General features: G+C 37.6%; 2 protein-coding genes across 2 annotated transcripts; one reads left to right on the top strand and one right to left on the bottom strand.

The window, feature by feature from the left end:
• Window positions 1-29,196: 29,196 nt before the first annotated feature.
• ZNF518B (zinc finger protein 518B) lies at window positions 29,197-42,285 on the top strand. Its single transcript, XM_066317263.1, has 2 exons — window positions 29,197-29,348; window positions 36,308-42,285. The coding sequence occupies exon 2, from the start codon at window positions 36,510-36,512 to the stop codon at window positions 39,741-39,743; it is 3,234 nt and encodes a 1,077-aa protein (XP_066173360.1). The 5' UTR covers window positions 29,197-29,348; window positions 36,308-36,509; the 3' UTR covers window positions 39,744-42,285.
• Window positions 42,286-42,973: 688 nt separating this feature from the next.
• Window positions 42,974-69,384, bottom strand: CLNK (cytokine dependent hematopoietic cell linker). Its single transcript, XM_066317264.1, has 15 exons — window positions 69,198-69,384; window positions 66,547-66,709; window positions 64,758-64,834; window positions 64,412-64,457; window positions 62,250-62,278; window positions 61,874-61,893; window positions 60,225-60,353; window positions 57,202-57,229; window positions 54,270-54,288; window positions 53,190-53,253; window positions 52,018-52,058; window positions 49,451-49,584; window positions 49,078-49,155; window positions 48,792-48,947; window positions 42,974-43,520 (listed from the first exon to the last, which is right to left on the bottom strand). Exons 1-15 carry the CDS (start codon window positions 69,267-69,269, stop codon window positions 43,392-43,394), a joined length of 1,185 nt encoding a protein of 394 aa, XP_066173361.1. The 5' UTR covers window positions 69,270-69,384; the 3' UTR covers window positions 42,974-43,391.
• Window positions 69,385-144,179: the final 74,795 nt, after the last annotated feature.

Below are 144,179 nucleotides of genomic sequence, written 5' to 3' on the forward strand. Positions count from 1 at the left end.
TAAAATGTAGCTGGTAATTTTTGTTTGACTGCTCTGCTGTGCTTGTGTTGAGGAGATTTTTCTTGAAGCTTTCTAAAAAGTCTGCTAATTCATAAAACCACCCTTAGTTTGAAGCCTGACAAAACAAATTAGGACAATTACAGGAGCAGGAGTAAGTGCATAAATTTTGAAGCACATGGAGTACATAAATAATTTGTACATATTTTAAGAATGGTTATGAAGACATGAAGCTACCTGGAAATCAGGGTAAAATGCAATATAGATATACCAGAATAAATGGCACCAGGCTGTCCTGATAGCTCTTCCCAATTTTCTAGAGAAAGGCAAAGATATGAATCTCATATGGCTTTCTGTAAACATGCATTATCAACTAATTTCCTCTGTGAAATGTGCTTGACATTTCTGTACAAGTCCTTAAATTTTAGATGAATGGATGCTTTTATTAATCAGGTTTTATTAATCAAGAATTCCCCTAGCAGCCTTCCTGTAGCCCAAATGCACTATATGGAGAAGTACTAACAAAGGCATAGAAGATGGTGTAGAGAACCAGAAATGATGGCTTTAAGTCACAGGGTGGATCAGGAGCTTCCTTCCCCTTGTGAGTGGTCCCCAGAGGTGGGAACTGGTGTGAGAAAGGATGGGGAACTGGTGAGAAAGGAGGGAACTGTGGCTGTGTTGCATAGGAATGTATCAGGACATGGAGCAGTGGCCAAGAGAGCTCCTTGAGCATCATTCCTTCGACTGCTTGTATTTGAAATCTTCTCTGACGACACTGACTCAGTGAGTGCTTAAAAATGAAAATTCCTGATTGCATTGAACTTAGATGCTTTGTCAAAACAGAAGAGGGCCAGAATTACATAAAGGAAGAATTAAATGACCTTGACCACTGTATAGCTAGGGCTAGTGTGAAATTCAGAGCACAGAATGAAGGAGTAAGGTTTTGTACTCAGGGTCTGGCAGATACAAGTTTTCCTAGAAAGTTGGCATTCCACTAAAGTACAAACACAAAGAAGGACCTGAGAAGAAGAAGAAGCTGGATACCATTTTAAGTAAGGAAAAGGTGAATGTAATTCCAGAACATCCCAGGACAAGCATTTCCAGCCGTGCTGGTATGAATGTCAATGAGAGGGCCTGGTGAGGGTCCCCAAAGACTGTCTTGGCAGGACCACTGATGTTTCAAATGGACTGGAAAAAGAGAGAGGCCACTGAGAGAGCTGGGGAAGGGGAAGTTAAAAGGAGACCTGTTTCCTGCCTGTGAACTCTTATAGAAACTTCCCAGCTGAAGAGAGGAGCTATTTAAAATAAGAAGGAATGCGGCACAAAAGCAGAGGCATATGTCCTTGTCATGAAGATACTTCAGAAAGACTCTCTTTAGTTTCTGTGCAGGGTCCCTCTATGCCTTGCCTGAAAGGAGACCCTAAGGAAGCAGGCTCTTTGCTGTTTGTCAGGATGCTCCAGCCAGGAGAATCTACCCAAGGAAAAGAATTGCTTTTGAAGCAATGCTTGTATCATGCTAGTCCTTTTAGCTGACAATAATCTGTTAGGGTGCATAAGAAGATTCAACCCTTAGGCTTTTGAAGTATCTTTAAAAAATCCTGATTTTTTTTAAATGCTGTCAATAATAGAAAGTAAGCTGGATAGAAAAGAAAAATACCTCTTTGTATTAAATACAGATTTCTGATCAGAATAGTGTATTTTCTTTTAGAGATATGACTGCTATTTTTTAACATTGGACATACAGTTGTAATTATTTTAAATGGCTTTAAAGCAATAGGTTTTTGGCTAGTTATACAAGAATGAATGGATTGAAATACCCAAATTGTGTGCTAATACACCTTCACACATACCCTCATTCTTGCAGCAGATTATTTTCTTTTTCTGCCATGATAATTACAAATTCTCTGAACCATGTAAAACAGCCATTGACTATTTGGAAAAAGCAAAAATTACGTGTTTTGAGAAAAGAACAGACAAAAGGTCTCCCAGTGCCAAAACTTTCCAGAACAATGCAAAGAAGAAAGACATGGTCTTCCCTTGCTTACCTTTTCTGACCATTTTTATTTTTAGATGTGGAAGATTTGCCAGATTATATAAAATGGTACAATGTGTACCATTTTACATAAAGTTAAAGATTGTCTGTTTTTGTGGCTTTGAAACTATCATTTGTATCTTGCTTATTGGTGGAAATAAATTGTGAAGAGGTAGAACAAACTGTCCACAAAATTGTCAGGTAACAGAGCTTTCCTCAAATGTAATTGCAATTGCTCTAGTTCATTAGTCACACTATTTGCTTGAAAAAATAGCGGTCTGCAATTATTGGATAGAAACAGTTGTGGCAGGGATTCTTTTCTCTGTAGACAAATCAAACTTGCCTTTTGTTATACAGCGGTTAGTTTTTGAAGCACTACATTATTTGGGAAAAAAATCCAGTCACTGGAATTTCTTACATTCTTGTCTGTTTGATGTCCAAAATTAATTATAAGTGCATTCTCATCCTATCTGGATCAAGAAAAACCTAAAATTTAAAAACAAAATAAGTAACAGTAGGTCCAGTAAAGCTCACAAGCTTCATTAGATTCTTCCTGCCTTATACTTTTTTATTTCCTTAAAAATAACACAGAAAAAGGGTTTTGGAGGGAAATTAGCCATACAGAGACCACTGCTGTAGCAGACTAATAACAGACAGCAGAAAGACCTGAAATCCTGCAATCCAATGAATTACAGAGGAATTTCCAAATATCTCTTGAAGTCAGTCACAGCCCTAAGGGCTCTTTTACCTTCTGCAAAGCAGCAACATTGCAGTAATAAGAGCAAACCTCATTTTTCTATCCCTCCTTACCTCCTGGGAGATGAGATCTTGATGCTCAGACCAGTCTGCTAGAGCAGGAAGGGAGTGGATGAGAATAATTCCTCCCTGTCCTGAAAATAATTAACTAGGTGGACCTAAAGCTTATCAAAGCAGCAGCTGGCCAGTCAGAAGAACAGTTATCAATTTGTGCCCTTTTTAGTGCCTGTCCAGAAACCCATTGCTAGGGTGGATGTTATGACTTATTTGCTATGAAATCAGTGATCAACACTGGGAAGAGAATGCTTTTGTTTTACATGGGAAAAAATGGTTATGTGTGGCAAGAATCTGCATACTGACCCACTGGGAGAGGGATTTTGCATTGCTGTACAAAATAGGTATGACAGATTAATTAGTGCTTTGGGCATTAATTATATTAGGGTTGATAATTCTAAGATAAAAGCTGCACAAGAATGCTGTGTTTATTTTCACTGGAGAATATCCCATAACTGAAATCCATAAGCCATTGCCACTTCTTTCTTTCATGAAACCAGCATCTGAGTTTCATGTTTTGAGCACAAGGCTGGAAGGGCAAAGGACTATTTCAGTAGAGACAGGTGATCTTTGAAAGGCTCAGAGTTTCTGACTGTGTCTTTTTCACTTTGTAATTTTTCATCTCTGGAGATGCCAGGTATCTCCCATGCAAAAATGGAAGGGAACTCATCCAGCCAGCACAGTCACTTGGGTTGCCCACAATACTTTTCTTTCCTGATACCAGCTAACAAAGCCTCAGCTGGTGGTGGCACAACGATGACAAGTGGGGGAGACAAAGTGAAGAACTGAAGGCCAGTCTATGTACTTCCTGCTCCTGCACATTTGCTTGGAACAAGGCATTTTGCAAATGCTACAATGTGGCTGCAGCTTACACTCTTTAGGTGTGTAAAAACCCAAAGTTTGAGAGACAGAATAAGGCACTGGCTTGTAAATCATGAGCAGTACCTATCCTGGGATAATAAATAGTCACTGAGACAGCTGCTGATGAGCAGAAAGACATATTTCTACAAGAGCTGCTCTTGTCTTCCTAAATAGCCCTAACTGCATACATGGAAAAATCCAAATATTTCTAAGAAAAGAGCAGAAAGTAGTACAAGTTCTTTCTTTAGTACTTGAAATGTAGCTCATCTGTGCCCTAATGAATTGTCCAGACTCCCAATTCATACTATTATCCAGGAGCAATGTGGAGCAGGATGCAATTTAGCTAGTAGCCTCAAGTCCAAAAATGACTGAATTCAAAGCACGTGTGTTTTGACTCCTCAGACATCCCTCACATTAAGCATTATAACATGTAAAAATGCATCTTTCCTGTCACAGAATAGCATTAAATGGAAAAGGAATATGGCCATAGCTGTCACAGTCATTTATCCCACAGTTACAATTGTCACCTGCTTACTGCAGTCAATAGTTTAACTCAGGACAATCCAGACAGATGATATCCATGAAGAATCTATGTTTTGGAGATGTGGTACCCTGTAGTGTAGCCCATGACAACTTTAACCTCAAAGTAGTGTAATGTCTCTAAGGGTGTACAGAACACTGCAATCCCTCTTTCCAGTTTTAATTCTGTCTTTCAGAGATAAGCCTTACGGTGAAATCTCCTTCTAATATTGGCACTTTTTTCAATTAAAAACCCTGTAAATATTTTCTTCCAGCACTTGGGAGTTATTTGAAGGGGGTTTAAGCCTGGAAATGTATTTATTTTCTATTTAGTGTCTTTTGCAGATGCCTATTAGATAATCCAGGAACAAACCGGCTGATTTATGGAGCAATACTGCACGTCACTGGTTTGATTTATTGTGTAGCCTCTGTTTTGTTACTTCAGCTAAACAAGAATGGTATTTTAGGGACCAGAAGTGCCAAAAAATATTGTTCATCATTAAAAATCTAACTTTAGGAGCAAGTTGAATTACTGAGGTGCCAAAGTAGCAGGGTTATGTCACATCCCATTTTTAATGGTCAGCTGTTAGATTACAGAAGCACAGAACACCAAGGTTATCGCTGGCTCACACGTGTGTCTCTATGCCTGTCTCAAGCAGGCTTGATGTGGTCTAAATGTGGGTTTGCCATTATTGTGACAGGTTCTGGCATTATGCCACACTCCATTTTATGCATCCCCTGTTCAAACTATGAATAAGTAGCAAAATGTGTAACTCTTCATAAGCAAATTCCTTTTCTATTGGTTAAATCTGAGAGTGTAGATCTGATTATGCATGAATTCTCTATTTGCTAAAATGTTTGGTTTGATTAAATTTTTTTCAGACTATTTTATTTTTCTCAGCCTTTAAATAAAAATCCTCTTTCATATCTTTATTGGGCATAATATTTAACATTCTTTAAATGTACAAACGAGAAACCTAATTTTTTAAAATTATTAGCATTATAGCTGTCAATCTTGCACTGAATTTGGTGCAAGTATACCAGTAGTATAATTTCTCAAAGAGATATAAAAACCCCACCCACAGTTATTATGTTAAACTTTTTAATTCATTCTATAAGGTTTCTTCATAAAGCCTTAGAAATATTTTCTTACTTATCTTAATTTTCCCTGTCTCATGCTCTAAACTAAGAGTATCAGTTTTTGTATCAATTTTTTAAGAACACTGATTTTTTTACAATTTTATGCATTTATTTTAAGCAGTAACCAATTGGGGAGGGTGGCTTATTTAAGTACATGTATATCTCTCCATATAGTGATATATCTGGTCATCAATATCTCTCTAAATAATGATATAACTGTGCATCTATATCTCTCTATATAAAATCTGTTGAGGGTTTTCATCTCTATTCAAATCATTCAGTATTTTCTCCCGTTTGCTTATTTACTAATGCTTCTAACATCACAGTCTTTAAGCCAGTTTGTCTACAATCTTACTTTTTTCTGCTTGAGTAAGAGCAGTAGGTGACTGCAAGACTGATTTCATTGTCAGTCAAAACAACTTTAGCTATAATTATTTTCTGAGCATATATTTACTGTTTGTTTCCATGAGTCTCATTCTTGGTCATGTAAACATGTTATTGAATTTCATGGGTAGATTAATTCATGCTCGTACTTCCCTGTGTATCGGGCTGTGATCACAAATTACAAAATTCCATGCATGTTTAATTTTTGAAAGATACCCTAAAGAAATTTGGAAGAGCTCAGTCATTTTATCCCCATTTGACACTTGGTGGTACAATATGTTTCTGTCATGAAGAGAATAGAAATGATACAAAAGTTTTTCTACATAGCATTTTCTGTATTTTGATGGGATTTTTTTTCACTGTATTGATTTAGTTGGTCAAATCTCTACCATATGCAGAATATTTATTACTTGCGTGAGTTATTTTTGAGACTTCCAACTTGAGATTTGGAGATAGGTTTTGGTGCACAGAATTAGCTGTCTCTGAGGCACTCTAATCAGTAATTCCTTGAAGGATATGTGGTTTCTTGATGCAGTGTGTTCTGCATTAAGGTACCTGTCACCTTCTCACACATTGCTCTTTATTCTGGTGGTATCTAACAACATTTCAGACATTCTTGGGGGCAACATAGGACCAGCAATGAAGTGGTTTGCTCAAGTACATTAAGTACATGCCCATATGAGAGGCAAACAGTTGCCAGGATGCCTGTGCATAGAGTCCCAATGACTAGATTGCACAGCCTGATTTAAATTTGCACGTGTTGCTATCAATATTTTAAACCCTGAAATAAACCAATTCTTTTTTCAAGAATAATTGGTATGGATGTGAGTGTACGTTTTCAGGTAGGTGCAATAGATCCAGCATTATGTGTTTATATTTGAGTTTCTGCCCATTTAAGGGATTGTTCTGTAAAATTAACAGCTCTTACATTCAAGATGCCAAGGCAGTTTTCCCTGCATAACTGAAGTGGTTGCCAGAGAAATGGCAAAAGAAACTTATAATTTTGTATAGCACACTAAAATGCAGGCTCACAGCTGTCTACACTAAATGTCTGATGCTGTCTCAGCCCCAAGTGTCCTAGGAGAGAAAGTGAATAATCACCTCATGCACACATGAGCCCTGTTTCAGGGTTTCACTCTTGTACCAAGCATCAGTAACCACTGCACCCAACCCCCAATGAGCTGGACTGATGCCCTGCTGCAGAGAGGGGAGCTCATTTTTCAGATTCTGCTTGCCCAGTGTTGCCATCTATGTGTGTGAACTACCTGCACTGCTCTCAGCTGCTCGTGGCCAGTGTTGAGCATACTTGGGGGAAGTTTTCCTCTGTGTTCTCTGGACACAGAACCAGAAGTTGGATGTTGCTCAGTAGTACTTCTTAAATGGCAAGTCCTGATGCTCTGAGGCTCATGGAAGGACTGACAGATACTTGTGAAGTTTAGAAAGTCGTCAAAAAGACAGATACATAATTTTAAGGAATTGTGGTCAGTGTTCAGGGGTCTCACAAGGACAGAGGACCAATAAAATTTTTAATTATTCTCTGCAAAAGCTTGACAGAGCATTGCTCCTTTTGTGCTTTTTCAACCCACATTTTGGGGAGCTTTGAACTCTGCTCTAAGCCAAATACTTCATGCAATACTGACATAAAACAACTCACATTTTGAACATAGGCACAAGATGCATTGAGATGGTGCTTCAGCAGTTGTTTACATGCCTCTAGCAGACACCAATACCCCCTGATCAGGCTTTACCACTCAAGCCATAGTCATACATGTCAAGGGACATGCAGGGCAGCTCAGTCTTGATTCAGAGGCAGTGGTAGCTGAGGGGTTCAAATGCTGACTGGGAGGTAAGGACTGCAGGCCTTGGCAAGTGGTGTTGCCCTGTATGAAATTGGTTTCACCTCAGGATATGCAGTGGAAAGAGGAAACCACCTCACAGGGCAGTCTGCATTCAAGTGTTCAAGTATTTCTGACGTTCTTCCAGTTGACCGCAACATCTGCACAGTCAAGGTCTGTGAAAGCCATCTTGCCAATTTGTCTTCCAGAGCCTGGGTCACTTACTCAGGTGGGTCAGCTACCAGCCTCTGGCATGGCAAAATAATACTGAAGGATGTAGGAGAGGCCTTCAGCTGCTTGTGATTCTTTTCCCTTCTTGTTCCGCTCTGTTTCTGTCCTGTAGGAGAAGAAAATGACATTTAGCAAGAAACCAGCTTTCTGTGCCTTGCAGCAGCATGTGTGAATTCTTCACAAAGAATATGCTTGTGGTTTTTGAAACATTCTCTGTCTGTGTCATATTGAGGCCACAGCACATGATCATTCCCTTTCTGCTGAAGGGAAGGTAAGTAAACAACCTCAAAAATACGAGAACTGCAATGCTGGGAAATCAACCCATGGCACACAAGGATAATATAAGCAGAAATATTGTCCCAAGAGTGATTATTATTCAGGCCATTTACAAGAAATCTGCTATAAGTTCAGTGTGTAAATTATTTTCATTTACAGGAGTGGCAGGCTGAGCTTTTAGAAAATAGCTCTGAACTAGGCTGCACTGCTGTCTGTGGAAAAACCAGCTGGTGGATCTCAAATTCAGTATTTTAGTTTCCCACAGCTTCAAAATTTATGATTCTTCCTGATGATTTCATTCCCAATATATGGAATTCAGCTTTCATTTCTGTGCTGAAAAATAGAGAGTAAAATGACATCTAGGAGGCATCAGTTCATTGCCTTGAGACTTGCAAGAAAATTGTTTAAAAAGCAGTCTAACAAGGGATCTAGCTTTCACATCCCTCACATTATCTGAACAAAATTCCCCTTAATTGATGAAATATTTGAATAAAACACAATATTGGCTCATAATAATTTATAAGTCCTGGCTGTCAAACAGGGATCCACAAGAGGAGGAATACTAGGCAGAACATTTTGGTGTGTTTTCAGAATAAAATTGCACTACAACAATATCTATCATGAAGTTTTCTAGCCAAATCCACCCACAGTCCTCTGAAAAGACAGGGATTAGATTTCAAAGGCTATAGAGACACTCTGACTAGTCTGGACTTAAAAACAGGATGTAAGTCATGTAAAAGGAAAGACTCACATTGAACAAATAACTTCTACTATTCTGAAGTGATTTAGGTCAGACATGGATTATCTTTAACAGTTCACAAGCACGTTAATCTCACCATTTGTGTTTTGTGAAAGTCTGATTGATAGGTGTAACTGTGAACTAAAATACTGTCCTTGAATAAATTGAAATCCTAGACAATTTAACAGCATTTTTGATGACTGTTGCAGTGTAACAAGCCCTCTGAGTGTTGTTGATTCCAGAAGAATTTCGGCATTATAGGAAAAAAAAAAAATAAAGCTAACAGCCATACCCAAGAAAATAAGGACAAATGTATTCTGGATAATTCTGAAAAATCAGTTCATGCAAATGTTTAGACTTATAGAAAATGACACTCATTACTGTCTTGCAAATGGTGCAGTTTTAAGAAATGGATAATTAATAGATGTATTAACTTTCCAGAAGACAGAATCAGAATGGATTCCAGATGGCCTGGGGGTAGGTGGTGTAGGAAAATAAAAGGCATCTTGAATTCCAGTTTGGAGGAACTAGTCGTGTTTGTTAGCTGCATTAAATGCTGAAAACGTTTATTTATGGGTAAAGAATGATGTAGAAAGATTTCATTTGATGGCACTTCTCTAAGCAAGTTTTTAAAGAAAGGAAGCACATTTATTTTAATTCTTGTCAAAGCTCAGAACAAAAGGGACCCATTTAACTTTCTGTTTTTCACTAAGGTTAAAATGGCACCTCTGCTAAGTTAATTAATTATTTCTACACAAAATCTCCATTTCATCAAAGTTCAAATGTGCCAACAAGAGAAGGAAATCAGTATTCATCAAATGAAAAATTAAACTATAATGCAGACATGTACATGAAGGATTTAATCTATAAAACATGAAGGCCATGTTACTCTAACTTCTACCTTGACTTTGTCCTCTTTTGATAGAAGAAATTGATATTTAGGTATAGACATTAGCCAGAAATGCCCATTCAAGTTTTTAACTTGCCGTCTTTATTAAAGCTGGTAATTGTTTGGCAGCAAAGGACATGGTTGATGTTTTCAGCCAGGATTTTAATAAAGCATTATAAGAGTAACTGAAGGACAGCTATTGCATTTAAAAATCTTTGCTGTTATTTTAGCACACAGCAGTACAGCTCTTAATGCATCCCATCCTGCAGCTGCCAGGACAAGGCCATTTCCTGCCAGAAGTAACAAAGAAGGAGATCAGGCATGATATTAATCTTATAAATGTTAGAATAATCTAATATCAGCCTCTATAAATTACATTTTATAATCACTATAAACATCATTCGGTATGTCTTGAAAGTTTTATTACTTTGTCAGGAACTCTTACCAATATGGAGTCTCTATCTAAGTCTCTGGGCAAAGGAACAACCCCCCTGCAGCATTACATTTGTGGCCTCCACAGATCAACTGGTCATTGCTAGAGCTGCCACTTGAGTTGTGATGCTTAACTGGATCTTCCTGACCACCTCCACAAATACTGTGTTCTGTTTCTGCTTTGTTTGGTATTACTTTTAGATTTGTTTTTCACTGTTTCAATCATCTGTAATTAACTGCAAATTTTGCCTCAAGCTTAAATCATGTTTGGTGGAGTTGGGGAGTAAACAAATGACTTCTTATACAGACTTCTCATTCATGTTTCCTCTTGGAGGAAGTAGCTGAAATCACTGTTTTACTTCCCACACTTCAATCAGTGACTTAAATTGAGATAAGTTTCCACAGTTTTGTCCTGACTGCAAATGTACATTAGACATTTTCTCCTCATCAAGAAGGTTTTCAATATTGAATCTTTTTTTATTAGCAATCCTAAATTCTTTTTCAAGTGGACTGCAGCTTCAGTTTAATCATTTGGACAAAACTATGGCTAAGGATTGGTTCTATTCCAAACAAAATAGATTCCTCAGGCTCTGTTCTCGCACTGGTCTGACAGGCTGAATGCAACTGGTTGTTATTTACAGCTGGCTGACAGCTGTAATACATTTGTAGCCTTCTCTAGTGCAGTGTGTCACTGGCAGGAAGCTTTTAGCAAGGAGCATAGCTGGAGCCATGACAAAACGGTTCAGTGACTCTGTTAACACTCAGTGCACTGCAGCTCACCCCATGAGTTTGTTCAGCCTTGCACTGGGGACTCCTTTGTGTGCTGATGGAGTAGGGCTGGGCAGCATCATCAGAGCCACAGCACAGCAGGAAAACCAGGAAAACAGGCGAAGACAGAGAACAAAAAGTATGGGTTCAGACTGCCACTGTCCTCCAAACAGCCCAGAGTGGGAGTAGGACACTGGTGGAGGTGCAGGCACAGAGCATCCTCCTGGCACACTACCACTCTGCACCATTTCTTCTGCTGTTTTTCAACAGGGTGTAAGCTGGGACTCATTTGTATAACTGTATTTACACTATTCAAAGTACAAGGTAAAACCCAGGAGGAGTTGCCTGTGTATTGACTGGATATGACCTTCATCCTTTCAAATATTTTTCCTATGATTAGCATGCAGTTTATAATGTATTACTGTATTCTTGTGAACTACTGGAACTTTGGTCCTTTTCCTTCTTCAATATAAAGTATATGAAGGATTTTGTCCTATTTAACTGTCTCCTTTCAAGAAGTCTTTTCTCTCATCTTATGGGAAAAAAGGTTTAACATGATGAAAGCACACCAACAGTAATGTTTCTTAGATTTTGTTTCTGTTCAGAGGTAGTTCATTCAATGTTAAGAAATGTGAGGCAACTGTTATTTCAATTTAACAGCTTTTTTTCTTTTCTTTTGTCCATTATCTTTCTTTTGCCCTGTTTGAGGCACATGGTCTGTTCATTTGGTTATATGCTTAGTTCAGTTTGTAGTTCCAGCTAAAATAAGATAAGGAAGTTTTACCTTGGTTTATATTTCTGTATGCTTTTAGTCTAATTTGAGCTGTAAGAACTGTTACTTAATTAAAACAGAACAAGTTTTTTGCCTTCATTCTGTTGCCTATTTTGCTTTTTGCTGCATTTTAGCATTGTGAGCTTAGAGAGTAGTATAATTCCACTAGATCTATGAACTCCATTTCCAGTGCTGTTACTAAGTAGCTGTATTATTTAACGCTTATATGCACTTCTTTTAAACAGGTGACAGGAAAAGTATTAAAATCATGACTGCTTGCTGCAATTAACTCAGTAATGAGTGTAATAATGATTGCTGGATAGAAGACATGAGAGGAATTCTTAATGCTTTCTAACAATTAATGAAAAAATGTGTTAAACTGTATGAAGAAGTGACAACTGCTAGATATACCCTGGAGACTGCTGAGTGTCAGGCACAGTCCTCAGTGTGTTACATCTTTCTTGACTCATATGATTCTAGATCTCAAACAGACTTGAGCAGCTTTTCTGAAAAAAAAAAAAAAAAAAAAAAATTACCAGCTGGATAGCCCAAAACAGCCTGCTGGGACAAAATGTCCTCATAGAAAATTTCAGTTTCCTACTTTTAAGGGCAAAAGTTGTGTAATATTACCCAAAGGCTGATATCTTGTTTCACTTGATTTAGGTTAAGATAACTGGTGTGGAAAGTATTTGTTTACAACTTTTCAACCAGCCAGGACAGCTACACAGTTACAAGTAGTCTTATAAATTACATCAGTGAAAAAAAAAAAAAATAAAAGGAAGAAAACTGTGCTTTTATCTTTTCATAGCAAAAAATAAAGGAAAAAAACAAAACAAAACAAAAAAACAAAACAAAACAAAAAAAAAACCAAAAAAACAAAAACTCAAAAAAACCCACACCAAAAACCCCCCATTAAGTCTGCCTGCAATCAGACAACCTGTTGTAGTCTCTTTGCTGGCCCACACAATCAGAAACTTCTCTCTTCATCCAGGTTTTATGTCAGAGGTTACATTATTAAAAAAAAAAATCACATTTGCTAGTCCCTTTCTGGGAGATCTCCATCTCTGACATCCTTGGAGATTGCTGTGACACTTCTTCCCTAAACTAAGGACTTTTCACTGCTTTCAACAGAGCTCATTTTCTCAGATACATCCTGCACTTTATTATTCTGTTGTGTTAGTTATTAACAAAAAAGTAAACACTCCCCAGCCTGTACCTGGTGAGCTGTGAAGTTTGTGTATTTGACAGGCATCCAAATACAAATATGCAAATGAGATTCACCCATGCAGTGCATCACTGGCACCTGGCCTAGAACAAACAGTGTGGGAGGCACCTACTCTGGGGTGATAATTACATTGTGATGATTGAACTCCAGATCCTATCTTTCAAAGGTGTAGCAATAACAATCTAACTTCAAATGCAGCAAGCTCCAAGGTGTACATCAGGTCAAGTGTGTCCTGGAAATGTGTCATGGTTCAGAAAAGTGAATATTTTGCTCTACTGTCATACAGGAGCAAATACAGAGGATGTAAGATTAACTTTACTTCATCTGGAAGACTTTTCCTGAAACATATGAAGCCTTTTAGGGAGACAAACAAAATCCAGTCAGCAATGGGATGTCCTCTCTAGAGCACATTCCGTCTATGAAGGAATAAAGAGACAGTTCCACAGGCAAGGAGTCATTGCAAAGCATTTTATGTTAAATAGGTAGAATCCAGTCATCTACTCTGGAAATAACTTTCTGTGTGTGTTCAGGTGTCATTTTTTAAACACTGTGAAAAAACTAGTGACATTCATTGAGCCATTGGCTCTTCATCTCTCTCATATAATATGCATGTTCACAGTTCACTTTGCCACCTCACAGTTTTAATTTCATTTCTAAACTGTAAAACATTTCCAATGCATGCACATTATCACAACTTTTGCACCCTATTTCACATTGGTTTGATAATAAATCACACTGTCCTGTGTGAAAGCAGAAGCAGAAAGCAGAGACATGCAAACTGCTCTTTACTGTACCTATTTACTTAACCTGAGGATTTGATAAAGGAAAACTCTGCATAAAACTGTTGGATCATGGGAGCAAAAGGAAGGGGATGGCAAATCAGAAAGTGTTCCTTCATTACAAAAGGTGAGGGAAGTGGCAGCAGTGATGGAGCAGTGACATTCCTCAGACATTACTCCTCTGTAGCTGGAAGAGAGGGTGCTGGAGCAATTTCTGCTTTTCCTTTGTCCCCTAGTAGGGACTGTGTCTGTTATCTACACTGCCTTGTTTATCTAGTGTTTTCACTATGTACAGGATGGTTTGCATACATAAGATACATCTCTGCTCTCTTTGCAGTTCCCCACTCTCCCACCCGGCTCTGCCCAGCTCCCCAAACCAGCTCTTCCCGGCTCCCAGGGCTGCATTCCTGCACCCATGAGTCATTGACCTTCTGTGGTTTGTGTTTCCACCGAACTGGAGCTTCTGCTCTCGGCCTCCCTGGCACTCTTGGGGACTTTGTGATGTTACTGCAAAATCCAACAGGCTTCTGGCGTACAGTGACAGATCTTCAAAGGGCAATCTCATCCCAAAGCTCAATATTAGCATAGCAAGCCCCAGTGCCTCAGCACCCTGCACAGTCAGTGTAGAGAGATAAGCAATCCAGAGAGAAATTCAAAGTGGTGAAACTGGAGTTTCACTCCTGAACCTCTTTCTGAAGGACTCCAGCTCTGACTGTGAATTCTAGAAGAAGCCCAAGATGTTAAGCCTCAATAGGTTGTATCAGCCTTTGAATACACAGCCCATATCCATCATCCCCCACCTACTGCCTCCACAGCCTTGCTAAGGGAGTGTAATTGTCCTGAGGAGCAATCACTGAAGGATGGCTGAGCAGCACTGACAGACTCCGTGAGCAGTAAATCCTTCCCTAAACTAGTTCAGCCAAGAAACTGAATTATATTATTGAAGATACAGAGAAACACTAATACTTGAAGGACACACTTTAATCCCAGCAAAATCAAAGAAGTGAGTTTTCCAGTAGCACTACTGTTTTGTAGGGGTTCTTGAAGCACCTTTAAAGGACAGAGAGGTTTGGATTAACTGTTTTCAGTCACTGGTGATTCTGCTGAATGCTACTTCTGAAAGATTGTTTTGGACAGACCTTCTCACTGAGCTTTTCTCACTTTATTAATAGCTTACTTTCCTGGAGCACTTACACTGCTGTTCATTTCTCTGCTTAGCTAATGAACTTGTCTCTGACTCTAAGCTTCCACCTTATCTAACATCAAAAGTGTCCCAAACTTTTGATCAGTTCTCATGGACTATCAATTTGTTTTTAGGGAATAATATGAAAAAAAAGATATGCTAAATATTAATATTATGTAACATTTACAAAGTAGTTACGCTGCTTTCTGAAATCTGAGCCAAGTACCAATGGGTAATTTAAATTCTCCTATGCTAAATCATCCAAATGCCTTTGGATTTCCAAGTTGCAATCTTATTATATGACTTTTTAATAGTCTTTCTGCTTGTGTGGCAACAAACTGGCCTTTATGTAAGAAATGTCCATTGCTGTTTTTGATGGTAAAATCACTGTCAATAACTTACTATTTAATTCTAGTTTACAGATCCCTAGCAACAGCTCTTTGATACTCCTGTCCTTTTTGACAGGTGGAACAAAATTTGCCTTGTGCATCAACCTAATGCACAATACAAATTAAATTTGTTAAGACAGAAGCATAAAACTACAGCAGCCTAAGAGCATAAAAATGACACATTAAGTCAAAGGTCCTTCTAACTCACCAATCTGTAGCAACCAACAGCAGATGTCTTGTGCAGAATACAAAATCCAGTGATCAAGTAGTGGCATTTACAGAGTGATGCCCCTTAACTTAGTCCCCTGTGGATATTTCTTCTTGCATCTGCCCAACCACTTATTGAATCCATATGCACTTTTGCATTGAACAACACTATCTCTAGAGTTTTTATAGCTTATTTATTCATTGTGTGGAAGATCATCTCCTGTTGTTTTTTCTGCATCTGCTGCCTGCTTGCTTATTTGAGAGTAATGCTGCTGTCTCTTGAACTGTAAAACACAATTTTTCTCCATTTATTCTCTGTGTTTCTAATGGCTGCAGAGGGCCCCACTGTATTCCCTTCTCAGCAGGTTCTTTCTCATGCTGGTACTTGCTCCTCACAGAGCTGGCCCAGACTTTGATCATCTCTGCCGCCTTTCTCTGAACCCATTCTAGTCCCTGGGACAGACGAGTCATAAAATCCCAGAATATCCAAGGTGCAGGCACGTGGGGTTCATACTGGGAAAAATAAAAGTCTTGCCTTGTTTGTCCTCTATTCCTTTCTTTTGCCATTTCTAGCATTTGATTTGTTTTTCTGACCTGAGCACTTGACCACCTAGTAATAAAATTCTCAATTCCAGGAGCAGTCAGAGAGGCTATTATTTTATATATAAGATTTTCCTATGTGAATCATTGTCACTTTAATACTTTTCTCCCTCTTGGTTTTGTTCCAAATACTCATAGCCTTTGTTCTAAATAATTCAGTGATGATTTCGAAAATCTTATTTTAGTTCAGATCATTTTCAGCTGCTGCCTGCTTTACATGTTGGAAATACATATCCAATTATTTGATGTAAATCAAAGCTTCCAGGCTACTACTCAATTTAAATTTTCCTTCAAAGGCATGCCTAATTTGAATAGAAAAGGTTAATATCCGTTATTTTTTATGCAGAGACTTATTTTTATTCAACCAAGTTCTCATCACACAAGACAATCCTAAGATTCCTACCTTAGACAACATGCCGTTCTTTTTTGAAAGTAAAATGTCCTTATTCTTTATTCCTTGAAAAAGTTAGATCTATCATCTTCTATTCTGTTTCCACTTTGCTTTCATCATTGAAAATCCCTCACAACTATCTACTTTTCCTTCGGTAGCATGTATATTCGATACAGAATCAACTAGGTATGAATTTTCCCTATTTTCTGGATTCTTGCTTTATACAAAACTTATGTTGTCATCTGACAACCTGCACTTGGTCATGCTGCAATATTTTTTTTTTTTTTAGATTCAGGAATCTGAGGCAATGCATGGTTCACAGACCTGTGTAACATACTATATTGACACCAATTCTCCTGTCATTGCCTAGATTGTGCATTAATGCCTTAAGCATATGAATGTGCAAGAGATCCTCTTCTGTCAGTGCCACAGAGCTGGAAATTGCAACAAATGCTTTTCCCCTTTTTGTCCTGTCTTCCACGATGAACACCTTCTGTTCTGACCAAAAATTCACCATTAACTGCTTGGTGATATTACTAAACATTCATTAAAGAAACCTCTCTGGGGAAAAAGGATATCAACAATTTTGAAGGCACAACATGTGGTATTTCAATAGGGAGTAGAGAAGAAAAAGGCAGATATTTTCTGTCCTGAGGTTGTGGATGAGAGTCAACACATTGAAAGTATATTATACCTGATTCAGATTGCATGTGCAATTATATGCTAAAGAGGTAGCAAAAAGGCTTTTGAATTGATTTAATTTTTTATGACCATATATAATTTCTCTACTTGCAGTACTCCAGTGGAGCAGCACTATTAAATAAGTACATTTTTCCATTTAACTGTTTTCAGGCTTTCAGGCCACTTAGAATTCTGATTCAGACAATCCCAAAAGAATTAATTTTGTTTTCTATTTGAGTTTGTTTTTCCTGTTTGTGTTCTTGCAGTAGCATGGAGAAAAATATTGTAATGTTGTGTAGTGGCTTATTTATCTGCTTCAGTGAGTCTGCTCGCTTTGCATACAAGCACTCAGTTGCTAAAATCAGCAGACCCTATCTTGTATATGTCTAGACCCTATCTGGTATAACAGCTGATATGAGAACAAATAGAAATTTAAACAGTTTGTATACATTCTTTAGGAAACCATTAGAATAAATTATCATGAGTTCCAAACACAGAAACACATTTGGTAACTGACACTGATGTGAATAGTTTCTCCTTTTGTGCTGACAGATGACATTTGCAATAGATGAATTTGTGTGTGTGTGCTGCTAGGAGGGACAAGAGGCCTTGGGAACTTCTGGTCTTTTCCTCATGAAACATAGTGTTAATTGAAGATCATGCTGGGATTATGAATATACCACCAAACATACTTTCCACTTGAAAATGTTATGATAACATTCCTCGAGATGACCATCAACCAGAACCACGTGACGCTTCTATACTGACCCTTTGTACAGAAGTAAATTCCTCAGAGGAATTTACTGTCCCAAGTTTTGGGTTCTCTTCCTGGACTGACAGCTGATGCAAATGGTCACTGATTTGGAGACAACAAAGCTGTGCTAGTTTCTCACCTAGTTTTACACAACCTATGCAATAATCCAACTGACTACGCACTTTCAAAAAAGGTGTGTGCATGTTGGGATAGTAGGAAAAAGTGGAGACAATTCAATTGCTGCTGACCTCAAACCTAGAAAGATGCCTGTGAGAGGAAAGGGTAACATAAAGACATTGGGCTGTTGGGCAGAGGGAAACAGCTGGAATCAAAAATTTCCCTGGGTGGTCTGACAGGGCCACATAATCTCACCCATGGGGTAAAACTCCCTTCAAGTCTACAGGTCTTCCCACTGCACTCTACAACATTATGTACATTCATACATTATACCAACACCAAAGGTAATTGAAAACAAAGACAGGGAGAAGAAATAGCCTTATGTTTATTTTGAAATGTTCAATTTGTAGCAGGTTGTATCAAGAGAAATTAAGATCAGAGAACTGAGGTAATTAAATGGCACTTGCACAGCCGGTTGTTTCAGGTCTGTCTCCACAAAATCTCCCTTTTTGCTAGCATGCTCTTTCATCAGGGGCCTATCCCCCACAGTGAGATTAAAGGAGGATTTTGACCTGCTTCATCACTTCTGTAAACAAGGAGATTCAATGAGCTTGTTCATTGCCATCTGGGGCTTGACCAAAGTCTAGCGAAAATCGATGGAAAGACTTGCATCAACTGCAGTGGATTTTGAATCCTGCTTTTGAAATGTTGAATAAAGATGACAGTGAGAAAGGAATATGCTTCTGAGTATAAGAAGAGCAGATCATACATCTAGATTTTGTTTTGGTCCGTTTACGACTGACTTTTAAACACAGAATTGAACACAAACCTCATGAGGTTTCTAATTGTATTATGAGCTGTCTTGATAAGCATTTGTTACAAAAAAAAATAAGAATATTAATTAAGTCAATTTAATATTGGTAAAATTGCATTACAGTGGAAAAGTGGAGCCATTTAGACTTCTTAATTTTAGTTCTGTAGAAATACAGTTAAAGGCACTAGCAATCCATGCAGTATTCTGTGTTATTAAATAGGTCAGTGATGTGAGTTGGGCAATAGCTTTAAAGTTCTTTTGAAGAGGTAGATGGGATCTTGGGGCCATTCAGATTTTTTTTCAAGCAGGACTCTCAGAAACTCTCAGTAATAACATGAAAACAGACTGTTAATTTGCTTCTAGAATAAAATGGTTGTTTAAAGCTACAAGTCTAAAATCAAGATCTTATGCAGAAAAATATTTCCTTTTAAGGACTTAATAAATTTAATCAATTTTAACTCCAGGCCATGTTTTAGCAACAATAATGCAAATCAAAATGCACTACAGTAAAGTAACACCACAAAGAGTGTCTCCATTGGAATTTAACTGTGCTGGTTCCTTTGATGTTGAATAATTTCCAGAAATGGTGATGAAGACTGTATTCTCTTGAAAAAAATGCCAATCTCCAGTTGCTAGGAAATGTATTCTAGTCTTGGAATTCTAACTCAACTAAATTCCCTGTTGAAAACCTCATTATTTTATGAAATTACTTATTGCAACTAAAAATATCACTAAGGATGCCTGTTGAGACACAAAATTGACTTCAAAAAGCCAAATAAGCTCATTAGGTGTGTTCAAAAGATTACCTGCATCCATTATCTGTTCAAAGTAAATTAATTGACTTTTATTTCAAAATAGAAATCCTTTCTACAACAGTGCACATCTTTACAGTGGTGATTACAAGACTGAACGTGCGTAAACAAAACTTCAGAATACACATATGTGTAAGTCTCTCCCCACCATAAGCTGTTTGTATCTATTTCCTTCCAATGTAGCTTGTAAAAGCTGCAAAAGAAATGAGGTGTATCAGTCCTTCAACAGAAGCTCCCAGATGTCTAATATTCTTGCCAGCAAAGTTCTTCTCCAGAGCTATTCTCTGAACTGTCTAAACTGATGCTATCAAACCAGTTACAGGCAGCTAAATGGTGAAGCCTGAGACTTCCCCAATTATTTGTGTAAGTTCCTACAGATCACCAGGTATCTCTGGTGTTTTGAGATTGTATATAGAACTGAAGAGATTTAAAGCTTCCAAGCCAAGAGACTAACTTTAGGTATGTGGGATTGAAAGTGGTTATAGTAGAGGCTTATTTTTGATCTCATATCAAGTAATTTTTTATCATCCTTCTCTGTCTGGGTACAGGTAAAATAAAAATACCTACAGATGTAGTGAATTGGGAGCAAGTGTGATTATTTATTATATCTTATTTCTGATAAACAGTAGAGACAACCCCCCAGAATTTACAGTATTCAGTATGTTGTATCTGATGCTTAGAAAGTTGTTCAGATATGTGAGCACCCAAGGTTTTTAAGGCTGTACTTTGGAGCTGCTTGGTAATGGGATGCAATGTTTCCTGTCACTAAGCTTATGACTATGTCAGAAGATAAGGAATTTGGTAATATTTCTTTTGTGATTGTACAAACATCAAAAATTACCTTTTTGTTCCTTAATATTAGATCAGAGGGAGTGAATGATTAATGTAAAAGAGGAATGAGACTCTTTGAATGGAAATGAAACGGTAGTTCACCACAAAGAGAGTTCAATGGACACTTGTGACTCATCAAAGCGATATTTAAAATGCATTTACTGTGAAAGCTGATGTAGCAGCAGGAAACTTTAAAAGCAGATGTCTTAAGTATGGAAAATTCGTGACTATGCAGCTTTTTCTAAAATTCAGGTTCTTTTGTTTCAAATAATAAACCAGGAAAGAACTTCAATAGTAAGAGGCTTGCAAACTCTAAAAACTACATTGTTCCCTTAAATTGCATGGGTACAGCATTGTCACCTTTAACTATCAGATGTCAGAGACACTTTACAGCATCTACAGGCTCAGGAAAAAATGTAAGTCAGAAGCTGTAAAAATTTTAGTCTTCCCATCTCTTTCTAAGATGTATTGAAGAAAATTGATTAGGAAAATAAAAGATGCCCCTTAAATGTGATTTTCATCCAAAATGAGTCAGTTTTGATACCACGTCATGTTTCAGGGTTGTATTGAAGGCTCACATTTCATAAATCACATCTCATGCCATTCATGCTGCTCTGTACTGACAGAGCAGCTCCAGCGTTTTGGGATGTTGAGCAATCCAAGGAAAATGCTGTTCTCAGGCTTGACTGAAACAAACTAATTCTAGAACCTTGACAATGATTAAAAGCATTTCCTTCTACTAATTCTTCACCTTTACTTCTTCAGGGATTAAAATCTATAGTTATAAAAGTAAAACACAAGTGGTAATGACATCCTGTATTTCTGAGTTATTGGAGAAAAGCAAAACCAAAACTGTTCCCCAACTCCTATTTGGCCCTTCCTCATTATTCTGAGGAAGAAGCACTCATTGAGCAGTCTGGATTTGCATCATTACTGATTTTTTTTTTTAATATGAAACTAAGATCCTTTTAGAAAAAAGTCACACAGTAAAATTCTTTATAATAAAGGAATGCCATTTAATATCTCTATAGCTTTAACAGGGTTTAACTATGTATAGATTTAAGAGAGATAATCTTCTGTCTCTAATTTCCTCATAGATGGCATAAAAACAATTTCACAGAATGGGTAGTTATCTGAAAAAAACTCTTGCAACAGTTGCAATACCTAGAGAAATCTAAGGCAATGCAATTTGAACTCTGAAAGACTGAAAAGAGTATTATGACTTAATAATGGTGTTTGGCTAAGACTGTTTTTCTAATTTCTGTGCAAGATGCAACATTCTATTTCAGATTTCTCCTGCTGTATTGGTTTACAGCACACATCTTTAGCATGAACACATTTTATTGCCTGATGAAGACTGTTTTTCTATCCCTAGATAGCTTCAAATATTTTTTTAATTTTTAAAAATTATGTGACGAGGGAGAACTGTTGGCCTGCAACGGGGTGTGTTTTTAATCTAACAGATTGATATTAGTGAATTGAATTGAATATCGAATATTATTTACTTTTGCTCACTTCATATTTCCTCCCCATTCTCTTTTAGGCAGCTGTAAGGTACCCTGGAATGCTCACCACTGCCCATTGTCTTCCTTCCTGGGGGCTGCCACTGGGGACGTGCTGATGGCTGCAGTCCCCAGGCCTCAGCCCAGGGCTTTTCTTAGCCCAGCCACCGGCAGGGAACATGGTGCCAGGAGGGCCTCCAGCTCACCTATGGTCTCTTTCTTGCTGCTGCCCTTCAAAAAAGTGCCCAAGCTACCCCAAATTAATGACTGCTCGCAGCCTGTCTGTTGAAAAGCCATTGCAGGAGTTCCAGTCTTCATTAGTTCAGAACTGTGTTCCAGTTTCGGCTCTGACCACACTCTCAGCTGGCTCTTTTCTTCTTCAGCTTGCTGACCTGAGTTCCCGAAGGATCAAGGCTTATGTGACAGCATAGCCCACAACCTTCACCCTCATGCTTCAATCTATTTCCCAAAACAAACAATTTGATAAATGAGCTGAGGTCTACACGACAGTGTTTCCTGTAAGACTGTAAAACCAGGCTGTTTGCTGCGGGACCCACTAAGTTAATCGGAGTAGCCGCACTGCAGGGCCTTGCCAGCGCCCACCCAAACGCGATTTGCTCGGCAGAGGCGCTGCCACGTAGCTCAGGAACACGGGGCGAGGCTCTGTCCGTGTCTGCGGTCGCGGGAGAGAAGAGATCCCATCTGTGGGGTGCTGAGGTCACCGACGGACGGGGCCATAGGTGGAAATACTGGAAGTGTCGCGGCAAGAGAGGCCAGAAAGCCGCGAGAGGCGTGTGTTTTGTCGTCCGCGGGCCTCCTCCGAGCGCGTCCGGGCCCGCGTCGCAGCCGGGTGCAGGGCGGGGCGGCGGCCGCTGGAGGGCAGCAGAGCCCCGCCAGCCCAGCCCGCGGCGGCGATCCGCGTCAAAGCCGCTCCTGACAAAAACCCGCGCCAGACCGCCTCCTGAAAACCCCGGAAAACTCTTCCCCACAAACGGCCCCAGTGCCCTCCATCCTCCACAGCAGCGGGAGGACGAGATCTGCTCCCCAGCACCAACCTGCATCTAAAGAAATCTCTAGAATGCGCCGTATGTTGTACGCATTTTGCTCTGCCATTGAAGAGGGAACGGATCAAACAGCATCAAGAGCAGCCACAGAAACGCAAAGCAGCAACTCAGCTGGTTCCTTCACTTTCAAAGTCCAAGCCTGCAGTCTGCGGGGCTGGGAAACTCAGAACTGAAACTTCTGCTCTTGCTGTTTTAGATCCCGACAACTGTCACCGTGTGCACGCTTTGAATAACGAAGACTTGTATTTCTCTTTTTAAGTGCTCTGAATGCTTACAAAGTAGTATATTTTTATCTTGGAAGCCAAAAGTGTTCCACCCAGCAAAGTTGTATAAAGTGCATTCACTGAGTTTAGTAGAGTTTACTATTGCATTATTGCAGCCTATTGACTGAAAAAAACATTCACTGGGCTATAGTTTTATCAGTGTCCTGAAGCGGGACAGGAGAAGCTGTTATGTGAAGGTACTGCAATGGCTCAGAGAAACTCTATTTGTCTCAAAAAAGTGCCTTTCTTAATTTTCAACTTGAGTTATCACTGCTGGTTTTCCTGCACATTGGTTTATTTCTTTTCTGGGGGGCTGTTGGAAATGATGTAACTTTCTTAATAACTTTTCCAACTAACTGTTTTAATTAATTTTTATAATAATTGTTTTAATTAATAATTCCATAATTCCATTTTCCACTCTATCATATGCCACTGTAGCCAGCATTTAGCAAGTGCTGGGAGGAAGGGGTTGAAACCGTAAGATTTGGTGAGGAGGGAATAGTTCTGCTCAGGATGTCAGTGTGGGAAAACTCCATTTACTATGCCTAGTGTTGTTTATCCTCTACCTGTTTTGAGGAGGCAGGGGTCCTGTGTAGGGATAACACATTCTCACACACATACTTGAGCCTCCTGCTGGGAGAGATCATGGAAGCACAGCCTTGGGATAAACTGTGTACGTGTGAAGCCCTTTGATATACTGGGGCAGGTAGTGAGCCCCTGCCCATCCTCATGGTCTGCTTGACTGAACTGAATCTCACAGAGCCTGTCCCCTCGTGTGCCTCTATTTCCTAAGATGAACTAAGCCTGCATGTGCCTCATTTTCTAGGATGAACTAAGCCTAACAGAGCCTGTGTCTCAGTCAGCCTGGTGCTGTTAGTAAGGTAATGAAACAAGTCCACTCTTTGCACTTCAGCTGGGGCTTGGTGATCACCCTGGTTACCTCTATGCATTGATTCACAACAAGGTTTGCCACAAGGGAACACGGTTTGGGAAAATTACTGAAACTTTAGGTTTCACTAAAGCAACAGTAATGAACCTTGACATGCTTCAGTGATGTCAGAGCTGGGCAAGAGATACATTGCAGAAACTGGACACTAGGAATGCAGAACTGATGAACCACAAGGACATTTTGCAGAACTCTAAGATAAAGACGAAACTAACAAAACCAATTCAGCAATTGTACTCAAACCCTCTCTACCTGGAAAAAAAGATAATAAAAACACTGAAAATATGGGCTAATTAGCATGGAAGAAACAAATTAATCCACAACCTGATAGAAGATAGAATAATAATTCATGAAGAGAATTATATGAATTATAGCCAATGAACATTAAGTTCTTTGTTTGCTAAAATGTACAAATAGTGAAAACATTTGAAAGTGCTTTTGCATGTTCAGGGAAAGATCTGGCACACCTCCAGTGCTGTAATAAAGTAATGCCTGTCATCTAATATTAAAAATAGTTTTTAGAGAGTATGATTTATGCCAACATTTTCAGTGACAGAAGGGCTTGTGAATTTCGTCACACACAAAGTAAAATTGTTCCAAGAGAAGTACCTAGAGCATGTGATTTATCTTGTAGCTCATTTACTCATCCTCTTTATTTTCTTTTTTTGGTGAACCTTCTCTAAACACAGCTGTTTTATAATTTTGTAGTTAAGCTTCAAAGCTGAAGGAGCTGGGCTCATTCAGCCTCAAGAAGAGACAGCTCACAAGAGACCTCACCAATCTGAAGGGAGGCTTCATGAAGAGGATGCAGCCAGGCTCTTCCCAGTGGTGCCAAACAACAGGACAAGAGGCAGTGCAGAGAAATTAATCCACAGGAAATTGCATCTGAATATGCAATTTACTATGCAGATGACTGAGCACTGGACCAGATTGCTCAGAGTGGTTGTGGAGTCTCTGGAGATCTTCAAGAACCGTCTGGACACGATCCTGTGCCCTGTGCTCTGGGATGGCCCTGCTTGGGCACGGAGGGTGGACCAGATGACCACTGTGGTCCCCCCCAGCCTCACCCATTCTGTGATTATGTGATTCTGTCTACCCGTGGTTCTCATGGATCCACAAGCAACAACCAGCATTTCATATCAGATAATTTTGTTAGAGGATGGAAAGGAATGCAGGATGACAACAGGACAAGTAGTGGTAACTGAGGAGCTGTGGTGAATTCCTGGTGACAGGACCAATTTCATGGACAGCAATGCTGCAAAGGTCTGCAGGAAATTAAAGAGGCTTCTTGCTTGGATGCTGCTTCTGTTTGTTAATGAGCAGCACTGCTATCAGCATTTCCTACTTAGGTAACAAGCCTTGGAATTACCAAATGCCAACCCTCCCTTTAGGGGCCTCAGCAGGAAAGTTCACCAACGCCCAACCAGCACTGTGGGTGGCTGAATCACAGGACAAACTGAGAAGGAATGAAAGACCAGGCAAGAGCTGGGAACTCAGAGGTCACCAAAGACAGCTTGCAAATGGCAAACCAAAGGGGACAGATAAGGTGGAAACTGCAGGAAATTACTCCCTGTTTGGTGTTCTAAGACGGTTCAGGGCTGGAAGAGGCATGAGAAAGAGGTACTATGATCTGATCTGATCTGATCGGGTCCTCATGTCTGCAAAGAAGAGAGTGTTTATGTGACACGGAAGGGAAATCAAGTCACTTTGACCACAAGGTTAGAAAGTGCAGGGGAGGGCCTGAATTTATGTAGCTGTAAAACACTGAGGAAGATGCAAATTGTCTCTCAAGTGTTCCACTACAAAGTTTTTCTGGATGACATTGTTTCATTTGGCCTGATTTAAATACCGAATAATCTATTTGCATTCGTTAGAGGAAATTGCCATTCTACCTCAGAGCTGGCTAGCTATACATATCTAAGAAAGAAAGGTGAAAGTTTAATCAGTGTTGAGTATCAGATAAATCATTCCATTTTACTGATATGAAGTATATTTCAGTCTGTACTTTCTCAGATACAGATAGATAAGGCGAGAAAATCTGTTGGCTAGAAACCTATTTATTGAATTATTGTGTAAAATATTATAATCTTGTATTTTAGAAATGTTCCTAATTTTTCTGGCTTTGAAAAAAATGATCTGCTAAGTGTAGTTCACTTTTATGAAAATTTGCAACAATTGGTGCTGACCAAGACAGGCCAGGAAACAAAGTATAGAATTACACGATTAAATTAAATATTTATTCATGTGCATGAGATGTCCTAGCCAAGCTGGGTTACCCTGAATGTAGTTTTACACAGGGTTGTTATGTCCTTCAACCACTCTAGTACAAGATGATTTGACTAATAACTAAGAACCACACTACTGATTTTTAATCATTGTAAAATTCTGCGAGGCAACTGTATTTCTGCAGCATTCTTGCTGCTTGTTTTTTTTTGTCTCTGGGGTCAGTTTTGCCAGATAACACTGGAATGGTTTCATAGACATATTAGAGTGACTAGAATTCTGGCTTTATCTGGGTTACCTATGGGTGTCTTTTATCTTTCATGGATATTTCTATGCTTCTAAGAAGCAAAGTCCTAGTTTCCAGGGCTGGGCTGGCTTGTTTTACTTGAGCATGAACAAACCTCAAAGGCTCCAGTAAAATTCCACTGTCGCAGTCCATTTCACTCTATTATGTGAACTAATAGATAGCAATGAAGTGAATACATGTTCATATTACAAAAAAATGACTGATTTAACAGTTAGGGAAGTAAACTTTCATAACACTACCTTTGCAGAATAGCTGACACCAGTTGGCAATTACAAACTGTCCCTGATGGCTTTCATAGGATCCACACACACAACTTCCAGCTGTAACCGCTAACAGTTGATCATGCATGATTTTTAGCCCTTTGTTATATCAATAGTAGTATTTTTTTCTTTTTTTAGATGAAGTTTCCTTAGCTGTTCCTTTCGTGAAAGTTGAGAGCAAAGTATCTTTGATCATCCTTTTCACCTTTCACTGAACTTTTTCCACTACTCTTCTGTCTTTACTGAGCTGAGGGAACTTAGAAACTCAAAGAGCTTTTAAAATGTGTTAAATCATGAATTTACACAGCAGCATTAAACTGCTTTGTTCTCTGTTCTTTTTCAAATGTCAGCATAAGGCTTATTTTTATCAACTCGAATAAGTTTACCCTGAAGTAAGATTTTCACAGAAACTTTTATTAAGGCCAAGATTTTGCTCCTGTACAGTACTAGCCAGCTTAGACTTGATGATTTTTTATTTGAAGTCAGGATATTTTTCCTCACTGTGGATCATCTTTGTCTATCCAAAATATAATCTGCCCCTTCACTGTCTAGTTACTCAGTTGCATAATGTCCTTCCGCAAATCTTTAGTGGGTTTTTGTCCTCAGTCCCTCAGCAGCTTGCTATGATCAGAAGGCTGTCACTTGACTGCCCAGCTCTCTTTTCGAGTCACTTGGACATTGAGCAGGTCCAAGCAGAGATTGATAGAGTAGTGCACCCACCATCTCTATCTAGAAGGACCACACACTCCACCTTTGACCAGCTACTCATGCTAAGATATTTGGTCTTACATCATTACAGTTTAGTTTCTTTGACAGTCTTTGTCAAAAGCCCTCTAGAAATCCCAACAGGCTTTATCAGCCAGAAAACTTTCTTCACAAGTTAGATAATCAGTAAACTACAATGTTCCAAGCTGCAATTGAGAGTGCTTTCTTACACTGCTAATCAAAAGAGGTAATAGACTTGAAGACAAGATCTCATTTTGTAACTAAAAAAAAAATTATGATTGAGAGGATTCTTTTCCCCAAGACTTCCCTGTCTACAGTTTTCCCTTTTCTTTTTTGGGGACCTGAAGAGTCTGTCCCAAAATCCAAGATCCCTGAGGATATACGTCCATACTTAGACAAGATCAAGCACTCTCAAATCATTCCAGTAGAGAACAGATTGGAAAAGGTGTCACAGGAACGCAGAGTTCACCTTTGAAGACATGTATGAAAAAGCTTCATTTCAAAGACCTCATCTGGCAAGACTTCGGGCCCTGTGGCTTGCTTTTCAAGTGGAGTGAGTTGCTATTGCAGTGACATCAAGGGTACTTTACTTGGCAACATGCAGTCAGTTAAATCCTCTTTTCCTCCCTTCAAATTGTGCTAAGACCACTTTATTTCAAAAGGCGGGAAGGACATGAAAATACACAACAACGTCATTGTAGTAGTGTACTGCGTGATGCCGGTGAAACGTGCGCCCACGCCGTACCCTAGTAACACACAGCGGCATCGGAAGGGATGCAGAGGTTATTGGGAGCAGCAGCGCACCCTCCGGCCTGCTGTGTCAGCGCGGAGGCTCGGCTGCCGGGCGCCACCGCGGCTTCGCGGCTGCTGCTGGTGCGCGGCCGCCGTCGCAGCGTGCGGAGGCCGGGCCGTGCGGCGGGCAGGTGCCGGGCGCGGTAGAGCTCTACGCGCGGCGGGCGGGGCGCTGAGGTCAGTTCCGCCGCCGCGCGGGCGGGGGCCGGGCCGGGCCGGCGGCGAGGGGCTCGCTCGCCCGCCCTGCCGGGGTGAGCGCCGCAGGGCGGGGCGGCAGCGGCCGCGCAGGACGCGGGGCGGCGCTGCGTTCCTCCTGCGCCCGGAGACTGCGGGAGCGGCGGCGGCCGGCGGGGTCGGCGCCGAGGGAGGCTGCCCTCGCTTCATGCCCCCGGTCCCGCTCCGAGCCAGGTAAGGCCCCGGGCCCGCGGCTCCCGCAGCCCTCCGTGCCCGCCCGCCTGCGCGGGCCCGTGGCGGGCGGTGCTGCCCCCTGCGGGCCGGCGGCGGCACTGCGCGGCGGCGGGCGGAGGTTGCGCGGCCCGCGCAGCGCCTTCCCGCAGCGCATCCCCCGCGGCGCCGCGCTCCGGAACCGCGCACCGCGGCGGGACACCGAGCCGGGCCCGCCGTCCGCGGAGAGGCGGCAGCGCTGGTGCCCGGGTGGCCTGGATGCCCAAGTAAAGGAGGTTTTTTGGTGCTTGCCGTCTCGTGGACGCCATCAGGCCGCTTTGGACTCGTCTGGAGTGAAGCTGTTGTCCAGGTTTGTCGTCTTGGTCATCCTCCTGAAGAAAAGGAGCTCTCGGGTTAGTAAATGTATTCATGAGCAGAATAGAACATCCTGTGTTTTGTGTTCAAATGAGGTTTGTTTGATTATTTGGGCATAAGATTGGCTTAATTGAATCCCATATTGAATTTTGTTGCAAGACGATCTATCATTGAAAAGTGCTACTTTGGACATTTAAAGTAATTTAGACGTATAAACTGATTTTCTTCTAAATAAGTAATTCAGTGTTATCGTAGATGTAGCCAAAATGTCCTGCAATGTACATTTAATTTAAAAACTGTCTTCTGTTTAAGAAGACTAATGGTGTTTTACAGGATTTTTCTAGCAGTCTGTTGTGCATTGTTACTGCAGTAGGTGGTTGCAGTCAAGGCTCTTTTCTTGCACATACAAACAGTATGTGGCTAATTTTAGCATGAAAGAAATTTGTGGAAATCTATTTTAACATCTACATGAGTGCTTTGAGATCTGGGCATGGAGGATATATGCTTTTAATGGGACTCTTCCCCCTCTTCTCCCATTTTCTTCAGTGCCATACTTCCTTGCTGTATTTCCTACAGGCCTTAGAACTCAAGAGTAGGGTAATGCTTTGTACTAGTCATATGCTCTGGCTATACAGAAAGACTTAGAAAATCATTGTAAATCGTGTGAAAAGAAGAAATGAGCAGCACAGATTTAAAATAATTGATCATACATGTAATGATAAACAACTCTATAAACGTCTCTGAGCACTCTTTAGAATACCACTTTTGGTCCAGTAGTTATTTGGTAATGCCTTGTTTAGCTTATTGCAGGAAGACCACCAAGCAGTTGAATGATACTACAGAAATGTGTATCTTTCGGATACAAATAAAGCTAGGCCTCCTTCCTAGAGCTGCAGGGAAGCAGACCTCCATTTCAGTAGAATGCTGCATGGTTCATACATGTACCTGCATCCATTAAATGCCGAAAAACGTTAGTAGATTGGACAGTTTTTCACTTACGCATTTAAAAAATAGTGATTTCCTTTCAGTCGGTGTTTTGCATGACTTTATAAGTAATAAACATTTTAAAGTGTAATTAATTTTTTTTCTGTAGAGTGAAAGAACTGTATATTTTTTAATAAAAATGAGCTCTAAAAACTTGGTGCATGGTCCTTGCTCTTCTTAATTGTCTGCATTGTCATTCCTCATTCATTTTGCTTTGAAAAACCTCAGATGAATTTCAACTAAAAACCAAGAACTGTTACAACTGTGTGATTAGCTGTTGTTGTAAGACAAAATGGCTTTTAAGAAGAAATACTTGTAGACGAAATTTCTTTGATGTATTTGAATTGTTTGTTTTTAAATGCAAAATTAATTATTTTAATTAATATAATATGTAATACTTGAGTGAAGCGCTTTGGCTCTCTCCCAGTCATTAGGCCTAAAATTAGTGACTGGTAATTGGCAGCCGTGTAGTTGGGTCAGTAGAACAGTTAACTCTGCTGCACTGTCAGAGATAGTTGATGTTAAATGGTTAGTGTGTGTATATCTATACCTATATCATCTATATCTATATATTGTAAAATACAGGCAAGGTAATTTTTAACTTGCACAGAGATTAAAATTTTTCACAGTGGCTCAAATTTTATGCACTGCATCCTCCTGATGGGGTGATGCACAGTGTCTTCCAATTCTATTTAAACTTCTTCTTCTTAGGGATGACTTATATGGGCTTTTCAGTACCAAAGCACACTCCGATTGTTGGCTGCAGTCTGTGACCTTTGTGCGTGAGAGGAGTGTGCTTTGCTGTAGTAAGGGCTCATTAATTTGATCACATAGGCTGAATTCATCCTGCTCATCACACCCTTTTCATTGATAAGCAGCATGTAGTGTGAACTAAAGGAAACTAAAGCCGTAGAATATACATATTCTTCTTTGAAATGACGAACACATTTTCAATGTATTTGAAGTAAACAGAAATTTCCAGTCTGACAGTGGCCACATCAGTGGTTTGTAACCTACTGCAGTGCAAAAAACCCTTGTACTGGTTGAATTTGGCAGAGTCAGGCTGCAGAGGATGTTTTGTCCTATTTTCCTTTGTTTTAATGGATCTTTGTTTTTTAACCTTTATGTGCATGGGGTATCCACAGTTTGGAATGCCTTTTAATTCCTGTGGATCTGTTAAACTCTTGTGTCTTGAGTAACAAAGTTCCAAGATATGGTAGTGTTATGTGAAAGGCAGAAATGTTTGTTTCATTGAATGCCTGACCTTTTAATGTCACCGAATTGCAGGCGTTTGGTAGGAGCGAATGGGAAAATTTGGTTTGTCTTTCTTGTGATGTCTTTTTTCCATGTGCGCTTTTTTTGTCTTATTTTCCAAAGGAGGGTCTCTGATTCTTTTTGAATGTTTCCTAATTCGAGTACTTTTTTTGTATTTCTGAATATTTTAATTTTTTTTCTGAATTCATTCAGGCAGTGACTGGAATTGATTTTGACACTCTTAGTGTCTTTTATTTCATTTTTTATCCATCCTATTCCTGTGTTTGCCATTGAGACTCTTTGTAGACTTCGGGGTCTTCCTTTAATGATATCTTTGGGTTGGCACTGCGTATGATTATAACTTGAAAAATCAACTAGCTGTCTTCTAATTAAATCTTCTGAAGCATGTTTCTGCCAATCCTTCAAATACCAAAACAAATCTTTCAGGGAATTTCTCCCCCTCATAACTTCCTCCAGTGGCATGGAGTGAATATATATAATGTTCACTTACCTGCGTACATTGATGATCTCAGCTTTCTGAAATGACCAGAAAAAAATAGCTTTTTTTAATACAGGCATGAAATTACAACATAATTTTGGGCTTGTTTTATTCCAAATAAGTATAAATTGGAGCTGTTCGTATCAAAAAGTTTGTTATTAACTGGTCGATATTCAGGGTACATGAGGAAAAACTAGCTTGGATGACAGCAGACATGTTACTTCAACATCAACTTCTTCAGTTATTCAGTTCTTTGTTTACCTTTTACTGAGTCTGGCTGGGATGGAGTTAAATTTTGTGAAAGCAGGCTGTACAGTGCTGTATTTTGTATCTGTGGCTAAAGCAATCATGATAACACACTGGTGTTTTGGTTGTTGCTCCCCTCCTGCCTCACTCTAGTGAGTAGGCATGGGGTGGGCAAGAGATTGGGAGGGCACAGAGCTGGGACAGGTGCCCAGAATTGGTCTGGGGGATAGTCCACATCATACAGTGTTATTCTCAGCCATGCAAACTGGAAGTAGAGGAGGAAGGGCAGAGGGGGGGTTGCCTTCCAGGCTGCCTGCTGCTCTGAGACTTGGCTGGGCATTGGTTTTACTTGTGGAAGGTGGTGAGTGATTCCCCTTCTATCACCTGCCTGCTTCTTTCCTTCTGTTAAACTGCCTTTGTCCTGACCCATTGTTCTTGTGCTTCTCCTCTACTTCACTCTCCTTGCTACCAAGGGAGGGGAGGGTGGGACAGCAGCAAGCAGCTCTGTGGCTGCTGCCTGGGATCAACCTCGGCAGATGTGGGATGCAGGCACACACCAGTGCTTGAAACCTGCGTTCTACCAACACGGTATTTGTCAACAGGTCTGCATGAAAGTGTGGTTTTGGGCTTAAACCATGGTAGATTTTCCTGTATATAGCTGTTTGAATTAGGAAAGTTTGAAAGGATTACTAACCTGTTCTTTGAATTACATCTGTTATATTTTTCTGGTGTAGTCTTGGGCTGAGAAGCCCAGAGCTGTTTGGTTGAAGTGTTGTGAAAATGTTGAACTGTGTTTCTTGTACTTTCTTGCCTTTTAAAGGTTGCAGATTCTTTTTCAGGTTCTCCCATAAAGTGAAATCTACAGAGTTTAAAAACACAAGAAGATTCTTAGCTGTCAGTTCACATGGAGGGCAGTTTCATTATTAATGGTTAGATGTTAACAGCAGAAAAAGGCAAATACTGATATAGCTTCCCCCTTTCCTTTCAAATGCCATATTACTTCTTTCTTAAAGCTATATAGAAATGCATAAAGCATCTTTGGTCTGTATCTTGAGTTTACCAATATCTGTCATCTTTCTCCTAAAACAAAACAGTGGATGTCCTGAACATAGGCCTACCACTACACTTTTGTGTCAACAGGTTAATCTTAAGTCTACAATGTGGTAGTAGCCAGGGATTGATGTTCCATCTGAACTACTGTAAATGTTTTGCTTTTCTTTCCTCTTTAGAATCAGGGTAATAGAGCACATAATGTCATCCACATTAGAATTGCTTGAATAAGATTCTCCAGATCATGATACAACAGTCATGTATTCCTCAAGTTTCCTCCTTCCTGCAAAGCTGCCATTAATTTGTTTTTCACATTATGTGTATTTTTACAGCTGTCTGCATTGCAATGAGATGAGATTACTACAGTTCTAGAACTACCCACTAAGGAGTTTTAGTGCACCCATCCATCTGCTTCCTCAATCAAGAGTGAAAAGCTTGTTATATTGTCCCTAGCCAGTTTTCAAACCTATTTTTATTGTTGTTTTTAGTTACGTCAGAATACTTTGAAGAGCCCCATCTTTAGGGCAACATTGCTATAGCAGTTATGGATATTGATGGAGTACAAGGAAGATCATGGAATCACCGAGTGTTTTGTGTTGGAAGAGACCTAGTTCAACCTCCTGCCGTGAGAAAGAGTGCTTTCCATTAGACCGGATTGTTCAGGCTCCATCCAGCTTGGGCTTGAACACTGGCAGGGATGGGGCACCCACAGCTTCTCTGCACAGTCTCTTCCAGTGCCTCACCACCCTCACAGTAATGAATTTCTTCCTAGTATCTAATTTAAATCTACTTTTCTTCAGCTTGAAGCCGTTCCCCCTTGTCCTGTCACTGCGTGCCCTTGTGAAAAGGCCCTCTCCAGCGTTCCTAAAAGCTCCCTTTTGGTACTGGAAGGTGTGTTAAGGTCTCTGTGAACCCACCTCTTTAGGCTGAAACCTGAATTCTCTTAGCCTGTCCTCATGGGAGGAGTGCTTTAGCCTTGTGATCAGCTTCAAATGGATCCAGAGGAGAGCCACTAAACATCTTCCTTGTGTTGATGACCCCAAAACTGGATGCAGAGGCAGTCCAGGTGGTGTCTCATGAGAGCAGAGTGGAGTGGAAGAATCGCCTCCCTTGACCTGCTGGCTACGCTGCTTTTGATGCAGCATAGGGTTGCTTTCTGGATTGTGAGCTCATGTAGGAAAACCTTCTTGGATCGGATGTTTAGTCCTGTCAAGCCATTGGGAAGATCACGGAATTATTCCGGCTGGGAAAGACCTAGAAGTTACCAAGTCCAACCTGTAACCCAGCACTGCCAAAGCAACCACTAAACCATATCCTTGAGTGCCCACTCTACGTGTCTTTAATATCACCGGGGATGGTAACTCCACCACTTCCATAGGTAACCTGGTCCGGTTCTTGACAACTCTTTCAATGAAAAGTTTTTCTTAATATTCAGTCTAAATGTGCTCTGGTGCAACTTGAGGCAATTTCCTCTCTTCCTGTCACTTGTTACGTCAGAGAAGAGGCTGACACCCACCTGGCTACAGCCACCTTTCAGGGGGTTACAGAGAGCAGTAAGGTCTCCCCTGAACCCTCTTTTCTCCAGGCTCAACACCCCTGGCTCCCTCAGCCACTCCTTGTAAGATTTACTCTCTAGAGCTTTCAACAGCTCTGTTGCCCTTCCCTGGACTCACTCAGTCACCTCCATGTCTTTCCAGTACCATAGTTTTAATTTCTTGATTAGCATATGATTATTGCGATTGGAAGCTGCTGAAGTGAGCTCAGCACTGTGCTTTTGGAGTCCAAATCAGGCCCTGATCTCTGTAGGTAGACTTGGTTAGGATCTGGATTTCAGGAGCAGAAGCCTTTTGTAGGGTGTATTGAAAACCAGAAATAGCCTCATGCAGTTGAGTCTGTTTGTGATTGCAAGTGTGTGCAACGGTATGTCTATAACTAATGACAGAATAAGAAAGGCGGTGATTTGACTTAGTGTATGTCTCAAAAGCTTAATTTGATTGTTTATTTTCCAGATGATAATGGTCTCCTAGTCTTGCCAAAAGCTTAATGGCTGAGATCCTCTTCCTGTTAAATATAGTAGAGAGACAGAGTGCTGAAACCTGTGGGCCAAATATATTGCATGTGTTAATTTGGTGTTTCACAGTGATATTACTGATCTCCCACTGCCTTATGTTGTATTGTTTACTTTACTTGATTGACATTCTGTTTTGTTAGAATGAAGTGAATTATTTATATGCTTGTCCACATATATAGAAGTGATTACACTGTAATATTAATAGAAGAGAAAGTAATTAATTTTGCAGCCACAGATTGTTTTGACTTCATTACTTTGAGAACATATGAAGCATAAATCACATCTTGTTATGAATTTGTGCTCAAGACTGTTTGTATCTGAAACATTGGCACTGATGAGAAAAGAACTTCCTTCTGTATGTCAGGAATTTCCATGCTAACTTTAAATTCTTTTATTTAAAAATGAACTAATAGTTCTGTGTTTCTAGTAACTATCATGGCCACATCCTGTTTGCCTGCTGTTCACATATGAATGGCACTTACAGTGTTTCATGGTATCTTGTCCTAAGTTGAGGGCTGTATATGAAATGAAAATCGTACTCTGCTGCTCAGTTTTGTTATCAAGTATCTTGTTCGGCTTATAAATATGTTTTTTGAGTGTAAAATTTTTCATGACGTGGGAGAAATACCGTAAACTCTTTAGGTTTTGATGCATAGAAGGTAATTATAAAAATGTGGGAACATTTTGAATGAGAGCAAATGTTAAAGGATTATTTGATTTGGTATGTTTTAGAGTTATTGGTTGTATGTGCAGAATACAATTAGTGGTACATTAACAGTAGACTTGCACTGTGTAATTCAGCTGTAGCCCACTAATAGTTCAATTATTAGTTCATTGTATTTCAGTGATCATTGAATCTTAATTGACTTAATCTTCTGCTTTTTATTCTTTAGTGCTGCAAGCTAATTGACTAAGAACATGGAATATAATATGGATGCAGTTGCTTGAACATCATTTCTTCCAAAGCTTGTGTTCTGCAGCTTGGCGGCCTGAATGACTGATTGATAAGCAACATACACAAGACTAATATCAAGAAAACATTCTGTCTGCTGCTGCTGTGTTTAATGGAAATGGTGCAGAGTTGCTTCTTCTGAAATGCAGTTGAAAAAAATGAGGGAAATTTTACCAAGATTGTACCCTGGCCAAATTAATGATAAAAATAATTCTATAACTACATCCCCAAAGCAATCTGATGATAAAACAAATCCGTCAAAAGGGGCAGATGACCAAAACTACTGTTACCAAGGAACTGAGGCTGAGAACAATAAATTGTCACTGATAAGCTGTATAAAATGCAGAAATGTTCAGAAGATTTCAATGCAAGATATAGAAAAGCATAAGAAGCTTGAGTGGACTGAAGACAAAAGTTTCATCTGCAAGAAGTGCAGTCATATTAAACCACCAGCCTTCGATTTTGTTCCCGAGGGTGCCAATGCTGCAGACTATGAAAAACATGAAAGAAAGATCCCAAGTAAAACCCAGAAAACATTCAAAGTAAAAAATTTTTTGCCAGGTAAATACTACTGTGATAAATGCAGATTTTCAACAAAGGATCCTTTACAGTATAAAAAGCATGTGGGGCAACATGAAGAAATTAAGTTTCTTTGTTCCCACTGTAGTTATGTATCCTACACCAAAGGAGAATTCCAGAGACATTTGGTGAAACACACTGGAACCTTTCCATATCAGTGTGAGTACTGTGAATATGGTGCTGTTAGACATGACTATATAGTTAAACATACAAGAAGAGTCCATGAAACACCCAGAAAACGGCTGTCAAATGCTCTCATGAGCCACAAGCGAAAGAAGCAGAGGCAAAGCACTTTATGTAAAAAGCAGAAATACAATAAAATTCCTTTCCAAAATGAACTTCCAAATTTTTCTTCAAATATGGTTTGTGAGATTCCAAGTAAAGCAACTAAAACAGTCTGCTCGTCTCAAAATGTAGAGTGTAGCATAAACACATCATCAGTCCAGGATAAGACAATATTGGAGCCATCTGAAATGAGTGTATGTGAGAGTCAAAGTGTGGAGGTTGAGGTTTATTCTCCAAAAACAGAGCCTTTACAACCTGGGATGCCTTTAACAGTAATTGCACCGTCTGAACTTGTAGTTCCTTCCAACTGTTTAGCTCAGATAGTAGAGCTTAAAATAGTGAACGGAGCGCAACAACTGGTTCTTAAACTAATTCCTGTGAAAGAAGCAGCTTACAAACCTGTGAACTGTGCTGAAGAGGAACTTGAGACTCAAGGTATAGAACGATCCACAGAAGTAAAAAAAACATCTGTGTGTCAAAATGAATTACTAACTATGGAAGTGAATGTAAACAAATTATCCAGTGTTAGTAAACAGCTTAATTTGGATAGTTCGTATGACAAGAATTCTGAATGTTTTTGTTCTTCTGATTCTCAACTCTCAGACTGTAGCTCTCTATCTATACAGAGGGAAGATACATCAAAATTATGCTTTCATTTGGTGAAAGGTATTGATGTCCATTCAGGTGTTCTAGAAGTTTGTTCTCCATCTCTGGTAATGAACACTACTGAAAAAAAAAATGATCTTAAATCCTCAAAGGGGAAAGTAGATGGAAAAAACAGCTTGCACGGTGATCTGTATTGTCAGGAAGAAGGTGAAGATATGTACCGTGCAAAATATGCTTCTGTTTCTGAAGGTAAAAGTTCCAAAAATGTTTTGGTAGAAGCTTCTCAGGAGGGCAAAATTTTTTCTGCTTTCCATAAAGAAAAGGATACATTGTCTGTGAAGAGGGTTGACAAAGAACGTAGGAGTCTACCAGTCAGCTCTACTGAAGCACATTTAGCTGGAAACGGTTTTGATAAAAAATGTATTACATCTTCTGAAGCAGGAAAAAACTTCCACGTTACTAAAACTCCAGGTTTTGAGGATAGAGCTTTTCACTTGAGTAAAGTAAAGAGAACTGAAACCATAAGTCAAAGGAGTAGTCATCTTCTGGAATCACTAGAACTACAGAAGATGGAAAATAAAGGCAGTCCTTTTGAAGGACCTGTTATTTCATCTGTATTTTCTCTTAGCTCTGGGGCTGAAAATGTTCCAGAGGATGTCAGATGGGATTGCACAACACGCAGGAAGAAATCAGCAACATTGCTGTGTAGAAAGATTGCTCAGCTCATGTCTTCTGCTGAACCTAACATGAAATCCATGCCCTTGAGATGTCAGGCTTCCAGTAAAAAGTTGCTTTTGCCTGAAGGAAGTTCAGCAAGCTGTGAGGGAGCTGTTTGTGCCGCTGAAGTGGAACAACCTGCAATGTTGTCTGAAGTGCATAGTGGAAGAAGTGTGATTAGTAGTGAAGAACACAGTGAAGATCAGCTCTTGACATTTGCAAGAACTTCTAAAAATAGGGTAACTAAAAATTCCCATGTTGCTACCCCAGTATTTATCCCCAAAGGGACGATGCTGAGAGTGCTGAGTGCTACTAGTAGTCAAAGCTCATATGGAATGGAAAACAGGAGTGAAACATCAGCTCCTGTGCATCGCAATGAAATGTTTCTGCCTCGCCCTGTCCCTGTCAGTGTTTCTGAGACACTTAGCAGTAATTTCCCATGTTTGCCTAATCAGACCGAACCAAGTGCTGAGTCCCAAACTATATCACTCAGGCAAAGACCAAAGCGAGAGGCAAGTGCTAAAGATAACAGCAAGCAAACTGGTGTACCCTTTCAGAAAAGCAGTGATGTGAGCAAGCAAAGCAAGCCCTATTCAAGAAGTCAGCTAGGTCCCAAAAATAAGGCAAAACAAGCAAGCTTCAGAGAACTTCCTAAGAGGAAAACAAGAGGTCAATCAGAAGCCACTTCAAGTTCTGATATGTCCTACCTGTTGACAGCACGACGTCTTCGACTTGTTCCTCTGAAAACGAATCAGTTGATAAGATGCCCTCGTCGTAATCAGCCAGTTGTGGTACTAAACCATCCTGATGTCGATTCACCAGAGATAATTAATGTCATGAAGACTATCAACAAGTATAAAGGTCAAGTCCTGAAAGTAGTTCTGTCAGAAAGGACTAGTAGTTGTCTTGGTGTCAAGCGTTATCGAAAGCGTCTTACTCTTCAGAATGCTGAGACAGGAAACCAAGCGAAAAAGCAGAGTATGCTAAAAATGAAGCTAAAAAAGACCCACAAAAACAACTACCAAGTGGTGGAAACGTCACCAGCCGAAGCACTTCAGTGTCTATTTAAGTGTTGGTTTTGTGGAAGAGTATATATGGACCAAGAAGAATGGATAAGTCATGGACAGAGGCACTTAATAGAGGCAACCAAGGGTTGGGATGTTCTTTCCCTTCGAGCAAAAAAACATTGAGTGAGAGCCTAGGGGAGGTTTCCCCTCTTGCTTTAATGAGTGACACTAACTTGCTTGGAATGGAGGATGGAAATGACTGCTTTATTTTGCCAAAAGTCCTCTACTGTTAGCAAAGTGAAGAAGAGAGTAGAGGTACAGAGAGAGAGAGAAGCTGATAGTGAGAATTAAGCACTACTTTGCACTCTTGTGTTTGAAATTTGTCTTGGAGGTCAGCTTCATCTGTTCCATAGGAGAAAATTGAAGATTTGCTATGCAAACATCTTTCTAGTTACCTTAGGATACTGTGCTGTATGTGGTTTGTGCTAGGTCTGTATGGATTAAAATCTTAGATGATGAGATCTTTGTAAATTTAACAGGATTTAGTTTGCTTTATTACAGCATGGTGTTTCAGAGATCGAGCACATCTGTACGGAAATGCCCCTTTGGTCCTCTGTGGACAGCAAGTGTATGTCATAGGTTTTAGTGGCAAATTATGCACTATGCATAAAAAGTAAAATTTAAATGCAAGTGCTCTGTTTCAGTGAAATAAATACACTTCTGCTGACTTCAGAGGAGGTACAAGGGTGTGAATGAAAAATCTGTGGAATCAGTTACTCCTGCCAGGTCAGATAGCACTAAAAATTTTAATTCTGTTTAGTATTGGGTCTTTACCTAAACTGTATTGTGTAGATGCGAGAGAGCAGAAGACTGTCAGGGTTCTGTACCATCAAGCCAGAGATACCATTGGGCTTGGGCTGATGGTAAAAAGCACTTCTCTATATGGCCTCAAGGCTATTCTGAAATAGTATTAGCTAAACATAAACCCTCTACCACCTTGTACGTGATAGAAGCATTTACAGACTTGGTATTTGGTTAGAACTCTAGTTGGTGAGCTTATTTACTAGGGAGCTTGTTGAAGACTTTTCGAAATGAAAAGCCACATTGCACAGCTTTTACATTGACAGTGTTGAACCAGATTTTCAGTGCAATTTTTCATTATGCTTAAGAATTTAGATGTTGTTACAATTTATTTTTTGTAGGCCTCAAATTCATACAAGCATGTGCCTAGTTACAGATTATGTCTGATGCATACTGACTTCAGTGCAGTGTAAACATTGCTCAGTTGCTTAAACACTTCTCTAAATCAGGGCCAAATTACAGTTTTTTAGTAAAAAAAAGGGATGGATGACACTGAAGTTACTGTTCCTGTGTGTGAGCTGTGGATGTTTCTCTTCATCTTGTCAACTTAAAATCATTTTAGAATCATACAGAATGAAGTATATTGAAGCACATACTTAAAATTAAAATAATATGTTTAAGTTTTAGAAATACAAAAATCAATACTGACTCTAATGCTGGATGTGTGTTCTGTGTTTGAACTGGGACTTCTCTGGTAAATTGGTTGTCCCAAACTTTTCACTGATGGTGCATTTTTGTAAACAGTTTAGCTGGGAATATTTTTTTATATACTCCAGCAGATTATACGTTGTTTTGATAAAATATTTATCATATCTACATTGGAATGTAAATATTTTAAAACTACATCTGACTGAGGTTTATTTTCAAAACCACTTATTGCTTTCCCATATTTTGCAATACAATGTTAAAATCCTTCAGATAGCTGGTGCTTGAAGTCAGATCTTTTTCATCATGGAAAATTTTTGTATCATTTGTATCAGACTAACCTATGCCACAGAACAAACTTTGTTTTTCCTGTTTTGTCAATAATAAGGAAATGACAGTTCTCATTTTGTATTCAAATGGAATTATATTTTTTTAGATGGGTACACTAGAGGGTTTTTTTTTTCCACTTCATATACTTTGATGCCAAACCTAACAGTGCTATTTGCATTTTCAATGGTGAAAATCATTTCCATTTTAAAATTAAAGCGTATCATATAAAATAAATACCGAAATGGTTAGCACGAAAAACCCCATGGTTAGCATTCATCCTTTGTTTTAATTCCTTCAGTCCAGGTTACTGGTTGAATTAGTTTTCTTTCTGTAGAAGCTACCAAATAAATAGTTTTGAATTTGCTTTGTAAGAGTTGTCACTGGCAAAATCAGAACATTGCTCATGGAAGCTCTACTGGGGGGACTGGGGGAAGCATTGCTGCTCAGCTTTGTGAACAGGGTGGTTTAAGTATACTAGTAATGCTTGTCTTCTGTAAGCAAGGTTACTGTTTACTTTAGTAAACATCTGCAAAGCTCTGTATGTCACTGCCGTAGTCTGTTATCTAAATTGTTGAGCCTTGGGGTTTTTATGATTTTTAATTTAGATTTTTTTTTTGTTGTTGTTGTTTTTGTGTTTCAACATGAAAACTTTTTGTAAGTTAAATTGTATTATGGTTATGAAATTCTTAAAGCAGATTATGTCATGGTTTTTTATGAACTCTGCTAAACTCTATTTTAGCAGCTTCTGTTTTGTTACTTTTATTAGATAAAATTATGTCAGAATAATTTCCTTCAACAGTCTCATCAGTTTGAGAGAAAGAATTTACAGTGGATGTTTTCGTCCCTTTTGATGCAGCATTGATAAATAAAAAGGTTGCAAGAACATAACTATCAACTGCTAAGTTTTTTTAGAGCTAGTTTGTGCCACTACATAGTACGTCACAAATTAGGTTGGAATGTTGTGGTTTTGGGCTTGAATGGTTTTGTTTGTCTTGTTCCTATTCAATAAGGATAAGGTAGCTGAGGTTCCTTTTTTTGGTATATTTCAATAATGTAATCTAACTTTTGAATGTGGTTAGGAAGGTTATCAATGCTGTTCAGAAAAACCTCTTCATGTACACATGGAATTGTAGTTTGCCTTCATATACATACAGAATTTAGCCAGGCTTCCAAAACTCAAATTGCATGAATAAATATTTCTGTGGTTTTTTTCTGGAAAGATAATCACATTCTCATACTCTTTGCTCATACACACTGGAGCATGTTTTCTTGCTGATTTTGAAGTACATCTACTCTTCCTTCTTACGAGTTTATCTACATTTGCCCATGGTATGATTTCAAAGTGACTGCATAATGGTCCTACTATGTAAATGTTTGAAGGCTCAGGTATGGAATACAAGTATCTGCTACTTAAGCTAAAGAATAAATGCTCATTGAATAGTAGAATTTACATAATTACAGCTGTCTTTAAAATCTCCAATGCCTGTGAGCATCAGCTGACACTAACTTCACTGACAGCTGAGCACAGCTTGTTGAGCAAACATATGCACACCACATGAAATTGTTAGACAGTGAGAACTCCGACACACAGTGTTTCATTTGTATTTTTAAAAGCAAGAATATTTATTTAATGACTGGTATACTTTATTAGTTTTTGCTACTTAGTGGAATTTCAGTGACATTTAGGTAAGCAAGGGTGAGTTTGATTTTCATCTTAGAAGTTGGAAGGTGGAGTGCAAGGTAAACAAACTGATCAGTCATTGTCATGATATCAGAAATCAGTCTCAACACGTTCCTGTGAATTAATCCATTGACATATTCTTGTATCCTCAAAGTGAAAATACAACAGTCAAAAAACAGAGTAGCTCTGTAGAATGCTTCATTATATTATGGAGAGTTCCTTGCTCAGAAGGCGAAATCTGATTCTTGAGATGTTTAAATGTGTGTGCTATTTATATCTGTACAGATGAATCAGTGACAATAAGGCAGAAAACGTCAGCATGACTTGAATGGATGTGTGAGGTAGCATTGTTCTCTGTGGTTTCCTGACTGATCCTTTCCGTCAATGAGTGTTATGGGAACGGATTTGTAGAAGTCAATGATCTCTTCCACAGAATTAAATTTCTAGGTGGGAGGAAAGATAGTAATCAGTGAAGAAAATGAAGGCTTAATCTATAAACATTAAGACTTACAAAAGACAATTAAAATGTGTAACTTTTTGCATGGAATCATGATAAGGGAAAGCAGTTCTAAAAGAAAAGGCACCATATTTTGATCCTAATATTTCTGTGTCTCTGACGTGCACAGGACAAAGCAACCAGATCCTTAGGGCAAAAAGGGAGCATGTCTAAGCCCTGATAATGCAGTTTCATCTATAAAAGGTTGTTATGCCAGATGCAATGATAGATCTTGAAATGATGAAGCAACTATAAATTGTTAGTAGCTTTTTTCTGCCACAAGTTACACTTAATTAGCATTACATGATATTTTACATTGCAGGTTTCAATGTACCTTACAAAATGTGTGCTTTGTTTTCCCATTCAGTTTTTTGAGACAGTTGCTATAGAATGCCTTTGAAGTATGGAACAAGAAGCATCTTGTTCTCTTACGCCCCCAAAAAATGACATTCTCCAAGCAGCTCCTAAAGTGATGAAAGTATGGTTCAAGGTTGTTGACCTGATCAAACAGCAACAGAAAGCTACCCAAGGTGTTTATTCTTATCTGCTCTGGTGGAAGAATCCTATTCCAATAATTAGCGGTCCTTCAGTTTAAATATAGTTGTCTTCCCTGTGTGTACCTTCTAAGCTCTCGTCACACCAAAAAGCTCTTATCATATGAGGGTTTTCCTCTTGAGCTAGTCTTTGTATTTATTGCTATTAAACCACCAGCACTGCACACAGTTATGAAAACTTAGTTCAACACTAATACTTATCCCCTATTTATATAACATTTACTGCAAGCATGGCTCTTCATTGTACACATGGTAGTGTGTACATGGTGGTGTCTCATGGTAGTGTCTCTCACTCCACCTGATTCACACCTATTTTATAACAACAGAATCTGATTAAGGATGTGATTTGGTGAAACTGTTCCTGTATTAAGATAAAAATTATTTGATCTCAAAGCCAGTATGGTAATTTTTTTAAAGTTCTGTTTTGATAATTTTCACTCATATGCATTTGTTTTACTTTGCTTTTTTGTCTTTACTTACATTCAAAGTCACTGTTGCTACTGAAAACTGAGGCAAAACTGTGGTCTGTATTTCATGCCTTATGAAAGTAATCCTTACTTTTTTTATTCTAAATTAACTCTTCAGCACTGGTTCTTTTCCTGGTTTTGAATGTTTTCTGTTGGTTGGAAAGTCAAAAAGTCTACTATAATTGTTCATCTGCTTTGGAAATTTATTAGGCTTCACTAGGTTAATGCCACATTGTTGATTTTTGTAGCTCTTTGGTAAGGGGTGAAAAATGTCTCAGAATTTTATGTCCTTGGCTCTTTTAATGGAACTCCACATTTTGTTAGGCATAAAGACACCTGAAGACATAAAGATGAAGAAAATGCAGTATTTGATTTGTTTTCCTTCACTCCATGAAGAGACTCAGCCCATCTCTGCTGTTGTAGGAATTTCCTTTCTGCAGGTCTCCAGACTGTTCTGGGGAGATGGGAATAGGGTCTGGAGGGTTGCTTGTGAAAGGTGTTGTTCTGAATTGTGTTGGGAAGGTGGTGTAACTCTGGGCTATGTTGTACATCCTGAATGAGATCATTCATCCCTGAGCTGTTATATAAGCTGTGGACAAGGTGCTTATCTTGTAGACCTCTCTCAGTTGAGGGTACTGGCTGTCTGCTGTGCCTTCTTTCCTGGCAGTAACTGTTGACGTATCACTGTCAGTGGGAGGCACTGTGGAAGTGCTCCCTAATCTGCTTGGACAAGGCAGGCCAGTTCGGTGGCTGCTGGAGGTAGGTGGATCTAACCCATTTGGCTCACATGGAAATGAGTCCAATGAAACGGTGTGACTGCTGTGGCTGATAGTTTGAAGGAGAAAGGTAGCTGCAGATGCAGTGGTGAGGATGGAGAAAGTATCTGTGGAACAGGGAGATCCAGAGATACACATTACCCTCTGCTCTAAACTTTATAAAGCAAGCCCCAAGTTGAAGTGAAGCCTACTCCTGGCTTTTATTTTTATGCATTTTTCACTGCGTTTGGAGTTGAGATTGGTGGTACAGACATGCTAAAACCACACATTTTGCATGTGGCAGATCTGGTTTTCAAAAGAAGATAAGAAAAATATGTAAATTTCTTGTCATGATCAGCTTTAAATATGAGCAAAGTTTGTATTTCTTCATTTTCAAAAGAACTATGCACACATAAAAAGCCAGTTACAGAGATCTTTAATAGTGAGATTGTGTGGGAGTAGAGGGAGGCAACAGCCAAGTAAACGGTGCTCTGTAGCAGTTTTGAATGTAAGTTCCTAAATTCCATGTCTGTATCATTTTGGGTTCTGATCTTTATAGCTTTATTTAATTTGGCCTTTAGAAAGCTCATAGTATATTAAATATGTATGTAGGTGTGAACATCTGTGGCTAAATAGCTAGCAAAAGAAGTACCTCCTCTAAGAGAGAGATTTAGTTTTTTTTTACCTTTCTATTTATTATATTAGAGTTTTTATCAATATTATTGATACTAATTTAGCTGCATGGAACTTCAGTTACTTTTACCATAAAAATCTGATGATCCACCCCTTTTCCCCACCTTTTGGCCTTATAGGGCTGCATGGGAATTAAGGATAAAAGCACTCATGAGAGTTAAATGAAATATATTTAAAAAATAACCATTAATTTAGAGTCTTATTTGATGATACAATATGTTAGCTTGTAGGCTGTGTAGTAAAAATCAAAAGTTGCAATAAGACAGGGAAAACTTTGAAAAATTGTATTTATGTATAAGGAAAAAATGTGTTTTTAATGGATGAAAATAGACTAATTCAAAAGTGAAAACACACTGCAGAAAATCTGTTAAGACCAAACCTCTGAATAAAATCACCAATTGGGGAAAAATGTAATAGGTCTGCACATACTTGTTGGCATTTTGGTTTCTTTCTCTTTGGCTGGTGAAGAGGAAATATTCAGCTAATCTAGACCGAGCAGCTAGGTCTGGCTGCACTGCAAATGTAGTGTAACAAGGGTATCCCCTGCAGAGGGACAAAGCAGAGTGCTCTGGAAAGCATTTTAAGGGGTACTAAAAAATTACAGGCAGCAATTTGCTGTGATTCACAGCCTCACAAAGTGTTTTCACCTTTTTTTGGAAAAAACCTTGATGAGCTGCAAAAATTGAGGTGACAGGTTTCAAGAAAGAGCTTTTTTGGGGAACCCTTTGAGACTGCCTGAGATGGAGGAAGCTTTTTCTGAGCAATGCTGGTGCCACTGATTGTTCATTACTCCGTATGTGCTTTGTGCCCAGTTCTATTTTCATGTCTACTACTGAGAGTAGTACCTAGGAGTGGAAGATTGTCATGTTTGTGATTCCCTGGTACAATGCTTAGTTGACCAGCAAAGCAATTCTGGCTTTTTTTCTGTTGTGATTGATCTATGGGAAGATTTGAATTAAAGAGAAAGAATCCTCAAAGCAGAAGTCATATGATAAGGTAGGCAGTCATGATTACAGATTTGGCCTGGTAGAGCCAAGTCTTGGATGCACTGTGTGTTGTTAACTAGATGCTTGGAATCCTTATTTTGGAGTTGTACTTTGCAATTTGACTTGTCAGTCCAGACACACTGTTTAAGATACGTACTGTCTGTGCAGGAGTTGGAACAAACAACAAAGTCATATATTTTGGTATTTCCTGAGATGGGAGGGATTGTGTTCTCCTTCCTTTTAGTTCAGTAAAAATTGTTCGTGTACTGTTGAAGTAATTTTCCAGTTACCTTAATTGTTAAAGCTGTTAGCTTAATGAAAATTTAGTTCTATGCCTTTATTCTCTAGTGAGAGTACACATATACTACATTATGCTGTAGCGTGCCTTATTTCTGTCATTGTTTCTGTTCTGTGCCTATTTGTATTAGAGCCATTAGAGGAAGACTAAAAAATGTCAGAACCATTGAAAACAAAACTTGCTTTCTCCTAAGTCATACTAAAATTCCAGGAAATCGTCTGGGAGTTTCAGCTCAGAAATGCAGCCAGTGCTTTACAGAAGACTGATGGTCATTATAGCAGCACCAGGATGATGGTACCTGTAGTACAGTTCTTGATCTGTACAACCACTCAACTTCCAAACTGTTTCACTGTGCTTGCATAATGGAGGAATTTCCCCCCTTTATCGTTAAACCAATGTCCTTGAAGAACAACTTGCCAGTAAATCTTGTTCCTCTTACGAAAGCTCATGAATCCTATCCCATGTTTTTTAATAAAAGTTCTGATAGAAATTTTGCACCCATCAAATGCCTTAAGTCAGCTTGGGTCATTTGTGATTTCAGGCTTTTTTAAGTCTGTACAAAAGGTAAGTTCTGAAAAGTATTGGATATAATTGAAAATTCAGCTACAGACTTTGCTGCTTCACCTGAGTTGGATTTGTGTCAGTGATTTACATAGCTAATAACCCATAGGAGGTTATTGCTTTGCTTTTTTGCTCTGCAGCTGAGCATTCTTCAAGTTTTATGTTGCATTTTTCTTATTTTGTTTCTTTGTTTGTTTTGTTTTGCAAGGATCACATTTTTATAGAATTAACTTTCAGTTTTAATGTTTTATTTTTTCTTGTGTGAAAGACTTGCAGATACAGTGTTCATTATTTAACCATGTATGTAGAATAGGAATTAAACTCTTATCATGACTATAATTGAATTTAATTATGTAAAGAAGCATTGCTCGTCTAAAGGGATTTTCTAATTTAAATTTAAACCATATCTGAAAGACTGATTGCTGGGGACCCACATGATTTAATTGCTTCTGAATATCCATGACAACTGTTGTCCTATTGCTTCATAGCACGAGGGCCTTCTGTCAGATACGTGGAACTGTATATATTTGAAAATGCCTGCTTAAGTTATCACAAGTTTAAAAATACGCTAAAATAATATGTATACCAGAAAATGTAGAACTCCTCTTTCCTTTTTACTTGGCAGGTGTTACTTACAGTAGATAGAAGTATTGTAAGTACTTAGGAAATTTTTACATTGATTTAAATCTGAATTTGAGCATGGTATGCAAAATTTGGTTTTAAATTATTATGTTGAAGCTGCTTGAAACTTGAGACTTACTTAAAAGGAGAGTATTGTAAAAGAAACTTTAATGAAACAGCAAGTTGGTTATGTGGGAGAGTTTGTATCTAATATTTGGTATTAAGAACTTGTGGAGTCCAACATAAAAGCTATAGGCATAACAGCAGATGGGATTTTACTTACATTCTCTCCTCTGAGCCCTGTTCCCAATGCATATTGTTGGCTTTCCTCCAGAAAACGTACTTTAATGTTGTATACTCTTCTTCCATAATAAACAACCAAAACGTATGGTTCAGCCTTTGATTTCTTTGAGCAATCTCTAACCAAGAATGTCTCATCCTATATGATACAGATTTAAGTTATGGATTGTATGGTTAGTTCACAACAAAACTTGTAAGCCATTGTGGACAGCTGACAGAAATTTTCCCCAAGAGTTTACATCCCAGGTTTTGAGAAAAATGGTACTTACAATGTTTTTCTGTAACAGTATCTTCTCTGCTTTGTGGCGATCATATTCTCCAACGTACCATTCATATTTGTTTAAATCCTTAATTTTAAGATACCATAATCAGTGTATCAAAATTAACAACAACTGGCAGAAGCAAAACCAGATTGTGCCTAATCTGCATTTAAAGCACATTCAGCACAGTATATAATGGTAATGCATCTATATTGAGAAGTGTTAATCAAGTTAGACATTTAAATTCTTATCCATGGTTTCAAGAACTCATATTGGACTTTTTCAAGGGTGCTGAATACCATAGCTTTCAGGGGTGGTGCCATATAGTATTAATCCTGTTTTTTAAAATCTTGAATTTTTATGTAGCAAAGCTGGTCTTTACCTTTTCAATGTGTTGAGTAAGAGAGTGCATTTCCTGTTCTACAAGCAAATGTTTTGATTTATTTTTCCATGGTGCATATGATGCAGGAGGTGGTGTCTTCTTCACTGTTGAATTATATGCACTTAATGTGGAACCTGTGAAAGTAAATTCAGAAGGAAAAGAGTTGCATTCTTAAAATATAATTTAATTTTACACTATGTTTTACTTAGTAATTTTGAGAATAGTACTTTTAATTTAGAGTCTTATGATATTAAACTTTGAATATCAGAGCTGTCAGTTATGAGTGGTCTTGTGCTAATGCAGCATCAGTGATTTCAGATTAATGCCCCCAGAGATTTAACACATTAGTTTCCTGATGGTTTTTAATTGACTTCAGTCTGACAGGCTATTGTACAAATATCAAAATAATAAACTTAAAAAAAACAAATAAAATACTAAATATGGGACAAGGATAATGGTTCATTCTGTTCATCTGCTTTCACCTTTTGAGTCCCTTTTACTTGTGTTGGATCCCAGTTGCTGTTACATTGGATCGTATTAAAGCCCCTCATTATTCCATTGCCAGCTAGCATTGTTTCTAACAAGCTGTTGAAACCTCAAATGATTCAGAAGTTCTGCCACGCTGATGAATTTCAATCTGCTCTGTGACTTGTTTCAATTAACAAATTCAGGACCAAGGGGTGAGGTTGCTTTGGCATTAAGGAGAACGTGTTGGTCTTTGGCTGTGTGTGCCTGCTCCATTCAGTGCTGCTGGTGCAGGGGCATGGAATAGCTGAAATCCTTCTCCCAAAGCAAATGTGGTTTGCTCTCTGTAGGTTTAGGGCTGCCCTTTACTAGTTAGACCCAGATACCCAGGTCTCTGTGGAGGTAAGGAAGTGCAGGGGTTGGGTCAGAGTACAAGAAGTCATGTAATATTAGAGGCTCAGGCTGACTCTGAGGATGCAGCAGAAGCAGCCTGAGAAAAGTAAGAGCTTCATTTCAATGTAAAGATTGAATGTATTTTTCAGATATGTGGCATGGGGAAAAATTGTTAATTGAAGATAAAACCACCATGTCCTGCTGTATAACAGAAAACAGTTTTCTGTGTTTCATGCAGTGCTGGTGGGACAAATGATCCAGTGTCCATTTTAAAAACAAATGAGAAAAATGTGATTATCAATGGCTTCCATCTTTTCCTTCTGGTTACTGTCACCAGAGACTGTGTTTGTCAGGGTGGTGTTTCATTGTGCTTTTTCTGTTCATGCTTTATCAGTTTATTATTGTTGTGCCAGTTATGAAGCCTATGACAATACTAAATTTTACTAGGAGGACTTTATTTAAAGAGGGGAAGTGGTTTTCACTGCATTTCACTGTTCCATTCATGTATATACCATGTTCTGATTTATAACTGCATTATTTTTTTTTTAAACAAGATCCACTGATAGCAGTAGACAAAGAGCCATGCTCTTTAGCAGGTAGTCAGTCTGTTCAAAGGGCCTGGCACCAGACATCAACCTTTTGTTTCTGCAATCATTTTGACTTGTCAAAATGTGGATTTTTTTTTACTGTTCAGCCTATTGGATCATAATTTCAGCATTTTTGTTGGCATTGCATTTTTAGTGCAATGTGTATCCCCATAGTTAGTGGGGATAGTTTAGTGCAATGCATATCCCCAGAATGTGTTTATTTTTTTTTTTTAAGAGACCCCACTGCTAGTACCATCGTTGCTTTGTGACCTGTGCTCTGTATCTTTTGCAGATTTTTTTTCAGGTGTGGGACATGAAGGATAAAATTCTCTTGCAATGCTTATATACCAACTGGGGCTGAGATGGAGTTAAAAACAGCTTGTCAAAAATTAGATTAAATAAAATTAATATTTGTTCTTTAAGTATTTTTTTAAGCCAAATATAGATTTTAAAGGCAATTGTAGGGTAGCAGAGGGAAGGCTACTTATTTTTTCTCTTCCTTTTGCTCCATGAGGGCAAGGAATTGACAGTGGGAAAAGGATACTCTGCTGTCCCAGAGAGCCTGAAGGAGCAAAAACCCTGGTAGGGATGGTAGGAAGTGTCTGAAGTGGCAGCAGCAGATACCTAGATGAGCTTTACAGATTATGTAGAGAAGGATTTTTAGTAGGTGTTCAGAGGAGAGTGTGTGGAATTGCACGCCAGCACAAGAAGGAAATGGAGGGAGCCCACCAGAATTTGGGAGCTGGGGCCTGTGGAGTAAAGCTGGGGGGAGGTGGGCTTGGTTACCTTGGCAGTGACCAAAGTTAATTTGAATCCTACTTGATCTGAACAAATAATGCAGTCCATATGTTCTTCCTGGTGGTATTTGCTTTTACTGTAAGTTTTGGAGTTATGCATTCATAGGTTCTTGGCACAGCTTAGGGGTTTGTTTTTTTGATAAAAAGGCATTTGCAGAGGCAGTTACAGGAGAGTAAAAGTATGCTGTGTAGTCAAGGATAGTAGGAAGTGCATTGAAAATCCTCAGTGCAGACATACAAGCATGGCAACCTGAATAGCAATCTGTTTCTTACTCTTATTTTTACCATGTTTAGATTGGCTTTCAAAGCAATCTCTGGTTCTTACCTGATCTGCAAATGGTTTTAGAGCTCCATGTACATTGAGGGCTAGGAAAAAGCAATGAATAAAAGTAATGTCAGAAGAATATTTCTTTTAGTGGAAGTGGAAGAGTCAACTTAGAGAGCAATGCATAGCCATGCTTCCCAAAAATACCCCTTCCTCTTACTGAAGGCAGCTTTGGGCCTTCCCAGGTTTTGGGTGGTAGTTTTATATGTAATGTCTTTAGACACATTTTCCTTATTTTCATGAGCCACTTTTTCAAGTTGCATAGAGTTATGGTTTTTTTACTCTCTATAAATAGAGTTTGAAATTTTAACTGCATGTGCAGTAAAGCAGTTTGCTTTTGTTCACTGCGAATTTCTGCTGATGTTCCCAGTGTCTCTGAAGGAAGACACAGGGAGCAGATCTTCCCTGCCTGTTGTGATTTTCTAGACTGCTCCTGAGTGGCCAGGTAATATTTTGTTGTGTTACACTAGGAGGAATATTGACCAAATAACTTCACATAACAGAAACATAAAAAGAGACAGAATAGTAGGGGACACAAACATGGTCATATTTACTCCATACAATAATTTTATCCAATAATGCCATTATTGTAAACAATGCTACAATGAGAGATTTTGTATTTGTCTAGGAAAGATGTTAAATCATTCATATACTTCCTATGCTGTCTCCTATAGTTTAGAGTTTTGTTGCATATTTCAGGAGAAAAGAGGTTACAGACATTTGGAAAGGAAAGATTTGTTTAGCTTAGGAAAACAAAATAGGTCTAACTATGTAAGATTTCTATGGAAGAATAAACAGCCTTTGGAAAACCAGGTGTGTATCCTTTGTAAATAAAAATAGAAAATGAGGGGGAGAGGAAATGCTGAGGCTGGAGATAGCAGAGCTTCTTTACACAATATATTTAACACCCTATCACAGAAATAGCAGCAGAAATGTATTACAGCAGCATGCTATTAAAGATAAAAATTGGCTGTGCAATTACAATAGCTTCAAAGCAATTCCCAAAGATGGTTCTTGTCATACATCAAGGTGCAAGACATAATATATCACTGCATGGCATCAGAAAGTGGTATCATCTTGCTCTTACTGCGTAGTGAAGTATAATTTTCTAGCCTAGAATGTTCAGTCCTTGAAGCACCCAGTACACATTCATGGAATTCTTTTACTCTTACCTGGCTTCAGGAGGATGCTGTTGTGCTTGAAAAGATACTTCAAGTTTCTTCCCCAAACTTGTAACTATTAGTAAAAAGGACAAGAACTTAATATTTCCTCTTTTGTAACTGACAGCATCTAGCAGCTACTGTGAAATAAATTAAGTAAATTCATACATGAGGGTGAGGCAGTTCAATAGAAAACCTTAAAGGGCTGTAATCAGTCTGCCTGGAATGAGTCAGCTAATGATTTCAGTGGGAAACATTTGGACTAGTACTGAATGTTACGTGGGGGACATTACAGGGTTTGCTGATGCCAAATATGGCTTAACATAATAGTAAATAATGTGGGATGTTGAACTAGAAGTATGCGGAGAGTTCATAAATCCTTTTTATAGGACAGGATAGGCATTGAACTTATTAATGCAGTCGATTCTATTTCTTGCTGAAAATCAGGAAATGGTGCCTTAATGGACAAAAGGAAATGCCAGAGGAAATTATGAACTCATTAACACAAAGTGTAAGTAGCATGAAAGCCATGTAACCTGTATCTATCTACAAAGTATTTTGGAGTAATGTTTTGGACTTTGTGCACATGGACACAGTGAGTGGTATAAGCCACTTTTTCAAAGCTGTATGTACATCTAAAGAACGGACATGTTTTTAAAACATTGCAGATTTCAATTTTTTTAAATTTTTTTTAAGCTTTAAAAGCCTAAAGCTTTTAAAAAACTTTATTTCAAAATGCTGACCCTCAAATAATGGTAGAGCAGCAAGATTGATAGAAGGGTGTCCTCTGTGCAAATCTCTTTTGGATTATCCTTCTCTTGGTATTTTAGGCACCAACACTCTTATTTTCCCCCAGACCTTATGGCATTTGCTTAGGACAAATGTGATGCCCTGGCTCCCCAAATAGCTGTAGCTAAGGCCAAGTTAAGTTTCCTTTTTTCTGCTGCTCATCATCAACTGTTGGGGTCTCTCTAATTCTATTCTCAGCAGATGTATACCTGGGGGATCTCTCTTGTTTCAGTTAAAATTTTAATGGTAGAATATTTTAGTTTTGAAATATAAAGGAAAGAAAACAAATTATTGAATACTGACCTTGCTCTCTTCCAGGTGCCTATATAAAATGATAAGATAGTTAATACTTTTCTTCAGACTTCTAACTTGAATTTACCCCAACAGACCCAACTAACTGCCAGTTTTAAAATAATTTATAGGCATTCTATCATTCATACCTGATGACTTTGTCAAAAACCTGGGCTGAATACCGATCTCAGTCTGGTAGCAGCTTTTTAGGGTTGTAAGTGAACATGTGCTTTACTGCAAAGATCATTTCTTGGTGGCTGTTGTGCATCAGTTTAACTTACAATATGGTCTTCTTTCCTTGATCTTGCATTAAATCGAGGTTGATTATAGTTGACTAGAGAGACACTATCCAAAGATTAAAATTAGTCATTTCTTTTCAGGCTTCTTACCTGGCTGTTACAGTTATTTTTACTGTCATGGCAGATATTTCATTCAGAATCACTGTGTGGAGAGTCTTAATCCAGCATATTTTGTTAAGAATGATAAGTTTCTGAAGACTGGAGTTTGACTCCTAAGCTTTCACTGTATTTCTGTATTATTTTGATTCACAGATCAAAATGATGGTAATACCAGTTATTTTGCTTGTTAATTTGATGCATCTAGGGCTTTAATACATAAATATTAAGGACAAAAGTAGTTTATTCTTTATAGATGCTGGATTTTGAGCCTTTCTTAGAAGTTACTTCCCCAATAATGTATACCTATTACATAATAATTAAAAGTCTTATTCAGGCTGGACAAGACCTGGGTGGGTCCCAGCCCAAGCTCCTGCTGAAACCACAGAGAACTGTGACATGAGACCTGGGGCCTCAGAGCTTTAACCAGCTGGATCTTGCGAACCTCCCAGAATGCAGATTTTACAGCCTCTCTGGGAAACCTCTTTCAATACCCTCATAAGTATTTTTTCTTCCCTATTTCTAATTGAAACCTTCATCATTCTGAGATTGTTGCCTCTTGTACTTGCACTGTGTACTCTGTAAAGCACCATGCTCTGCATTATGACAAACATCTCTCAGACACTGACTGGCAGCTGTTGGGGTCCCCTGGGGCTGTCCTCTCTCTAGGCAAAGGGAGCCCAGTCCCAGCAGACTCATTTCACAGGGCAGGTACTGCATGTCCTGGCTGTCCTCATGTCCCTGTGCTGACTCTCTGTGCTTTGTCAGCTTCAGCCTTGAGCAGAACTCCAGATGTTGTCTAGTGAGTGATGAGTAAATTGAATAGTCCCTTCTCTTGATCTCTTGGCAATGCTTCTTTTGACACAGCTTGATGTGCTGTTGGCCTTTATAGCTGTCAAGGATACACCAGTGGCTCATGTTCAGCCTTTGGTCCCCAGGTCCTTCTGAGCTGAGCAGAGGGTTTGGTTCATTCTTGAATAGCATTTTGCCTTTATCCTTTCCAATTCCAAAAGGCTCCTCAATACCCTCTCCTGCAGCTTGTCTGGGTTGTGGTGAAGGGCAGTCCTTATCTCAAACCTATTGATCTGCTCTGTGGTGTCTGAAACCCTGACAAGGCCACATCTGTCTTCTCCTCCTCCAGGTCACACTGAAACTGTTTAGGCCTTCATATCTATATGACTAGGAAGTGATAAAATTAAATTTTAGCTTTTCCTCGTCGTAAGACACGCAATATTTCTGCTTTAGATGTAGTCAAACTAAAAGCCTGTTAAGAGCTGAAGTATTTGTGCAGCTGTAAAGTGTCCAGCCAGAAATACGAAATACTAATTACAGCTGTAAGATATTTTTCTTGGGAGTGTTTTCATATTTGGTTTGTAATGAGTCAGTATCCAGGACAAGACGAAGCGTTTTCGTGGTGGTTTTTTTTTTTTTTTTTTTTTTTTTTGGTTGTTGTTGTTGTTTTTTTTTTTGTTTGTTTGTTTTTTGTGCCTTTTTTTTTAATAGTATTTTGCCAGTATATCATTGTTTTTAAAGCATTAAGTGTTGATTAAAATATTGCTATCAAACCATGTTTTTGTCACCATCTTCCAAACTAAATAATCTTCTAACCAAGAGGAATGAGGTTTGAGGCAGCCTCCCAGTCAGAACTGTAGAGAAAGGGAACTCAATGGATTTAAAAATTAGACAAGTCTGTAGTTTGTGCTACAGCCTGCTGTGGAAGGAAACAGTTGGGATTAACTACTATAGCTTCCTTCTTCTGTTTTCTTCAATAAGAAAAAAGAAAAAAAACCCAAACATTTCAGTAGGAACACATTAGTGTTCAGTAAGAAGCACAAAATGAGATAAATTATAACCTCTTTCCAAATTTTACAAACATTCTTTAACATTCTGCATGATTGTAGGGACTGTATCTCTTTATTAAGTTTTATAGGAAACCACCTGTCATAACTAAACGCCTTTGTTGCTAAAACCATTTCCTCTGATTTATTTCATTGGTATGAGTAAGAAGTGCGGATTGAAGGAGAGGCAAAAGGGAGCTAGGGGATAACAGGCACTGTTAAAACTGGATTTAAAATTTGTCCATTTTGGTTTCGTATTGAAATGGGTCATCTTATATTTGAAGAATTTATATGACATTGATGCTACTACACTCCTCTATTGACCTTATAATTTCAGTGTTCTGCTTGTAAAAATGTATGTGGAATCTCTGTTTTTCTGAAGGAGGGTGACTCCTGCTGCTCCCTCTTCACAGGCTTCCACATCAGGCAGTAATGAGATGCTTTATATGGATAGCTGGACAGGTAGCTTTGCACTGTTTTACCTATGGTTTTATTTCTGCAAACAAATTCAGAAACTTACCCCATTCAGGAAGTAGCAGTATTGAAATTGCAACACACATTAAAGATGAACGCTTTTATGACACAAGGCTAATATGACTCTTAGAGGTTTTTTAACCTAAAGAGGCTAAAATACTATTATAAGAGAGGCTGTGTAGCCATGGAATGTGTTCGGCTTTTATGGTCCTAATACATACAAAGATGAATACTTACTTTATTTGATTCCTTAACAGATGAGTGTCTGGAAAAGAAAGAATAATATGCAAAACATTTAATTATGATAAAATAAAAATCACTTTGAGTACATGATGATGATTACATCATCACTGAAAACTAACAGCCCTTGACAAGGGAAGAATTTTGTTACTGCTAGAGAAATTCAGAGGCTGGATATTTTTTTTCATTAATTATTTTTCAGAGAATTATCTTGGACTTCCTTAAAAAAAGAATAGCATCCACTGAATTCATTATGGTAAAAGATAACTTTGTTAAGGATTTATACTGGGAGGAGGAGAAAAAGAAGAGTATCATCTTCAGCACTTTTAATCTTATACCAAAAGGTCTTATTAAACACTGTAAAGTCAACTACAAATGGAAGTAAGTTCCTTGAAGACTGAAGGATTTAAAATATTAAGCACTCACAGAGCTGAAATGGAAAGTGTAGAGGAAAGGAGGTGCAAACCAGGGAAAGATGAGTGGAGAATGTTCCCCATGACCCTGATTAATTAGGTATTAAGGTGTTTTTCTGCCTTCTCCTGATATGCCTGATCAACAGGAGTATCATTCTTTCCTGGGAAGGAAATATTCTAACAAAAAAAAAAAAAAAAAAAAAACAAAAAAAAAAAAACCAAAAAAAAAAAAAAAGACAAGGTATTGAGTCTGACATCTTTTGTTAGATGTTTTTGCTATGATGAAAGTTTATGCTTTTTACCAGTGTGTATCTCCTAATAAAAGACAGAGGGCCAGATTTTTCAAGCTATTTAGCAACATAAGGTGTGAATAAGCATCTAGTAGTTTTTGGAAGGCTCTGAGATTTAGTCCCTGTTTAGCCTATCTCTGAAAAAGATATGATTGAAAAAATATGACAGATATTTTGCTAAATCAGTCAGAAAACAAAAGGAAGATCTGGTTTAGGAAACCCTGAGAGCTATTTTTCAACAGTGGCAAGGGCTCTCTTCCTCATGTCTGTGTTGAAAACATCAATCAGCAGGGAGGCCTGAGGCAAGAAATTTGGAAATTATCTGTGTTATTCAAGAAGGCTAGGAGAAAGGAGAGGAGCTGTTTTGGTTTGGATAGTTGTTTTTGTGTTAGTTTCTTCAATTTATTAGCTTGGTCTCCAGGGCCATTATTTAATGTGTGAAAGCCCATATTCAGGACTTTGGGGATGTGGTGAATTTCTGTGACGTTAAGGATGTGCTTGCAGGGCTGGCCTCCACCTCCAAGGGACTTGGCCCTTGGATGGCCTGCATATCATGGGCATATAAAAGTTTCAATCACACCACAGCTTCTAAGATATAAGCCAAGCCCCTGCACTTGCCCATTTTTTTTATGAAACTATTTATAGAGTGTATAAATAATGATGTGTTAGATTTTATAAGTCTTCCAGATTTTATTGGAAAACAAGGCTTGCGTTCCTAAATCACATCTGATTGGACAGCTTTGCTTACATTCTAGAAAAGGACTGTAAGCTGTAGTGCCATACTCCTTCCTCTGCAGCTCATATGTATGTTACATCTTTTTACAAAGCTGTAACTGGATTGAAGATGAGAAATATTTTGAGTGAATTGCTTGTGAGAAATTTGTCAAGTGCCTTCCCCAGATATTGTGTGGTGTTATTCTGTGCCACTTCTGTCTTACTCATGTGATAAAAACCCCTAGTACAATAGGCATGACATGTATTTCTATTACAGAATTTGGCTTTATAATAGGACCTTTTAAATCCAAGTGCTCTGCATACTGATATCTGCTGGCAACATGGATTATAACATTTCTCACAAAGCTTTCAATCTGTGCTGTCCTACCAAGGGAAGGGATCAGTCGTGGGATTTGGAACTTTGCAGCTCTATGTCAGGCCTTGCATCTGAATATGAAGCTACTTCATATTAATAAAATGTCTTAGCAACCAACAGCTTTTGGAACCTAATCCATGAAAAAAATTAGGCACTATTCAGGGAAAAAACCCCACCCCAACAACCCATAATTAGAGCTTGCTTTTTAAGTATATACTTAACTTTAAGCAAAAGATTATTTCCTTGATTTGTAAGGAATTATTTTCCTCTCAAGGGATTTGAAGCGACCTCTGTAAAATGAAGCAAAATTCCATCCTGATGAGCTGAAATTGAAATCATTTAAGGAAGGATGGAAAAGATTGATACAGCTTCTGGCTGTTAGAGGTTTTTGTCTAGAGTCATTTGAGCATCATACCCTGTGACCGCTGTGTCATTCCTCTTCCCAGCATTATCCAACACTGTCCCCATTATGAATGTGCATTTTGGTCAGACAGCAGGAGCACATGCACATCTGCTTGTGTGGCAGTGAGCAGAGTGTGTTCGTGCTCATCTGACCACATATGTGTTGTGTGGAAAAAGCAACTCATAACCTTCCGTAAGCACGTGCTGGGTCACACAGCTGGGCACAGGTGGTTTGTGCTTCAGGTGGCTCATCCTCACTGCCACGTCAGGATGCTGAATGACCATGGGCGTTGTGTGGCTGGGGAGTGCAAAACGGAAAGGGCAAGAAGCGATTTGTATCCTGGGTTCATTGGTCTCATGGGCTGAAGCCAGACTTCTGCCTACAGATGGGTCATTTCTTTTGCTGAGTGTAATGTCTTTGGGATGTGGAGTATGTTTCTGTATCTCTGGTGCAGTCAGTGTGTTTCCTCATCACTTGATTCACTTACTGTGCTAAGTTAATAGCATTTTTGTACTTAAAAGTGGTTGTGAGACCTCTGAATATTATTTAGGAAAAACAGGACAAATCTTAAAAAAAGTTCTACTGTCTACGGTCTGTCTACTTTTCTACTCCTTTACTTCTTTATCATGGATTTGTCAGTTCTTTAAAAAAAAGAAAAAGCCAGAGTCACATTACACTAAATACCACTTCTCTCAATTACTCACAGTTGTCTAAAGAATAACTTTCTTAAGTAAAAGCAGAGGTGTGATGGAAATAAAATTTTGTGGTTTGAGGAGGGAGAGTGTTTTGATTCTCAGGGAATGAAGATGAGGAATGCACTATACCTTGTGACTTTTGCTGATTTTGGAAAGGTGGGATCTTGGCTGAGTGTGTTCCTCTTGTGAAAGACCTGGTTGCTTATTCTTGGCTCTGGAGGAAGTGGCTGATACAGCTTTGGCGGTGTCTTCTGAGGCCTAGAGAAGTCAAAGAAGAACTTAAAGAGCTATTAGGGAATAAAGGAGGTGCAGGGATTTGTGTTTTAAGTGCAAGTTCCAGAAATAAGAGACTTTTCTGAGAGTATTTCAATGTATTTCTGCTGGGCCAAGCTCAGATCCAGGAGCTCTTCAGACAGGGCCCTTCAATAGCAATATGTAGAATATTGGATAATATTCTACATTTCCAAGACATTGCTGCACTGTTTTGTGTGCATCACAGTGCAGTAAATACTGCGCACTAAAGACTGTTTTTGTGTGCCTCAGTGTGTGCCAAGTACAGCTCTGCAGTGTGGATATTTCTGGGTGGGTATGGCTTCCTATATGGTCCAGCCAGGGAACACATGACAGATTCAGACACAGAGGAAAAAATGATCTTCATCCCAGAAAACTCACAGGGAACATGGCCTGGAGTTTTCTGACGGATGTGGGCAGTACCTGTCTGTGCTCTGAGACCAGGCAGTCACAGCCCAGCCCCAGCTGGAAGCTGTATCATGGAGAGGTTGGCTGGACAAAACTGGAGGTGCATCCAAAGTGCCTGGCAGGACTGCCTTCAGTGGTGGGCTCCTGGGGAGGGAGCCTTGTGTGTTTGCACAGTACATACCCAAATTCAGTCAAGTGAGAGAACTAAGAACCATTCTGGCCACCATAATACAAATAGGAGCAAATAGTGAAATTTTGTAGAAGAATGGATTGAGAATGTTCTTATTCCTGCTCTATTACTGTGTTGAATTTGTGAAATTTTACTACCTTTTTATGCTATTTCTTATTTTTTAGAGTCAAATCTAAATATGTAATGCTAATCATATTTTAAAATTCTTTATATTTTTTCGAGCAATCAGTGGAAGGAATCATGAGGATTCGTGATCAGAGCAATCATGGAGGAATAAACTTGCCATTCTTAGATGACCTTTCGAAAGGATATTTTTTAAAATTACAGCAATTGTTTTTTGAGGTTGACCAAATCAAGAAGCGATTAATTTTTTGTCTGTGGGCATACCATAGAAAAATATATTTGTGGAATAGAGCTTGGTCTGTCTTCTGTGGGAGTAAGTGGAAATATTCCAGTCGATTTCTATACATGACTTAGATGGGTAGCAAAAAGCACTGGCAAATAGATTTAAGTGAGAATGAAGTCAACATTATCACAGTGAACAGAGCCTAAGGCACCAATAAAATTCGTGGAATATTTCCTTTTCACCAGCAATTTCTGTCAGGGTTAAACCAGATAAAATATTTCTAGTCTTTTGACTTGTCTGTAGACACAGCCAAGTTGGTTTTGAAGATGCAGGCCTGAGCTCCTGCTCTGAATACTTAGAGCTCAGGCTTTGTTCTCCCTAATTCCACATCAGAACCTGTAAGTCCAAAGAGAGGCAGCAGTAAAAGGATGCTGGCTCACTTCCAGTCACCTCATTACCATGAGCAGCACAGATGGATGTGAGCATTCATTAGCACTGAGTTCCCCGGAGACCACAGGTAAGTGATCTCTGATGTGATCTTACCGTGGGGGAGGTGTAGGCTCCTGGAAAAGAGAGGAAACAAAAATCTCTGTAAGCCTTTTTTCCCCCACCTCGGTTTACTAGAGAGAAATATGAAGAATTTAGATTTAAGTAGACATGCCTCTGTCAAGAGTCAAAGGGTTTGCGTGCTCTACAGCACAAAACATCATGCTATAACATGCCATTGTAAAATCACTGAGGAATAGAAGACATCCTCATGTGAATGCAAGTGAGACAATGTAGGACTGCAGGCAGGAGTTCTCTTTTCCTTTAGCTAGCGCTAGCAAAATGGCAGCTTGCTTTTAGAAATCTATCACATGGAAATTTATCTATATAAAGTAACCAGTAAAAAATTTAATTGGTGAGAGATTTTGCTTACCTGATATCCATGTATTTTCATTCTTCCTCCTAGAAATAATTACAAATAATTCTTAGTCGAGTGCTGCCCATATAATTCGCAAATGAAGTTCCAGCTTTGTTCTGGTATTGCTGTTATTGTGGGCAGTCCAACCCCATTCCTTGCCTTCTCCTAGCTCCAGAACTCTGCTCTTGCTTTCAGAATGAAACACTTGAGGGTGATATTTATTCAGATATTGTAAATTTAAATATTTTTTCAGAGACTGTATATACATATGTATATATGCTTATTGATATAGGGATGCATCTTTGTCTGTTTTTATTTTTGTGTAGAAATATATAAAAATACTGAAAACCAATGAAATCAGTTCTATTTTTTAAAATATGCCAAAATATGACTGATTATTTAATTTTACATCTTACTAATAAAAAATTAATCTTTATTTTTGCTATATTGAAATTATTTTCCTAAGCTTTACATGCTGAAATCCTAACTAGTGCAAAGGACATGCAACAGATCTCAAGCTCTCCTTCAGCTAAACCATAACAAATTGCTCTGAGTAATATAATGATACCTTAAATGTTTAACATTTTTAGAAAATATTGCTGGAAAAAAGTCTTCTGTGCTATTCATGCCATCTTGTGGCAAGGCAACTTAATAGCACTAGGCATGAGAAAAAAAATGTTAGGATCTGTTAAAAATAGTGTAGCTATTATCTAAAAATAGTAGTGTCCTCTATAAGTAATATTCACTCAGAAAGTACTAAAATTATTGTATCAGTTGTATTATCAAACACCAAAGTTTAATTTACCTTCATGCACTGGCTTTGGTTCATCTGAACATCAGCACACATCACATGTGGACATGTAAATCCAGCCTACTAAATCCTGGTGGAATTTGAAGCTTTAGATAAACTGGAAAACTATCCTTGCCTACTGATTTCTGCAGATTTTGAAGCTGGCTTACTCGAATTTATCTCAATTCAGCTTTTTTCCAGGCTACATGGGGATTTGCTCACAAGAATCAATCTAACCTTTCATTTTCAAACTGTATGGTGCTTACTTTCTCATCATCTGCAGGAATTATTTTTCTCTACATTTTGCATTACAGTGTGAAATAAGAGGGGGAAAAAAAGCAAATGCTGTTTTACATGGAATTCTTTGAGTTTTTTTTTCTGGCTGGTCAGATTATAATACTTTATAAAAATCAACTGTTAGAGCAAACACAAAAGGGTTTTCTTGGCTTGGCAATTGTAGTCTTTTTGACCATATTACCTTATGGTTCAAAGATTAGAAAGTGGTAAGATAAAAAATAGCATTTCTTTTCAAAGATAATCAGATATTTAATCCTTCAGTAGCTGACTTCATGCTGTACTGCTACAGCCAAAGTAAATTAAATATAAAAAAGTGTATAGAAGCCTACTTTTAAAACAATCTTACAATTGAGTAAAACTGTCAATCAGAGGATTTAATATTTGGACACTCCATTAGGTTCTTGTCTCCAACTTCATCACAAGAAAGAGAACAAAAATTAAAAGCCCATTTTTGATTCAAAATGAAAGTATTTTGAATATAGGGTTAAAGGTAAAGCAGGAAAGAAAAAAATACGCTAGGTGTGATGTACCACACAATGAGTATATTCTGAGTTGGTGAACATTATCAGACAACCTTTTTAAATAGTCACCCTAGGATGTAAATCCCTAGATTGCTAGTTAAAAATAGTTATTAGATTATGTTTTACAACAAAATAATGGAAAAAAGCCTGAGAAGTCTAGGGAGTGAAAAGGAATTACATTTTTAGAAGTAAAGCACAGCAGGGATCTTGGAGTCTTTTGGTTGAAGAGTTCAGGAGACACTGGCTTTTCCCTGCCCCTTATGTCCTTACCATGTAGTGAAAAGGAAAATATGATTTTTAAACTGAAAAATCAGTTTTTCCTCCCCCTGTAGGAACAGGGAACTCTTGAGATAAAATATATCTCCTCCTTTAAATAATTACTTCGGTGTTAGATAGTTGAAAGAGTTTTGCAAAATTTGCAGGATGATTGTTTTGGAAAGCAGCTGCTGTTCTGAAAACCGTGTCTATTCTATCACGTGTAATCTCTGTCTTATGTACAAAAGGTAAATATGGAAGTAGCAATTACTATTTCTGTTTGCAGAAATGGGTAGATTTTTTTTTTATTATACCTCTTACATTTGGCACTGTTGTCCCCTCCGTATCAAATGTGCGAATCTGTTAATAAACCAAAAGAAAGATGTGATGTTAGCCATTATGCTTGAAGCTATGCCCAGTAGAAGGGGTGCTGCTCCTGGCTGGGATGCTTCTAAGGCTTATTAGAGCCCCAGCAGTCAACGAGTGAAAGCAAGAGGCAAAGGCATCCATGCAAAGTGAAACAGGAACAGCTCACGGGAGCTTGGGCCGCCTGGTGCAAATGAATGTGATGTGGCTGAGACTTGAAATAGACTGCTCTTTGGGGGATTTTACAGAAAAGGGGAAACCTGTTTGTGAATCAGGTTTAGTATCTTTACTTACAGCTGAGTGTTGAAGGGGCTGAGATGGGTTCTCACTCGTTGGGGAAGTGGTACTTGAAGGCCTTAAGCAACGTTTATCTGCAAAAGAGGAAGAAAAATCAAGCCTGAGTAATTCAGTAATATGATGTTTATGGGGGGGTTTTAACGTTCAAAATGTGTTTTTCAGGTCAGGTCTTGCCATTTTTGTAACTTTTTGTTTTTTCTTCCCAGAATGTAGCAACCATTTTAGCAGCTGTATTGAGGATATAAGCATGACCCTGGTAATAGCTTTATGGTTAACCTCCTCACTGTGGTTATAAATAAAAGCCTTCATAAGCTGGTAAACAGTTAAAACAGACATTTGACCTTAACTGTGGTTAGATTACTGGATTTGTTTTTCATTTGAAACTTTGCTCTTGGCAATGCCATCGTGTTGTTCTGGTTTTGCAAGGGTTGTAGGGATTTTATTCCCTAGGTAGTATTTTAATTTTTACTTTAGCTTTCAATAAAAGCTGCATCCCTGGCCATCAAAAATAAATGCCCATGTTGTATACTAATAAGTATTTTTCAGTCATTAATTTTATGTCTCAATGGCACTGGTATTTATCTAGAAAGAATGAAAAAAAATGTTAGGACTGAATTTTACCCTTTTGAAATATATTTTCAGTCCTTTTCTCACTCTTCCATCTTGCCCCATTATAGTTACTGGGCATAATATACAGGCAAAAAGCAGCTTTTACAGCTTTTTTGTCTATTGTGTTTTACCTGAAATCACAAAACAAAACGTATATCTTTTGGCTATTTCAGGATAATCTTACGTAAACAACAAAAGATGCTGACTGCTAGATGAAAGTTTTTACTACTAACCAAGATAAAAACTGTATTTGGAATTCACTTCAGGTTTCCAAATACAACGGACAAGTCTTGGAACATAATGTAGAATATATGATTGTTCAGACTGATTGCGATCCTTTCACACACTGATAAATTTACTCACTTTAAAAGCCATCTATTTGTTTAGACATAAAAAAAACTCCTACAAAAAATGAGTTGAAAATGTCTTTCCTGACTTTGATGTGAACTGGAGCAAGTTATTTGGTTTATGGTTTCCAATCTTTCTCATCTAGGGCTCCCTTCCCATTTTTTTAACTATTTAAAACCTCTAGAGTGTTTATATTTGGTTGGAGCAATGCACAGCTATGATGACATTTCATTTCCATAAATGGGATATTAATTGGCTCTGTATGTTTAGGCATTAAATGTGACTTAGAATAGCTTAAGTAAACCAAAAGATGATTAATGCAGCTACATTACAAGGTTAAGAATGCTTGAGAAATACACTCAAAGTAATTGCTTATTAGTGTTATTTAAAGCATTAGAGAACACCTTTAGAAATAATACTACATTATCATCTGGAGGAAAGTTTAGTGTGTTTTTTAATATATTTTCCATCTTGAAGGTTTCTAGGCTTAAATAGCACTGAGATTTTCTGAAATGGCTGTGGGTTTCATCAGCCAGTTTTTTGCACATTCCATGTGGATGGAATAATAGAATTTATCCTGTAAAGGTAATATTAAAATTAAAAAGCAGTGTGTAGTTATTATTTTAGCATAATCTAATGAAAATCAGGGTAACTGTTGAATATGAAGAAGCAGACTAAACTCTTCTCATGTTTCTGCCTACCAGTGTTATTTTCCAGTTGAACCATTTAATAAAAAAAAAAAAAATCTGGACTAAAACTTCCAGGTTTGTACTGTTTGTATGTGTATAACTCTAGGTTTTGCTCAGTTTTCACAGACAGAAAATGTTACCTGCATATTCAGATTCTTGTAGAGGTTTGGCAGGAAGGATTCTCAAAGAATTAATGGCCTCCAGCATTGAAGAACTTACAGTCTCATACAAATTTTCTTCTTCCTCAGATGGCTTGGAGGAAAACTGTAAGTCATTCCTGCCCTTCATTGTCAAGTATTTGCTCTGGATAGAAGAAGAGATATATAGATAGTACAAATAAATTTAAGTTCAAGATTGATTTGGGAAATCAATGTAGAAATATATGATTGCCATAACCAGACATTTTGGTGCCTGGGAAATTTTCTGATAGAAACTAAAGGGTTGGAAAGTAGTTGAAGAAGCGATTTGAGTACCTAAATATTTAATTTAGAGTCATGAAATAGCCATTTGGAAGACAGTTCAAATGTCTCTTTGAATTTTGCCTCTCTGCTCTTGAAAATATAATGAGAGTGTTTAATTTATGATCATTGCAGACATTTGAAACTGTATCTTCTATTGCAATATTATCCATGTGGTATTTGTATTGTACTGACTGTTTACATATGTTACTTGCACGAATATGTTAGCTAGCTCATCACAAATGTCATGCTTCAAAATAAAAACATACAGTGTTTTGGGGAATTCATGCTAACAAATGTGTAGTCCAAGTGGATGTGGTAGTGAGTATGTACAGTGGGGTCTGTGGAAATGTGATGCTGAGTGGCTCAGGATGTCTCTGGATGTGTCTATACAGTTGTATAGCTTTGTTCAAGGTTGTATTCTGGAGTGCTCCTTCACCCTCCATCCTCACTGTTTCCTCACTGAAACATAACTGCTGGCTTCGTTCAGCACAGAGCTGACATTGCTGCTGAGGAAACTCAGCTGAGGCTACCCCATGCCTCTACAAGTCATATTTTGTTACCAACAGTGTAGGGGCATCCATGCACTTGGATCTTCTTTGATGTTTATTTTCAAATTTATTTTATTCTCAAATTTATTCCCTGATGTTTGCTTTATTCTCATTGGTAATGGGGAATCAATAGCTTCCTGACTATTAACTGATAGCTTCTTCTACCAGTTAACTGCCCTTTCAGTTCATGCTTTTTTTCTTGAGTACTAAATATTAAACCAATTGGTTTTACTTTCCAAGGGCACTAAAAAAATTATTACTGTCCACTTTATTTCAAACTTTATTATGCTAATGCCTATAATTATATATTTTTTTTTGTTCTTGTCACTGAGCAAATACTACTTTGAATCTTTCCTGGATGTCAACCAACTTAGAAGACTTTGAATCTCATATCCCCAGTGTTACTTTCCTATGAGCTCACTCCAAGTTGTACATGTCTTCGTTGCAACTTGAGGCAGACCTCATGAAGGTGTGAACACACCAAGAAGTGTTCTTGTCAATACATTGCAGGGTGAGGTTTGTCTTTATGACAGTACATAAAAATGTCACCACACCCTAGACAGACCCCTCCAAGGTACCTGGGTTTTCAGGCTCATGTCTGCACAGCTCTTTCCAGTTCAATAGCAGACCACTGTCAGCTAGGCTCCAAGTGGTATTTTTTCAATCAGTTGTTCAAGCACTTTCATCTAAATGAAACGCATTTTCATCTAGACCAGGCATATACTTGTGGAACTGTCTTCTGGGAAATATCAGAGGCCTAATAAAAATGTATATATATATATCACATTTACTGTTTTCTTTCTCATTATTGTAGTCATATTCTGTTGAAAAGGAAATTACTTTTAGTTTGAGGAGCTGATGAGATGTTCCTCATGCTCACATTAACAATTCTTTACATAATCAGACCTATTATTTCCAAAGGATGCTTTCAGGTTGACTTTGTTTAATAATCTCTCCAGGTACCAAATAAATCCTCAAGATTTGCTTTCTTTCTTGGAAGAAATTGCAGTTACCACTGTTCTTTTCCATAATTTTGGGAACTTAGGACTCTGGAGAATTCCCAAAGATAATAACTTAATATCTCAGTAATTTCTTAAATAATTCTTTAAGTGTCTTAGCATAAGTAAATAATTTCTTGACCATTCTTTCCTCATTCTGCTCTGTGCTGTTTTTGCCTTCTATTTGGTAGTAATCCCATATAGCATCTGATTGTTACAAATCATTCTGTGAAATCTAGAGCAGTCCAAGTATTGATTGCATCAAACTTCTTTAGTCGTCTTTTATTTGTTCAACTTGCTTAATAAAATGTAGATTTCTGCTTTATTTTCATCTTTCTGTGATTTAAAAGGTATTTACACTATTTTCTTGTGTGCCTGAACTGAGACTCAAACCCAGATTTCAGATACAAATGGGTAGACATTGAAATGTGCACTGTTTGATTTTCAGCTTTCATTTGTATTGCTTACATATTTAGTCTTGAGATTTATGACTTACATTCTTTTTCAGCTTGTCTCCAGTTATTTTTACCTGATCTTATGATAAAGGTGTATTTTAGATTCAGCCCATAAATGGAGGATTGGCAAGTGAGTGAGTCATTTCTCCAGTCTAGATACCACTAAAAAAAGTAAAAATCTTATCTATATTTCACAATTCTCTTGTCTTATTTTGCATTAAAAACCAGTGAGGATTGCATTTTTTGTTAGTATTATAGCCCAGATGATATTAACATACATCAGGATGTGAAAGGAAAGTAAAATTTTAGGAAGAACACATGGTACTTACAGAATGATAGGTGTTAGCAGGAATAGTTCTCTTTTCTGTATGAAATGGAGAAAAGCTGTCAGCAGGTCCCATTCTATAGTAAATTATACAGGAGCTAATAACTTATATAAAGGAATACAAGTCTGCCAACTGCAGATTTTGGAGTATTTATTTACAGTATTTTAGAGATACTGAAAAAAGGATGTGAAGCAGGTCCACCCATGAGTTTGTGGGCCTATACCATGTGTGAGGAAGTAGCTGTGTGGAAATGGGATTCACAATCATGAGTGTGTCTAAGCCCGCCCACCAAAAACACCCAGAGAAGGATGTGCTTGAGCTCCTCTCTCTCCCCTGAGTTTTGCTCCTTGATACAGTTTTTGAGAGCTATGGGACTCCTGGTCTGGAAATCCCTCTGTGAATAGACACGTGTTTTGTTCTCTTCATAGCAGAAGAAAATTCCAAATCTGAGAACACTCCAGCTGCCAGGCTGTAAACTGTTCTTGGTGGTGTTTGCCCATGAAATTGTCTCATGATATAGCCAGGAGAGAATGAGCTACAGGGCCAAAGAGCTGGTGAACAGAGACTGCCAACTTCTGCACTTAATCCGATTTACACATTTAATCCAGTGACTCTTTGATGCAAAACAGCCATGGTATGACCTTGCTCAGTATCTGCTCTTGTTCTGGACTGTTTCAATCCTTTCTTAGGCTTCCTGTAATCTCACAAATCTCGCATCTCTGGCTCCATTATGGCCTGATTTCAAATACAGAGCATGAAATCCTTCTATCAAGACCAACGAATAACAAATAATTAAAGCATGTTGTAATGCTTAGAAAAAAGGGATATTTGTGCACTGAAATACTTGTATGCTAAGGAGAGAGTTAAAACCAGAACAACTACTTGTCCAGGGGTTGTTTCCCATGGCTGAAGGGTACTAAGGACAGACAGCATCCCACAACTCTCCCTTATTGCTGTGTTTTATAAGAAGCAAGTTTCTGCCTAAACACCCTGTTTGCATTCATCACTCTCTCATTCTGTGAACCTGGTATTGCATATTTTTATGTACCCCAGCAGATGGCATTGAATGTTCATTTATTCAATATATGTGGTACCTTAATCTCTGCTTGGAGGATCATTCATGAGCAACAGGGAAGGCGACTTATTCATGCAAGCTACTTGTCTGATTTTCTGTTTAGTTATACTGGTGCTTATCGGAAGAAAGCCCAGTTAGAGGTGATACCAGGATAATAATAAAAAAGCAGTATCTTAATTTGCAGCCTTTGTACTTCTGTTCATAAAAGTGTGATTGTTTTATCCTCAACAATAAAAAATGAATAACAGTGGTAAATGTCAATGCTATTGCCCATGCATTTCATGGCTTAATGTGAAAAGGGGACTGTTTGACACAAGCCTTTGTGGTGATGAAGTGCTATCCAATATCAGTTTACAATTTGATGTCCAGGTCAGTTTATCATCTCTTCTGTTATGCATGAATCACTGGAGCTGGGATGAGCTCCATCTGCCTCCTTTCTTCTTAGGCCTCCTTTGCACTGGACCAGTGAAGGGAGCAGCACTGGTGCTGCTTTTCCGTGGGTCCACCCTCGATGTAAGCTCATTGCCCACATATCTGCTGTGTGCCGAGGAGTGAAAACCAGTGAGAAACCACTCTTCCTGTTATTTAAGAATATAATGAATATTTCACTCTCTCAGCCTTGCTGTACGTATCAGGCCTTCAGAATTAGAAGTGCTGTGCACTGTCCAGGTGTTAGATGAGGTACTGTCGCAGAAGCTAAACACCTAAGGAGAGACTGTTTCAGCTGTTATCTGTCTATCTATCATCTATCTATCTATCTATCTATCTATCTATCTATCTATCTATCTATCTATCTATCTATCTATCTATCTCTCTCACTGGAATATCCAATTTATTATAGAACCATAGTTTGGGTTGAGTTGGGGTTGGTAAGGACCTTTAAAGGTCATCTAGCCCAACCCACCAGCAATGAGCAGAGGCATCTTCAAATTTTCTGGCTTTTGCTGCACTGGCTGTTAAACAAGGATGAAAGAGAACAGAATCTTTGTGCCAGGTAGCTGCAATCAGCTGGACCTTCTGGCATAATTTTTTTCACTACAAGCTAAGGATTTAAAACTGGCACGGGCTAGAGTCTTCTCAAGCTGCAGGGACTCATCATGTTTTATTCAGTCTGAAAGTTTTTTGTTGCTTTGCTGCATAACCTGTGAAGATGATAAATAGAGACTATGACTTAGGATAGTAGTAAGGTGTTATATTTCTGTGGCATACATGTGGGTGTGTTTCTGCCAGCTGACAGAGAATGCCTGATGTCAAAGGACAAAATGGAAAAAAATATCTTCTCTTTAATTTGCAACAGAAGAAAACAGTGTGTGCATTTTGTGGAAACCTTGACTTTTCATGGTGACTGTCACGGGTTAACCCATGACAGTGACCTAAAGAAGTTTTGTTTAAAAGGGTGACAGGTTAGGAATTTGTACATGAAAATCCCACATCAAAAACATTGCCCATTAAGTGGGAAAACAGGAGGTAAATCTGTTCCCATTGGCTTTTCTGAATCCATGAATGCACAGTGGTTTTTTTTAGTCACTGCGGTGTTTTAGCCAGTGGCAGAAAACGATAAAGAATTGTGGGTTGTGATTTAATAAACGCTGTGATCCTGACAGGGATCAGTAGAAAAACACCCTGAAGCTGGAAATGCTGCAAGAAAGAACTGTGGAGACATTTTCAGAGTCACTTTTTTAGTGTCTTGCCCAAAATTATGATGCAAAGCCTTGTCCTGTTCAGGTATTCAGGCATCTTCCTTAAGCCTATAGAGGGGCTAGATAAACAAGCTTCCTGAATAATATAGATTTAATTAGGGTACCAAGTAAAAGATTAGGCAGATTTCACTTCAGAGATGTGAAAAATGCATGTGCATAAATACCAATTATGGTGGCTTTTGGGTCAAGGCCAGCTATCCACAGACATTAAAAGATTTGCAGTTAGATGATAGATTGCTGGGTTTTATTTTTCCCAGAACTGCCTTTTCCAGCTCTAAATTAAATCTTCTGTATTATATGGATATTTAATGCATTTAAGCAAACTTCGCATAACACTATAAACATATGGTACATCGAATAAATTTATCTGGCTAGTTGTGCTAATTTTTAGTTAGATAATTTTATATGCTTTCTATTAAATGTCTCAGTTCAGCTACAGTGGTGAACTGCAGTGTCATTTATGAGCAATTTAAGTAAGTGCAGTGTTTTGCCTTCGAAATTAATGTAGTTTAAACACATTCTTGCTACTGACCACAATCTGTCATGAAAACAGATTTAGAGATCCTATGTTTTTGTCTTGTTGTTTTGGAACAGCAAACAGCAAAAAGAGGAGGCACCTTCAAAGGTTGCAACAGAGGGAAAAAGAAAGTTCCCTCAGTTGCTTTCTAGAAGCCATCAACCAAAGTAATGTTTTCAGTCTGCATCAAGAGAATAATGTATTCCTGGCTTTTTGCAGTGTATACCATCATGACGCTAAACATTTTTTAGAGCACAGTGGAAGTAAACACCTTTTTGTTGTCTACGTTAGTGGGTATTCCCTTAATGGGTATCCATTACTTTTCATTTTTTCTACCAATTCATTTTATTTTTATGATATTAAATGTTTGTATCTGTCACAGACTTTTACTGGCTCTGAGTAAGAAGTAGGCTATGTAGACATACTATAGTAGTTCCTATTTCAGCAGTTAAAAAATTTTACCTTTCGGACGTATATTCAGATTCATTACTTGATGTAGGTTTGGGCAAGATCTAAATACATAAAAAAAGAAAAAAAATCCACTTAATTAAATACTAGAAATTGCCATTGTTCTATGAAACTTCTCAGAGTCCAGTTAAACTAACGAGTGAAAGTTGCAAGGATAATAAGTACATTTGATAAACGACTTGGCAAATTTGGAAATTCAACAATCTTGGGTCAAACCTTACATTTTTGTTCATTCACAGCTCCAAGTTTGTTGCAGAGAACTCTACTCGTTTTTCAAACATTCATTGTAGACATAAATATTGTAACAGCCTTATTGATGCTTTAGCATATTCAGTGTGTTGTCGGAGGGATGAATATCCTTAGGGAGACAGGAGCTAAATCTCTTTCCACATGCAGCTGTGGCACTCCACATGGCTCCCTTCCCATTCTGCCAAATAAGTATAACACTTCCCCTAGTCCTGGTGTGGTATTCTTCCATCGTGCTATTACTCTGCCATGGAGAATATGTGAGATATCTTGGGTGTGGAAGAGCCACATAAGCCTTACTCTGATGTTGGTTGTCTCACTATGACCCTCCTTACCCACTGGACAGTAGCTCTGTATCAGCCTGTCCAGCAACATCTGTGGATCATTGCAGTAGCAGTACTTAGTACTCAGAAGCAACATCTGAAGGTATTTTGCAATGAAGATTTGGCCAGAGATCACATCAAGACTGCATTAATGCACACTCATTTTATCCATATCTAAGCATCCACCCTTGGAATTGCCTAAAGTTTGAAAAATACCACCACAAACCTCTGAGTTTCAACTAGCCCACTCTTACAATTACAAAATAATTTAGTTTAGCAGCAGCTTTTGAGCATAGGGTGAGTCTGAACGGTTTTTTGTTCAGTGACCAAGCTGTAAACCACCCAAGAGTGTACTAGAATGTGTAATAATAGCATGGACACATCAATGACACACAATGACAAGGACACAACCTTTATTTATATTACTTATCAGTGATTTTAAAAGTAATGTATTTACTTACTTATTTTTTGACAAAGCTGTTTTCCTGCTGTTTGAATCTGCCAGGTGATATTCTACTGTTTTTCTGTTGGTTCTGACAGAATTGAACAAAGTTTACTGTTAGAGAGCAGTAATAAGTGGGGAAGAAATGTAAGTGCAAGCAGAGCTCCAAAACTATTTTTCAAAACTTTTCAATGCACAGGGTAAATGATTACCCTCTTCTCTACCTCAAGCATTTTCATTCTCTGAATACTTTCCTGATTTTTTTTTTCCAGCTATTTGGAAAAAAGAACAACAGTTTCCTCCTGCCAAGGGAATGAAAAGCTGGAAACTGAATTCCTGCGTCCACTGTTTTGATACATTAGAATAGGGTACTTATTGAATTCTACTGAATAGGAATTAAAACTCAGGGGCACCTATCCAAGATCTCTATTGCTGGTAAAATAGTTGCTAAACATCAACGATGTAGCTACCAAAACAACAGAGCTCAGTTCTCTTGGCCTCTCTACTTCTGATTGCTCGAGAGTTCAAACAGAGCTCCTTATTTTACTCGGGTGAAATCATACTTTTTATAAATCCTTGAAACAAAAACTGAGATGATTTCTACTTTTGCCTTTTGATTACCAGACATTTCAGTGTTTTCAGCAAAAAGAGTTAGGGTTATCTCACAAATAGTTCCTACAGATGAAAAGATGGTCATGTCCTTTTGGACCTATCCAAACTCATTAAAATTCATAGATCCTATAATCAATGTTGCCAAATCAGGTTTCAGTTTTTCTTTACAAACATGCCCCAAAACCTATTTGAAAAAAGCAAACAACGAAACAAACAGCCAAACAAAAACCGCCCCCCACACACACTTTAATCAATATTCAGATGAACATATTTCTAATGATTTTTTCTGTCATGTTAAACAGTTTATTATGAAAATACTAAAGGGCATAAATGCAAAGATGCAAAATTTAAAAGAATGACAAGGTACGTTTATTTGCAGCTGTGGATTTAGTAGGAGAGCTATGCTTGAGCAGTTGCTATAGCTGTAGAAAATTTTGGTTAAGTGGTTAAATCTGTACTGCAGTGATATGTCTCTGGAGCATGTGGAATATGAACAGGTAACTGATTTCTGTCATTTCAATGCTCTTTATCATTCATGTATAATTTTTTTGTCCTTTAAAAGAACAATTTAATTCCTTGCAAAACTCTTCCTCCAGCTGCCCCAAGGCAGTCTGTATTACAACTGCAAAAGGCTGTTGCATGAGTATTATACATACAGCGAACATAATTTTTTTGTGTTTGAATTTGCTTCATTCCTCCCTGCTCCTTCCTGTGGCAAATTTCCCAACAAGCACCTGCAGAGTGACCCTCTGCAGGTTCTCCTTTGCCTGGAGCAGGGAACTACTTTAGTCTGTTTGGTAGTTTTTGTCTCCATGTGAGTTGCAGCACTGAGGTTTTTCTGGTATCTCTATGACTCCATCAGAACTACATACATGTTACTGGTAATTAGTAGCATAAATGGCTCAGAATTTATCAGAAATTTATCATAGATAAGACTATGAGGACATTTAGGACCTAATGTTCTATGTTAATAAAATACTGACCTTGCTTAAAAGTAAGTATTTGTTACCATTTTTGCTTTAAAAAATACTGCTATGCTATTTTTTAAATTCCCCATATCTAATTATAGGGTCAAAGCACCTTTCCTTAACAGAATTTTCTTCAGTCTCTGGTCAACACTATAGCAACATTGTTTCCTCCTGAAAAAATATGGGATTTTTTTTAAAATGCAATGTAGGACACTTTCACCTCTTTTTACTAAAACAAAATGTAGAATTTCATTTAGTTGGGTATGTTCTATAAGTTTTTTCATTTATGATACTCGTACCATACTGACCAGATGCAAAATCCTAAGTTGTGTGTTTGTGATAGAACAGGCTAGTGGCACAGGCAGAGCAGAAATACCCATTCCTTTCAAGATCAAATACATTGCATTATGCATGATTCAATACATCATGTATGGCCAGAAGATATATTGGGGAGAAAAAGTGAGGATAGACTTCATTTTAAGTGATGATTGACTGACATTAATGTAGACTAATTGTAATGGAGCACCTACAGAAATAGAAATTACATTTACATTAAAGACAACTGAATTGATCTTGATTGTTTTGTTGTGATGTTATGATTAATTTATGATGAATTGGTTATATAAAAGTGTCTGTTTCAAAGAACTTATAATTTCCAAGAGCCATGAAATTATTAGGTAAATTTTGAGACACTCCATTTTAAGGGGATTATTGTAATATTATTATTGTTACTTTTATTCTGTTAGCAATAAAAATTGGCTAATTACAGATGATTAAAAGAGACAAAAGTCCATTTCCTCTTACTTTGATTGTCTCTCTTTTCTTCTGTTTCAACAGTGAAACAGGAAGAAGAAAAGTAGTGATCATATTTACTAGCTCTCCTCTGATTGCAATACTTTGCATATAACACTGAAATATTGCCAGATATTTTGTTCAATCAGTTACTACATTGCAAAGGCCCTGTTGTATTCATGTCAAATCCTTCTTCATGACACACTGTAAATTGCCTAATCTGGCCCAAAATATCCAGAAGCAATTCCTTAATGCTTAAACATTATTTTGGTTATTTGGTTTTGTTGTTACTTATTCTTACAGTTATTTGCATATTTATTTGGTTTTGCAGATATGTTTGAGAGCTCCTATCATAGAACAGTCCTCCTGTAACAGATGACTCACAATTGTAAAATTAATCCCTGTCCAAAGGATGCATAAACCAAGGGAAAAGAGGTGGATGCAACTGAAAAATGGGGCTAAACCAGCAAGCTGAAGGTAAAAGGAGTTTTTGTAGAAGGAAAGGAATAAGATATGGAGCACGCAACTCTGTGCTGACTGTAGACATCTAAAGGGAGTCAGTACCCAGTCTGGAAAACAGGCACCTCTCAGGTCTGTGAAGGGAGAAAACCACATTTGTATTTTATATTTACATTTCAATTACTGCTATTGAAAGCAGTCACTGTTACATTTTATGGGCTAATTTATACAGCAAAAGGATCATACTATTTAGGACTCTGATTATATCAATGTATGGCTTAAAGCTACTTTCTAAATAAATTGTTGTCCAAGTGACTATTCTCTCCTTCAGAAACCATCCTGTTTCCTGAAACAGCTACAGAAGGTGGTATGTGCACAACATGTGCCAGTATCACTGGACTTTGGGGCACTTGGCAATCACAAAGTCCTCCAGTTTCATGGTGGTTTGAAAGTGCATTGTACTGCTCATTTTGTCTTCTGGCCACATCTGTGTCTGTAGATGCTTTTACTTAATAGCAGGGTTTGGGCTGGGAGGAGGTTTAGCCACCTCTGCTGTGGCACAGATTAAGCAAAACTTCAGTCAGAAGGGCAGAAGTAATTTTGAAGTAGTTCAAATCTAACAACAGTTAACATAGTCAAAAACTTGGAAGTGCACAGAAGAGAGTTCACTTTTGAAAATGATACCTGCAAGTAAGAGAGATTATGAACCTGGCTTGATTGGACTAGGTCACTCTTGAAGATAAGCTTGCATTTCAAAGTTGGCTGAACACGTGTGCCTTTCTGTTTTGGGTGCCTGGGTATATCCCACCTGGCCTGAGATGCTGCTAGAGAGGACTATAAGTCTTTTTCAGATCTTGGATTGAACTTTTTGGGCTGGTGCCTGTTGAGTGTGACACCTCAAAGCAGGGTCTGAAATCTCCAGCTTGCTGAACAGGGAGCTGTCTGGAGCTAGCACAGAGCAGCTGCCTGAAATGAGTCTTGGTGGCTGCTCAGGCTGCAGAGGAGGTGCAGCCAGTGCTTGCAGTACACGGCTGGGGGCATCAGGCAGACACTTTCCTCTAAGGAAAAGTGAGGGAAAGCTATCCACCATCTTTTGTTTGAAATAATCTAAAAGTCAGAGAAGGTATATAGCTTTGTACTGTGACCATTACTGTGCCTTGCTTAGATATTTGTTCTCCACTGAACAGAAGAGAGGTGCAGGAACTCAGGCTGGGCTCCTGTGCCCCAGATGAGCACCTGCAAGACTTGGATCTTCCCTTACAGTTTGCTTATGTGCTGATGATTTCTGCACAGTGCCTGGGCAGGTGATGAGGGCTTCTCACCAGAAAACCCTGCATTCGTCATCCTGTGGGTGCTAGCCACAAAAAGGGCTTGGATCTCCCAAAAGGTGAGCCCAAATATTCCTGTTCCTGAATGCTGTTACTACATGCAGAAGGACAGTGTGAGAGTTTTGGAGAGGCACAGTTACCTCCTTACTTATGTCAGATATTTTTGGTGTACTGGCTCTGTCTGGGATGGAGTTAACTGTGCTGAGAGCAGTCTGTTGGGTGCTGTACTGTGGTTCTGTGACCAGAGAGAGCAGTGTTGACAACAGACTGTGTTTTGGCTGTTGTTAGCAGTGCTTGCAGAGCACCAAGTCTTTCTCTTTTTCCTGTTCTGCCCTCCCAGCAAATAGGCTGGGGGTGGGCAGAGGCTGGAATTGGACAAAACTGGCACAGCTGACCCCAGCTAACCCCAGGGATATCCCACACTGAACAGCATGTTCTCAGAAAAAAAAAAAAAAAAAAAAACAAACAAAAAACAAAACAAAACAAAACAAAAAAACAAAAAAACCCAAAAAAACCCCAAAAAAACCCAAAAAAACCCAAAACAAAAAAAAACAAACAAAAAAAAAAAAAAAAAAAAAAAAAAAAAAAAACCAAAAAAACCAAACCCAAGTGAGGTTTTTTTTTCTTTTTGGAAAACAGCCACTGCTCTGTGATTGCCTTCACACCACTTGTTTTATTTCAGGATTTTTTCTTTCCTTCTCTTACTAAACTGTGTCTGTGTCAAACCACAAGTTTTCTTACTTGCTTTCCATCTTTCCCCAGCCAGGGGTAGCCTGCTGCAGGCACATCAGCAGGTAGGGATTACGGGAAAGGAGGGAAGAGTCATTTGACCTTTCAGCTGATCACAGGGGGTCAGGATCACAGTTTTGACACTGGCATATAAATATCATCCAGGTCCAAGGCAAAGGCCTGAGCAATTCTTATATAATCCCAGCTACTGCCCTAAAATGGAGCTTTTTTGTTCTTTTAATTTTTAAAGGTCAGTTTTATGAATCAGTAATAAGATCATCCATGGCAACATTGCACTCACTATTGTGACTTACAATAAATACTCCATAAAACAGATGCTCTTCTGATTATCACATTTGAACTACTATAATCCTCCAAGTGTGCCATGTTGGAGGACACTTGTTCTGTTCTTTTTACCTAAAGTTAATGCTAGGAACATAATAATAAATATTAAAGGCTCTATTACCTTAGCAAAATTATGTAACTGACCACTTGCAAAACTACTTAGAATTTATCATTGGGACAATTAATTTGCATTCTCTTTTTCCTAAAAGAGTGTCTAGGTTTCCCTGGCAAGCTATAAAATGCTATGTGTAAGTACAAAACCCATGCTATCAGTTCAGATAACCCCACAGAAACACAAGCATTTTAAACAGCAATTAATTATTGTACTGGTTAAATTCAACTGGTAGAAATGTCAAATAGAAACAAGACAATGTACTACCCAACTGCAGTATGATCTTACTGCAGTAAGATGCAAAGTGCCAACTCCTTGCAAGAATCATACAGTCATAGAATGGCTTGGATTGGAAGGGATTAAAGATGATCTAGTTCCAACCAATCTGCTGTGGACAGGGACAGCTTCCCCTAGACCAGGATCCACAGGACCACATCCAACCAGACCTTGAACACTTCCAGGGACTGGGCATCTACAAACAATCTATTTCAGTGTCTCACCACACTCACACAAAAAAAATAACTCTTCCTAATATCTAATCTAAACCTGCCCTCTTCAGTTTGAAGCCATTTCCCCTCATCCTGTTCCTAGATGCCCTTGTAAAAAGTCTCTCTCCATCTTCCTTGTTGGCTCCCATCAGGTATTGGAAGGCCGCAATTAGGCCAACCCCAAAGTCTTCTCCAGGCGGAACAATCCAAATCCTCTCAGCCTTTCCTTATGGGAGGGGTTCTTCATCCTTCTGATCATCTTGGTGGCTTCCTCTGGGATCACTCCAGCAGGTCAAATGTCCATCCTGTTCTGGGGACCCCAGAACTGGGTGCAGTACTCCAGTTCCACGTACAAAATTGTAGAAGACATTGGAACTAGGTTTATCAGGGAATCAAATCCCTGGGGAATGTGTTAGTTCCAGTTCTCTAGTACTGGTTAGTATAAGTATTCACACTGACAATTAGGATACACAGAATACACTTTTATTTGTATTATGGTATCATCTCATGTGGAAATGCTGTAATGAACCTTAGCCAGGTGACTGAATGAGAGAAAAAGAACAAATGTTAAGCCACTGTGGATGAGGTAAAGTTTGAAACTACTAAGGCATGTTTCAAGCCAAAAGCTTGCAGTCTTTCAGGACGGGAAAATATTTCACTCAATCTCAATTGCAAATACTCACAAAATCTTCTTTTAAGTCATTGCTGTTCTGAAACAGATATTAGGCTTTGTTGTTGTGCAGGACACCACGCCTTGCAAAGAAATGCCAGGAAAAAATTCAGTATTTGGCATGGTTTTCTTCCCACAATTTTTGTACTGAATTAGATAAAACATATTCACACAGCAACAGAGTATTTTGGGTCATTTCAAGCCAAACACTGCAATATAATCCAAACCACATGGTGAAGATATCTTGGGGAGGTGTGTCATGAAAACATTGCCTCTGAGTAAAGGGGTAGGTACAGTGAGCCTGCCCTCTCCTTGCATTACCCTTCCTGCATGGTATGCATTGCACGAGGCAGCACCATAGCTTAATTATTAATATGTACTTTTTCAAGCATAGCATCTCTCACCTCAAATCCATACATTTGAGACCAATCTGCTTTTACAGAATCCACGGCATATTAGAAGGGCCTCAGAAGAATGATTCAGTTAAACTCCTGGACCACAGGACAACCCAAATTTAGTCAGGTTCCTGTAGTCTGAACTACTGATAAATTGTGAGGCAGTGACTGGCTGGCTGAAGTGATGTTGTCAGGCAAGACAGGGGCTGTGGGTACCTGAAAGGTAACCACAATATTTGTCACTTAGAAGAATGCTGGGTACCTGTAATTACTGTTCATATTACTGTGCTTGCTTATGCCAAGCACTTTCTTATCTAAAATAACAGCTCTGCCATGGCACAGTATAGAGCAGAGAGATTAGGCAAGCAGTGGATTGAAATAGAAATGCTTATTAACAATGAATAAAATTATCTCTCAGTAAGTTTTGTTAAACTCACGGAATATCATGTATTCTATGAGAAGATCAGTAAGGCTACAAAAGAACCAAATCTATCATGTGGACAGTGTTTTCACATTTTCCAGTCCAAGCAGGTAAATACTAAACTGAGTGGACATGGCTGAGGGAATTCTTTATGCACATAAAGGTTTATAATAATATAATAACAGTTAGAAAAAGGATGCCTTTGAAGCACTGGCAGTTTGTGATCATAGAAATGGAAGTCACTGAATTACAATGCTTCATCTGAATTTGTTGCTGGGATGATATTAACACTTTGTAGAAGTTTAGGGTTGCATCACTATGACTACACTAATTTTTTGCATTCCCTGGCTTCTGTGCAAACTCTTGAGATATTTCATACCTAAATCATAGAGGATTTCTTCTGGAATGAAAAGAAAGGTGTGAATGGGCAACAAATGTGTTTTAATTTTCGTGAGGATCCTTGTAACAAAAGCAGTCTCAGAAGACTCACAGAATTTGAAAACATGCCCTCTAAAGATAATTCTACCTACAATATGTGTCTTTCTGAATGTTGATATATATATTTTAAATTATTTTCTCTTTTGTCCTTCTCATAAGCAGTACAGTTTTCAGACTTTTTCTGTGTTGTTTCCTACCAAGTTATTTTTACTCTTTAAGTTTGTACAGTAGAATATAGTGCTTATCTTTCTCCCTGCGTCTTGTAATGAACGGTGCAAATCCCTATTCACCTGGGGAAGTCAGAGGGAAAAAATATTTAACTTCTTAAATCTCTCACTAGTCCTTGAAATCCTGGAGTTACCACCTGCCAGACATTTTGGGGACTGCTTCATGTGAAAAAGGAAGCTAAAGCCTCCTAGTTTTCCACTATTTCCACTCACCTAGGGAATACCTAGGAGTCCCAGCCTCAGTAGTCAGAGAACCTAAAGGTTTATTACCTCCCTCTTCCATGGGTAGATATGGCACTCCTTAGAGTGCCAGTGTGAGAGTCAGCACTGCCTGGGGTGCTGTCACTACATGTGTAGTTCTTTCTAGCACGTACCAGAGGCCAGAATCTGCCCTAGAGCCCCAGGCAAACCTACAGTTTAAGCAGACATTTGACTTAGAGTTAAGTGCCTGGATCAAAACTTCCTCCTTATTCCTATTATGTTGATGGTTTGCTACTTCTCTACAACAGCAAATCAAAAAACAACCTGAGCCTACCTACTGCATATGACAGGCAAGTAACAAGGTAGAACTAGAAGAAAATGCCATTTCTGTTCTTCCTTGTTACCTGCTGTCAGGAAGGAGCTAGCAGGTAAGCAGCTTTTAATTTAATTTCACTCTATCTGAGTCAAGGTGGACTAATCTGCATATAAATATAATAATGTAAGTCCTTGATCTCTCCCTCACAGGCAGAGAATATAGCCTAAAATATGGCTCTTAGTATTCAGGGAGAATAAAATTACCCTGCCCAAGGTTGGAGAGAAATATGTATCTAGTGAAAAGAGCAGGGTACACTGAAACACTCCACAGCTACTGTCCTCTAGACCTATATTCACATTCTTAGTATCTGTGAATACAACAGGGTCATACTGTATTTTCAGGTTGCCCACAAAGTCCAGTTTATGAGAGGATAAAAATGATTGCTCCAAGTGTTATCACAGGAATGGTTTCCATGCTGTATTAGAGGTAAGTATAGTGGTAATTCTTCCAAGTAAAAATGAAAGCAAGCAAGTACCTTCATAGCTGTTTCTTTCATTTATAAGCATACTGGTGGAGTTTTTGAATCATCAGCAAAACACAAAAAGAATTAATTTTATCCTTTTTCTTTCTTTTCTTTTAAGGAAAACAGCTACAAAGTTCTTAAGGAAGAAGCAACAAATCATAAACCACTGGTTTCTTCAGGGGATTTCTGACTGGAAAATTGTACTTTTTAATTATATGTAAATTTCCTAATATTCTGATGTCTTGATTTAGCAATCTGTAGAACTCGGACTGAAAAATTCAGTGTAAAAAATGCTTAATTTGAGGGAAAGGTAAGAGACTTTGCTGAATAGGTTATATTTACTTATTTAAACATTCATATCACTCAGATTGGGGTCTTAAAATATAAATTATATGGCTGAATTAACCTGCTGTTGACTTAGTGTCAGCACTCACATTTGAGAAGAGTAGCTTTTCTCTAGCTGTAGCTAAATGCCTCTAAAAATATAAAAACCCACCTGAAGTCCTCCACTTCAGAAGAATTTTCCCTTCCTCCCTCTCAGTTATCCACCTTGGCATAAAAGCTCATGCTCTTGGCCTGTCCTGCATGGCAATTGATATCTGTTCCTGCCTAGTCCCAGGCTAGCCCTCTTCTTACATTTGCCCACGTTTGTGACCCGCTCTTGGGGTATAAATTCTCCAGAAGTCACGGCTGGATACCTGCTGGTGCTGCCGGCTGCTCCCTGGGATTTCAGCTCACACTGCCTGTCAGCAGCAGCACTGTGCTTGTGGGTATGCATGAAAAACTTACTAAAGGAGGGGGACTGCAGGGGAATAGACTTTGCTGGTTTGGGAGCCTTTATGAATAAATGCCTGACTGGTAGCTGGCAAAGATGAAAATCAGACATGTTTCACAAGCAGCACTATGTTACGTTTAGGAAAGATTTCTTAAATCAGCTTTCAGCTGCAGCCTGATGTTTATCTTTGTCTCTGCTCTTCTCTTCTTGAAGGCCATTCAACAGAAACAGAGTTCAGAAACCACAAACAAACTGTTTTGTAAATAACTGGATTTTCATAAAGGATCAGCACAAATTTGTTAAAAACAAATAATTTGTTTATGATGCCTGTGGATTTGAAGACCATAAAACTTGAACGGTCCTCAAGTTGTCCATCCATTGTGCATGAAGTAGTCTTGAAATTAGAGAGGGAATGAGGCTTGACTCCACACTGGGATAGGTAATATCTTCCAGTTAACTATAATAATTTATTTTTTATTTTTTGTATTTATTTCTTGCATATTTTGTTGCTGTCAGATATTGCTTAGAGGAGCAGAGGACAAACATGCTGCTTTAGTAACCGAGGAGTGTACAGTGATTAGACTACTTGGTAAAAAACAATCGTGCTAACTTTATGTCATAACTTTCTCAAAAAATCTGTTTCATCACTACTACTTCTGCAGTTTGTGGCAGAAAATTAATATTACATCATTCCATCATCGATTTCATTCATAATCTAATAAATGCCAAATAAGTTTATGGGAAAATTCACACCGACTTTTAAAAGATTTGATTAGATTCCTATAATTATTTTCTTTGCAATAGAATACTGTCAAGAAGCAGGACTGTAAAAAACCTGATTTTCCAACTTTTCTTTTTCAATAGTTGGTACCATTACTGCATGCTCTTATTCTAGCTTCTGGAGAATACTTTAGTATGGACATGTTAATGTGTAGATGTACATTCCAAACAAATTAAGGAATTCAGGAAAATGAACTAAAGATTGACAATGTGAACAGGAGACACTTAAAATAAAGCTATCCCTAGCATGCACTGTTCAGATTATGTGCCTAGCAAAACCCAGCCCTAACTTCCAGTCCCACATTAAGCAATACAAGGTTAAATGTCAAGAAAATGTGTGAAAAATATCTGCAGATAAAAACTTATGCTGTGAAAGTCAGACAAATGAGAACTGATAGACTCCATTGCAGGAAAAAAGACACTTCACCAGTGTCTTTGGTGAAAGCTAAAAAGAGTTATGCTAGGTTTTTAAGCCAGACTTAATCTAATCCATTTACCACAAATGAAAGTTTCATTCAATGTACATCCAAAATTACCATTTTTGGTATTTTTTCTCCCATTACAATATGGACAGAACCCAGGGAAAACGTCCAGGAGAGTCAAAAGGAAGGCACCATTCATCCTCTTCTGCCTTGGCCATTACTACATCAGACTCAGAGTTTCTTCACTTTGTATAATGCCCCCATACTTTCAGCTAACCCAGTGGCACAATGTAAGTGCAGACTCTGCTGCTTGTCCCCGAGAGTGCTCAAAATGATACCAGCTGATTTACTCTCAAGGCCAAGGTCTCTGGTCATGTACCCAGCCAGCTTTACTGTGATCATGTGCCCAAAAGGGTGGCTTCAGAAAAGTCCTGTGAAAGACTGGATAATTTTCCTTCTAGTTCAACAGATTTGCTAAAGCTGAAACTTTGATCTCAGCTTCAAACATAGTATTAGTAATATCTAACACTCAATAATGTCAATTACAACCAAAACCTCTTTGGAAGGGGGATCCACATTGAGTATTTGCCCATGCTAAATTTAGCACATACACAAAACCCCATCAATTCTTCTGAAGGAAGATTAGGTAAGCCCTTTGTCCTTGCTTTAGGTAAATCTGCAACTTATTCTTGTTCATACCCAGAAGTAAAAAACCTCAAGAAATCTATTTTTTTTTTCCATTGCTGTGCTTTAACCCTTCAGGCAACTAAATTCATTTGCAGCTCTTATTCTAGCCTATACTGATGCAGAAATATACTGTGCCTTTTACTGTATTTATTTATTCCTTGAATGTAACTTAGCCTTAACTGTACTTGAGTGAAACCTTTCACAGACCTAACCACCATGCTGCTGTTGTCAGCCCACATCCTAATTCTGTGGGGTTTATCTGACACAGTTTAAAGCTTATCTCATAAATCTATGCCTTTAGCCTCAGCCCCAATTCTGAACCTAGAAGGTAGTTCAGAGGCTCTTGTCACACTATTCATCATTTGCTGCAGGACACTGAGAGCACTAATAGTCCTTAAAAGTTCTGGTGAGCCAACCCCGTGGGCATTGGCCCAGCCCATCACCCTGGCCCAGGATCCCTGTTTCAGTCCAACAGGGCTGTCAGACCCTACTCAATGAATTCACAGAAATTTCAGGCTCCAGCTCAGCCATAGCCATGCCAATGCCTGTCCATGGACCCTCTTGATATCCCCAGCCCACACAGGACTTCCCAGCATGATTTTGATCCTGCTCAGCAAACACTATGTCTAACTCTTACTAGCAAAGTACTATGTCTAACTCTTACTAACCCCATCAGATAAAGTCAGAACCCTGAGCAGCAAACTGACTTCCCATGTTGGCCTTGCCCCTGCCTCACTGCCATGAGTTTGATCTGGACCTTGGGCTGCATCTGGCTATCACTGCCTGGCAAAGCTCTTGCTGGGATAGTTTTAACAACTCCCTTGACTCCTGGCTTTGCATCACTTGGGACAATTTTTATCCGAGCTCTACCAGCCCAATTTACCATGATACTTAATTCACTTCATGCTCATTTAGTTCCCTCACCTTTGCCCCTGACATTTATTACTGTGTTTCAACAAACCATATCCATTTGTAAAGTCACCTTTGGTAATGTACATTTGTGGTCCCTATGGGTCTCACTGTCATTCATCAACACAACCATCTTCTCACTGCTTATTCTCTAAGAACTTTACACTAACTCTGATTCTAGTTCTAGTTATAATACAGCCTCAAACAAACAGAGGTTCTTTGTCCATAGTAGCAGCATTCACTTAACCTCAAATGCCTTTCAGAGACCTATAATAAACAAGCCCTGGTTACTTTAGGCTCAAACTCCAGTCCTAGATCTGATTGTGTCCCAAATTTAAACAGTGCTCCATAACCCCATTGCCACATCCCACCCATCAACTGGATTCACCCTTCTATTGACTGGTTTCAACTCAGCCTCCAGTTCTTTCCACAGAGCTACAGTGGCCTGCAGAGACTTGGAGATATTTGATTGTGCTTGAGACATTTGGCCCGACTACTGATAAAGAGAAGAGATAAAGTTCACCTTGGCCATCTTATTAGATTCCTTTGGGTTATTAGCTCCTTGTGACCCAGTTAATGCTTTTAATAATTTGTCCTGAAAAATATTCAATTTCTAAAAATAGAATTAGAAGGCTATTACATATAATAAGGGAAGCAGCAAAAAGGAGTTCAGGAAATTCCATTTTTCTGCCAAAAACTCGAGGATTGATGCCTACTAAAGCTCTGCTCTCCCAGCCATTGTTCCTGTCTTGCTTTCCCAGAAGCCAGAGATGGCATATGCACCTTAAAAACTTTTAAAAGTTTGTATGTGAATTAAAAGGGGAAATTCTAGGCAAGCAGTTTTTGAAATATAGATGTTTAGCACGTAAAGGAAAGCAGATGGGAAGGAAATCATCATTGTGTTCAGATCAAAACCATTGGAGCATCAGATGCTCTACCAGTTGCTGGAATGTTGACCTTAATAAAGCTACAGCAACACACACAAGCTTAGCTCTGCATTACAGTGCAGGGAGAGTCATAATGGCTTTGAGCTGTATGTTTTCCACTCCTCCCTAATGCATGGTACAGTTATGTCAGATGTACATAAATTGCTCAGAATGAAGAATTCAAATGAAAAAGAATATTGTGTTGGGGAAGAAAAAAAGGATAAGAATTACAAGCATGTATTTGCTCTGATAGACTAAAATAGAAACTAATACTTAGTACAAATGTATTATACTTTTTGCCTGCTCCCCTAGTCATGGACTGTCTAGAAAAGCATTTTCTAGCATCTCATAGAGAGGCATTGCTTTAAAACTTTCACCATAAACTGGAAAATCCAATGTATTTTGATAATAACAGAAGGTTATGAAGTGAATGTGGAGCTGTGTGTCACTCCTGGGGCTTTATGGCTATTCTGAAGCCACTTGAATTATATGCTCGTGCTTAATAATATCAGCAGAGCCACTCCAGTTAATTACAGCATTATAGTTACTTCATGGTTCTCTATTATATTTTAAGTTGCTGTAAGAAAAGGGCAACTATATAATTCCTCCAAAGACATTGTACTGCCCTTGTTAAAAGCACTGAAAGAGCCTCATAGCTGCAGACAAAATGTAAACCCCAGTATGGAACAAGAGATGCTCTTTAATGTCTCTTGCACAGAGCAGATGAATTGACAGTAATTCCAGCCTGGCCAGATAGCAAACATTGTATTGCTTCTCATCGTGGGCTAATAAAATGCGCCACTTGCCTAGAGAAGGGAGGGAGGAAATGGGAGGTGTAATGAGTATGCAGAAAGGATTCTCAGGAAGCTTCGAGCTGTCTCCAGTTTAATTTAGCTTTTGCTCCTGATTTCATCTCATTCCCTACATTTTTGTCCCTTTTCCTTTCATTTTGAAGGAGAGGAAACATATAAACACAGCCAAATACACTAGAATGCTTTGTTTATGAAATAATTCAGACAAAGTGAAATAAACCTGTTTCACTGAGAAAATCTTAAGAATTTTTTAAAAGACTTTTTTCCAGCAAGGCTGTAAATTATTGACTTACATTTTTCATTAAAAATAAAAGGGCAAACTGTTCAAAGTAGGCTTCAATTCAGATGAAATAAACCCCATGACTAAAAATAGGATTGATAGCCTCCAAAAAGCCTATTCTTAAGATACTTTTCCAGTCCTATTGGCTCAATATACCCTGTAGACAGTGGACGAGCAGGAGTTTTCCTATTGTATCCCTTGCCCACCTCTAGATCCTTTCCTTAGGCTCCAAACTCAGGAGAATGGCAGAACCACATTATCTGTGGGTCAGGGATAAGAGGAGCAGTGGGGGAGGGTGTTCTGTGTATTAACCTAGGAAATACTATTAAAACCTGTATCAGTGTGTTTTTTTTAAAACAATAATATGCAATCTGTGCTCTACCCCAGCCTGTGCTCACCTGCTTTGCCACACTTAGAGGGTGGCAAGAGCTGCACTCTCACTCTTGGCTCTCCCTTCTAATGCCAAGCTGTGTGCTTGAAGTGTTTTAGTTATTTCAGTACAAAGTCTGGGAAATAATGCCATCTTTCCCTATAGTAGCACTGGCCTTTTTGCAGCTTGAATATTGTACTTGGCTAGGATATAGAGTCATTCCTCAGTATACAGCATAAATATTTCAGAGGCCTTGACTGATCATAAGAAAGTTCTACCTAGATATGCTAATAAAGGCAAGTCTTCCTTTCAGCACCTTAACAAACTACAGGAGGGATATGTCTGATCCTTTGAAAAGGATAACCTCTGAAAAATGTAAATAATTCACAAATTCTAAAATGTCTCCTTCATCTAAATAATATTTTAGAGTGTAGCTGTATTTAAAATTGCAAATTAGTGTTATAGATGACTTCCAATTTATTAAAATGTCTACACTGATAATACTGATGATGAAAAACTTTGGATCATAAAATCTAGCATGTGTTGAAGCTGGCATCTTAATTCTAGCTCTAGTACCAGCTGTGGAATCTATGCCTTTGAAGCACTCACAGCTGGGGTTGAAGCTCCTCTCTGCAGACAAAGAAATACACTGCCTTAAAACACTGGCTTTAAATTTGCTGTAGCTTAGTTGGAACTTGACTTGAAGTGTTGCTTCTCAATGCAGAAAGATATCTCTATATCTGCTTTAGAGGCAGGTGATGTCACATTTTCCATCTCAGATGTAGTTTAAAACCCACTCCCACAGCAAAAGTAAGCCACCAGCTTTAAAACACAGGTTGAAATTCAGTTTATAGCTATATTACACTTATGCACAAAGACCCTGACTTAAAACTGAGCTCCTTTTCCATGCAAAATGTCATTTAATCAATTGCAATATTTCTAATATACCTATAGCTCTCCTATTTGGATTCATATGCCTGCAGCTCAGCAGGAATTTTTCCAGAACAAGCAGAAAATAGGATCTCTGGGTTCATGCTCCTTGGTTTAGCACAGCAGGGCATTCTCTGCTGAGCTGCCCCTACCTGCGAGCACTTCAAAGGAGCAGTCACAGCAGGGACTGTGGCTGACACCAGAAGTGCTGGTTTGATCTAACATGGGAGATTTCACCACTCTTAAGCCTCGAGGACAACTTGTTCATTTAAAAAATGTATTTTAAAGTGATATATTGCATGGCTGTTATTAGACCTTGAAGAGAGTAATTGCAGCTGTGTGTTGCTTCCCTCTGGTCAGCTTTGTGAGAAAATGAAGTGAAAAAACAGAAAGGGGGATGAGTGCACTGTTCCAGAAACTCTGCATTAACCCCATTTCTGTGCTGCACTGCAAGCACAGTGCTCTTTGATGCTATTTTATGATGTACAAAAGGCGTTCCATTTGAGATATTGTTTTCATTTGTACTCTTAGTTAAAAATATCAGGAATAATGGGTTGTGTCTTTGCTTTTTGTATCAGAGGACTAACTGCAGCAAGATTTTGAGAGATTTTGGGAATATCTTTTTATTTTTCATATGATAGGAGAGAAAACATATGCATCACTTATTTTGTGTTATTTTACGGACTATAACTATGATTTGATAAATGTTAAGTGACTTTGTACATATGGGATTTTTCCACCAAAGTAATGCCAGGCAGGTTCACAGCCATGTGTTTTCCTGCCAGCTGAAGGAACTACAGTAGTTCATTCAGTGATTAATACATTTCTGTATTTACAGAATGTGTCATGGTGTAAATTAACACATGACCATTCTTTTGGATTTTATTAGACATTCAAAATTATAGACTCACACTGGATGAGTCCTGCCACTGATCACTCATGGAATTATATAATATCCTATGTTGGAAGGGACTCACAAGGATCACAGTTTAAAAAACAAGGGTAAGCTAGGATAGAGAGCTCTAGCTACATATTTCACATCTATAAAGCTATAACTTTATAAAGTATATATAAACTTGTCAGTTCCTCAGAAATGATTCTTAATTTTCTAATTTGTGTTTGTCCCTTCTTGTTTGTAAGTCCAGTGCCCTTTGAAAGTCTAACTCCCTTAAACATGAAGTGTGTTTTTTGTGATAGCTCATAAAATGAGTATTAATGAAGCCTTCTCATTTAGCTAAACATGAACACTTTCCCCATCTGGAGAAGAAAAATATCTGCAAGTGCAGCATAAGTATGAATTTTCCAACAGAATTTCGTGATACTGGGTATTATACACAAACTTTTTTTTTTTTTTTTCTATAAGTAGCTGACCAGCTTATCAGCTGGTAGCCCTGTTACCTGCCAGAACACAGATCTATACCAGGTTTTATGTCAGTGCTCCTGCAAACACACAAATTCCACTTCATGCATAAAACCTGCCTCCATATCTTTAATTTAGTTACCAAAGGGGCTTCAGTCAAGGTGAATCTGCTAGAGCTAGTTTTGAACTGAGAGCCTTTCCTGCTCATGGAAGTAAATCCTCCAAGATTGCTTTTATCAAGCACTGAGCTGCTGTTGGTGTGTTGCTCTCACTGGTGCGCTGACTAGTTTAAGCTGAGTTAGCTGTTTCTTTACAAGTCATAGTAGCTGTAGGATATTTCTGCAATGACATTTTCTTGGTGTCAGGGGTGCCTAAAAATAACAAGAGAAAATGAAGTACAGGCTGAGCTGTCTGCAGAAAAAAAGCCCACTTTTTCACAGATTCTTGTAATTCCCTTCAGGGTGGCAGGCAGAAGCTGCAGGTCTCCTGCTCTCTGTGGAAATGTTGTGAGGTGATTCTGACTGATAGATCCAAGTCTGAATGAAAGAGTGCCATGCCCCTTAAAAGAGTCTCACTAACCCCACCCTTTTCCCGAACTATGACCTCTTGATGCTGCCAAAAATAACATCTTCTGAAGTATGGCTTCTTTTGTAGCCCCTCTCACACGCAAAACCTGAGGGTTTTGCAAACCTTTAAGCAAGGAAATTATTTTGCCTCCTTTATGTTCCCTGTGAGTTTGAGTTCTTCCCTGAAGGCAGCAGATGAAAAAAGTGAAATGTGGTTGTGCCCCTGGAAGAAAACTACAAATTAGCAAAATTTAATACTTGAAGCAAAATTACTGTTCCCCAAACTGCACAGTCCCTACACCAATCACAGGGTGCATTGCTCTATCTAGCCCCACTCTGGGAATGTCAGGGATGTTAAAGTAAGTACAGGATGTGATAACATCCCTTTTAACATGACGTTAGAAAAATGGGAAAAGAATAGGAAAAAAGAGCTACAGCATAATAGAATGTGCATATACATATATGATTCACCCTCAAAGACAAGCTGAATGTGAGTTAGACACATGATCAGTAAAGAGTATTGAATACTGTCTGAATATCCAGGCCTCAAGGATTGTGATCAGTGGCACAAATTCCAGCTGGAGGCCAGTCACTAGTGTGTGCCACAGGGGTTGATGCTGGGGCCAATTCCTTTAATATCTTCATTACTGACCCATGTGCAGCCTCAGCAAGATTTCAGGATATGGAAAAGTGGGAGGAGCTGTTGGTACAGCAGTCAGTTGTGCTGTCGTTCTGAGGGACCTTGACAGGATGGGGAAATGGGCAGAGAAGAAGCTCACAAACCTCAGGAAAGGGAAAGGCAAACTCCTGCATATGGGAAGAAACAACTCCATTCACCAATCCGTGCTGAGGCTGGAAAGCAGCTTGGCAGAGGGCCCAAGGGTCCTGGTGGACACCAAGATGAGCAGGAGGCAGCAGAGAAGGCAAGATGCATCCTCAGTGTTGCCAGCAAGGCTGAGGATGATGACTCTGCACCAGTGAAGCCCCACTTTGAGTATGGAATTTTGGGCTAACCGGTAAAAGGAAAAGATGGTCTTGCTGGAGTGGGTCCAGTAAGGGATCATGAAGATGATCAAAGGACTAGTGTCTCTTTCATGCAAAGAGAGCTTGAGAGAGCTGGTACTGTTCCCTCTGGAAACGAGAAGGCCTGGGAGGATCTTATCAGCGTTCATAAATACCTGACAGGAAGGACTAAAGAGGAAGCCAAGCTTTTCGCTGTAGTGTGCAGTGACAGAACAAGAGGCAATGTACACAGACAAAAATACAGGAAATGCTGTTTAAATGCAAGAAAAAATTTCCTTGCCCTGAGGATGGTCAAACACTGGCTCAATTTTCTCATAGTCTCTATCCATGAGGATATTCAGAACTCAACTGGACAAAACCCTGGACAAGATATTGTAGCTGATTCTGCTTAAGCAGGGAGGCTGGACAAGGTAACCTTCGGAGGTACTTTCCAACCTCAAATCTATGATTTGTTCATTTACATATTAGATCAAATTAAAGCTTTCCAACTGAAAAAATACATTTTTGTGTTAGTAATCAGAGAATCTGTTAACAGAATTAAATAGTGTTTAAAGGAAGGCCTTGTAGGGTGGGCTCCCATCATTTGGGAGCGCTGAAGGAAACGTGGAAAAACCCATGGAGAAGAGGCAATGTGGAAAGACAGGCAAAGGGTAGAGCATGAGAAATATAAAGGAGAAAGAAAGTAAAGCTTTAAAGTCTGAGACACAAGGATCTAAAACAAAAGACTGATTTGGGGAGTTATTTCCCTTTGTCAATTTTAGTAATTGCTCTCAATTACCTTAGACATGTTTTGAAATAAAACACACATTCCTGGCAGCATATGAATTGCTCTGTTCCTTATAACTGAATTGGTTTGCAGCAAAGGGAATATATTTCAGTGCTGAATATTTCTTTTCTGTGTGTGCTGCTGAATCTTGATGCAACACGTACACTCCCAGGCAGCTGGTAGGAGTCAATGTGCTTTAGATGTTTACTACAAAGGAGAAGAGGGTGGGGATGGCCAAGTGTAGCAAATGGACAGTAATTTTGTGATGCTATCCAGAAGCAAAGCCACCCCAAAATGAAGATAAAGGGATTGCATCCATGGCACAATATTGCAACAGTGTAAGTGGTGAAAGTGAGGTAGCCTGAGCAGAAGTTCAGGTACTTGTTATGGGTAAAAGACAAGATAGTCTACTATGCCTCATAGTAGAAGAATGATGGGTCATCTTGCTGGACAATTAGATTTTCTTTGGGGAAAATATCTCAACAGCAAACACCAAAGTCCCTTTCAGTCTTTGCCTCTCATTTCTGTCTTAATATTTTTGCAAGAAGCAGATACAAATTTGGAGAAGTATGCAAGAGAAAAAATAAAAACACATGAAGGAAGTGAAAAGTTATTGAGTCCATCTCCCAGATGAGTTGTTAATTTTGGATGCTTACCCAAGAGAAGTATTTTTAGGGATAATGTGATACAATAATAATTCTAAAGTCCACTTATTACACATGGAAAAAATCCATTGGCTCCAGACTATTAAAAACATATTCTTAAGCTATCCACTAATATATGACTCTGGAACTGCTTTGAAAAACTTTGTGTTCAAAGGCCCCAGTTGAAATGAAACACAGGAGGCAGTGTTTCACAGTGAAGGATATCCAAGTTGGGTTTGAAAACTTCCATTACTTGCTGGGACGTGCTACTCAGTCTCTATATGAGCTTGGGTCTGATCATGCATTCAGTGTATTTTAACTGGCTTCAAGACCAAGCCTCACCTTTCTGCCCTACTAGAGGTTCCTACAAGCTGAATCTAGAGTGCTACATCTGTTTTTTCCAGGTATTGGAGGATCCTTAGTTGCACACATGAAATTTGTTTGTGATTTCACTTCCTCCCATGCATCCCCTCAATGCATGACTTGCATGGGGCTGATGGCTCTTTAGCCTTCTTTAAAAACCCTGAAATGCCCTCCTAGAAAGACAGATGAGGTTTATATACTTGACATTTAGAGTTTTATACTCGGTTTATATAGAGGCAAGTGTAGTGGAATTAAAGTTACCCTTCAGAAATGATCCTGGAGTGGTGACTTGAGAAACAGGAGATAAAGTAGGATATGGCAGTTTCAGAAAGGACAAAAGCAGAAGGTAGTAACAAATTAGAAGATGTTGAAAGACTGATGCCATGTAACCCTTAGCATGAGTGAAGCATAAAATTAAGATCAATAATCAAAGTTGAATGCAATAACAACTAAGTATTGAGTGGCAAAGAGAGGTTGGCAAACATTCAGGTACTTACTCCTTGTTCATGGTGCCTGAGTCAGGGAATGCATATATTCAAAAGGATCTGTGATGAAAAAAATAAACATACTGTTTATTCAAATATTAAAAATCTAGATGTATTAATTTTCAGTACTTTTTAATATATTTTTTAACAAGAATTTTTGCTAAATTAGAAAATAACTCATCTGGAATTATCCTCTCTTCTAAGGAGAAAATGTTTCAATTTTAGCAGTTGTTAATCTGCAGGTGTTTGAAGATATGATGATGACTGTGAGCAGCATCCAAAAGTGTTTATTGTGATCATATTTTTAAAAGTGGCCTTAAAGACATCTCCATTTTTACATGGACAAGGTTTCATTTATTACACTCATTGTTCTACTATTACTCTCTGTGCAGTCAGTAATGGAATTTGTACATATGGATCTGCATTCATATGAGAATTTCAGAAGTGAAATTTAAATTTTAAAAACAAAGCATAAATTTTGAAAAGTATCTCTGAAAACCAAATCTAAACACTATGGGTCTGTGAAACTCCTTGGTCACAAAAGAGGGAATTAAAATACTTAGGTATTTTACACAAACCAGCACACATGCACTTAGTTTTCAAAAGTTTGGTTTTACTATTTTGTTGAAGAAATCTAGAATTCTAAAACCTTTCAGAGTTGTCAGCTCCTGTATTGCCAAGACTTTTAAGCTGATGACTCAATCAATTTTCCAATTGTCTGCTTGTCTCTGCCTGATATTTCCTAATAGAAGCCTCAGTAGTCACATAATTTAGACATAAAAATGGAATTTATAACTTTTCCATTTACTCTGTCTACATCACTGTCCATTGCCATTACTTTCTCTCAGCTTAATAACTGCAGTGACAGTAAAAAATAGTCTTATTGTCTGCTCTCCTAATGTGCAGGAACTTGTCAAATGGCAGAGACTTGCAACTCTATGTATATCAACTGTTTCTGAGCTTTCTATTGTCCTCACCCTCTTCTACATTTTCTTTCTAATTGGCCATAAATTCACAGACAAAAATTCTTAAGCTTTCTATTTACCCATGAGTATGCACATTCAGTTTATTTTAAAATGCTTTAACCCAGTTTTAGCTGTTGCTGAATCGTATTGGTAGTGAACCAAACTTTTATTTTTCTACAGTTAATTTTCCCCTGCTGTTGTTCTGTATGGATTGTATTTATTCTGTGGTTTTGGTATCCTTAGTAGATTTCTAGAGCAGGTTGCTCTTTCTCTGAAATCACAAAAATGGGTTTGTTATAGTGGAAATTGCCAATCATGGCTTGTGAATTGCTGTGTTGATAAGCAGATTTGGAAAAGCAGATGGACGTCTGAGTAAAAGAGTTCCTTAAATACTTTTTAAAATTAAGGAAAATTAAAATTTTGGAAGATGTGCAAGAGGCAGCACTTTTCTCTAAACAGTTTCTTTTTAAAAAAAGTTCACCAAAGAGTTCTGACTTTTTTTACCACACACTACAAGAATGAAAGCTATTTTTCCTACCTTAAATATTGAACATTATGCTTCAAACATCTGAAAAATCCTCTGTGTTCTGAAGAAAGCTATGTGAAAATTTGCTATCAAATGTGTGATCACTTTTGAAGCAGTTTAGTCAACATTTTCTTTGTGTCTTTGCACTTCTTGAACCTATTTCAAAGTATTCAAAGATGGTATGAGAGAAACTGTAAACTTCTAACAACTCATAGTATTGCAAATGACTGTGTTTTTATGAATTTAATAATTACATAGTTGTGCAATATTAGCTTGTTATGAAAATTTATAGGCATTTTGATGTAGACTGGATCTTAAAATACAAGGTCTAAGAGAGGGAACAGAAGAGAAAACTCACATTAAAAACCCTTTATTTTTCTAAAGCTTGCTTTGAGAGTATTAAAAGACTGAAGTTGTCAGTAGTGGTGATGAAGAATGTAGTAGGGAGAAAAAATACATTAGCAGATTCAACTGAGAACCCTATTTAGCTGAATCACAGAAACACCTCCTTGTTTCTTATAACTGAATCCAGCTGGAAATCATTCAAAGTGCAAGAGTAACACTATACTAAGTTTCTCTATAGAGGTCTCGTTGATAAACCACTTTTCTGGCCATTTACACCTACTGAATTTGGGTGTCTGCCTTTACTTTGGGTGTGGGGGCCACTGGAAAGAAAATATTTGGAATGAATATGACTAGTAAAATTACCAGTAATGTATGCTATTGATTAAGAAAAGGTTTTGCAATCATTTACATGCGTGGCCCAGATTGTAAATGTAGATGTTTCATGGATGAAAGGAGGAGTAAGTGACAACAAATCATAATTGTGTGTCTGCTTTTCACCCGCAACAGAAAATCTTTTGCAGATAAGAAAAATGTTGGGACTTCATGATGAGCTTTACACTGCTGCTCTCCCTCTGCCCATCAAAGACAGGAACACAAGGACTCGCAGCACATTGTGCAGGAGTTGAGGAGATTGAATGTTTCTTTTGGCTAAAACCCTGTGGTGCAGAGGCCCCTTGCCAAGCAAACTGAAGCAGAGCACATGCCAGTTATGCCCCTGTCCTTAAGGGACCATCTTAGTCAAAAAAACAGCAACAAAAATATCCAGTCTCCCATAAACTAGGCTCAGAAGGGATGCTTCTATGCAACTTAAAGAGAAGCAAGAAAAATAAAAAAGGCCCCAAGCCACCAAGAGTTTATATAAAGCGTAACTGAGGGTAATGAGAATATGAGAATCAGCTTTTATGTGCTGTCTAAAAAATTGACTAGTCAACATATGAAGCAGGGTTAAAAATTCGGTCAAGTACTATTTGCCAAGAACAATAAAAATGATCAAAACCTTTCAATTATAGTTACTTAAATGAAATTTCAAAATGAAAGTCAGAGAAAAGTGAAGAAGTGTAGCTTTGCTTTTGGTTTAGCTCTGTTGCACAAAAGGCAGCAGATTTCCTGGGGCTTTTACTTTCAGAAGAGGGATGTGCAATGCAAACAAATTTCAGAGCCCTGCAGGAAATTTCATGACTTGTTTGTCCAAACATCAGACTGGAGCAAATCAGAGAAACCTGCATTATCCTTGGGGTGACCCAGTATATTGAAATGCTGAGCATTTTAAAATGTTTCATTTTATAACTGAGAAGGTTCATTTGGATAGTTAGTGCAAGTGTTCTAATAATATCTTGCTAGACAGTACATCCTTGGTTTTTGGGTTTTTTTGCTTTATGGTTTTTTTTTTTTTTTTTTTTTTTTTTTTTTTTTTCATTGCTATTTGACTAAGAAGAAAATATACAGGCTCTTCAGGACATTTAAGTTTTCTTTAAAAACCTCAAACAAACCCAAACCAAATAGGAAATAACCAAAACCAAACCTACATGGAACTGATGCAGAAAAAAAAAGACATTTTCTTATAATCAATTGTGAGTTAACAAACAAGTAACTTGCTTCTGAAAATGGGACATAACCCTACCAAATCATTTAGACACCTTCGAAAACTGGATTTGAAAGTCCTACTGACAGCATAGCCAGATTCCTTGTCAAGTATTAGTGAAGCAAGAACTGCAAAATTTGGTTTTCAGTTCCATAAATCATTAACTCAACCTATAAACCACTAAAAATGTCTGCCAGGGGCCAGATCTTCATGCTGAACCATGACACTACAGAAACATCTGTAAACTTTTCACTGGTTACTCTTGCTTGCTTGGGCATCTGCATTCTCACATAAAAGATTAATGGAAATGGGTAGAAGTTGCCATAGACACTACAATATTCCTGGTTCAGAAAATCAGCTGTGAGGTTACAGTTAAGGTGTGGGAGTTCTTGGGGAGTTTAATTTTTATGCTGCTCAATCTCCTTTTGAAGTGCTTTATAGCACCAAGCCAATTGTATTTGGTACAATAGGGAACAGTGATAGAAACTGAAACAGTCATTTCAGCAGCAAGTGAAAAGCAGTTGTCAAAAGGCATTGTCAAATCCTTTTTCAAGGGCTGTCTTTACAGCAACAATGAACAGTTACATGTAGGAGGAAGTACTTATTTATCTGATTTAAATGAATACAAGCTGGCTTCACTAATTTGTTTCTGGCAATAATTAGCATGTTGCTCAATTTATTTTAATAGCACATTAATTTGATTCCCGATCTTGCCAGAAATGCAACCAGAAGCTTCATAGACAAAATATATCTCTAACAGAAGCTGCCAAAACTCTCTGTAAAGACATTTATTAAGGAAACTATTAAGTGTAACTTTGTAATGCAGTTCTAGTACCTAACTTTCACCCAGAAACATAAATTAGTGATGAAAAAAACATGCAGTGAAATTAGGCAAAAAAAAGTACAGTTGCTTAATAGGGGCTTTATAGATTTTCTTAATAGACAAAAGAAAACAGTTAAACAAGGCCGGCTCAAGGTTTTGCTCTATGCCTCCACCCAGTGTGTCAGGTTATTTCTAGGGCCCTCATCCCATGAAATTCACAGGTTTCAAGACACAGTAGGCATCTGCTGGAGCCAAAACAGACTGTAGAACACAAGCTAATGCTTCGGATAAAACTCTTCAGCAGAAACCTTTTAAAAGCAGAAGAGAATAGAAGAATCGAGGGCAACTCACAGAGGTCTTCTTGCACGGATTGTGGGTTTGGAGCTAGCACAATGCCAAGGTAGTTTCCTCTGTAAAAAATAAAAAGAAAAAATGCAGCTTTGCTAAATGCTTCACACAGCAGACTGAAGGTCAGAGGCACTGGTATGTTGAAACGGTGCAAGTGGACAGATATTCTGTGGGGTTCTGTTGAGTTTCCTGTGGATGGCCACGACAGCCCTGGCACCAATCAGCTCTGTGAGACTGGTAGATATTCATCCTTTCCGTTCTAAGAATCTACCTCAAAGTGAAATAAGACAGACAAGATGTTTTCTCATACTCATCTGCCTTAACCCATATTCAGCAGCTCTGTCTCTGTGGCAGTAGCTATTTCAATTGTTAACAGAGAAAAAAAATTTTCAATAGGCCACTACTTAATGGGGAAAATACATCTCCTGATTTCAAATTTTCTCATCTTCTAAAGCTTTTCAAAGAACTTACACATTATTTCAAGGTATGTTAAACTATTTTCATGATATTTTTCTCAGAAAAATTTAATAATTTGGGAACAATGTGCTTATTCTTTTGCTGTGGTTTCAAGGAATTTGAGTAAATCTTTGTACTTATGTATAGGACTGTATACCATGGAGAACATGAAGAATACTTTCCTTTGTATTTTAAAACATATGACCTATATGTAAATCGAAAATATGTGTGAGGTTTCTAAATATATACTTCATTAAATAGTTTTTTCCTACTGAAAATAACATTTCATAAAAAATGTCAATGTTGCTGTGAGAGAAAAATGTATATCCTGAAAATATCAGTCCATAGTATACAGGAATGGTGTTCCAGCACAAGAACATTGTCAGCATTTTCGAGGCCCCAGAAACTAGAATGCATGGAGCACTAACAGTATAGCCCAAATAAATCTTGTTGATAGAATTTCCAAAACAAATACTTCTGTTGTAAGCTGACAATAGCTTTTATGCTGGCTTATTTTGTTTCTCAGGAAAAAAAGGGTATTTTATCTGAAAACATGCTTTCCATGCAAGAAATCAGTCAAAAATAGAATATGTATTTCAAATTCTCTGTCACATCCACCTATTACCCGCAAACCAATTGATATTTTTTCGTGTTTGGAAAGCATGCTATATTTTTATTTGGGATTTTTAATGCAAACATTGAAGGTATAACAATGACCATACTCTGTGCCCAAATAAAATATTGTAATTATAATGTTGGATGGAACCACCGTTATGGTAAATGAACACATTTATAATTATTATCTGTAAATCTGCAGAGTGCCAGTTTAGCATAAACTGGAGTCAACATGAGTCCTATTCTTCTCATTAATGGTTGCTTCAAAGAATGAAGATGCCCACTATGGCTTCTTTCAAAAAACACCCCTGCAAATTCAGTTTTTTCTTCTTTTAATTGCTGTGCTTTGGGCAGTCCTTACCATCCTGCTGAGGAAAAGTAACTACAGGAATTCTTAGGAAGAGTTTTAATGGAGTGATCATGCCAGTACTGTCTGCTGCAGGACGGACCTTTGTGGTGTATATTGCACCACATAAAGAAATGTCTCCACATCTGCTCATCATTGCTTGCTTTCTGTTCAGGTCAAAGCTTCATCCAACTGAAGCAGTAACAATGTGACTTTTGGTTTTGTTCCAGAAGTCTGTTCTTGCTCATGTTTTGCAGAACAGAAAGTTCTGGAGCTGTGAGGCAGTTTCTGAGGGACAGTGTTTTTGTGCTATGCTTATGACTCTATGACTGTGGTATCCTTTTGCTGCAACTAATTTGGTTTAATTGTTGATAAAAACAATTTCAGTTTATCTACATCTACTTGCAGACTCTGTTAACACTGGGATCCAGTAATAGTTCAACAGAAGAAAAAGTGGGGTAAAAAAAATCAACCATTTTGAAATAGTTTGTCTTGAAATTTTTGAAATTAAACATTTGTTAGACTAAGTTCAGAAAGTTCACATAGGTACCATTTATCAACTAACTATTTGTTTCCAAGGGAACAGACCTTCCTGAAAGACTTTGCATGCAAAATCTTTGTGACAAATATGTGTCTTTTTAATGGCTGAACAACAAGGTACATGCTGCTGCTGTGGAGTTACAATTTCTTTGTGTAACCATCATTCCAGCAACAGACATTGACAAAAGCTAAAATGTGCAAGCACTCACCTCCTGTTTCAATGAGAGGAATTTGAAAAATCTTACTTCCCTAGAAAATTTCTCAGTGTCTCTAAATGGTTAGCTTTTAATTTCCCTCAAAGTCCCTTTTCTTCAGAAAATGTTGTTTGAGCTTTATAATTAACATCAGTAGTACTTTGCCTTTAGTAAATGGTACATTACTGCTTTAATATCCAAGCTGTTCACTGTGAGAAATTGTCTCATTTCCATGGAGGGACTCAATGGCCGTGTCTTTGTGCCTCTGAAAGTGCAGCATCCCAGGACAGATGTAAACACAGCATGGTTCACCTCCTGCCAGCTTTCCATCTGCATGGCTGCCTTGGTGGAGCTGCAGGATGCCTGGGGGACAGGCTCAATGCACACCAGCACGCTGGGCAGCCTTGGACCTGCAAGTTCTCTGATACTGGCAAGGAGGCTTCCTGTCTCTGGTAAAGCCACTCCTGCACTCTCCAATACTGAAAAGCTGAGGCTTGTTAGGGCCAATAGAAGTGCCCTTCCATGGGTTATAAAGACAAAGAGCATTTTTCTCTGTGAGGTAGAGAGAAGAATGGATTGTACTTTGTGTTTTGGAGAACATTGGAGCCTTTTTTGTTTTGGAGAACATTGACTTTTCTGTGTTGTCTTTTCTGTTTATTCACTTTTGTTCTTGGATGGAGAATTAAATGTCCTCCATTCACATCTCCAATTTATTTCAATTAATTTCTGCATTTTTTTTTTCCTTTTTAGTCAATTACCTTGTTAATCATGACAGCATGGGAATATCCCTCACAGTCTTAAATACTACAGCACAGGATGAAATGCCAGAATCACCAAGCTTGTTTTCTGACAATACAATTATGATGGGAAAGTAAACAGAAAAAGACAGGTTTTACAACACAATTTGAATGATAAATAAACTCACCTTTCAGATAAATGGAATGAAAAATTGTTTTTCCAATTTCAGTGAAAGGTTATAAAAAATATTTAAAAGCATGCATGCTTAGCAGGAACCTTCTGTCTCACCTGGGTTCATCCAAACCCTGTGCTGAGGAAAGCAATTAGTAAGTGGCAGGGCAAGACCTATTATTTACACACTGTTTATGCTTGTGCCCTACAGATGATGTCCTGTCTGACAGACATTGTCCTTGTGTTCTGGTCAATGAAAAAACCCCACAATATTCACCCATGTTACATTTTGATTATGGATAGTTTTATGGGTAAATCCATAATGGAATTTCTTGTGTATGTGGAATGTGTTTATTCTGCATCTCTTCCCTGAAGCAATAAGGTGCTTGTAGCATTCCAGGACTGTAATTAAACCTTTCTAGGAAGGTTATTTTTCAGTCTCTTATAGAAGTTCTCGCCATACTCTTGCTTTTAGTACTTCTTTGAAAAGCAAAGTATGCCCTCTATTTGCAAGGCATTTTGCTGACTTCTCAATTTTCTTTTTATACATTCCTCAGTGTCACTTACAAGGCTGAAACCTCTGTAATGAAATGCTAATGTAAATAAGGCTGGTGTATCCGATGGGGAGGCTCTGGTACAATGTGCCTGCATTTTTCTGAATGGAGATCTTGTCCATAATAAAATATCTATATGTTATCAAGGTCACAGACTCTACAGTAATAGATCAACTCTGTTGATATAAATGAGGTTAGAACACATCTTTTTAATCCAAATGTGTTCTTCTTCAAAGCTAAATTAAAATACCATAATTCCAGGGAAGCTTTATGGGAGCCTTTGTTTAATTACTGGTCAGGCGAAGTTGCAGTACAGTATTATTTTCCTTGGCAAAATAAATTTTTCCATTTTTAGACTAGGACATTATACTTTGATCAAAATTATCAATATTTTTGGTTTCCTTTCCATTGCAGTCATCTCCTTTTCTCCAAGTTGATTAGAAATGTGATCTTTGCATATAGCAAAAATGTCTGTCTCTAAAGTACAAAAATTTACTGAAACAAATGATAGAAGTCTTGACTGGGAACGAATAAAGTTTTCATTGATATTATGCAGATTATGCTCATTTGCATGGGCTTTGTTTTATTTTGTCTTGTTTTTTGAGAGCCACAAGTTTGAAATCTACATACTGTGCTGTCAAGAAGTGTGACTTTAATCAGATGGAAGTTTTAGCACTGTTTAAGAAATAAAAGCATATCAGGCCTGCTGAACAATGAAAAAAAAATCTATTAATATTTTATTCCAGTTCAGCTTCCTATAGAATATACTAATTAAACCAGCACAAATCATTATGAGCTTAGCTAATTTCAACTTAGGTAGCTTTTTGTACTCAGCCTGTGGGTTTAAATAGAAGTGTTCTTAAATATGGGTTTGGGTAAAAGTTGCTGACATCAATGCATTTGTAGAATAAGAGTGTTCAGGTTAGTTTGTGTAAATTGCAGGAATATCTCTCTAATCAAATTTGAGGTTGGGGAAAATTTCAATGGTAGGTTTCAAGCAAACCCAAAGGGTTCACCTTTGTGAAATTTTTTGAAATTCCCCAACAACGTGGGCATGCTTTTGAAGCAGAATGCCCTCTGTCACAGGTCTGCCTGATGTTAATGTGAGACTGTCAAAAGGATCAGCAAAACACCCCTGATTCCTCCACCTCAAAAAATACTCACACCCTACTTTATTTCTGCCTCTTCCAATTCAGCTCATACGGTGAGATAATATTCAGTGTCTCATGTTTAATTGGTACATGAAGAAGCAACTGAGTTGTTGGAGCAGTTGCTTTCCTGTATCTTTTGTTTCCTCTGAGTTTCAGAGTCATGATCACACTTCCCAGGCATTACATGTCATACTATGTCTTTTCATAAAATAGACTCAACCTGGACTCCAAATTCCCAAATTCCAGAGATGAGAAGCATGATTTCTTTTTTATTTTTTTTTCTTGTGCCCACTCTGAAATACTTGTATGCGGAGGGGTTTCAGTTAATTAAAATTAGCCCATTTTTATGTCGTGTACCTCAGTGTCAAGTACTGAAGACAAAAATAGAATATTTCACCAATGTAGCACTGATTTAACACTGTCCATCACAGATGCACAGCTCTCATCCTGCAGTAACCTGTGCAGAGCAGAGGACCACATTGACCTTAAGGCTAAGGACTTTTAGCCACCCTGAGGAGCACCGGGCTTCTGATGTGACATGCAGCTGGAAAAAGGGTTAAGTAGGACTTGCTGCCTGTCCAAAAGCCACTGTCCACAACAGACCTGCAGCCAATGCTGGGCTCAAAGCTCAGCAGGGAGCACAGATCAGGAGCCAAGCCAAGCCAAGCTACTGTGGAGAAGACAATCACTTGACTTTTCCTTTGCGAGCTGTAAGGCTTCTTGAGCTGTCTAGCTGAGATCTCACTATCTCTCCCTGGGTTCCTGTACACATCCCCAATTCAGCTATTTTCTACTACAAGTGGCACTTAGCTGGCATTCTGCTCAGAAAGAAAAATCAGTGGCTGAGACTGATTTCTGGGCACTGTTTTTCTTTTTCATGACTACCCTTTAATTTTAGAATATTTTCATTAAAAAATTAACATATCCCACGCTTATGTCTGACCTAAGACTTAGTACTTCAAAATTTTACTTTGAATTGAAAAAGTTCAAATGTGAATTGACCAATTTTAGAAATAGAGAAGTTAGCAAAAACTCACACTGAGCTGAAAAACTTGAAGCTGAAACTCTGCAAATGTTTGTCCTTTTTTAAGGTATACTCTTTTTTAAATTTAATCTTTTTTGTGGTTGGCCATATTTCCTGAAACAGGTTACTAGAGCTGAGCTTTCAGGTAATAAATTTTTTTTTAACTTGTTTAAAAAAAAATTAATTCACTCTAGAGCTTAGCAAATAGTTTCTCATTTACATAAAAAATAGTAGAACACATCACTAGATGTGTGGTACATAAAAGATATTAAAGATATATGGTAAACCTCATCTAACTATGTTTTTTAATCTCTGAGAGATTATATAAAATTTCAACTTTAGAAAAACTTTCTGCAAGTTGCACCATCTGTTCTCATAATTAAGAAATGCTGTAATTTCTGTGTGGGCAAATTTTTTCAGATTCTCTTTTCTCCAATTTAACTTCTTGTTTAGATTAAAAAAAAAAAAAACAAAACAGTAAGATGTCTTGCTACATTTATTCAGTGAGTGTGATTTGCTAAGAGATAGTTTATTCTTTCTTTGCTGTTAACTTCATCCCTCATATTTGTTTCATGTTTTCGGAGACTTCTTTGAAGTGTGAGTATTTACTTGACAGATTTCCTGTGGCATGGTGTCTGAGTGTTTCATAAACATTAACTAATAAATCTTGACAGCACCCTTGGGAGGTGAAGGCATGCTATTATCCAAATTTGACTGATGAGGAACTGAGGGATTCAGGACTCCCATTAATTTTGGGAGCCCACTCAGTGTAAGTCACATCTCCCTGTTTCTAGGCACTTTCTGTGAAGCTGGGACATTGGAGGACCTTGGAGCACTCTGCAAGGAAGGGAATTTTCAGAGTCATAGCTGGCAAGATTCTTCTAGAAGTCACTCAGAAATCTTGCAGCTCAAGTCGTCTAAGCATCCACAGATCTATGAGACTACTTAGTTTGCAGAAATCTTTGAAATACAGCTGTTTTTGCCAGTAGAAAAAGTATCTGTAGATAAACACCATTTTTCTGTCACAGACTTTCTTTAAACTTTGATTGCTGGTATATTAGATTTCTACATGAAACTGAAAATTATTCTCACATGGTTAAAATTCATTTAAAGGTGTGCATGGGCAAAATATTATAATAATGCTTAGTATCCCCCTTAGAAATAACTGAGTCATTTGCATCAAGGAAGGAAATCTTTAATTCTTTTTCTTGGTTTTCTCTGAGTTTCTAAGTGCAAAAGGAATATAAAATTTATAAAAAAATAGATTAATAATAGCCCATACAGAAATCTGATAATATTTTAGTAGCACCAGGAAAAGGAGGATTCTGTAAGCAAAATTTCTCTATTAAGGCAATTAATCATATTTCTATTGTTTATCATGTGCTGTTTACAGTGATTGGTCAAATGTTAAATGCAATATTTAAGATTTTTACATTAATTTTAATTAATTTAATTTAATTAATCAGGTTAAACACTAGTAGTCCATGAGAACTTGTTTGATAATTGTTTTATATTACAGCTTATCAGGCATGATACACAAGATCAAAGACTTCAGTACTTGGAAAATAAATGCTTACTACATATAATAATGAATTGAATTTTCTGTAGGGAAAATGACATGGAGAAAGCAGAATTACTCTTCTTAAGTTTCAAAATTATGGAAAATGAGTGTTTATGCCATCTTCACTGCAGAGGAATTTTATTTCCCTACATCAACTTTCATTATTAATGAATTAATTTATTTATAAAATTTACTAATTGGGAGGCTCAGAGGGTGATGCTTCTCCATGTCTTACCCTTCCACATAGCGAAGTTGTATTGCTTCTGGGGGAGGTGAGAACCGTGCACTAAAAAAATGTGTCATGGCCAAACACTTATTTTCAAATCTTTAGAGGCATTTTGAAAAATCCAAAAGCAGAAAGTTTGTAATCCTTATCTTAATGCAGAACTACGGAGCTTGTGGGGATGTGCATGCAGGTCCTGCTTTCCCCTATAAAAGCCATAGCTGATACTAATCCAATTCAAGGAGTTCAAACCCAGGAAGATTCTCGTCTTACTCTTCCTTTCAAGCCATCACAAGCCAAAGAATTTCTTCCAAAAGATGAATTAGTTCTGTTCTGGAGAAATGTATCTAATCTCAGTTTACAGGTTCAAGGTGTTAGTAAAGCTAAGTTGTTGAAGTACTTAATTGGTGCCATTTCTCTGAAATTTCATCTTTTGTGAAATTTCGGCTACTTTGAAGTTGACTTGCCTAATTTCCATTTCTAGTCATTGGATCTCATTATGTCATTGTCAGCAAGGTTCAAAGGCCTCCCACTATTTCATGTATTCATGATCAAGCACTTATTTTATAAGTTGAGCTCTTTAAGACTCATATAATGGGGTTTATTTTTCCTATCCCTTCATTCATTATTTTGACCCTCCTTTGAACTGCCTTTGCATTTTCACATCTTTCATCTATGGACAACAGAGAAGATACAACATTGTTTGCACTGGTCTTACTAACCCTGGACGTGGGTCCATCTCAAATTCTTAAAAGTTATTGCTTGTGATGATTAATTTCAGGTGTGACTGTTTTCTACTATGACTTTTCATAATGGAAAAGCATAGCAAAGCTCACAATTCTAATTAATTTTACATCTTAATTCTTCTATCTTTAAATACTGTTTCTACGGCTTTCTAAAAAGTCACTAAGGATACATTATATAAAGAAAATAAAAGAAGAAGTAATGTTTATCATGCCTTCAAGAGAAATACTTTTATTGAGATTCAGATAAGCTTTTGTTCTTAAAAAGTATTGTTCATATTGGTCTAGAGCTTTCTTCCTCATTCTGGTTTATGGGGACAGTGCCAACTTAGATTTGGCTTGTACTCTGCATATAAACAAACTTTTATATAATTGAGACTGGCAGAAATATTTGTCACATTTTATTCTGGTTTTATATATTTGATTCCAAACATTCTGTTATGATGATTGAAATGCTATCATTGCACTCACTCCTGCCAGGTCTCATGGGTGAGTCTTGTAATATATTATATTTGTCCCTAACAGGCCACAGCCCCCAATCACATGGTTATGTGAGATTCAGCTTTCCTTTAAATGGGAATTATGTTTCTAAGCCTCAGAGAAAAAGCTTGGATGTATAAAGCCTATACTTATAAAAAATATTCAAAAACTCCTGGAATAAACAATGAGAGTGTTTTCTTCTCCCCCCCCATCCATAACACTTCTAAGTACTTCAGCTCTTGAATGACCTCCTTTAGCAATGTTGCCTTGAATGCCCAGATTTGAAGACCAGTGAGTTTGCCTGCAGAGGTACTGACCCTGCTGCATCCTCCCACCTGGGCTTTGTTGTGGACAAGAAAGTGAGGGGTGGCATGGGGGCTTGAGCACAGCGCTGGAGCTGAGGAGCTGATGTTAAAGTGGGTTTACCCTTGGTATTTTTTTTATATAGGAGGGCAGGGATAAGCAGAAATAAAGTTTTGGAGAGAGAAAAAGAGGATGAAGGATGGATCTAGCCAAGCGCTGGAAACTGAAAACTGAAAAGATAAGTTTAAAACTATTCAGTTTTATCCCTACTAAAATTAGCCAGCCTTGACATTTTGTTGCTTTTGCTTTGGATCAGGCTGCATCTACAGGCACCTCTACATTATTCAAATGCAACCTATTTTGCAGTTTTCAAAACAACTGCTCACAAGGAATTGTCAGAAAATAATGAGGATCTTTTGAGCCAGCCTTACAGCCATACATTCCTCTGGCTGAGGAGTTTCTGTACTAGAATGAGTAATTTCTTGTCAACCTGACATAAGGGGGATAACTAATTGAAAATTTGATAAAGAACGAATTCAAAGAGCTGTAGATTAAAAAAGCTAATACTTTAAATACCATGATATGTCTCCACCCAAAAAGCTGCCAAATGTCTCAAGTTTATATGAAATGAATAGTAAAGAAAAATATCCCCTACTCAGAAGAGACAGAGCTATCTAGAGATTATATAGAAACAAACATTTTCAGCTTTAGCATTCTTATTAGTTGTACATGAGTATGAGTCAAACTGAGCAAGAAATACTTGCACATTCAGTCTATTTAAATATCCCAGGGGAAAATTAACTTTTTTAAAATTCTATATTAATAAAATAAACTTTTTATTATGCCGTAATAGATCTAGAGCCCTGGAGTTTGTGGTCTCAGATCACTCTTAACACAGACACATCTCTGTGTTTGCATGAAATTTCATTGACTTTGAGTGCAATGCTGCACCATGACTGAAAAGTTTTAGGCATATTATACAGTCCTCCAAACTGTGGTCTATATGATAATGGTTTGTTTTTCCTGATACCTGTTCATTCAGCAGAAAATTTAAGTATTTAACTACTGATGTGAAGCAGATAACTTGTTGCTTGTGAAACAGGAAGACAGATGTGAAACTGGGCATAAAAAAAGTCTGTTGGGAGAAGACCATTTGTCTTCATTGTTTGGAATAAAAATCTGTAAGGTTTCTTTACAACAAATTACATGGTTATGGCTAGAATATTAAAAAACTCCTCACCTTTCTATAGAAAACAGTATTATCCCTTTATCATTTTAGAGAATTCTCAGTTTCACTATGAATTTTTTATCATGATGTCCATAAGATTTAACTTTTCATAACTTTTCTCCATCATTGACAGTTTTTTGCCAAAACGTGGCCCAAGGTGGATGTGGGTGTGTTTGTGTTGCCATTATCATTTGCTTACCTTTTGAGCAATCAATTCTGGTTTTTCTCAGAAATTCAGAAGAAGAGAATTACAATGCTCAACTTCTTCTCTCTCATTAAATTATTTCCCAACAAAGGTCCTTATGTAAATGCTGTTGCTGATTAGTGGGGAGCAAGAATGTTTTCTAGAATCTCATATGAAAATAAGAAATTGAAATGCAGAATATTATTAAAAGGTAAACAAATGTATATTTTATGGAAATAAACAGGAACAGCTTGTATAACAAAGTCTGGGAGGAGATTCTCCATACTAGGAGTGAAAGTAACAGGGGGAGAAGAGTTATTTAAACTAAACAAAATTATCACAGGAACAAGTGTGTATGAGAACATGTAATTGACTAAATTTAGTCAAATGTTAAAGTTGGAGGGTTATATAAATGTTAAATTTAGAAGGTTATATAAAATCAATGAAATGAATTTATGCAGCATTTTCAAGAATGAAAGCAGCTGGAGAGAGAGGATGTCTTCTTTTAAATTGGGAGAAAAAAAAATCCTGTTTCCCAAGAATCGGTTACCTGCTTCTGAGGAGAATAAAAACCAGTGAAGTGCTATGAAGTGCTTAGGAGCTGGGGACATGCAGACATTGGAGACCCAAATTCACCTTTTAAGACAAAAGAAGCAAAGACATATACTGCATTTAATAGGAGGGCGGCCCTAACCTTTACCATTTTTTTACTCTTTAAACTTACCTGGAGACCTGCTGGAAGCAGAGGAATAGAAGAATTTTCACAGAGAAAGATGAAGGTTTTTTTGGCACTGCAATAAATATGTCTCTGTACCAACAAAAACCTCTGATAAATAACTTTAAAAAAATTATATATCTGGCATGATATTAAGCATTTTTTAAAAAGGCAAGTATTGTTATTTTTTGTTTATTTATTTATTCTTGAATCCTAGGATAATAGAATGGTTTGGATTGGAAGGGACCTTAATGATCATCTGGTATGCTGAGGTAGAAAAGGTTTTTAAAAATCTAGTTTCTTTATAGAGGTCTCAAAGTGAATAAAAGAATAGTCTACTTTAAAAAATAGGAAATAAATACAATACTTATTACTACAAAGCTAATAAATCTTAAAAAGGCTTAGTTGAGTGAGGATGTGGCCCTGCCCTGAACTTATGATTGCAGAACTTATGAGATAAATTTTCCAAATAGGAAAAAGGCACATGTATAATCACTTAAAAGATGGAACTATTTAGGTGGAATGTTCTTCTGTTTTTATTTGGAGAGAGGCAGAGTCAAGGCAGAGCACAGAAGGAAAAAATGAAGATGCCAAAACTTGCTGTGACTACAAAAACACAAACCTTGAGAGAATTTGTAGTAGAGTACTGACTAAAAGTGTGTGATAGCTGTAGCTGTGAGACATCATTATTGCTTTATCTGTAAAAGGCTTAGTAAAAAACGTGTTTGTACCAAAGATCCCAAATTTATGTTATTTTTGTCAAAATCCAAGGTAGTATCTAAGCTACCTATCCAGGTAAAAGAAGATAGTACTGAATTAAGCGATCTGAAATTTGTTTATTTAAGCAAATTTTTGAATTTATTCATATATATTTGTGTGTGTATTTTAAGTTAGTATATGTTCTTAAAAGTTAGTATATGTTGGGTAAACATTGATGAATTGTTTAAGGTGTTTTTCTTCAAGAAATCACTTTGGAATCTGATACCACCAGAGTGCTGAGTATCCCTTTCTTCACACTGGCTTCCCCGCCTCGAGAGAAAAGAGTAATGTTCCCCCTTTTCCAGGCGTCTCGACTTCGAGTGCACATGCTGGGCCAAAGAAAATGAAACAACTTTTCTACTCGCCCAGATATAACTTTGTAAAGGATCAAAACCTTGCAGACTTGTAGTAATTGTGAGTAACCCAATTAAACAGTTGTACATTCTGTAACCAAAAGGGTGTGAGGTTGGAAAACCTCCTGTCCTCCTGAGCCTTGTAGCTGGGTAAATGAAGACATAAAATAGTTGAGTGATTTCACTCAGGGTCTAGGTTGGGAGTGTGAAGTATCAACACTTTGAGAGAAGTGACTTATGCAGAGACATTTGTGTGACATTTAAAAGCAATAATTGTTTTAAAAAATGTATGAAGAGCTCTTCAACAAACATGTTTTGTCCTTTACTTCTCTTTGAAACTTGTTATTCATTCTTCTTCTCTCTTTTTGATGTCAAATCAGAATTTAGTCTGGCATTATAATCCTGAAACATCTGGAAATTGTAAATCCAGAAGGAAAACTCTTGATCTGAGTAATTAGGAGATCACAAAATTCTTAAAGTTTTTTTTTTTCACTTTTGGCATATCTGGGAAAAAACCCTACTTTCATTCTTCTTACATCTTAGTGACACAATGTTCTCATGAGGACATTCCTTCCTACCATCACTTTTTGCAGAAAACCTGCAGAAGTGGAAGCTGATTCCAATTTCTCAGAAACCCTATTTGGTGCTTAATCACTGACTTCAGTGTTAGAAGACTGTGTTCTTATCGTGCACATCTCTGACTCCACCTGTGCAGGACTCTTTGATCCTGCTGCCTCATTTTCAGTGATATTTGCCAAAGCTGATGTACTGGACTTGTAGAAGAAGCAAAGCAGACTTAAATGTAAACTTATTATTTTCAAAGAAGTATTGGTACTGGCTATTTTCTATTTTAAAATATATCGTAAGAAAACTGACAATTGACAGTGCTTTCATGTGCTAAAAAACCCCCAGACTGGCAAAAAACTTAAATTATTTCCATTAGAGAGCAGATGTTAGTGGAAAACAAACACTGTCACAGTAAACAGCTATTAAAAATTCTGGAAATACCAGTTTTAATGATGGATAAAAATAAATTGATCTGGATCCAGGTGTAGGTTAAGGCTAGATCTGTGTTAGAGGGATAAGGGTATGCATAGATCAACCTAAGGCCAGTTTATCATATGGCATTTGATATTGATTTCTTTGAGGCGGAAATTTAACTCTCTCCCTGAAAAATCCATGCCTCAAATTCATGGCTGGTAGCCATTTCAAAGTACTGAAAGGTTTGTATGTCACACAGTAACTAACCCTCCTCTAACTTCCTTGAAAGGTTCATCAGGAAGTAATTTTTTCTGAGAATAATGTTTTTTGAAAAAAGTCGATGGCAATCTAGTGATCAATGCCATGTTTGGCCACAGAGTTCCTAAATTATTCTATCCTAATAGTGCTTGATCTGAGAGTGGTTCATATTTGAATTCAGCAATAAAGCAATGCAAGCTCATTTTGAAAACAAAATTATAGACCTTCTTCAAATAAGTGACAGCATGTTCCAGATACAGCTTGTGGCAAAAGTGCCGAGTGATTAAGTAGGAAACGTATTTAGTCAGGGCTGTGTATCGATACTAGACCTGAATTTACATCGACCTGTTTGTCAAGGCAATCAGAGCTGGGAGGTGAGGGCAAAGGAATAGTTCTTCTTTCTTGCAGTGTATTTGTGGGGGGGTCTCTGAAATTGGGGCCATGTATGAACTGAAAAACACATAACTGTTCTTGTAGTTTGCTAAAGAAAAAACAATGTACTATGTTGAGTTACAAAGTAAATCCTTGAATATATTATAGTTATACAGATGTTTTAGAATGTCCAAAGGAAGTCTTAATATAATTTTTTTCTGAAGATGTTGCAATAGAACAAGCTAGAAAATTGAAAGCTACGTTTTCATAAGAAAAAACTGAATTAAAATATCTGATGCTATCACACTAACAGTCCAGGTCTAAGGGCAGTTTTCTGTCAAGAAAAGGGCAATAAATAGTTTGAGCTCTGCCACCCAATATCTTTGATACTCTGGGTTTAGTTAGTATGTAGCATCTCTAAATCTCTCATTTCATGCTGTCCCTTCCTCCTTTACTCACCCTTTTGCATTGCTGAGATGTCATGGAGCTATAAATAATTGTAACAAGACATTCATTATTTGTGAAGTGGGGTCTCACTTATCTGCAGCACTTTGTACCTGCTAAGGGTGTACAAGAGGCTTCTAGAACAGCTATGTGGATAGATCCTTGGAAAGCACATCATAACTTTAAAAAACGTATATTAAATTCTTCCTGTTTTTAATTGCATGCTAAATTTAATTATTTAGCAGGATTTCATTGTGTTGAGTCATTCTTCAGAAAAGAGTATCTGAGATTCAGCTATTCATGCAGGATTAGTGGAATTTCTATTGACTCATAGATTTCAAAACAGTCAGGATAGATGAATATTTCTACAGGGAAAAAGTAATAGCATTTGCAACGTCTCTGGAAATTAATTAAAACTTCTTATAGGTAAATTAATGGAAGCAAGTAATGGACTGTGAAGACTAGTGTTTTTAATGCATGTCCAGAGAATGGTATTTGGGTATTTGGATGTTGTCCCGGTTGAATAATCATTTGTTCATTCATATTTTCAATTTTTAAAATATTTAAAATTGCCTTTTAGCCATGCAGGAGCACTCTACTCTTTATTTCCACTGGTTGGGGATTTGAGCATTGAAAGACCTAATTCCAAGTCCATTGCTATTGTAGACCCATCAGAAAGGAACTACCTTCTTGATGGAATTACCATATACTCATTGTTTTGTGTTTTGTCTCTGCAATATATCAAAAGGAAAGCCTGTTAATTCGATCTAATTTAATCCATTTCTAGGGACACAAAGCTGAGTTAATACAGCAATGGGAATCATGCAGGATTTTCTGACATATTTATGTAATTATGAAAATGAATATAATTATGAAAACACAGGTGCATCTAAATTTCATCTGATTTACTTCTATGCTCTAATAAGTTTCCTTTAAACTTATATGCAAGAATGGAATGGGAAATATAAATAAAAATATATAGTTTTTAATATCAAAGGGAAACAGATGCCCTTTGGAATAGACATTTGCTAGCATCAAGTAATTGCTGAACTTTTGAGGTCACATAGTTCCAAATTTTCTAATCTGATAACTCTGCAAAACTCTGGAAAGTTTAAAGAAGTGACAAAATTTTCATGTACTACAAAGCAAACTAATTCTAATCAGTGCTAATGGAAATCAGTGAATTTTGTGCCAATTGTTGACAAGTATGATGGAAGAAACAGTTAAAACGCTTCCAATCTGAAGCCAGGATTAAACAATTATGCATTCACTAGGTTATGTAGCTATCAGTGCCAAGTTTCCTTTGTGAAAAATACATAACACGTAAAAGAATTAGCATTATAAAATCCATCTCTTTCTTCTGTTGAGAAGTTACCATATTAAAAGGTGAAGCCAAGTATTGCACAGAAATCGTAAAACTGTTATGCAATAAAGCAATATATGCAGATCTGAGTGCTAAGGCATTTTCAGTCCTAAAGTCCATTATAAGGGAGGCAAGCATTCTACAGGTTCAGTAAAACCAGAGTAAAGACTGAAGCAAGATTTTTTTTCATCTGTAACTCTCTTTAAGAAGACTGAAAATTCTCACTGTCTTTACAAACCTTCAGTGAACTTCAGTTAAGACTGCTGGTTTTGTTGCAGAAGCACAATTTTAGCACAATTTTAGCTAAAATGTTTCTTTATCTTGCCATAGCCTATTTGCTCATGTAGTGCAGCAGCTTCATCACTGATGTCAGCTGAGCCCTGGATAGGGTGATTTCTAGATAAACCCTCCTACAGAGCCAGCCATAATAGTATGAAACTTATGAGCAATTGCTCTCTTTCTCTCAGGAAGAAAAGAAAAGAAAACAAAGAAAAGAAAAAAAGATAAAAGAAAAGATTATTCAAAAGGACCCTCAAAGGTCATCTTAACCTGCCCCCCACTCAGCTGGAGCTGGAGGGACAGGGTTGCTCCGAGCTGTGTCCAGTTCCGTCCTGCTTACCATGTATTCTGACCACAAATGTCAGGTGGACACCCTGACCTCCCAGGGGCCACCCCATTTGCAGGACTCTCAGGAGCAGCCCCCAAATTTCTCCCCCCACCCCGGCCACCCTGCAGAGAGAGGATTTGTCTCAGCCCTCGGGGTGCAGGTCAGCCAGCATCCGTGTGGTAAAGCAGGCATGAAAGTGGTCCTGACTAAATCTGGTCCTGACTACATCTAGTCCTGACTGAAGTAGCACGAGATGGGAAGATAATGGAGCATCATTAGGCAAACCAGTTAATGCCCAGCCTTTCTCTGCGCCCTGCACTTGCCACTCATGTGCTTGGGAGAACCACAAATGTGGCTTGTTGGCTGAGAAAAACCACCTTTGTTTTTGTGCTCGAAGAGGAGTTTAAACAGGTTATTTTCAAGATGTGGAAAACTTTCCATAGACTCACAGAATTGTTAATGTTAGGAAAGACCTCCAATATCATAGTGCACAACCTTTAACCCAAAGCCACAGTGTTCATCACTAAACTGTGTCCCCAAGTGGCACAACTCTGTTTTTTAAATACTTCCGGGAATGGTGGCTCCGTCACTTCCATGGGCAGCCTGTTCTGGTTCTTGAACACGCTTTGTGTGTAGAAATTTTTCCTAATAATGGGTATTTTTCTAATATCCAATTTAAACCTCCCCTGGTGCAACCTGAGGCCATTTTCTCTGTCACTAGTTACCTGGGAAAAGAGATCAACCTGCACTTGGCTACCACTTCCTTTCAGGGAGTTAGAAAGAGTGATAAAGTCCCCCAAGACTCCTTTTCTCCAGACTAAACACCCACAGCTCCCTCAGCCACTTCTCACAAGAGGAGCTCCAGCCCCTTCACCAGCTTTGTTGCCCTTTCCTGGACAATAAGTTCTTTCCATTTTCCTGGTTTTATGCTATTTATTGCCACTATGCCATCACCTAGGTCGTAATGTGTGTCCCCTATGCAGAAGGATACTGCTGCTAATTCTGGATTTTATGAATGGAACATTAATTTGGCTTTCTTTTAAACATATTTTTTTCTGGAGCAGGATATGTTGTGCAAAAAGTAATTAAAAATTTGGGATTTTCAAATACTGAGATAAATAAGCAGGTCGACAGAATATTCCTGAATTTCTTGACCTTATTATTACTTGTCCTTTGTTGTCTTCTACAAAAGTGTTCTCCTGAAATACTGTTGGTCCAAATTCTTTCCAGCTTCAGGGACACCAGGGTCTGCTATTTTCTGGCTGGCATCAATTCAGAAGTGCAGAATGCTCTGTAAAAGGCACAACCAAAGTCCAACTCACTCTTCACCTCTCCTGTGCATTTGCTCTGGAGAGGGGAAGAAAGAAAATTAAGCAGAAAGAATGTGGAATGGCTCCTATTCATGTATCTTTGAATGCAAATTACCCTCTGCAAGCTGGAGAAGCTGATTTTACATCATTTTAGGTAAAAGAAAGAGGCACAGGCAGGATATATACTAAACTAAACCAAACCTAAAAGTTACTCCAGCACAAAAAAGCAAATCTAAATTTGCTAAAATTTTTCTGTTGGATTAAACTAATATTTTTTTTACTAATTAATTAATGCTATCTCTAAAATATGAAAGAACCTATAGATTTATCTTTTAAATAGCCATTAAGAGTAAAAAGATAAAATGGAAAGGTGACAGAGAATTAACAAACTCTTTTAGATCCCACAGACCATTGTTCAGACTATTAAAATAAACTGAAATACTGCATAATTTATGATGTAGGGTTAAAAAATCGATTTCAAAAATTAAACAGGGTGAAGTGTTAGTAGGAATTGATTAGAGTTGAGCAGCATATGGCATTTTTAAAGAAATCTGTATTATGCTTTCTAAGGAATGTTACTGAATTAAATTTAATGAACAGAGGAAATGTACTCATCTGTATGGTTCCCAGTGATTGAAGGTAACCTGAGATGAAAGAAAAATAAATGGACTTCCAGAAGTTCTAGTAATTTTTTCTTAGATTTGTCTTACTTTATTTCAGCCATCAAAAAAGATAGAGCTCTAATCTAAAGTAGTCATCCAGGCTCACTCTGTAGTTAGTGGAGAAAAGAGTTATCTCCAGAGAGCTATTCATTCTATCTTAGCATAGATGAGATGAATTACCTTTTTTCAGTGCCCATCTCTCTTCATTGAATACAGAGGAGTATAGATGGTTAATTTAGACTAAGGATGCAATTTATTTCTCCAGTCCTTTGTTCTTTGAAATATAGATGTTTAGCACAAGGATTGGGCTACAACAATTCAAAGCTTTTAAATTTTTTTTGACTCTAGGAGGCAAGCCAGTGAGGATTTCATGGTTAGTGTCTCTGGAGCATCAATACAGCATCTGTCAGCAGAGCTTACCTGGTAATTGTGTAACTTCCTTTGTGGCTGCTATTCCAACTGCTGAAAACACAGCCAAATGACTTCCATTACAGAGACTGGCTGGGTTCTTGCTGCTACAAATCCATACATTCATCTGGACTGTCATATAGCCTGTATTGCAATGCCTTCTGACTGGGGCTGTGGAACAGGTGACAGAAAGCACTTTGAAAGCAAAGAAAGTGAAGAGTCCATGTGGCTCCTCCATCTGCTACCTCGTGTTTCCTCCTGCCCTCACAGTACAGGTGCAGTTATTTTCATACAGGCTGTTGATGCAAACCTCCTTCCATATTTTTTGTGTGTACCATGAAAAAGAAAGATTACAAATGCTAATCACTAACATTTATCAGTTATTTTATTTTTCTTTTTATATCAGGTTTTGCTTGTGGTGAGAAATCAACACTTCATCTGTTGGTGCTAATTAGCTTGTGTCATGATCCCCATAGCAGTATCACTTCTGAAGCATGTTTTTAGGGAGTTGAGTGAAATGCCACATGTCAAAAGTTCAGATTAAGACCAGTAATCCAAAACCTGAGACTTAACCAACCTTTGATACCTTAACATTTCTGCTTAAGCATCTGAGGATACTTAAGAGACCCAAACCTTCACCTTTAGTTAAATTGAAATTTCTAAATATCAGTGCTTTAATAGCCTTTAAATAAAAATGACAGTGAGGCATGAATGGACTTTACTAAATCTGGCATATTGTGTTGATAGGGCAAACAGAGCAACACAAGAGCAAACTGAGACTGAAACGAATCAAAAGATTTTCTGAGTAAAATTATTAAATTCTTCTCCTTTCCATCCTTTTCCTTCATGTACATGACTCAAATTCACTATCACACATCAATATACTAGCAATTTTTTAAAGGAAGGGACATATTGGCAGGCAGAAGGAGTACCAATCTCTGTGAAAGAGTATTGCAGCCCTTATTTTGAAAAGATGTCCAACATTATGCTTCAGGATTTAAGTTGTTCTGTTCATATTGACAACTAGGGGACTGGCAGAGACATATTTTTTTATCCGGCATGGAACCTCTTACTTTAACTGCTTGGATTGCTGATTGTGCAAGTTGAAAATTGAAGTAGAGAGAATTGAGGTTGTGAGGGGGAAGAAGGGAGAGAAGGAAAAGAAATAACATACAAATTGATTATGAAGTGTGACAGTTGCATAACAAATGAAAAAGGAAGCATAACAGGATTGTCAGGAAGATGCTAGAGAATTCTTCACAGAGACACATGCATCTGTGAGAGATAAACTATCCTTTCCATTACCCTTTCCCCTCTCTTGTCCCACAAAACCCATTTATAATTTGGTTTCAACAAGCATTACAACTCTACGATTTTGATATGTCCATGAGGAAAATTGCCTCAGCAAGTGATGTCAGGTCCAAGACTCATATTTCCCACATCTCATTTAGATTTAATGATTTCAAAATTATATAGCAATGGACTAGGAAAACTAGTTTTTGCTTTTGTCCTCTGGGACTTCAACAAATATTTTATTTGCATTACATTCTTCCAGAAAATCATCTCTTTGTCATCCTCTGCTATTAGTACCTGGGCTGAACCATACTCTCGGTATGACACTCAAGCAAAGAACTAACATATCTGAGATCCTTAAGCAAAATTCTAATTGCCAAAGCTAAATTTCTGGGCTTAAGATGGAAATTTTTCTTGTCTACGTGAGTTTAACTGCTAATTAGTACTGACTTCATGCTAAGCTGTTGTGGTTCACAAAGTGTCTTTAAAAGCTATCTGAGCAGAAATCTTGTGCCAGTGAAGGTGTCTTTCTCTTTATTCATCTAGACAGGGATAGAAAGTTCCTTCATTACGGAGTTGCTATTAGAATCTGAGGTAAACAGCACATATACACAATAACTGAGCCAAAACATACACACAAAGCAGTTTTGAGGAGGCTCTTTACACTTCCTGTCAGTGTAAAGAGGTCTTTCACCACAACAACAGTTTTGAATGTATTCGCAGCTGACCTTATTTCCAGAGTCTTGACCTTATTTCTGAGGTCTGTCATCAAGCATTAATTCATTTTATAGTCCTTAAAAAAGCTTTAATAAATAAAAAGGTAAAAGCTTAGCAAGGCATAAGTGAAAGTCATGGATAATACAGATCTGGTTTGGCTTTAGTTGGGTGAATGGGAAGTAAGATGACTGGAAACTGTTGTCAGGAGGGAGAATCAAAAATAACAGATGATTTAGGGCTTTTCACAGACAAAGTTTGAAAGGCATTTTAATTCAAATTAGACCAATAGGTTTCTTTTGAAACATGAAACAACTTGAAATAATTAAAATTAAAATATGAGTATTTATTTGTCTTAAGTGGTTGAAAATCATATAGTAATATTCACTTAACTCATCCAGAGTAAGAAAATAATTCTGCCTTACAGACATGATTATAAAGAGATGCTGTGCTTTAAAATAGTATTTACCTTGCACTAAACTTATGTTCAGAAGAGGTTCTAGTTTCCATTGAGTTCAGCCCCCTGGATCTTTGAAACTTGTCTCTAAACTGAAGTTAGCTACCTTTCCAATGAAATGGTGACTCATTAGTGATATTCAAGTTAATATTTAAAGGTTTGAGTGCAACCATTTCTTTTTTTTTTTTTTTTTTGTTTATTATATAGGCACTCTGATTTTATACTGCTTTTGCATGTAATCTTGCTGGTTTTGTCTGCAGGGTACTATTCTTTATTTATCACTGTATTTGAGATTCTGATTTTAACTGAAGCTCTTTGTTAGCCTGAGAACCAGGCTTCTTTGGCAGCTGTTGGTTCCCAGGTTTGATTGCAAGAGCCACTTTTGCAATACAATTTCCATCAAGTTCATGACTTTACTGGTAATTTGTATGACCTCAATTGGCATTATATTTCTTCTTTGGGACCTCTTGGTTAACACCTGAGACTTTTAAGAGCTAGTTTTAAAGCTGGTTTTATTCCCTTTTTTTTTCATTCTATAAATAAATTTGATTTTATGTTCATTTATGCAATTTTATTAATTCCATTTATACATTTTATTTGTTTTTTTAAATTTTTTCTCTTTCTTCATAACTATTGATCTGTATTACACCTGTTAAAATAATTTTAAAAAATATTTTTTTAGGGAGTATAGTGAAAACAAATGTGTTCTATGCTTTTTTCAGCATAAAATTCTGCCTTTAATTTGGAGATAATATTTGTCAAAGGGCATACTTTCTTCAGATATCCTTGGAGAGGACAATGCACCCTTGTCATAAAATGCTGAAACAGAACCAGAAAAATCTTTAATGTGTGCAATACCTATTCACTAACATTTATATCTCATGACCTCCAGTAAAATAAAGATGGAAAATGCACCCAGTAATCACATGTATGTTGCATTACCACTTGATTATGATGTTCCTTTCTTGGTTTATATGTCTCTTTCCTGGTTTGCCTGTATATTGTCTAATCTATCCATGCAATTCACACTTTATATGTAAAATATATGTAAGTATTTACATTAGAAATTCAGAACTGTTTCAGGAAAACTACTGTTGGGACAAAACCTCCCAAGATAAGCAAAATCTATATTTAAAAGGCTGTTTTCTCTTGCACAGAGGAGAAAAAAAATCATAATGGTGACATTTGGTGTTGTGCAACAGGAAAAGTAGAAATAGGAGGAATGTACATAATTAGTCCCCTCACGGACTTAAGAAGAAGCAGTTAATGCCAGTGACTATTTCAAAATGAGGAAAGAAGGGTAAAAATTGTCGATATGTGTAAAACTTTTATGGGAAGTAGGAACTGAAGTATCCAGCCTTGTCTGGACAAAGTATGACACAAAAGTTTTGGGATACTCTTATTTAAAAAGAGAATGAAGGAATGGAACTCATGGTTTCTAAAGTCCTCCTGTTATCTCTCAGGGACACTCATAAGGTAAAATAACAGTCTAGAGCCCTGATAATTTTCAGAAGTTATATGTGCTGACATGCAGCTGATGTAGCTGTACTGAGCACGTCACAGCTCGCAGCAATGTTACCCATATCAGTAACTAATGCAATCAGTGCCAATACTATGCCAGTAAATTTGTAGGTTTTGTCTCAGATTCCCATACCTGGTGTAGATACTGAGTCACTAGAAATGGCATGATTTCATATACTCTGAAACATAACTGATATGGCTCACTCATTAGAATAAATGATGCCATGAAAGGCATCCATAAGAGAGAGAAAAATGGATGTAGAAGAAAAAGGAGTAACAACGTAGAATTCAAGAAAATATTATTGTTTAAGGTGTTTAAATCTGCCTGTGGCTTTGTTCAAGTGCTACTCAGAAGTCTCAGGCTAATAGGAGTTGAATGTCTCTTCAGCTCCAGACATCAGTATTTGGATTATAAGAATCTGATTCCTATCACTAATGTTATCTGTTCTTGACAGCCTTGGATCTTTGAACAAGTTTTCATTGCAGCACAAGAAAGGTAAAATCCAGGTCAAGACCTGATGTTTACTGAAGTCAGACACCTGTTGGTTAGGAATCTTGTCAGGTTTAGGTGACGGCATATTCTGTTGCTTTCTTTTCCTTCACATAAAACTTACACTTAGGGAAATGGTAATGTCATGGATTCTCAAATTCACTCTGTCAGTTTTAAAAGGTTACTATTTATATTATTCAGCACTGTACATTCCATACAATTTACATCATGACTCTTCATAATTTTAATTGTCACTCTTAATGGAAGTATCTCAGATCTAACTGGCCTTTGATAGCTGTTAAATCTTGCATGCTGCAGGACTCCACTCAGACCATATTCTTCTCAAAAAGATTCCGAAGTCTAGTTATAAAAACTTATTAAAATGCTGAGATGAATATATTGACAACTTCTTATTTGTCATATCATTCTGTAAGAATTTGATATAATCCTACACAGTTACACGAATGGGCTTGTTTTCATTTGGAAGTAGAGTTTTGTGGTGTGTAGGCTGCTTTCCCACAATCTCTAGCATGGTCAGGTTTTGTGCATCCTGTGGCCATTAGTGCTCAGTATAAACGCAAATGACTGGATCATGTCGGAATATCTTAGGATTTTTTTCCCTTGTAGCAGAGCTGGCTTGAACAGAGCTGGTTGGAGTGAACTGAAGCAAAGGCAATGCTGTCTAATTGTGACATGATGCAGATGATTGGGGATCCACTCTCTCTTCCATTTGTGTATACTATTTTCTTACATTGCTTGCTCAACTTTCTAATGAAATTAAAGTGATTTATATGTATAATTTATTATTGAGTTTTTACTATTACATCCATTACAGAAAGAACAAAAATATGGTTAAATCAAAGATGTAATTAACTTACTAGATCAATGATTCCCATTAGTCACATCAGCAAATAGATTTAGTGGATAACCATTTTTGTTTTGATTATAGGGCTGTAGCTGAAAGATACTCCATCATTTTAATTCCCTCTTGATGAAATTTAAGGAAGGACTCCCAGATACAGTGTTTTAAATCATGAGGGTGCTGATCTGGTGAAAATATTTGTAGATCATAAATTTACACTAGATTTTTATTCTTAGAGCATGAACAAAGGGACTAAAGCTTGCTGAATCCCAGAATAGAAAGGTTGTAAAGGAACTGTGAATCCTCCTTGATCTCTCAAAGAAGTTGCCTTGTAGAGTGTGGCCACTTGTTAAAAGGCGTATAAGGTTGAATACCTGTTATCATAGAAGAAAAAGCATTGTAAAGATGGAGATTTTTGAAGGAAGAAGTGTAGGGATTTGAGGAGGTTGAAGGAAAATGAGAATTTTTAGAGTCAAAGCCTTGAGGGTCCAGGAGCCATCAAAAAAGTTGTTTTTATTTCTATTTATGAGAAAAATTTGCAGTCATAGAGAGCTCTGCAAATGATATCATTTTAGTTCTATCATCGGTGTTCCTTTATTTCTGGTAAAAATCCAGTAGTCTCAGGAAATCTGTGCAGTAGAGATGCATTATTTTATCCACAGACCTCCTGAACTATTTACCAACACTTCCTCAGGAAAAATCAGGTGAGAAAGCAGCCTGTGGAACTTGGACAGGTGTCACTGTTACATTTTTGGAAGTTGGCTTTTAACATCCAAGTTGGTGCCCAAATAATCTGTATCCTTCCACTGCACGGTTTGAGTGTGTTTTGCTGAAAGCAGAATCACTTCACATCGAAAAATCACAGATTGAGAGCAGAGGGGGAACACAGAGAGAGACTAGAGTAGTAATCATTTGTGACAAGTGATAAGAAGACAATGAGATAAAATAGCTGAGCCTTTTCTTTCTTTGATAAATTCATACATATTTATGGAAAAATGATGATTTTAAGGTTATTTCCAATTTCATGGATTGTTTTGTTTATATTCAGCTATAATCCTTGCAGTTTTATGGAAGTATCTGATGCTCTGTCCCTTTTTTTAAATCATCAATGCCAAGATTTCTATGAGATAAGTAAGATTAAGATTACCATATCCAATTGGTATCACATTCCTTTACTTTGCATTATTAATTTAATACACTTTCATTTGGGGCAGATTTTTTTTGGAAACTATTTATTTAGTTATAGTAAGTGTGGATACAAGATTATATTAATTTCAGCTTTTATAGATGTTAGTACACGGAATGACTATATAGGAAAGTAAGTAGCACTAACCCCACCTGTTTTAGTATAAAAATTACAAGTAGGTCAAATAATTGCAGCAATTACTCTGGTTAGTTAAAAGTAGGGAGATGGAAAATTGCTTAAAAATATATATCAATTTAGAATGGGATGTGAGAGAAAATATCCAATCCAATTTAAGGATAACAAGGAGTATGAGAAGGTAGAATACAGGAATAACGTGTCCAGAATCAGGCTTGGATACCAGTGATAAAATATTGAAGAAAAACATCATGCTAATATCAGGTACAGTTAATGATCAGCAACTCAGTTTTATTTCTAAACTGAGGGTGGAATCGTGGAAGGTGGTTGTGGCACATGGAGTGCACTTGGTTTTTTGGGGTAAGTGCTCAGTGTGTGTCTAAGCTTGACCAGGCAAACCTGCCATGATGTATTCAGCAGAAGGTTTGCGACAAACTTTGGAAGAGCTGTGAGTGGAAAAGATGACAACACAATTAAGGCTCATCATCTTTTACTGCCTCAGAACTGCTGGTCCAGCGCCTCACAACAGTAGTTTGTCTCCTCAGCAGTAGTTTGAGCTGCTTTAAATATTCATCTTGCCTGTGCAGAAGAAAGAAAGGACTGGTTTTCTCAACAGGAGAACAGATTATCACCCCAATCCTGCAACACTTCTAAAAGACAAAGACGCAGCATATTCCTTGGTTAAGCCTGGCTTAGCATAGCTAAGTTTATGCTGCCTTGTTTTCTGGTCTGTTTGTCTAAAAGAAGCTATAATTAGGAATTTAGAAAGCAGAGCAGTAACTACTAAAAGGTGATTTGATACTTTGATGAAGACTATGCAAATGTGAGTGTGGGCTCAGGCTGTGTAGGCACTGATTACAGGATCTAAAGCAGGTGCACTGCAAAGTTTTATGAACTGAACAAGGACCCCGGTCCATGGTCAGACTTTGAAACCGTGGCTCTGGAAAATCAGGCTGAAAATGCTGTCTGGGTTGTGCTTATCTTCATTTGAATGAGAACCCTTTGTATTCTGACTGTAGTTTTTTCCATGCCCGATACTGTAAAGATCAGGGATTGGTCATAACATCCAACATAGAATATGGGGCTTTTGTTTTGTTTCTTTTCTTCTATTAAAGGAAATCTTAGGTTTAATAATAAAATATGCAGAATTTTTTGATTTTGAGACACAAATTTCTAATCTGCTTTATTTTCAATTCACACCCTTGCATCTGAAATGGGTAGGGATGTGGAGTCTTGTTTGGATCTTTAATCTGTAGAAGCTAAATCTGAGCAGGTTAAGAATGTTGAGAAGATTTACCTATCCTTTTAATTTACAAGCACACCAGAGACAAAAGTGAAATCCACTCACAGCAGGAAGGGAACTTTTCTAAGTTATACCATGTGCTCCTTAGAAAGTGCAGTTGCAATAGGCATCCCACCCTCAAAGATCCATTAAACTGGATGTAACAGAAGTTTACAGACACAGACATACAGTTGGTTCTGTGGGCCTTGGTGCATTAATGCATTTGATTCAAACGCAGTAGGAGAAAATTCCAGTTGAGGAAAAGAATCTACTTAAACTCATTTAACTTTTTAGAGACCTGAATGTGAATTTTGTCTCAGCACAAAATGTTGGCATAATTTTTTAGTGTAATTTAGATATTTGTAGTAGAAATGCAAAAAATATTTTACAGAAAACACGCCAAGAAACAAAATACTACACAGGTAAGTATTTTGCTTGCAGGTTTTAAATGTAATAGTGGAGATTTTATTTTCCCAAAATTAATCTGGACTTGAAGAACAAAGAGAGGAAAAATTATGTTAAACCACTGACCATTCTAACAGTAATTGCTCTCAATTGTTGTTATGAAGGATTTTTATTCTCAGTGTATAGAACTTCATGTCAGTCAAGGATGCTAAAATTAACCAATCAAAATAAATTTTCTAAACAATCTTTTAGTATATGATTGCTTAACATGTGGGATTTCTGAAATTTATAGCTGTATCTCTAGTATTGTACACTGGATTAGAATGTGCCCCCAAATGTATTTTTATTTTTCTTATGAAATATGAGCTCCCTAGAGGAAAATATTTTAATCTCTCCCACAAGCCCCAACTTATGAAGCTATGGACCAATTAGTAATGTTCATTATTAAATGAGTTTATCTGCATTCTGTATAAGAATAATACTTTATGTAGATGAAAAAGTCTACAAAACATACTGTGATATAGAAATATTACATATGAGATATGGTCTAACATTGAAAATTTTATTTATTTATTCTTATTTCATTAGGTTGCTAAATCTTAATGACAATATATCCAGATCAAACCAAAGTATGCAGTTTTTTACTAATACTATCCAATGATAGAAATAATAATTTAAAGGGCCAGTGAATATGTCAAATGGAAAAGAACAACATCAATATTTTTAAAAATTAATTAATGAATCCTTATTGCCTCATTTTATCTTTGTTCTGTTATAGATGCTTGTTTTACTTTGCCTATTTCCTGGAATTCTTAGATATTCAATCTGCAGAAGACAACTTTCCCTATTTCTAGTGTAATGACTGCGTCTATCACTTCTGCTGTGGCTTTCTATATTACACTGTTCATTCTAATACTTGTGTTGTATGTTATGTAAAGATGAAAAAGCAATCATCATTGAATATTAGAAGGTTTTTTCAACCCTTATTTAACAATTTGTTTCATCTGGTGAATCTATAACATATGACAGAGGAAATTGGACAGTCAACTCAGCAAGATACCTCAAATTTGGCCTAGTACTCAAGGCATAATTCCTTTAATCTTTTGAAGCTGATGCATGTATTGTATTTTTCATGTGAAATTCTGGCTGACTGTTTACCCCCTGGTATCCTTGCCTTTGTTATTGTGAGGGCTCCAGGAGAGGCCCCTAGGAAAAAAACAATGACAAAATTTCTCTTGTACATATCTTTTTTAATTTTCCCAGACTCCTGCTACTATAGAAGATGTTGGTTAAATACAAGAAAAAAACATTCTATTTGTTCCTCAGATAAACATAAGCAAACCCCAATATCAATTTGCTCTAACACTGTCAAGATAAACATACACTTTAAGTAAGGCAATTAACAATGCTCGAAGTTACAGAGAAAATGTTTTCTTAATCAGAAAATGCATGCATTTCCACCAAATACCTAACTTACACCTTATTCCTGGAACTATACTCACAAAAGGAACTCAACTGAATTGGTGAATATCAATGAGGGGCCTGTTTATTTTTGGGGGGAAAGATACCCTGGTATCTGGTATGAGTATCCTAGTGTAATTGCTTAGGCATTAGGAAGAACTGCAGAATCTGATGCTGACTCCTGTGATTTAGCACACATATTTTTTAATCTTTCTGTCTCAATTAATGCAAGCTGTTGAAGGGATGATGCCAATACCAGGAGGATTTTCTAAGGATTATGCTTAGTTAGACTTTCATAGCAAGACTAAAAAAGTCTTGCGACAACAGGAACTTTGAGGTGATAAATTTGAAATGGGTCATTCCTCCATTTGCCCCCATGAGGCACTGCAGCCCAGAGGGATGCTATTAGAGCTCTACCTTTCACTGAAATTTGATTGTGTTAAATTTTGCATGGAGCTTATCCAATCCCTCGGTAGTTTAACAGAAGTAGTTAATAGCTATTCCATTTGTCAGAAAATCTGAGCATGCTGAAAATAATCAAATATATTAAAACAAATACTCAATTTTCACAGAAGAAGGACTTCAATTATCTATTGTAAGTTATTGCTTATCAGTGACATTGCTGATAATTGCTATACCTCCAGGTGACAAGTAATAATTTCTTCTTGAAAATGAATGTTGGAAACCGCTGTGTATTGTTTAGCAAATGCACAGCAGAGCAGTCTTCAAAAGCTGAATTTTCATACAGTTCTAAGGTTATTGCACTACCTTTTGATTTAAGTTTTATTGATCGGTGAACAATTGCATGATTATCATCTTATTGTGATAATTCCTTTCTTCTCTACTTTGTTTCTATCATTAAATCTCAAAGCAATTTGCAGTGGAAGTCAGTATTATTATTATTACTGCTACTCAGGAAAGCAGAGATAAAGTGACTTGTCTGGCATACAGGGGCTGAATCAGAAATGTACAGGTAAGTGCATCAAATAAATTTAGGTTTGGTTGTCTACTGGGACAAGATGTCTCCAGTGCGCAAGGGAGTGCAGAGGGGAAAATCCTATTAGTTTCATCTTAATTATGCCATAGGGTAGATCATTGCTTAAGAAAAAAGGAGTCATGGTTTGATTCAAATGCAAATATATAGATACAGAGTTTTGTTTTAAATATAGATATAGAGTGACTACAAACTTGGCATGATTAAGCACTTTCTTAGGTACGGTGGTTTTATGCACCTATACTGGGCATCCGCCACAATCAGCCAGTATTTTTACTGAGATATTTTAAGAAAGAACCAAAATACCCTTTCAATTTTCTTAGGTTCTGATTGGATGTTTATGCTTTAGTTAAAAAATATCCCAGTGCTTTAGTTAAAAAATATCCCAAATAATTATGAAGTTTTTTGTCTTTACTACAGCAGACGAGTAAATGGGACACTGTTCTGAAAATACAGTTTTCTGAGTTAATTAAGTGAAAGAAAATTTATCCTTACTTCTGCTCTTTGCTGATTTTCCTCTTGGTAAAATATTCAACAGCTCTCTATGAGAGCCACTCAAAGAACACTGTGCCCCTTTGGCACAGACTAGTAAACAAGTCCCACAGAGCTTAGAAGATTATCAGCTGCTGAGGAAGCAGACGTTTGACTGTGAGCCTGTAGACATACTCAGCAGGGTGCATAAAATAGGGTAAAAATAATTGTGCCAATGTGTCTGGTTGAGAAATTCAAAATTCCAGCAAGCGAGAAAATAAACAAACACATGAGATGGAAAATTGCAGTAACATCAGAGTGAGGTGCTTTGTGGATGAGCTGCTTGAGAGTATGTTTTTGCTGTTTGCAAAATTTTGCAGAGAGGAGCAAAAGAATTGTTTTGTGGATATATGACAGAAGCAAAAGAAAAGTATGGGAAGACTTGTAAGTGAAAGTTGTAACTGAAAATATTATATAAAATTATTGTAGATGGGAGAGAGAAAGCAAAATAATGACATTGCTCTTCAATAGCTCAACACAAAAGTCAGTGAAGTGATTGAAATAATTTATACCAGTTCTTGTATTTATCCTCCCTAAACTCTAACCCCAGTATGAAAAGAATGACCTTATATCAATTATAAACTGTGAGAGAAAAAAAAATAATGAACTAAAAATAGTAAAGAAGTCACTTTAGGTTTTTATGTGTCTTAAGAAGATATGTTCCATAGCTTTTTCCTCACATACGGCAAAAGGTGTGAGACTTCCCATGGCAGTGCCTTTGAACCTCTAAACTTTTCACTGGAGAAGTGTGGAGCACATGTTGTGCTGAGATCTCCTCAGTTAAAAGCAGGCATTTGTGAGGCTGAGGTTCCCAGGACATGGGTGTTCCAAGCAGAAAGGTGTGGAGGCAGCAATGTTCTGGCAGTGCCAGGCTCCCCTTGGCACCACTGCCTCACAGCAACTCTGCTTAGGGTTAGTGTTACACTTAGGATTAGGGTTGAAAAAAACCACAAAGCCCAGAGTTCCAGGAGCACTGCTATTACAAAAGGCATGCCAATGGGAGCATGGCACTGCCACAACATTGTTTCCCTCCACAACTTTCTCCTTGGCACTGCCCATGTGCTGGCAATCTCAGCCTGACAAATGACTTCTTTATTTCTCTTAGTATTAGGGTATTGCCCAGATTTAGGGTTGAGAAAACCACAAAGCTTGGATCTCCAGGGACATTGCAGCAGTATGCAGCAGAAGAGACTGAATTTTGAGATCTTAATGCTATTTCAATACTGCTCACAAAACCTAATCTGTGGAATGTCGGAGCGAATGGTAGGTTCTTTCCAGTGAATGGTGGCCTAAGGACAACATTTGTGTAAAACCTCAGTGTGGGTCTGTCAGCATACTGTGATGGGGTGTGAAAGCTAAAATAAGGAGCAGGTACTCTGAGGAACACTGTGGTCCAGAGGATGGCTTGTGGGCACATCTGGAGCTATGCTGAGAAATTAAAGCAAGCAGATCTGGGCTTGCAGGCATCTTAAGTCTCTGCTTCAGGGGAATAGCATCCAACACAGTCTTAGAAAAGAGCCAGAGCACATATGGTGAGCCTCAATATGTAAATCTGCTCATTTCAGTCATGGAAGAAACCCAGAGCAGAATGATGAGAAAAATAATATGTGAGGAAGCTGTAAAATGAGAAGTCAGGTAATTTTTGAACAGCTTTGTCACCTTTTTTACCTTGTGTGTACTCACTTCAGATTATCCATTGAACATTGATGAATATTCCCACAGATTGCCCACAGACTGTTATTGCTGTGAATTGCTTGATTTCCTCTTTTTCACAAGGTGCCTTGACTGTGCTGACAGCTAACTGCTCCTGTAGTACTGCCTTACTTCCTTCCTTGGTATCAGTGCGTCCTTAAAGCCATAGGAAACAAGTCATGACTATATGATTCGCTTGGTTTCCTATCCTTCACTGATTTGCCCTCTCTTTGCATGTTGCAGCAAGTTTCCCTCTGCTTTTGGTGTCTACTAGGTCTTTCATTGACTGCAAAGAGATCAAATACAAATACAAAATAATGAACTTTTGCATCATGCAAAATTCTCTTATAGATTTTCTTCTCACTTGCAGAAGATTTTGTATCTTTTTTTTTCTTACAACATTCTAGAAAGCAATGCACAAACATATTTGGGCTTATTTGGATTTACTAGGATCACCAATACATGGTGATATGGACTTACTGAAGTGAGTCTGAGAAAGGGTTGCATGACAATTAAGAGATTGAAGCATCTTTTCCATGCAGAGAGTCTGAGAGCTGAGACTGTTCACCCTGGAGAAGAGAAGGTTCAAGAGGCAACCTTATCTGTGTCTATTCCCTTCTTGTGGAAGTGAATGAAGACAAGGAAATCAGGACTTTTTCAGGAGTTCCCACTGATAGGATAAGAATCAAAAGGCATCAATGAATATGGAATATGAAATGTCATGTTAACACAAGAAAAAAGTTTTTACTCTGAGGGTGACCAAGCCAGGAGACCAACTGGACATTGTTCTGGGTGGAACATGTTCTACATGGACCTGCTTGAGTAGAGGAGTTAGACAATCTCAATAGATCCCTTCCAACCTGAACTATTTTCTGAATCTAATTTTTTGTGGACCTTTTTGCTATTTTGTCTAGTTAATACTTGCCTGAAAATCAAAATTGTATCATTATTCTGTAATTATATATTAGTAAGCAATATTTCTTGTGGTCCTGAAATGTTTTAAGTCTTTTTCTCCTCTCCATTACATCATATTTAGAGTTCCATAGGGATATTTTTCCAGAATAATTCCATATTATCTTTGTATATACATATTTTTATTCAGGGAACTGATGTTAATAAGCCTTATAATCCTCTAAATGTAGACATCAAATGCCACAGAGTAATGGGCCTCATTAATTTATACTAACAAAACTACTTGTGAGTCCTGCATAAAGCTGGCTGTTCAAATAAACTTTTTTTGAAATAAACAATTGTCAGTAGAGGTTTGTCATGTCCACGTTAAAAGGATCAAATAATGTAACATATATGTGGTTCCTTTCCTTCTCGTACTCTTACCTCTGTTAATTCTTCAGAACTTTTGTCCTAGGGATCTGTATTGATGGGGAATTTTCCCTCTCTATTTCAGTCCACTGTTTTACTAAAGAGAGTTTGAGTATGTTGCCTTAATAGCAATATTTTTATGGGTATCTTTGGAGAACTCGATACATCAAACAGAAGTAGAGTTATGCACAGGACAGTGGCTGCCAGTTTTGGTTTTCTGAGATGTGCATGAAGTTTGCTACTACATTTTGATCTTCAGTTATATTCCACTTCAAAGGAATTTTCTTCTTGATATTGGTTATCATTGTAGTTTTTAAACAGAGAAATAGGACTCTATAAAAAATCTCTCAATATTATAATTATAAATAATCTCTAATATTCTGATTTTTTTTAATCAAGTAATTGTATACAGCTGTGAGTCAAGTAATGGTACAGATGAATGACTATCTGTAGTTCTGATTGTTTTAGGGTTTCACACATTTCCCAGTGCAGCCATTCTGTGCCCTCCATAGCTTTTATGGGAGAGTGAATAAGGACTGTTTTGCACATTTCTTTGTCCAAGATCTGAGGTTAACTCAGTTTTACACAGAATTTGAAAGCAAATTTGGATGTATCTAGGTGGTTTTTTTTTTTTTTTTTTTTTTTGAGTGTAGATTTATATAGTAATTTTTTCATTTTGTTACAGAGATCATGCATTTTCAGAACAATGAAGTGTTTGCTGGAAGAAAAAGGAGCTACTTATACCATATTTGCTATATTGTTTTCTAATCAAAACAGCAGTTAATGAATTTGACTAGTTACATATTTGATATAAAACTGGAGTTTTTGAAACTCTTCAGGCTTTTGAAACAACAATATTTACAGTTCCCTCTATCCAAAGCGGAATAGCTTTGACATCAGTAGTTCAACACTTTCATATCCACAGCCCATTTACCTGTATTTGAAAGACGCTTAAGGTAATTCCAGTTATCTCCTGACTGAAATTTGAGCTACAGTAGGAAGTAGCCCAGCTCAACTACATAAGCAATCACACAAAACAAAAATTATTTGTGTGAATTACATGAATTTTGGTCTTTGGTATAATCACAGGTTGAAATAAGAAACACATGAAAGATCAACATGAAATATTTTCACATGTCAAATAGAACAGCAATAGAGAGTTATTTTCATTATCTTTAAAAAATGTCCACTGTCAGACTTTAACATATTTTTATTTATTATATGAACTTGGATTAAAATGTATTTCTTACTCTTTTTTTATTAAAAAAAAAAATCTGTGATATTTTGTTGGTTGTTACATATGTTGGAATTGTTCACTCATGTTCTTGTTATCATAGCACAGAAACGAGACTCAGTCTATGGGTCAGTGTCCAGAATGGAAAAGCATGAAAGAATTTGTTCCTTTATCTGATACAAGTGGGACAAGCTTAGCAGATTATCACCAAACTGAATGGCAGTGATAACCACTGGTGGGGAATAGAAGAATATGAGAGGTTTAAATACTATATTAAACAATAAAAAGGAAAAGAAACACATAACTTTGGAAAAAAATTGAGCAAGAAGTCAAGTTCTAACTTAATTCGAAGTAAAAGATTAGAGTTTTAGGGCTTTTGTGCCTGTTGGTTTATCTGAAGCAGATTTCCCACTTGCTTGGAACCATATATAGGGGTCAGTCATCTAAATGTGCACTGTGGTGCAGGAGAACAGATGTTTTATTTCAGTGTCCTAAGTCTCATGGGACTCTGCATGTGCAGCTCATGGCTTCCTGAATTGAGATAACCCATCATCAGGTTGTGGAGGGCTTTTCAGTACAGTCAGGCTTTTTGATGTGATCTGGGAAGATACATTCTAACTAAGATACTGATCTATTTTTATACTTGGGTGTCTAAAACGAAATAAAAGTAGATTTAATCTAAATGAAAATATCCTATACTTCAGGAATATCTAAAGGATCTGTATTTGGAAAAGGAGACTTTGATCTTCACTGAAATGTAAGTTTACATTAATAATATGTCACAAAATATAGTTTCTATAAAAATGTGCAAGTATATAGGTTTAACTTGAAAATGGAAACTATTAAGATTGTCCTTTTCTTCTTTCTTTCTTTCTTTCTTTCTTTCTTTCTTTCTTTCTTTCTTTCTTTCTTTCTTTCTTTCTGTCTTTCTTTCTTTCTTTCTTTCTTTCTTTCTTTCTTTCTTTCTTTCTCTCTTTCTTTCTCTCTTTCTTTCTTTCTCCCTTTCTTTCTCTCTTTCTACCTTTCTTCCTTTCTTTCTTTCTTTCTTTCTTTCTTTCTTTCTTTCTTTCTTTCTTTCTTTCTTTCTTTCTTTCTTTCTTTCTCTCTTTCTTTCTTTCTCTCTTTCTTTCTCTCTTTCTCTCTTTTTCTTTCCTTCCTTCCTTTCTTTCTTTCTTTCTTTCTTTCTTTTTTCTTTCTTTCTTTCTTTCTTTTTATTTCTTTCTTTCTTTCTTTTTCTTTCTATCTCTTTCTTTCTTTCTTTCTTTCTTTCTTTCTTTCTTTATTTCTTTCTTTCTTTCTTTCTTTCTTTCTTTCTTTCTTTCTTTCTTTCTTTCTTTCTTTCTTTCTTTCTTCTTTCTTCTTTCTTTCTTTCTCTGTCTCTCTCTCTCTCTCTCTCTCTTTGTTTTTCTTTGTCAGTAGTCCATCAATAAACATAGAAAAACAAAAAATTCATTATACAGTTTTATACTGGGTTCAGTTACACAAGACTGGATGCCAAGACCTTCCAGTATGGCTTATACCTGAACATCTGAATTAGGTACAGAAATTGGCAGCAGGTTTCCTTCTGTAGTAAGGTTGTCCTGTCCTTCACAATCTCTCTCTGCTAATATTCATTCTTTCCTTGTTTTCCTTCCTGACTTCCCTTTTATTACTGTTTTGAATGGTAATGCTATGAGAATGAAGTGTCTAAAACTTTCATTACTCAACAGCATCCATCAAAATTAAGCAGCACTGCAGTATGTCCTCATAGCATTATTGTCAGTGGCTGCTCAGTTACAAATTTACTAAAGAAGAGAATAAATAGTGCTTTCAGACAGTATTCTCACAGTTTTATAAACTGCTATATAAATGTCTTTATTTTTCATTTTTATTTTCTGCCACAATAAAAGAGATTAAATCTGACTCATATTTTTTAAAAGAAATTGATTAATCAGTAATCTAGGTGTTTGCTTTTTTAATGACAGTTTTTGGTTTAGACCCTTCATTTGACACTGAATCTCTCTATCTATTGAACTCTGAATATTTTGAATTCTACACAGAGATCCTGTGTTCTCTAAATGTATCACTTCTGTTTGCAAATCCTTTCCCCCCCCCTGCCTTGAATTGTTCTGTCTTTTTATTTTTATTGTTAAAGGAAGCCCGGGGAAGTGACAATTTAAATAAAGCATTGTGCTTTGTAGATGAAACCTGTGTCAGGACACGGCATCAGCTGTGGGACCCTCAGCTTCTCATTCTTCTGCTGATTTACCTCATGCTTTTCCTTTACTGTAATGCTTTTCTTCATACAGCTCTGGGAGAAGTGGATAGAAGGTTGATTCTATTTTTTCTTTAAAGCCTTCCCCTTTATCAAAGGCATTATGAAGACACAGCACTGAAAAAATATTATTTCCTGATGGTACTTCTTTAGTCTTGCTCTGTATTTCTTAATGCGGTTTTAGAAAAAATCTGTTCCGTTAATTTTTTTATGTTTCCAAACATAATTTCCAAATACAATAGAATCAGGAATCAGCACTGTAGGATCTCTCTCTGTTACTTTGGCAGCCTATGGATTGGCAGCAATGGCTTGAATCTAACTTCCAAATAAAAAAGTAACCTCTTCTGATCAGAGAACCAGTGTCTACATCAGGACTTAACTGTCCTAGTTACACTTTATAGTCAATGTAATCAATGTCCTCTCTTTTCAGATGAAAGTGAGTCTAAATCAAGTAACATGAGCTCTGTATCCAATGTCTCTTTCTCTCTATTGGGGTGAGGCTAGGTTAGAAAGCTAACTTACATGAAGGAAGTTAGAATTAAGTGAGGTGAATTCTACCAGATCTGTCAGCTAGTTATTTTTTCTGGTGTTGTACACTTGCCTTGCATATTGCACTGCTGGTTCTGACAGAGGCTCCCACAGGTGATTAAATAAAATACTTGTCCCTTTTGTGCAAAGAACATCAAATGAAGGGAGCAGAAGGAATAGAAATGACTGTGACTTGTGTACTGAGACAAAGTCAGTAAAGAATATTCAGCTGTCATTTAGGAAATTAAATGAAATAATTTCCTGTCCAGAGAAATTATTAATTAATTAGATTTTTTATGTCTTAATTTGATCCAAGACCTTTAGGAATAATCAATCTAAGTGCATGGAATTTGCACAGTGTTGGCAAAACTCTGAGGCTTTGTTCACAATATTCTACAAACACGTAAGCATGTGCTTCCCTCTCAAGCATATGAGCTGTATCAAAGTAAAGGCATTGCCTGCTGTGTACTTGAAAGATCCAAGCTGCAGTGGCAGAATTTGGAAATATGGAGAAAATTTCTGATGAAAACAAAAAGCTTTAATGGAGACATAATCGTCTTACCATTAATGACAGAAGTCCCTCTGAATTAAAGACTGCCCAGTTACAATCAAGCATAATATCAGAAGAATAATATATGTCTTGAGGCATATGGACATGGATAGGGAAATACCAAATGCATCCATACCTTGATATAGAACTGATGAGAGGTGCTAAATATGTTTGCATTTGACACTGTTAACTATCCTTAAACAATATTTGCAAAAGCTTTTTAAAAGTGTTTGCATCAGGAGGGAAAATATGATGCCATCTGTTTACCTCACACAAGCACGTTGGTTTGTGCAAACTAGTTATTATGGATATTATAACTGACTTGACAAGCCAACACCTGTTTGTTTCTACAAATACCAGTACTGAAGTTTGCACACACTCCCACAGACACAGAGGGGCTCTCTGAGAACTCCTGCCAAACAAGAGCAAATGAAGGCAGCATTAAGTACTGGGCACAGTGTAAACTTCATCTTTCCTTACAGATATAAAAGTGAATATCTACTCCATCTTCTTCATTTGGAATCATTTCAGTATGATTACAACGACTTTCAACTTTTTAGTTATCTTGCATGTTATGCCCATTTCTCACCATCAGAGACGTTGCTAAGATGCACAAGAGCAAAAATATCATGGTGTAGAACCTGGAGGGTGAGCAAGCTAAGAAACTTGATGTTTTGGCTGTATAGTGCTCTGAGGCCTCTGGCAGCAGGACATCTGGATGTGGAGCTCCATCAGTAGATTAAAAATTCATGTTTGTGAAAGAAAACTCACAAAGGAAATGGCTACCTATCTGTCTGGAGTGTGTGAGCTATATATATGTTTTTTATACATTTTATCCATTTTAAAATTGCAGCTGGAAAGATGTTCCAAGCTATCAGTGATTTTAAGGGTTGAGACTAAGGAAAGGCGAAACACCATGAAGAAAGCTGATTCCATAGCAAATGATCAAAGAAATGAGGAAATGGTAATGAAATACAGTGCCTTCAGTCACATATTTTAAATGCACAGGAATATCCGAAGACATACATGAACTCACAGTAGAGAAAAAAGCAGAGAACTGAGCTGTGTCCAGCTGGTATAGATCTGGCAGATCTTGTTTGTACTCCCTGTCGTGTTCCACCAGTTGGACATCACTGCAGTACAGAGCAGAAACAGAAGAAATCAGCTGTACATTGGAGGGAGAAAAGTTTTAAATTATGGGCAATTCTGTCTTTTCCCACTCTATCCCCTTGCTATTTGGTCATGGCTGACAAAGGTATGAAACCCTTATAAAACATATAGTAGTTAGGGGGAAGTTGAGGAGAAATGAACAGGGAATGAATCTTTTACCTTCCAGAGAGATTAGATTTCATGACACAGAAGTTTTTTCCATAAGGACTACATTTGTCATCCTGTACAATAAAAACCAGATTTTAACAGTTCCGTCTGTAGGTAAACTCCACTATGCAACTGCTGGGCTGGGACTCACTTTGCCACAGGAAACAGGCCTGCTTTTCTAGAGTGACTTTCCACTTTGTCTTACTTGCTCACATGTTTTTTTCTATTTCTTTTATTAAGGAAGCTTCTGTCCTCCATTGTTCAGCAAATAGGATCTCGTCCAGTGCATCATCTTCAGCTTGATAGAATTGAATCAGGTGCTGAATTATATACCAAGTAATTGGGATGACCTAACAGAGAATGTGTCTGCATTTATAAATAGGATCTGAACTCAAATAACATGTAGGAAAGTAATAAACTAATCTCCAGATTTTCTGGTAAAGTCCCATTATCAGCATCCAGCATCACCTTGATTGGGTTGCTCTCGGGGCATGAAATTCAATTTATTACTTTTCCTTTTAAATAACAAGTTATTCTATTTGGCTTAGTCAGGAGTTTGTAAGTGAAAGACTTTGGGACCTGTTTTAGAGAGACTGGGATTGTTTTACTATTCTATTACTTTTTGTGTTGTAGAATGGCATCATGACACGGGAAAATTGGTAATTTTTTAAAGGTTAGCTTTCCAAGTTTCTATTGTCAGACTCTCTTTATACAGAAGGCTTTCTCCTGAAACTCCCCATACAATAATGTATTCTTGGCTTTTCACAGCACATTTTTGAGTATTATCAGTTTGAAATTTTCCTTAGATATTTTCTCAAGTTCAAAATTTTTCAATTTTCAAAGTTCAAGAGTTTTCATTCATTGTTGCTTTATTACCATAATTCAATATACGAGATTCGAGAATAGATATTCAAAGATTTAGAAAATTATTCAAGGTTGGATGAGAGCTTAAGGGCTAAGAAATGGCCATGCCTTTATATTTTGTTTGTATTTGGCACTTTACTTTAGTTGTCTTAGAGAGACCTTTTGCATCAAAAGAGACTGAGACGTATCACTTTAGCACATGCAAAGTAAATGATTAGGGAATTTATCATTATGTGCTTTTGTGTGGACAACTGTAGAACCTACAAATTGTCAAGATACAGTCTGATATTTTCTTTTCTCTTGATTTTTTTGGCTGTGCTATAGTTAGATGAGATGCCAGAACAATGGACCAGAGCTCTGAGGGTTCTGGGGAGATGCTTGCACTTGTTTGACTTCCATAATTTTCTCACCTCTTTAAGTCTCAACAAGTTCTTGAAATGCTGTCAGGAAAAAAAATTGTGCTTCTTTCTAAGTAACATAATCATCTGGCCATATCACCCCAATCTGTTCTCTGCCAGCCATGACTGTGAGTGATAATTGCTTTTTTCTAATCTCCAGCCGCTAAAAATTAAGTGGAGTAAATTTTGTACAGACATGAGGATCCTTGACAGACTTGAGTCCCTAGAGTTCTACACTATCAGCAAAACTGCAGTCTGAAACTATAGATAGTGGCTAAACTTAAAATGTTTATATGGATGGTTTAGACAGTCTCAAGGTTGATTTGGGGTTTTATTAATATCTCAATTTAAAGGTGTATCTGGATTAAAGTTGAATATTCTTTTTTTAATAGAAGCTACAAAAATATCCAGGGTCAGCTTTTATAACTATGGGGCTGATAAAATGTGATTTAAATTTTCATACATAAAATCATGCACATATATATATGTATCTATGTATATATGTATATATGTATATATGTATATATGTATATATGATTTATACCAGCAATTCTTGTGTATACATTCAAAAAGGCTTTCTAAAAAACTTGAACTTCTAAGTTCAAGATGTGGAAAAGAAGTCCTAAGTTGCTGAGTCACTTTCAGGCATTTCAACTTGCTACTTCATTGCCATAATAGAAATCAACTTGCACTCCTCCTGGAAGAGTATAAAGCTTATATATGTGATGGAGCAAAAATGTAGTAGCAGGAAGTGTGAATGTATTGGATACCTATAGAGGGATTTATTTCCTATGCCTTATTTTTTTCTTCTAAAACACTGGTAGTTTTCCCAAGCAAGCATTCTTATGATTCCACAAGTTGTTTGTATTGAAATTTAACCTGACTCATCTTGCTTTTTCTTCCTCTAAGAACACATTTACCCCATTTTTTGTCTTAAAAGTGAAAATAGTGTCTTTTAGTGCTTCAAGAGGCAACAACATTCTGAAAAATAACTTGCTAAGACTAAGACACAGAAATGTTTGAATACTGTGCTGCTATACAGGACCTGTCAAAACCCTTAAATCAGTGATTCTTCCCAGCACCATCCCTGCAGAGGGGCACCTGGAGTCAATTAAGAGGAAAGAATAGATACAGGCTCTGCCCTTGCACAGTAGATGAGATGAAGAGGGTTTAGTTGGTTCTGTTTCATTATAGCTGAAAAGAATAATGGTTTTTTACATGTGTGACTAGGAACTGTGAAACCACGCTAATTATTATATTTTTCTGGACTTGTATCTACTGAATTTAAGGGTCCTTAGGGTGTGGCTTAGAAAGCAGTGGAGAGCAGGGTTCTGCACTGACATTTTGCCACCTGGTTTTGATTTTACCAAATGAGAATATGCATGCAGTTTAAGACAGATGGTTATTCTTGACACATGAAGAATAAAACTAACATTGAAGGGCTTTTGGGGGCTCTGTGTGTGGTCTGTTGAAGTTTGTGCTGTACAGTACATTGAGCTTGTTGCTTTTTGAAGGCTGTATCTCTAGCTCTTATAAACTCATGGAAATCTGTGGCTCTGTTATTTTTTTGTCAGTCTAGTAATTTCTGAAATTTTCTAATTGAAGAACTTCATCTTTGTTGTTATGATATTTGAATTTTACAGATTTCAGGTTTCTTCTCCTTTTCATACAGGATAGTTCAGTTCCTCTGTCAGTTCTGCAAACAGTGTAGGAAGAGCCAATGTTAAATAATACTTCTATTTACAGCATAAATAATTTTAGTGCAAAAATTCTACCTTAGAAACCCTTAACTTTAAAATATTAATCATACTCATACCAACATTTAGGTGTTCCCTAATTAGTGCTGTGAATACTCCTAGGATGAGCAGAATTGTCTTTATTCTGTATAGTTACAAACTTCAAACTGAAAACTATTTTTTCAATCCTATATTGCCAGATGTTGCAATATTTTGTTTACCAAGGTGTTTAAAACTATGTCTAATAGAAAATGGGATGGACTGTTCCAAATAAGGTGGAAAGAAAGAACTGAAAAAAGACCATAAATGCTAGGAAGTGCTTAAAATTTTGTTTTTACCAATTTTTTTTTTTTTTAATGTGTAATGCTTTCTTGATAAGTCTTCACTTAATGTGAATGCTTGTGAGATTGTAAAAATGTATTTTAAAATTTCTTGAAGATTTTTTTTATTTCTATTGGAACAACTAGGTTTTGTAATTTTTTTTAAAAAAATCATAATCCCAAAACATAGTCAAATTGTGCTATCTATTTAGAGTTAAAAACACTCTAGTTTAGCTCAACTTATATTAGCAATAATATAAGATAAGATAGTGGTTAAGTATGTTAGTTTTCTCCAGTTTGTAAGTTCAGTTCAGGAATACTTTTATTGTCATAATAATTGAGGCTGTGTGAGGGATTAGATGGAAAAAAAAATCTTAGTGTAGATTTAGATATTAGGATATGCAAAGCCCATTATTTTCTATTTTTTTAACATAGCATTTGATTAAGATTTTTTTCCTGGGGTTCATGGTTTCTTTACATTTTAAATGTAAGTCTGGTTTCCCAGGTATAAAGTAACTTGACTGTGAGGAAATTATTCTTTTCATTTTGTTACTTATATTCCATCAGCTCTAATTCCATACAAATATAATACTATTTTTTGGAAATTATGGTTCCTACGACATAGTCGATTTCATAAATAAACACTAATCCTGAATTAAATTCTGAGAAAATATTATCTTGAGTTATTTTTAATGAAAAAACATGCTTAAATCTTTCTCAAAAGAAAACAATCTTTTTTTTATTTTAGGATTAAATATATCTTCCAAAACCCTTCTTTTATTCCTAGTGCTGCTGTTTGTTTGAATTGCATCAGCTATAGAAGCATAATTACCAGTTCTGGAAAACAGTTTTCATGGTAACATGCAGCCACATCCCGGAATGGCAAATGGGAGAAGCCAAGGATTGATACGAACTCCTGACACATATCAGTCTCTGCCTTTTACTGAATTATCACAACAAAAAACTTGCTGATGCAAATCATGAGTAGAAGAAAGATGAATGCCTGGGTGTCCTTTTAAAAATGATTGTGAGCCTGTTCATAGTGTTACAATAATATAAGCAAATAATTGCTAACACCTTTGTTTAACCTGAATATAAGATTTTCAATAAGATTTAAATCTGTGATTATTAATAATATCACTAGAAGGACAGATGAAACTGAGACAGGGCTTTTTTTCCAAAATTAGTCAAAAGGTACAACTATTAATTAATTTCACCAACTCATTTTGATTCTGGAAATGAAAGCTGAATATTTTTTGGAGATAGAATAATAAAAGGGCTGAATCACTGCTTGGAGTAGAGAACACACCTTAGTCATACCAAATATCCCAGTTAGTCATGTAAGTATTTTCCATGTAGGAATATGGACATACACATAACATGAGAAACATAAAATAGAAACAGGAAAAATTATACTAAAATTGAAGATGCCATTGTTTAACCCCAGCCATTAACCAAGCACCACTTTACCCCTGGGGGGACAGGGAAGAGAACTGGAGGGGTAAAAGGGAGAAAATTTGTGGGTTGAGATAAAGACAGTTACTGGGTAAAGCAAAAGGGAGCTGTGCAAGCAAAGCAAAGCAAGGCATTTACTCTAGACTTCCCAGGGGTAGGCAGGTGGTCAGCCCTCCCAGGAGAGCAGGGCTCTGTCATGCCAAACAGGTACTTGGGGAAACAAATACCATCACTCTAAATATCCTCTCCTTCTTGCTTCAATTCAGGAAGGACAGTGAGGTGTTGGAGTAAGTCCACAGAAAAGTAATGAAATCGGTGGATAATCTGAAGTACAGGTTTTATGAGGAGCAGCTTGAGGGTGTGTTTAGCCTGGAGAGGAGGAGACTCAAGGCAAACTAAAGCACATTCTTCAAGTGCCTGAAAAGGGGCTGTGGTGGAGTCAGGAGCTTCTCCCAAGCAACCAGTCAGAGAGGAAAGGCCTCAAGCTGTGTCAGGGGAGGTTCAGGAGAAAAATCCTCATACAAAGGATGATTAGACATTGGAATGAACTGCTCGAGAGGTGGTCGAATCACTGTCATTGGGGGTTTTTAGGAAAGAACAGATGGGGAAGCTAGTGACATAATCTAATTGACATTGTTGGCTTTGTTCTTAGGTTGAACTCAATGATCTCAGAGGTCCTTTCCAACCTAATTCGTTAATTTATTCTGTGATTCTTCTCCCAGTTTTCTTGCTAAGCATGATGCCATATGATTTTGAATATC

Source organism: Sylvia atricapilla, chromosome 4 (assembly GCF_009819655.1).
Source record: "Sylvia atricapilla isolate bSylAtr1 chromosome 4, bSylAtr1.pri, whole genome shotgun sequence".
Classification (NCBI taxonomy): Eukaryota; Metazoa; Chordata; class Aves; order Passeriformes; family Sylviidae; genus Sylvia; species Sylvia atricapilla.

Coding starts and splice junctions, on each gene's coding strand:
- ZNF518B (XM_066317263.1), top strand. CDS start 36,510: ATGCAGTTGAAAAAAATGAGGGAAATTTTACCAAGATTGTACCCTGGC.
- CLNK (XM_066317264.1), bottom strand. CDS start 69,269: ATGGGACCTGCTGACAGCTTTTCTCCATTTCATACAGAAAAGAGAACT. Junction 57,230..60,224: donor AAATCAGCAAAAGTCACAAG/GTATAGTGCATT, acceptor TTTCTTTTCCAG/ACACTCATCTGTTAAGGAAT. Junction 49,156..49,450: donor TTACTCAACACATTGAAAAG/GTAAAGACCAGC, acceptor CTTAAAATTAAG/GATTTAAACAAATATGAATG.